The following is a 144,179-nucleotide window of genomic DNA, read 5'->3' as shown; positions in this document are numbered from 1 at the left end:
TGGGCTTGGAACATTCCCCTAATCCTGGTTCTTCCCCTAGCCATTGTTACTGTTTCTCAAATTACCCTGCTGTTGAAAAAGCCTAGCTGAAAACAATCTGTGTCTAGCTCAGAAACAGGCACATACAGTACTTCAAATTGATATTCAGATCCATTATTCTTAGAATGATGAGGAAAATAGACAATTTGATGATGAATTATTTAATTGATTTAGGGCAATTTGGTTATTTATATGTTTTGTATACTGTAGTAGTGTTTTCTCAATGGAAGAATGTGAGATGGGAAAGACAACAATGACACACATTAACTAAGGATAGTGTGCAACACAACAGACATCCACAAGCTACATACAATGAAAACGTCACTCTCTTCAAATTCAAAACATGCTTTGAAGGCACATTCTCCTTTCAAGGATACTTCTCTATGGGCCAGATCCTACTGTGAGATGTTTGACGTTATGTGAATTTCGTGCCGTCAAAATGGGGTCCATCCAAGGATAGGTCTTTGACTGGTTGCGTCAACCAAGCAGTTGGTTTTACAGAATGCATTTTAACGGCATTCAAATGTTTTTTTTTTTGTTGAAGAGAAGTACCCTTGACCTCCCCACCTTAACCTTAATGCTACTCTGTCCTCAGGGCCTAGGTTTACCTCCAGCAGGCCCGGTGGGAGTGGATGGAAAGGTAAAAGTACTTGGTACGTGTCGAGGGTCCCAGAGCCAGGAGGGGTCAGGGGTTGGCACGGCATGCTGGACATACTGAGGCGATAGTGCAGCAGCGCCAGCTGTACGACCCGTCACAACCAGGGGAGGAAGAGGAGGGAAACGACAACAACACAGTTGGGAAAGGAGGAGAGAGGGGGAGAAGGGAAGGAGGTGAACATGAGAATAGAAAGGAGAAAAGGATATAGTGCATCCACAAAGGAAAAGGAGTGAACACCAAATATGGGAGAAAACAAGAAACAAAACAAAAAGATATTGACCACAGGAACACAATGCTATGACAGCTAGGGTGATGCAGTAGCCTTTTCCACACCCAAGAAAGGAGAGATTAAACGGTTAATATCCTCATCAATGAGGCACAGAAGAAACAACACATGGTTAATAACAGGGTTTGTTATTTTAGGTAGAAGAACAGTCCACAGGTAAAAGGATTGTTTCAGTCCAATGGCCATGACAGGTTGGTTTTTTTTAGGGGGGGAAGAGGGGGTACTGCATCTCTTACACTATGGAGGACCACATACTTAACTTTAACTATGCAATTTAACAGACTGGGAATGTACTAGGTTACTAGGGGACAGCAGGGATGGGAAGGGTATGGCCTGTACATTGGGGATTTGACAGGTGTATGGATCATGACAAAGGGTGGTGGCTAAATGATACATGAACAGAAGTAGAGATGGCAACCAGCCTAGCAGCCCAACAACCAAATAAACAATAGAGAAGGGCATTGAAACAGTTAATGGAGCCACCACACACACACACACACACACACACACAGAAGGCACACACAGGTCATGCGGGAAGCTAAAGCACTACTACCAGATACACATGCCAAATCGGTGCAGTACATTTGTGCTGCAGTTACCCATAAGCCAATAATTCAGCAACGAAGGAAAGAAAATCAAAAAATAAGCCTGCCTTTCAAATAAAATTACAAATGCCTGATGTTTACTGTGCCCTATTTTGATTGGTTTAACATTGAACTTTGTTCATTTTGATAACATTCATGTTTCCTAATCTGTGCAAATAAGGAGACTATAGATCAGTACAAACCAAAGCCAGACCTCCCTCTGCCTGATTTTCCAGTTACCCTCAAAGAAGCATAAGAAACAGCAACTAATATACAGTATACCCATCTATGCAGTGCAAAAGAGATGGATATAAACTACATTATTATAGCCCCGATGTGGGAGTGCAAGTCTTATAGAAATACTCCCCTCTAGTTGAAAAGAGGACAATGTGACCCGTTTTGTGTCCCAGTCCCAGCCAGGGGACAGGTTGATTTGACGCTGATCACCATGTGGGGTCCATGTCTGTGGCTTGGAGGAAGGTCTAGCATGGCACTCGAGTGGGACGCGCCCTGCCGTTGTTCAAGTGAGGGGGGGGGGGGGGGGTTCATCAGCCAGTCAGCCGTGCGTTGCTGCAGTGCAGGGGTGAGGGGGGAGCTTGGTGGTGGGAGGGTCCATGTGACATGCTCTTACCTTCACCTGGGGGGACTGCAGCTTCTGGTACATTTCCAGGGAGTAGTGATGCAGCCAGATCTCCACAAACACCTGGGGGTAACACACACAAACACACGTCTTATTCCCGATTCCCTAAACACCTTACTGACATCATTCAGACTAAATACATTCATGACTGACAAAGGAGCCTCACCTGTAGTAATGCCTCTGACCTCCAGATCTCCTGGGCTGCAGGGTCAGCAGTGACCGAGGGCTGATGGGATATGTGGCGCTTGAGGAGGCTGGTGCTGTGGATGCCATACCCTGCAAAAGGCACGCTGGGAGCCCTGGGCGCCAAAGACATGACCGTGAGCTCTGAGTTGTAGCATGAGGAAGGAAGGAGAAACTAAGAGGAGCCAAAGGTAAAAGTGTGTGCTCTTATTGGACAAGTTCAGGTAGCATCTTTTCTCACCCTACTGATTACAACCCTTTCACATTCACAGAAACCAGTGGTGTAAACTACTGAAGTAAAAAATACTTTAAAGTACTACTTAAGTCATTTTTGGGGTATCTGCACTTGACTATTTATATATATATATATATTTTTTTTTTACAACTTTTACTTTTATTCCACTACAAATCTAAATAAAATATGTACTTTTTACTAGCATACATTTTCCCTGACACCAAAAAGTACTCTTCACTTCTAATGTTAAGGCAGGACAGAATTATGGTCCAATACAGGCACTATCAATACAACTTGTCATCCCTACTGCTTCAGATCTGGCGGACTCACTAAACACAAATAATGTGTTTGTAAATTATGCCTGAGTGTTGGAGTGTGCCCGTCTGTCCGTAAATAAAACGGTGCCATCTGGTTTGTATAGCTTTTACTTTTTCTCAAGTATGACTATTGGAGTACTTTTTCCACCACTGTACTTAAGTACATTTCAAACCAGATACTGCTTGAGTAAAAGTCTAAAAGTATTTTCCTGGGTGACTTTTACTTGAGTAATTTTCTATTAAAAAGGTATATTTACTTTTACTCAAGTATGACCATTGAGTAATTTTTACACCACTGACAGAAAAATTTATTTTGATGAGACCTATCCCTACTGTAGAGTACCTGGGAGCAGGTGGAGACACAGAGCCTCTATTGTCGGCGAATGGAGAGGGAGGAACGCTGCCCTCTGTAGGGAGGAAGTACTTGAGGTAGGTGTCCACAAGCACAAAGTACGCATTGTCCAAGCTGCTCACATGCTGGCCCAGAGGGTAGTTCTGAGAAAATCACATCAAAACTATCACGTTAGGTCAAATAAGTCTGATTATCATGGAAGTTATCACAAACTATCAAAACATTTACTGTTGTAATGACAGTTGAGTGGGGTTTACCTTTGGTGTGATAAGACTGGAAGCAAATATGAACATGTAATATTCAAATGGATCTGCAGATGGTTTAAGGACATACCACCAGACTACAAAACAAATGTAAATAATGTAAGCAAACATTGTCATTGTCCACATTGTATGTTTGTGAGAAGGCGAGGACTGAGTGTGAGTTTGAGCATCAAGGATACTGAGCGCCAGGCTGAGTGTCTGGAGACCAGACAGAGGAAACTGCAGCTTGTTGTGAAAAAGTGGACAATCTGGGAGGACACCTTCCTGTATGGATGCCTTTACAGGACCCTGCAAGAGAAAATAACATCCAAGCTTTACACCAATCACTGTTGTGGAAGACCTTGCTATGTTTCAAATTGAGAAGAAAAAAACATGTTTAAAAAGGGATGAGACTTACAGGGAGAAAGCTGACAGGTATTTCATACTTGTACTCCTCTGCTTGAAGCTTGTACACAAGCTTCATCATTGGCCCACTGAAAAGCATATACAATCATAATTAAGTCAGTATAGAGTACATTACTATTTTTCTAAAAATGCTTTTTATGAAGTCATTTAGGCTGGGGCGGCAGGTAGCCTAGAGCGTTGGGCCAGTAACCGAAAGGTTGCTGGATCGAATCCCCGAGCCGACAAGGTAAAAATCTGTCGTTCTGCCCCTGAACAAGGCAGTTAACCCACTGTTCCCCGGTAGGCCGTCATTGTAAATAAGAATTTGTTTTTAACTGACTTGCCTAGTTAAATAAAAGGTTCAAGAAAAAAATAAGAATAAAATGTAATGTTCCTGAGGGGGAAATTGTCAGACACACAGTACTGGTACAAAATAGACACTGTACATTGTCATACACGTCTTGTACAGCCACATACATACAGTGCATTCGGAAAATATTCAGATCCCTTGACCTTTTCCACATTTTGTTATGTTACAGCCTTATTCTAAAATTGATTAAATACATTTTTTCTCCTCTTCAAATCTACACACAATACCTCATAATGATGAAGCGAAAACAGGTTTAGATTTTTTTTTGCAAATTACAAATAAAAAACAGAAATACCTTATTTACATAAGTATTCAGACCCTTTGCTATAAGACTCGAAATTGAGCTCAGGTGCATCCTGTTTCCATTGATCATCCTTGAGATGTTTCTACAACTTGATTGAGTCCACCTGCGGTAAATTCAATCGATTAGACATGATTTGGAAAGGCACACACCTATCTAGATAACAGTGCATGTCAGAGCAAAACACATGCTGTGAGGTCGAAGGAATTCTCCATAGAGCTCCAAGACAGGATTGTGTCGAGGCACAGATCTGGGAAAGGGTAAAAAAAAAGAAATCTGCAGCATTGAAGGTCCCTAAGAACTCAGTGGCCTCCATCATTCTTAAATGGAAGAAGTTTGGAACCACCAAGACTCTTCCTAGAGCTGGCAGCCAGGCCAAATTGAGCAATCTAGGGAGAAGGGACTTGGTCAGGGAGGTCACCAAGAACCCGATGGTCACTCTGACAGAGCTCTAGAGTTCCTCTGTGGAGATGGTTGTCCTTCTGGAAGGTTCTCCCATCTCTGCAGCACTCCACCAATCAGGCCTGTATGGTAGAGTGACCAGACGGAAGCCACTCCTCAGTAAAAGGCACATGACAGCCCGCATGGATTTTGCCAAAAGACACCTAAAGACCTCTCAGACCATGAGAAACAAGATTCTCTGATCTGATGAAACCAAGATTGAACTCTTTGGCCTGAATGCCAAGCAGCATGTCTGACCTGGCACCCTCCCTAAGGTAAAGCAGGGTGGTGGCAACATCATGCTGTGAGGATTGTTTTCAGCAGCAGGGACTGGAAGACTAGTCAGGATCGAGGGAAAGATGAACGGAGCAAAGTACAGATAGATCCATGATGAAAACCTGCTCCAAAGCGCTCAGACTGGGGTGAAGGTTCTCCTTCCAGCAGGACAACGACCTTAAGCACACAGCCAAGATAACACAGGAGTGGCTTCAGGACAAGTCTCGAGTGGACCAGCCAGAGCTCAGACTTCAACCCGATCTAACATCTCTGAAGAGACCTGAAAATAGCTGTGCAGCAATGCTTTCCATCCAACCTGACAGAGCTTGAGAGGATCATCATAGAAGAATGGGAGAAACTCACCAAATACAGGTGTCAGTGTCACACCCAAGAAGACTCGAGGCTGTAATCGCTTCCAACGGTGCTTCAACAAAGTACTGAGTAAAGGGTCTGAATACTTATGTAAATGTAATATTAACGTTTTTAAATTTTAAATAAATTTGAAAAAATGTCTAAAAACCTGTTTTTGCTTTGTCATTATGGTGTTATTGTGTGTAGATTGATGAGGGAAAAAAAGTATTTAATCAATTTTAGAATAAGGCTGTAACGTAACAAAATGTGGAAAAAGTCAAGGGGTCTGAATACTTTCCGAATGCACTGTAATACATACTGTGTGTCACAGTGAAGTGACACACACACACACCACCAAAGTAACATTAACACTATGTGTTTGGAAATATCTTTAGATATTTTGTCTCACATTATCCCCGTTTTAATGACCAACCGGCTTGCCCACTGGCATAGTAAGTTGAAATATATATATATATATTTGTAACTTCTGGCTTCCCACGGACTGTTTTTGTGCAATCGAATACAATAAGGAGCAATGCTGTAGTGTAAATACACCCGCATTGCAAATAGCAGCTAACACCAAAGGAGCTTGTGAGGCCTACCTAGGATCGAGAAAGTCCATGACAATGTTGTACTCATTGCTGCGTGCCTGCAGGAATTGCAGGTTCCAGCCCACGATGACCCCATCCAGACTTCCAAAAACACTCTCTACAAGCCAGGGGAAGATCAGGTGCAGCTCCTGAAGAGAGAACGATATTAATTCTGTCAGTCACAAGCTTACCTCCATTATCCCTGCTTTAGTCTCCCTCCACAACAATGTCATCAGATCATGGAGAGGAAACTTCCGGTGAAAGACAAGAGGATGAATGAGATTGGATAACATGGTTGAGTTCAGCTGAACCGGTTTGGGTAGGGATGTTCAATGCTCTTTCTGACCTATTGCCAGATAGGTGCTCTTCCTCTGTAACACACGCAGTGAGGCATCTGCAGCGTAGCAGCTGTTCCTGAGACCCTGATTTCCAGGCGCTGTGTCACCCTACCCTGATATCCCCTCTGATCCCACCATACCACACAGTAACAACTGCCTAGACACATTCCACATTGGCATGAAAGCCTGGAGAATCCAACTTATGGGTCTGCCCCAACCCTTTCAAAAGATAACATAAAACACTAGTAAGCGGTGTATATAAATCATACACCTCCAAGCAACTAAGAATGACAGGGTAGGCAACAACATATCTGCCACACTGATCCTCAACATGGCGGCCCCTCAAGAGTGCGTGCTTAGTCCCCTCCTGTACTCCTGTTCACCCACGACTGCGTGGCCAAGCACGACTCCAACACAATCATTAAGTCTGCTAATGACAACAGCGGTAGGCCCAACAACCTCTCCCTCAACGTGAGCAAGATAAAGGAGCTGATCGTGGACTACAGAAAAAGGAGGGCCGAACACGCCGCCATTTACATCGACGGGGCTGTAGTGGAGCGGGTCGAGAGTTTGAAGTTCCTTGGTGTCCACATCACCAAAAAATTATCATGGTCCAAACACACCAAGACAGTCGTGAAGAGGGCCCGACAACACCTATTCCTCCTTAGGAGACTGAAAATATTTGGCATGGGTCCCCAGATCCTCAAAAAGTTCTACAGCTGCACCATGGAGAGCATCCTGACCGGTTGCATAACCGCCTGGTATGGTAACTGCTCATATTAGACCGAGCAGTTGCCATAGGGTAGTGTGTACGGACCAGTTCATCACTGGGGCCAAGTTTCCTGCCATCTTGGAACTAAGTACTAGGCGGTGTCAGAGAAAGGCCTAAAATGTTTTCAAAAGACTCCAGTCACCCAAGTCATTGTGGAATAATAGTTAAGACATCAAAACTATGAAATAACACATATGGAATCATGTAGTAACCCCCAAAAAGTGTTAAACAAATCAAAATATATTATATTTCAGATTCTTCAAAGTAGACACCCTTTGCCTTGATGACAGCTTTGCTCACTCTTGGCATTCTCCCAACCAGCTTCATGAGGTAGTCACCTGGAATGCATTTCAATTAACAGGTGTGTCTTCTTAAAAGTTCATTTACACTCCATGCAGTTTGGCTTCAGAGCTTAACACTCCACAGAAACGGCCAACTGCTTTCTTCTGGAAAATGTGAAGTCCAAGATGGACAAAGGAGGCGTTGTTGGGGCTGTGTTTCTGGACCTAAGGAAAGCTTTTGATACTGTTAACCATGAGATTCTCATCACCAAATTGTCCAAGTTCAACTTTTCCCCCAATGCCTTGAGATGGATGAAATCATACCTTGAAGGCAGAACTCAGTGTGTCAGAGTGAGCAATGAGCTGTCGCCCACTCTTAGCTATGATGTGGGTGTGCCCCAAGGGTCAATACTGGGGGCCCTCCTGTTCAGCCTTTAATGATCTGCCTTCTGTCTGTACTGGGTCTGAAGTTCAAATGTATGCAGATGATACAGTGATATATGTGCATGCAAAGAGCAAACAACAAGCTGCATAAGAACTCACTACTGTAATGGTCCAGGTTACAAAGTGGCTCAGTGACTCATGTTTGCATCTCAATGTGAAAAAAACTGTCTGCATGTTCTTCACAAAGAGGGCAACAAATGCTACTGAGCCAGATGTCTGTGTGTCAGGGGAGAAGCTCCAGGTGGTATCTGATTTTAAGTACCTTGGCATCATACTTGATTCCAACCTCTCTTTTAAAAAGCAGGTGAAAAAGGTAATTCAAATGACCAAATTCAACCTAGCTAATTTCCGATTTATACGAAATTGTTTGACTACAGAGGTAGCAAAACTGTACTTCCAATCTATGATACTCCCCCACTTAACATACTGCTTGACTAGTTGGGCCCAAGCTTGCTGTACAACATTAAAACCCATTCAGTCTGTCTACAAACAGGCTCTCAAAGTTCTTGATAGGAAGCCCAATAGCCATCATCACTGTTACATCCTCAGAAAGCATGAGCTCCTGAGTTGGGAAAATCTTGTGCAATACACTGACGCATGTCTTGTATTCAAGATCCTAAATGGCCTGGCTCCCCCTCCACTCAGTATTTTTGTTAAACAGAAAACCCAAACATATGGCAGCAGATCCACAAGGTCTGCCATGAGAGGTGACTGTATAGTTCCCTTAAGGAAAAGCACCTTTAGTAAATCCGCTTTCTCTGTGAGAGCTTCCCATGTCTGGAATACACTGCCATCAGACACACATAACTGCACGACCTATCACACTTTCACAAAAAACATGAAGATATGGCTAAAGGTCAATCAGATTTGTGAACATAATCCCTAGCTGTGTTTTGCCGCTTTCCATGTTGTCTGTAGCTTGTGAGGTCTGGAAACACTGTTACTTTTATGGATTTTGTCTTGTTGCTTTTTGTTCTTTGTTGCTATCTGTATGCTACGTCTTGCTTATCCTATGTTGCTCTGCATGTGCTCACTGCTTGTCTGTATTGTAATAGTTTTTAATAACCTGCCCAGGGACTGCGGTTGAAAATTAGCCGGCTGGCTAAAACCGGCACTTTTACTGAAACGTTGATTAATGTGCACTGTTCCTGTAAAAATAAAATAAACTCAATTTGTGGAATTTCTTTCCTTCTTAATGCGTTTGAGCCAATCAGTTGTGTTGTGACAAGATAGGGGTGGTATACAGCCCTATTTGGTAGAAGACCAAGTCCATATTATGTCAAGAACAGCTCAAATAAGCAAAGAGAAACAGTCCATCATTACTTGAAGACAAGGTCAGTCAATCCAAAAAATGTCAAGAACTTTGAAAGTTTCTTCAAGTGCAGTTGCAAAAACCATCAAACGCTATGATGAAACTGGCTCTCATGAAGACCCAGAGTTACCTCTGCTCCAGAGGATAAGTTCATTAGTTAACAGCCTGAGAAATTTTAGCCCAAATAAATGCTGCACAGAGTTCAAGTAACAGATACATCTCAACATCAACTGTTCAGAGGAGACCGCGTGAATCAGGCCTTCGTGGTCGAATTGCTGCAAAGAAACCAATACTAAAGGATCCAGGCTGTATCACATCAGGACGTGATTGGGAGTCCCATAGGGTGGCGCACAATTGGCCCAGCGTCGTCCGGGTTTGGCCGGAGTACGCCGTCATTGTAAATAAGAATTTGTTCTTAACTGACTTGCCTAGTTAAATAAAGGTTTAATCAAAATAAAATAAAAAGGACACCAATAATAAGAAGAGACTTGTTTGAGCCAAGAAACACGAGCAATGGACATTAAACCGGTGGAAATCTGTCCTTTGGTCTAATGAGTCCAAATTTGAGATTTTTGATCTCCGCATGTGTGGTTCCCACCGTGAACCATGTAGGTGGTGGTGTGATTGTGCTTTGCTTGTGACAATGTTGGTGATTTATTTAGAATTCAAGGCACACTGAACCAGCATGGCTACCGCAGCATTCTGCAGCGATACGCTATCCCATCTAGTTTGGTGACAATCACCTGACCTCAACCCAATTGAGATGGTTTGGGATTAGTTGGACTGCAGAGTGAAGGAAAATCAGCCAACAAGTACTCAGCATATGTGGGAACTCCAAGACTGTTGGAAAAGCATTTCAGGTGAAGCTGGTTGAGAGAATGCCAAGAGTGTGCACAGCTGTCATCAAGGCAAAGGGTGGCTACTTTGAAGAACCTCAAATATATTTAGATTTGTTTAACACTTTTTTGGTTACTACATGATCCCATATGTGTTATTTCATAGTTTATGTCTTCACTATTATTCTACAATGTAGAAAACAGTACAAATAAAGAAAAACCCCTTGAATGAGTAGGTGTCCAAACGTTTGACTGGTACTGTACAAATTACCTCGACTAACCTGCCCCCCCGCACATTGACTCGGTACCGGTACCCCCCATATACAGCCTCGTTATTGTCATTTTTTGTATGACTTTTTATTTTATTTTTTACTTTAGTTTATTTAGTAAATAATTTCTTAACTATTTCTTGAACTGCTTTGTTGGTTAAGGACTTGTAAGTAAGCATTTCACGATAAGGTCTTGTTTTCGGCGCATGTGACAAATACAATTTGATTCGATTTTTTTTATCCAGAATTGACAACTTGCTTCAAATTTTACATAGTTTGGACCTAAACATGCACAATTTAATCTCTAACAACACATGCAAGATAGACAACACCGGTCTATACAAGCAAACTGCACCTTTGCAGTGTAGTCATCAATGACCTTCACCAGCTCCTGGCACCGCTGGAGAAAAGGTTTGGTGGTCGAGTCAACTTTCAGATTGGCCTGTAACGAGAAGAGAATATCATAAGAGTTGACATCAGTTACTGCTGTCACAGTGTTAGATAACTGACGTTTTGTGACATTGACTTGGCTCATGAGAACTTCAGGCAGGCAACATGTATTTCACATGTAACTAGCTCATGACGAGCAATACAATATAGGAGTTATCACTAACCAGAAGAAAACTGGGCTGTTGCAAGGCTGGGGCAGCCATATAAGATTCTATTCGAGACGGGTCACGATTCAAAATCCACTTGACACCTGGGGAGAAAACAAAGCAGAAAGGGTTGAGAGGGGCTTTGTTGACATTTCTTTCTGTCAAGCAAACTAGTTAGCAGTAGCACCATTGCTAGCTAGATAACTAACGTTAGCTATGAGTACAGAGATGGATACAAAATGTTTAAACATTGGAAGCAAGATAGCTAGCTAGACTATACATTTAGACGTGGCTGAAACCATGGCTTGGCTGACTAGTTAGCTAGCTAGCTAACGTTAGCTAATATCAGCCGGCTAGCACTAACGTCTGCTAGCTAGCTTTCTGTACAATTAAGCTAGCCCATCTATAACAGTGTGGCACTGGCAGGCAGCAGCTAACGGTACGGGCTGACCAAGCAATTTGTTTTTCAAAATAGTCTCATCTTATTATAGAAAATAAAACTGCAATATGCACTGGGTTAAAATGTGTCTTACCTCCCTCGACTACAAATTTTCAGACTTTCAAGTTCCAATCTACCGCGTTTCCATTAGACACAGCAAAGTGAAGCGAAAATGATGTCATTTCCCTAAAAGGATATGGCACGCGACCGCCGCTTTCTTGTGAACACAGCGCACCCATGTGGATAGTACTTTAAGGATGGAAGAGTCAGGTAGGCTAATCTAGGTAGACGGCAGTGTTGCAACAAAACAAAAAAATGTAGTAAACCAAGGTTTACAGCTGGCTCATAGACCACGTGGAATTGTGATAAAGCAATATTACTAACTGTTAAACATTGTTACATTTACCTCCTAGGTGTATCAACAATTAATCAATAAGGTTAATCAATCATCATGGATAGTATATGCATACAAATGAATTGATAAGGAATTAAACTAATCTAAATGAAGATAAGAGCAAAGTATGTTTTTTGCAATTGTATTGATAAGGAATTAAACTAATCTAAATCAAGATAAGTGCAAAGTATGCTTTTTGCAAATGCAAAGATAAGTGTGCTTGTGTAGCCTAGTATGTGGCATAACTATTTGGTTTGTGTGTATTTGTGTTTCAATTTCACAGTGACATGCCCCTGTGTTATTGAGTATTAACTCCCAGGGGGCCAGCACTATTCCATACAAAGCATATTAATCCTGTTTTGATTTAAGTGCACTCACACCTCACAAATACCCTTGGAGTTCCCTGTTCTGCCTGGAAATTAGGCAGTATGTCAAAATGATTAATCAATGGCTGATGAATAATTCTAATTTCATCACTTTAAAGCAGAGCTTTATTGCAGGTGCATCCCCATCCAGGCACTCAATAATCTCCTGTCTTTCTCCGTGGAGGCCAATGTGGGTTTATCTGATATGATAATACAGTGAGGGAAAAAAGTATTTGATCCCCTGCTGATTTTGTACGTTTGCCCACTGACAAAGAAATGATCAGTCTATAATTTTAATGGTAGGTTTATTTGAATAGTGAGAGACAGAATAACAACACAAAAATCCACCAGATCAGAGGCAGGAGGGTTGACGAGGGATGTTCTCTTGATAAGTGCATGAATTAGACCATCAAATACTTTTTTCCCTCACTGTACCTCTGATGTTCAAACACTAAAAACCACGTGTTCGCCAAGATCGCTGATGTTAAACTTGTTTTTCTCTCTGTATAGCCACTTAACAAGCGTTTCATTCAATCATTAAATGGACTAGTGTTCTTCTGGTATTAGCCAAAATGCAGGTTACCTAGTGGTTAGAGCGTTAGGCCAGGAAAGAAAGGTTGCTGGATTGAATCCCCGAGCTGACATGGTAAAAATCTGTCATTCTGCCCCTGAACAACACAGTTAACCCACTGTTCCCCAGTAGGCTGTCATTGTAAATAAGAATTTGTTCCTAACTGACATGCTTAGTTAAATAAAGGTTACAAAGGCAGTGGTGTAAAAATATTTTAAAGTACTACTTAAGTAGTTTTTTGGGGGTATCGGTACTTTACTCTACTATTTATATTTTGAACAACTTTTACTTTTACTTCACTACATTCCTAAAGAAAAGAATGTACTTTTTACTCTATACATTTTCCCTGACACCCAAAAGTACTTGTTACATTTTGAATGCTTAGCAGTACAGGAAAATGGTCTAATTCATGCACTTATCAAGAGAACATCCCTCGTCAACCCTCCTGCCTCTGATCTGGTGGACTCACTAAACACACATGCTTTGTTTATAAATTATGTCTGAGTGTTGGAGAGTGCCCCTGGCTAACCATAAATAAAAACAACAGAAGAAAATGGTGGAGTCTGATTTGCTTAATATAAGGAATTAGAAATTATTCATACTTTTACTTTTGATACTTAGCAATTACATTTACTTTTGATGCTTAAGTATATTTATTAAGTATATATATTAAGTATATTGACGCTTAAGTATATCACACAATTGGCTCAGCTTTGTCCACGCTGACATTCTGCACCTTGTTTGAAGTCAGTAGGTCACATGACCAAGGAGCTATTGAAATATTTAATTTTGAAAAATTCATGTAAAATCATGTGAGATGAAAATGGACAAACTAAACGGTGTGCAATATAGAAGGGTAGTCAGTGGACATTCTGAACCTTGTTTGAAGTCAGTAGGTCACATGACCAAGGAGCTATTGAAATTCGAATGTATAGAAAGTTTGTACTTTGTTTACTCTCCCTAACTAATTCAACAAGGTATCCAAAATGCTGCTCACATTCCACGTTTATTAGCTTTGGAAAGCGAATTAATGTCCAAATCGTGAAAATAAGACCTGTGCAATGTTGTGTGCAATTTTTTCAACATCATGACACTTATTTGGAGTCTGTGGCTCAAGTGGTTTGAAAGCGCAAATATCCGTTGAATATCCTACTTAAAACTGTTTTTTTACCTCGGTCATCTTGCTAGCTAGTTAGTATAACAAATTACTAGTTAGACATTTTACGACTTAGGGTGTGTTCTTAAATTCAATATGCCAGAGTGCGCTCGTAAATTCACAACGTTGTCAGATTGTTCATTTGTAAATTCAGAGCGCACACTGGAAGCTCGGTGACCACTCTGACCATTTTACTCGCCCTAGCAGAGCTGGTTAGGCAGTTTTCGTGTTATCCAGAGCGTTGGTGACAACAATTGAATGATGTTTTTTTTTGCCGAGATGTTAACTGACACGGACATATTCAACCGGTGTTGAGCGCTCGTAAAATTCATTATTATGCGCTCCGGTACACTCAGACGAGAGTGCTCAGAAATTTCTGAAAGCACCCAATGTCCATTGAGAACGCAAAACGACTATACCATTTAGCTAAGCTAAGAATGACGAATAATCAAGTCATTAAACGTTGGGTAGTTATATAGCCTATAGTTATTATACTAGCAAGTTTTATGTATAAGTAGCCAACTAACTTTATGTATAAGTAGCCAACTAACAACATACTGCTGTATTGATATGCTATGTGGTTCGTAAGGACAGTATAGCTAATACATTGTCAGCCAACGTAACGTAATTTATTTGAAAAGCAATTACTTTATTACATTGCTCAACATTTTCTTAACATTTGTCATTGTTAGTTAAAGCAATGAATTTGTATCCGCTCTCGTACTTCGGCTGCATATTTTCCGCCATTTTCTTCAAATCTGAAAACGATGTAAAGCCACGCCCATTTCCTGAAGAATTGCATTATGGGCCCTAAAGTACGGAAATAGTTTCCCCTGCGTGTATATTTCATATTTTGGCGAATTTAGTATGACATCCGGGAACTTTTGGCATACTAACTATATTCATAATATAACCAATAAGCATACTATATACTCAATTCACGTTACATATAGTACGTTAGTGTGGGTTGTATCAGTATTCGACGCTAACCAAATTCCCATATCGATCAATGTGATACAATCCTTTTCCAAAGCGTCTGGTCTATATCTTTACATTAATAAATGTGAACTCATGGCTGTCAAATATTGTGTGACAGCTTCATATTATTGTATTCCAGTAAAAGAAGAACTTAAATATTTAGGCATAACCATTACAAAGGATCAGAAGTCAAGAGGCTTACTACATTTGAACCCTCTTATTACAAAAACCCAGAAGAAGCTAAATCAATGGTTACAGAGGGACTTATCTGTAAAAGGAAGAGTCCTAATAACCAAGGCTGAAGGTATCTCTAGACTAACATATGGCGCTCTATCTTTATATCTTGACGGTAAAATAAGCAAGGAGATAGACCAGATGCGTTTTCAACTTTCTGTGGAGAAACCGTACCCATTACATTAGGAAAACTGTTGTAATGAAAACTTATGAGAATAGTGGGCTGAATTTTCTGGACTTTACTACCTTAAATAATATTTTTAAGATCAATTGGATAAAACAATTCCTAAGAAGACCCACTTCTATGTGGAATTTTATTCCTCATCATGTCATCTCTACTTTTGGTGGCCTTAACTTCATGTTGGTTTGCAATTATAATATTGACAAAGTTCCAGTGAAACTTTCTGCTTTTCATAGGCAGGTTTTCTTGTCATGGTCCTTAATTTATGAGCATAATTTTTCTCCACACATATATTATATATGGAATAATCGGGATATATTGTATCAAAATACTTCTTTGTTTTTAGAATATTGGTTCTGAAAAAATATTCTATCGGTGAGCCAACTGGTAAATGCAGAGGGTCTTTTACTTAGTTATAAGGAATTCTTATCACTTTACAAGGTCCCTGTAACACCTAAAGATTTTGCAGTTGTTTTAGATGCCATTCCCTCAGGTGTTGCTTTATTATTCAGGAACGTGTCAAGACCTGACCCTCAGAGCCTACCTTCCGTTGACCCTGTTGACTTATCAGTAGATAAGATTTGTTTATTTTTTGGTCCATTCAACAACAGAGCGATACGAACCTTGTTTCAGCAGGATGTTGTATCTATACCTTATGTCATGCCTTATTGGAATGGATTTATTGATAATATCTGTTGGAAAAAAGTTTGGGTGTTGCCACACACATACGTACTTGTTAACAAAATTAAGGAAGTTTCCTTTAAAATTATTCCTAAATATTATCCTGCCAACCACTATATGAAGAAGTCTAAGGAAAACATCAACTCAAATTACTCCTTTTGTAATGAGCACCCATAAACAGTGTTGCATATTTTTTGGCATTGTATTAATGTAAGAAAACTGTGGCAAGACATCAGTAGATTTATAATTGAACACATTTATGAAGATCTTACACTATTCTGTAGAGATGTACTGCTTGGATTCTTTACCTACGATAGAAATAAGCTGAAACATTTTTATGCAATTCATTTCATTATTCTTTTGGTCTTCGTTCATTTAAGAATATTCAGCTTTGGGCCAAATGAAAAACAAACAGGATTACAGGACAAAACCTGGATTGCTCAGGATTATACAACATTTAAGCACTAAATATCCCCTAAAAAGAGATAATCTATAGTATTTATGCTCACAAAAGGTTGAATGAGGTACTGTATGCATCCCATGGTCCAATGATTCTCTGTAAACCAAGACATGCCCTTTTGGAGAAGATTCTAATCTCCTATTACTGGAAAACCTGATTAGGAAAAGAAAAGGCCCATGATCAGTGATACTACAAATGGCAGTGGAGGGCAAGCAAATAAAATGAATAATAATACGATTAATTTTCCTCAGACTCAAACCCCCCTTCATCCCATTACGTCATACCACTTATGCAGAACAAGTCCCCATAAACCTATGGAAACCCGGAGAGGACATTGTAGGCAACAAAGACCCTGTGTGATATTATAATTTATTCGAAATGAATTAAACCAACAAAATCAGCCTATTTTAATTTTCATTGTGAGCGGTGTCAGAGGTCTCACCTTTTAAAAATGTGTTTTTAAACAGGTTCCTTAGCAACAGTGTTGGGAAACAAAATGTGCCCTGGTCCCTCTCCAAGGACCTATGAGTCAAACTGCTTCCTGTATTATGAACAGAAATGCTAATTCGCCTTCTGCAAGGCACCACTTCAATGTGAAATGAGAGCAGATGATTAGAGATGTATCTATGCATTATATTCATAAATAATTTGAACCACTTCTGAGTGTGTCTCCTTTGATTGTGTAGGTTTGGTTGCATAGGTTTGAAAAAAGTTTTTGTTAATGATTATCAAAGCTGACGGGGAGAGGGTACACAAGACAGTGATTGTAAGAAGTTGGGTATCAAATCAGAGGAAAACCATTATTATTCACTGAGACATTCCAAATATGGTATTATTGTATTCTGCATATGAATTCTAGGAGACCTGGCAGCCTAGTTAGTTAGATTTTGTAGCACATAGTTGGAGACCCGACGGACTAGTGTGATAAAAAAGGAAGGTTTTATTTACAGTGTTGTAGGCACGCAGTGCAAATGATGACTTACAAGGAAAAATGACATATGGGGCGTTCACATGCTGTCAGAGTTATTGTAAGTTCGGAGTTCCGACTAGGAAGTTTTACTTGAACTACTATCCACGTCGTAATTGCAAGTGGGACACTCAGAGAAAATTATGTTACCCGAGTTGCTCAGTTGTGATCAATGTGGATACATTGCAAGTTACATTAGCTACACTATCAATACAGCCGCTACATTATCAATGTGGATGATGTAGCTAGTTTGACCATATTGTCAATGTTAAGCAAGCTAACTAACATTATTATTAGCAACGTTAGTTAACTTATCAAGCGTATTGGTTAAAGAATTGGTCCGATTTCAAAAGCACTTAACCTCAATTATGTCAGACTTATGACTTCTCAGTTTCTATCTTCCTATGAGTACATGATCGCTCCATTAAACAGCCGAAAAAGGAAATGGTCTCATGTAGGATATACTACCAACAGGTGGATCCACAAATTAAACTAAAATATATGTCAAAACAGGACACAATAAACATTTATTTTACATTTGAAAAAAATCATGTTAATTGAAAATAGTATAATGCATTTAAATTAGCAGAAAACGTAATGGTTTGTCACTGACATTTCGGAATGGATTATCCCAAACCATGTGTGCACACTACACAGGTAAAGTAGTACATGAGAAGGGGATGGTCTACCTAGACTAGAAGAGCACCCAACATAAGATTCTCAAGATGGTGAGTAGTCTACTGGTAGAAATATTACGAACTAAACATTGGTTTTTAGGCAAAATAAGCAACGAAATGACATGGTCTAAGTATGGACTCCCGAGTGGCACAGCGGTCTAAGGCCCTGCATCTCAATGCAATAGGCTTCACTACAGTCCCTGGTTGGAATCCAGGCTGTATCACATCCGGCTGTGATTGGGAGTCCCGAAGGGCAGCGCACAATTGGCCCAGCGTTGTCCAGGTTTGGCCAGGGTAGGGCGTCATTGTAAATAAGAATTTGTTCTTAACTGACATGCCTAGTTAAATAAAGGTAAAAAAAATGAATGTAAAGAACCACTATTGCTAACGCATACAAATGTGAGCTTTAATCTGAACATGAATAAATAGGCAACTTTAATAACATGCGACAGCCCGAGATAACAAATACCAGGGAAATAGGTCTAGCCTAGGCTGCATCGTTACAGTAATCTGCATAACCTTTTAGAATTGATAGAACGACATACTTCTGTTTTGACTGTGAAGTTGTTACCTGTCAAATTATGATCCAATAACCAAAACATCCAGTATTTCCCCTCTTATTTTGCTAAAGTTTGAAGTCATAAAAAGAGAACACACCTGAGGCCTGGGGCACAGATAAGAGAACTATATTACAATCGAAACCTCCTTTTACTATGCCTGCTTGCACATTCTTTTTTTCCATCCTGTTTTGTTCGATATTGAGGAGCAGACAAAATAAAGGACATCGATGCAATTCCATCCCTATTGCCCCTGTGGCAAATTGGCCCTTTATCAAACGGGTGCCTCATCTATCAGTGCAAGGACGGGTATTGAAATTGTTCCGCAGACCACAAATCAGACCAATAGATCGGCCCTTATTTGAGACAAGGCCGTCATCGCTCTGCTGCTGCTGTGAGGGGAGGAGTCGGGCAGTTTAGGGTATTTTTCGCTGTTCCCCAGTGACGGATGTCACCTCCTTGACCCCTTTGTGACCAGGATCACCTGGAGAGGGGCCAAACCATCGTTAGTGTGGATTACTCTCTCTCTCTCTGTCTCTCTCTCTTGCCACATTTATTTTCATTTGTCAATCAAATGTGAAAGGAAAAAGGAAGACCATAATAAAGAACATGGATAAATTAACTCTATATCCTCAACAATACCACCTGGTCCTTAATCCACTGTCCGTTTTATGATTAATGAAGGTCATATTATTCTTTACCTGAATTGTAGTACTTCATACTTTGTTTTTAGCATAATCTTTGATGATAAGAAAACATAGAAAACATACAAAATATATATCAATATGTAAGAGTGTGGTGGCATGGTGCCCTTATTAGAGTAGTCAAATACATGCTTTTCTATTGGTCCATTTCAATTAGATGTTTGTATGATCTGATTGTTTGCAGGTGTAACTCTGGAGATTGACCCTCCACCTGTTTCCTACAAAATGGTGGTGTATTTCCTTCCAGAGCCAGAGGGAAAGACGACGGGAGATCCTCAACTGGGCAAAAGTCCATCCTCCTCTCCTCCATGAGTGGTCAATGGTCGAGGAGAGTGTCAGTTATTTAGTAGCAGTGGTGTAAAGTACTACTTAAGTAGTGTTTTAGTATATCTGTACTTGACTTTACTATTTATATTTTTGACAACTTTTACTTTTACTTTACTATATTCCTAAAGAAAATAATGTACTTTTTACTACATACATTTTCCCTCAGACCCAAAAGTACTTGTTAAATTATGAATGCTCAGCAGGACAGGAAAATGGTCCAATTCACACACTTATCAAGAGAACATCCCTGGTCATCCCTACTGCTTCTGATCTGGCGGACTCACTAAACACAAATGCTTCTTTGTAAATAATTTCGGAGTGTTGGTGTGTGTCCCTGGCTGTCCGTAAAATAAAAACAGAACAAGAAAATGGTGCAGTCTGTTTGCTTAACATAAGGAATTTGAAATAATGTATACTTTTACTTTTGATACTTAAGTCTATTTAAAACCAAATACTTGTAGACTTTTACTCAAGTAGTATTTTACTGGGTGACTTTCACTTTAATTGAGTCATTTTCTATTAAGGTATCTTTAGTTTTACTGAAGTATGACAACTGAGTACTTTTTCCTCCAATGGTTAGCAGGCGCCACACCCCATTTGAATCAGCTGATGTTTTCTCGAAGGAGAAAAGCATGCACATATTTAAAAACGAAACAAAATATATTTATTTATTTATACAATTTTGCACAACTAGATATGTATTTATTTATTTTTTATCAATTTACACATTTATTTGGGGATTCCACCCCAGTAAACGTAATTTGCCTGATGTCGCACAAGTTTAGAAGGAGAATCTAATTTCATACAAGCGCATTTGTTTCCATGTTTTTCTTCTCGCCTCCGCTCCTCCATTACCTTTTTAAAAAGCAGGCGAGGAGAGGTTGAGGAGAGGACGCGAGGAGTCAATCAAAACCAATTGAGATTCTCCGAGGAACAGAGCTGTTTCTGTCTCCAAGTCCCAAACCAGACCAGAACACCTGGAGAAGAACCAAACCATTGGTTAGTGTGGATTACCATCTCTCTCTCGCACTTTCACCTTCTCTCTCTCTCTCTCTCTCTCTCTCTCTCTCTCTCTCTCTCTCTCTCTCTCTCTCTCTCTCTCTCTCTATCTCTCTCTGTATTATCAGCAATACTACCACGGTCCTTATTTTGCTGCACGTTTCATGATTGATGAAGGTCCTATGATGCTTGACCTGAATTATACTACGCTATACTATGTTTTTAGCAATCGTGTTTCAATATCAATACATTTGTCTTTCCTGTATAAAAGTAGAGCAGGCCCTATCACTGTAGATGTAGACATGATGGTCTCCAGTATGATCTCAATTGAATAATCGATTTGCACATGGGTCAAAAAGCCTGATATTTTTTTTCTTCCTGTTGACAAGTCTTGATTAAATAAGTGCATATGACAGCGATTCAATGTGACCTCTGACCTATGATCTATCTATCATTCATTGGCATCGTTGCTTGGCAGCTTACTTCCTCGAATCTCCACTGATCAATTCTCTGATTTATTGGCCCGGCCAAAAGCCCATCCACAATCCAATCCTCTTCTTAATTATGTTTTAACTACTCCGTTTTGACTGCATTACATTAAATCACAGTTCAATTAACCCACTGCAATTTGATTAGACCATTCACATTTAATCAGAGAATTGATTCAATTCCATTACAGAGTGCTGGAAATGAGAATGTACAGTTGAAGTCGGAACTTTACATACACCTCAGCCAAATACATTTAAACTCCGTTTTTCACAATTCCTGACATTTAATCAGAGTAAAAATTCCCTGTCTTAGGTCAGTTAGGATCATCACTTTATTTTAAGAATGTGAAATGTCAGAATAATAGTAGAGAGAATGATTTACTTCAGCTTTTATTTCTTTCATCACATTCCCAGTGGGTCAGAAGTTTACATATACTCAATTAGTATTTGGTAGCATTGCCTTTAAATTGTTTAACTTGGGTCAAACGTTTCGGGTAGCCTTCCACAAGCTTCCCACAATAAATTGGGTGAATTTTGGCCCATTCTTCCTGACAGAGCTGGTGTAACTGAGTCAGGTTTGTAGGCCTCCTTGCTCGCACATGCTTTTTCAGTTCTGACAACAAATTTTCTATAGGATTGAGGTCAGGGCTTTGTGATGAACACTCCAATACCTTGACTTTGTTGTCCTTAAGCCATTTTGCCACAACTTTGGAAGTATGCTTGGGGTCATTGTCCATTTAGAAGACCCATTTGCGACCAAGCTTTAACTTCCTGACTGATGTCTTGAGATGTTGCTTCAATATAGCCACATAATTTTCATTCCTCATGATGTCATCTATTTTGTGAAGTGCACCAGTCCCTCCTACAGCAAAGCAACCCCACAACATGATGCTGCCACCCCCGTGCTTCACGGTTGGGATGGTGTTCTTCGGCTTGCAAGTGTCCCCCTTTTTCCTCCAAACATAACAGTTCTATTTTTGTTTCATCAGACCAGAGGACATTTCTCCAAAAAGTATGATCTTTGTCCCCATGTGCAGTTGCAAACCGTAGTCTGGATTTTTTATGGCGGTTTTGGCTTCTTCCTTGCTGAGCGGCCTTTCAGGTTATGTCGATATAGGACTCGTTTTACTGTGGATATAGATACTTTTGTACCTGTTTCCTCCAGCATCTTCACAAGGTCCTTTGTTGTTGTTCTGGAATTTATTTGTACTTTTCGCACCAAAGTACATTCATCTTGTGGAGGTCTACAATTGTGGAGGTCCCCACTTCAGCATAAAACGGCCTACACGTACTGTACATAGCAGAACCCAGCATAGTACAGCAAGGCCGTGTCCTGCCCTTGATGCTCAGAAATAAGTGGAGGTGGTGAAATGCTAATCAAATTTAAGAAAGCAATTTGGGAAGTCCTATCCCCTCATCCCCTTATCTCCATACTGTAGCTCTGTATGTGTGACGTGTTATCAGACCCATGGGGGGTGGAAAGGAACTGTACAATGTCAGTGAAAGGAGGGGAACCTGGGTGGTTCACACACAATGAACGCCTGCAGGAAGTTACACAGGTCAGGACTCCAGTGAGCCGATAAGGGAGAAAACTCATGAATTAAAGAGTGAAGAGGAAATATGACATTTTCTTTTCCTTTCTGTCTATTGGGATTACTTGGTTGCCAGCGAAATTACTTGGAGAGAGGCTGCCTGATAATGGACTGGCCAGGAACGCAATTCACTCCAGTAGTTTCTCTCTCAGCAGAGTAAGGGCAGAATGGGAAACACTTTTAGAGTGCCAGGTGGGTTATGTGTGGCAGTGGAGGCTACATTATCATAATAGATCATTAGTATTTACCGTTTAATATGCTTTTTCCCATATCTGTAATGAAATTACATCAGTAGTGCTTGCCTTGCCCCTAGCGTCCTCTTTCAGTAGCTCTATATTTGGCAACCCTGCATGACATCCATGCTGTTCTGCATTTGTATATGTTATAAGTCTTTGGTTAAACATGTTCCACAAAGTTTCATTCCAAGTGATGTCGTTTTAAAAATTGTTCCTAGTTTACCCTTGGGAAAAACTCAGTGAATCGCGTCCTCTTATTTTGAGAGAAAATTAGATCTTTGCTCCTTTCTGTTCCTCCTCTGGAGAAGCGAGTGATTGATACCAGAGCTCTAATGGCAGGGCATGGGGCAGCGATAGACAAGGCTGTATGTCTTCTTTCTCTAATGATTGTTTTAACTGAGTGCTGTAATGGGGTTGGGTGCCACGGTTAGTGATTTACGGAGCCTCTGTCCATCGCCGGGGCATAGAGGGGCTAGAGGCTACAGAGGAGCACAGAGGCTGGACGTCCCTCTCCAATCACCCACAAACAGAGTATTACTGGTATTACTGTCCAGTGTCCACCACAACTCAGTAAGTGTGGCCTAGTGATTGAGGCAACAGGGGATGAGTGGCCTGAATCCTCACTTAACCTTTCAGAGAGTGGAACTGTGGAGGTGTATACACATACATGATGCTTAAGCATTCATGAATAGTCAAAAGTTTGCTGCACAGAAAAACAGTTAATATGTTTTATGATATAGCATCACCTAAGGTACTATTCAAAATTGCATCGCATCAGCCAAGGAAAAAGCTTAAATTGAGTTTTGTCAGACAATTTAACCAATACATAAATAACATTCACTTTCAACTTGACCAAAAGGTCACCTTGGTCTCTATGCAGTCTTTTGATGGGCAAGCAAAGCGTGACAGCCCCTGGGGGAGAGTGTGGGTAAACACCCTCTCTAATGGGGTCCTAATCGGAGGAGGCAATCTGCACATTGCTGCCCCTGGCTGTGCCGGTCGGGCCGGGAAGACGGAGGTGACAGTGTGGCGGTTATTATTAGTGCTATCATTGATCAGACAGCCGAAGCGGCGGGGATGGAGCAGGATGATGGATCTCATGGCTCCAGCCAAGCCACGGCAGCTGTCGGGGCCAAGGGGGGAAGGGGGTGATGGTCCAGAGATGGGAGTGAAGACATCCAACAGCTGTAGGAGATGTCTTGGCAATATTACTGTTGGTGTCTCTGTGTTTGCTGTTGTGGGAGAATGGCCTGTTGTGGTGGGTTGACTCCAAGGTTGCGGCATCCGAAAAATAGAAAGACTATCCATTAAGTCTGATATAAGCTGTGACTTTCTCGAGTCACTTTTTGACCCCTGAAAGTTTTTCCTCTCTCTGAGTCTGAGGATAGGATGTGCTGAGAGCTCCACTCCAACAGTGACTATCAGCCAGCTTATGCTGATCCAGCCTCTTTTCTGCCCAATCCCAATTCTTAAGTCTTTCTCATCACAGCTCTTTAGAAAACAGGGTAGACAAGTGGAATTAAGACTTGATAAAAAGGCTTGATGGCTGTCTGTCTGTTATCAGCAGCACTGTGTTCTCCTATCGCTCCAGTCCTGTCTCTCACTCCCAGAGTCACGTCAATGTCACCCTCTAACAAGTAAAAAGGAACAAAGAGAGATGCGTCCCAAATGGCATGCTAATCTTATTGGGCTCTGGCAAAAGTAGTGAACTAAATATGGAATAGGGTGCCATTTGAGGCGCACAGAGAGTCTCTCACAATGGAGGGAGTGCTCCGAGCAGACTGCAGAGTGGACTGCAGAGCCAATTGTATTTCATTGAACAAGAGCCTTCATGGTAAGCAACATGTATTCAGCTGCTTTCATTCATCTTTCTCTTCAACCTATTTTCAGAGACTTAGTGAACAACAGTGTCGTGAGCAACTGCATAGGATATTTTTATTCTCACAGAGTGGGCTATTCAAGCTCACTTTAAAACTTAATGGAGCTCAGTCAGAACATATGATGTTGTCAAGGGAGATAGAACAATAGGTTGTTTTTGTCCAGCCTGATGAATCCGGTTTATTTTACTCACAGGCCTATTTGTTCATTTTCCATTTGGTGGAGTTTGTCGATGTCTGTCTCAGTACCTTGGGAGAAAAAAATATTAAAACATTCTGTATTCTTTATGGTCAATGGTAAACATTTTGTATTTATTTCAGTAGTAGTATGTCATTGGTCTTGCATGAGAATAGGAAACCAAAAACCTGAAATGTATACACTGCAAAATCAATGCCACAGGAGTCTTGTCTACAGCAGTTTTATCAATTTCCATCAAAGTCAATGCTTTAACAGTTTTCAACTCTGAACAACTTAAAATGTCAACTGAGCTTTTCATGACCTCAGAGATTTCTACTGTTAGGTTCTAAACAAACAGAGTAAACACTCAAACAGATGACTAGGAAAAGGCTCAAACCAACTTTATTCATCTACTAGGTCACACAGCTGCAAATACAAAGACATGTTTACACAAGCACATATATTTATACCCTCCTACTAGGCGGAGTCAACTCCTTGCACATCTAGACAGCCAATACATCTCTCTTGCTAGTCAGGAACTTAATTGGTTCCTCTCATTGGTGTAGTCATGGCCCTGCCTCCTGCTAGAACCTTCGTGGGCATGTAAGTATATATGTGTAATAGGACTGTTCCTTCTCACTTCATCTGACCTGATCTCGGGCCAAATTCCTCACTCCTCCCTACTCCATGGCTGTCCTACCTTATCAGTGACTGAAACCAGACTGTTTCCCCTTATTCTCCCTCCATAGGATCCATGAGATTAAACAATAACATGCTTGACCGAATGTAAACTTCCTGCCTCCCCCCCATTGTCTCACTCAATAACTTTCCATACACCTAGTTCTTATCCACCCTTCATTGACACCAGCATCTACATTCATTATACATGTAAAGTAATCAATAAGTTTTAGTATGGTTACACGAATAAGTATATTTCAAGCTAGAATCTAACAGTCCCTCCTTTTTTGTATTGTAATAGTAACTCCATACGGTTCAACATATAAACTTTGAAATTACTTATAAACTGTCACAACTTCCACCGAAGTCGTTTCCTCTCCTTGTTCGGGCGGTGTTCGGCGGTCGGCGTCACCGGTGTTCTAGCCATCATCGATCCACTTTTCATTTTCCATTTGTTTTGTCTTGTTTTCTTACACACCTGGTTTCCATTTCCCTCATTAACTGTTGTGTATTTAACCCTCTGCTCCCCCCATGTCCTTGTGTGGAATTGTTTGTTTGTAAGTGCTTGTACTCTATGTTACTGGTGCGCGTCGGGTTTTGTACCCATGTAGGTTCTTTTGTATTGCCGTGGGTTTTGTATAAAACTGCTCCGGCTATTACCTATTTCTGCTCTCCTGCGTCTGACTTCACTACCACCAGTTCCGCAACCCTTACATAAATGGACAGAAAAGAAAGCATGATTAATGTCTCAATTGATTAAAAAAAACTTGAAAAGAAAAAGAAAACACAAAATATGACAAGTATTAGTAATGCGTTAAGTATACATAATCATCTATTGCAAAAACCGAAGTTTGATAACATGGCAATTCCCACTCTCCCTTAGCCTGACTCTGTACCTTTTGGGATACTGTTCTGCTGGGGTCCACATAAATTAATCTATAAAACACCTCCTCATGCTTATTAGCTCTATCACCCTTATGAAAACATTCTGTCTTATACACAGGCCCCCTATGTACTTTGCCTCCGGCCAAAATACATTTGCACATAGATCATTCCATCTAACCCATAAAACGTTAATCACTACTGCTAGGCCACTTATATAGTTATAAAGATACTAAAACGTGTTCAAGTCAATTAGTCAGTTTCCAACACTACCAATCTGTAAACAATTCAAAATCAAATCAAATCAAATTGTATTGGTCATGTACACAGATTTGCTGGTGTTATAACAGGTGCTGCAAAATTCGTATGTTACTAGCTCCAACAGTGCGGTAGAATGTCTTGCAAATACAATAGAATACAAAGTAAATGGCCTGGTGATAGATGTTTCTCATTGTCTCGGTCCCGGCTGTGATGCACCGTCTCTGTCTGCTAGATGGTAGCAGAGTGAACAGACCGTGGCTCGAGTAACTGAGGTCCTTAATGATATTTTTGACCTTCCTTTTACAAGTGCTGTAAATGTCCTGGAGGGCAGGCAGCGGTGATGGGCTGGGCTGACCACACCACCATCTAGACCAGGGGTGGGAAACTCCGGTCCTTGAGGGCCTGATTGGTGTCACACTTTTTCTCCATCCCTAGCAAACACAGCTGATTAATCAAATTGCATTATAAGCTGAAGATCATGATTAGGTGTGTTTGTTGGGGCAAAACTGTGACACCAATCCGGCCCTCAAGGACTGGAATTGCCCACCCCCGCTTTGGAGAGCCATGCGGTTGAAGGCAGTGCAGTTGCCGTACCAGGCAGCGATGCAGCACAACTGAATGCTCTCAATGGTGCACCTGTAGAAGTTTCTGAGGGTTTTAGGGGCCATGCCAAATTTCTTCAGCCTCCTGAGTTGAAGAGGTGCTGTTTTTCTTTCTTCACCACGGTATCCGTGTGGTAGGACCATTTCAGGTCCTCAATGATGTGCACGCAGAGGAACTTTAATCTTTTGACCCCCCGTCGATGTAGATGGGGGTGTTTTACCTCTTATGTCTCCTGTAGTCCAGGATCAGCTCCTTCGTTTTTTTTTACATTGAGGGTAAGGTTATTTTCCTGGCACCACTCTGCCAGGGAGTAGTTGGAAATAAGGCCTACCACTGTCGTGTCATCAGCAAACTTGAGGATTGAGTTGGAGTGGTGTAGCCATGCAGTCATGCGTGAACTGGGAGTACAGGAGGGGGAAGAGCACACATCCCTGTGGGGCCCCCATGTTGATGATAAGCATGTTGGAGGGGTTGTTGCCTACCCTCACTACCTGGGGTTGGTCCGTCAGGAAGTCTAGGACCCAGTTGCACAGGGAGGAGTTCAGACCCAGGGCCCTGAGCTTAGTGAAGAGCTTGGAGGACACTATGGTGTTGAAATCAGAGCTGTAGTTGATTAACAACGTTTTCACATACTGTAGGTATTCCTCTTGTCCAACTGGGATAGAGCAGTGTGCAGGGCAACAGTGATTGCGTTGTCCGGGGACCTATTGGGGCAGAATGCAAATTGTAGTGGGTCTAGGGTGTCGGGCAAGGTTGGGGTGATATGGTCCTTGACTAGCTGCTCAAAGCAATTCATGATGACAGAGGTGAGTGCTATGGGGTGATAGTAATTTAATTCAGTTTAATTAGCTTGCTTGGGTACAGGAACAATGGTGGACATCTTGAATCAAGTGGGGACAAAAGACTGGGATAGGGAGAGATTGAATATTAATTTCTGCCTATAGGTGGGGAGGAGCAGAATGGAGGCGTGATCAGATTTGCCGAAGGGGGGGTGGGTCGGCTAAGGGCCTTGTAGCTGTCACTCAAAGGGAGAATAACAATGGTCAAGCGTCCTCTCTCCACGTGTGACACAGAAGATGTATTGGTGGAATTTCTGGAGAATTTTCCAACGAATTATTTTGTTAAAGTCCCGCACAAATCAGTGTTTATTGCATCCCCCCACCTCTCAGCCCCCACTCCTCGTTCCAGGTCCCCTATTCAGCTCATTGGAAAGTTACATAAATAACACATCATACTTCATCCTACTCTCTGTTTCCCCTTGGTGACATCATCCACAATCATAACATTCAGTTTCACAGCTATGTGGATCACACAGCTTTATTTACCAATCAGACCCAGTGACCAATCTAGCTAAGCTACCTGTTTCTTGCTGACATCAAATGTTGAATGTCTGACCATTTTTTCCAGCTCAATGATAAGAAATCAGAGGTTGTTTTATTTGTCCCCCATCTTGCTATGACCCAGACTGTGAATAACCTTGGTCATTTGTCCACCAATGTAAAGCTTACCGCCAGAAACGTTGGTGTATTCTTTAACCCTCAAGCTGTATGTAAAAAAGGTTGTCCAAGTCCTGCTTTTATAATCTAAGAAATATAGCTAAAGTTAAGCATTTTATTTCAGTCACTGATCTGGAGAAAGTTATACAGGCACTGTTGACCAGTCCAAAGTCTAGGTTGAAAACAAAAGGAAACCATTTGTCAAAAGGGGCCCTAGACTTTGGAGTGGTCTGCCAAAGGAGATTACGCTTGCAGATTCAGTGCTTCTTTTTAAAACCCTGATGAAGACACACTTTATGAAGATGCTTTTAATGTATTATGTCAATGTATGATTTTAATTCGCTATTTTTTTTCATTTTCATTTGTTCCTTTGTTAGTACTTTTATTTTATTATTTTATGATGTGAAGCACTTTGTTACTTGTATTGAAAAGCGCTATACAAATCAAATCAAAGTTTATTTGTCACGTGCGCCGAAGACCTTACAGTGAAATGCTTACTAACAGGCTCTAACCAACAGTGCAAAAAAGGTATTAGGTGAACAATAGGTAAGTAAAGAAATAAAAACAACAGTAAAAAGACAGTGACGAATAACAGTAGCGAGGCTATATACAATAGCGAGGCTATAACAGTAGCGATTCTACATACAGACACCGGTTAGTCGGGCTAAGTGAGGTAGTATGTATGTGTAGATATGGTTAAAGTGACTATGCATATATGATAAACAGAGAATAGCAGTAGCGTAAAAGAGGGGTTGGCGGGTGGTGGGTGGTGGGACACAATGCAGATAGCCCGGTTAGCCAATGTGCGGGGGCACTGGTTGGTCGGGCCAATTGAGGTAGTATATACATGAATGTATAGTTAAAGTGACTATGCATAAATGATAAACAGACAGTAGCAGCAGCGTAAAAGAGGGGTTGGGGGGGCACACAATGCAAATAGTCCGGGTAGCCATTTGATTAGCTGTTCAGGAGTCTTATGGCTTGGGAGTAAAAACTGTTGAGAAGCCTTTTTGTCCTAGACTTGGCACTCTGGTACCGCTTGCTATGCGGTAGTAGAGAAAACAGTCTATGACTGGGGTGGCTGGGGTCTTTGACAATATTTATGGCCTTCCTCTGACACCGCCTGGTGTGGAGGTCCTGGATGGCAGGCAGTTTAGCCCCAGTGATGTACTGGGCCGTATGCACTACCATCTGTAGTGCCTTGCGGTCAGAGGCCGAGCAATTGCCGTACCAGGCAGTGATGCAACCAGTTAGGATGCTCTCGATGTTGCAGCTGTAGAACCTTTTGAGGATCTGAGGACCCATGTCAAATCTTTTTAGTTTCCTTAGGGGGAATAGGCTTTGTCGTGCCCTCTTCACGACTGTCTTGGTGTGTTTGGACCATTCTAGTTTGTTGGTGATGTGGACACCAAGGAACTTGAAGCTCTCAACCTGCTCCACTACAGCCCCGTTCATGAGAATGGGGGCGTGCTCGGTCCTCCTTTTCCTGTAGTCCACAATCGTCTCCTTAGTCTTGGTTACATTGAGTGATAGGTTGTTGTTCTGGCACCACCCGGCCAGGTCTCTGACCTCCTCCCTATCAGCTGTCTCGTCGTTGTCAGTGATCAGGCCTACCACTGTTGTGTCGTCTGCAAACATAACTTTTTACATCTAGGGGTTCCGCTAGCGGAACGCCTCGCCAATATCCAATGGAAGAGCGTGGTGCGAAATACAAAAACCTCAAAGATGCAATAATAAACATTTTTCAAACATATGACTATTTTACACCATTTTAAAGATAAGACTCTCGTTAATCTAACCACTTTGTCCAATTTTAAAAAGGCTTTACAGCGAAAGCAAAACATTAGATTATGTTAGGAGAGTACACAGCCAAAAATAATCACACAGCCATTTTCCAAGCAAGCATATATGTCACAGAAACCCAAAACACAGCTAAATGAAGCACTAACCTTTGATGATCTTCATCAGATGACACTCCTAGGACATTATGTTATACAATACATGCATGTTTTGTTCAATCAAGTTCATATTTATATCAAAAAACTGCTTTTTACATTGGCGTGTGATGTTCAGAAATTGTATTCCCACCGAAAACTTCCGGTGAATTTACTAAATTGCTCATCATAAACGTTGACAAAATACATAACAATTATTTTAAGAATTATAGATACAGAACTCCTTTATGCAATCGCTATGTCAGATTTTAAAATAGCTTTTCGGCGAAAGCACATTTTGCAATATTCTGAGTACATAGCTCAGCCATCAGGGTTAGCTATTTTGACACCCGCCTAGTTCGGAGCACACTAAACTCAGAATTAGTTATGTCAAAATAACTCCGTTTTGTTTGTGCATTTAGGTCACTATCTAAAGGGTAACGCGCGAGCGCATTTTGTGACAGAAAAATTCAGAATGTTCCATTACCGTACTTAGAAGCATGTCAAACGCTGTTTATAATCAATTTTTATGGTATTATTCTCGTAAAATAGCGATAATATTCCAACCGGACAATAGTGTATTCATTCAAAGAGGAAAATAAAAAACAGCGTGGTCTCGTGAACGTGCATATCCAATCTCTTAGTCACCAGGCAGGCCACTGACAAACTGAGCTCCTATTATCTGCCCAGAGACAGCAGATGCCTCAATCCGCTTTCTGAAGGCTTTAGAGAGCTAATGGAAGCCTTAGAAAGTGCTATGTAACAGCACAGATACTGTAGTTTCTATAGAGAACCAAAAGAAGAACTACAAATTCTCAGACAGGCCACTTCCTGCTTGGAATTTTCTCTGTTTTTTGCCTGCCATATGGGTTCTGTTATACTCACAGACACCATTCAAACAGTTTTAGAAACGTCAGAGTGTTTTCTATCCAAATCTACTAATAATATGCAAATATTTGACTCTGGGCCTGAGAAGTAGGCCATTTAATTTGGGTACGTTTTTCATCCGGCCGTGAAAATACTGCCCCCTATAGCGAAGAAGTTAATGATGGTGTTGGAGTCGTGCCTGGTCATGCAGTTGTGGGTGAACAGGGAGTACAGGAGGGGACTGAGCACATACCCCTGGGGGGCACCAGTGTTGAGGATCAGCGTGGCAGATGTGTTGCTACCTACCCTCACCACCTGGGGGTGGCCCGCCAGGAAGTCCAGGATCCAGTTGCAGAGGGAGGTGTTTAGTCCCAGGATCCTTAGCTTAGTGATGAGCTTTGAAGGTACAATGGTGTTGAACACTGAGCTGTAGTCAATGAATAGCATTCTCACATAGGTGTTCCTTTGGTCCAGGTGGGAAAGGACAGTGTGGAGTGCAATAGAGATTGCATCATCTGTGAATCTGTTTGTGCGGTATGCAAATTGGTGTGGGTCTAGGGTTTCTGGGATAATGGTGTTGATGTGAGCGATTACCAGCTTTTCAAAGCACTTCATAGCTACGGACGTGAGTGCTACGGTCTGTAGTCATTTAGGCAGGTCACCTTATTGTTCTTGGGCACAGGGACTATGGTGGTCTGCTTGAAACATGTTGGTATTACAGACTCAATCAGGGACATGTTGAAAATGTCAGTGAAGACACCTGCCAGTTGGTCAGCACATGCCCGGAGCACACGTCCTGGTAATCCATCTGGCACAGCAGCATTGTGAATGTTGACCTGTTTAAAGCTCTTACTCACGTCAGCTATGGAGAGCGTGATCACACAGTCATCCGGAACAGCTGATGCTCTCATGCATGCCTCAGTGTTGCTTGCCTCGAAGCGAGCATAAAAGTGATTTAGCTCATCTGGTAGGCTTGTGTCACTGGGCAGCTTGTGGCTGTGCTTCCTTTTGTTGTCTGTAATAGTTTGCAAGCCCTACCACATAAGACGAGTATCGGAGCCAGTGGTGTACTCCTCAACGCCATCGGAAGAATCCCGGAACATGTTCCAGTCTGTGATAGCAAAACAGTCCTGTAGTTCAGCATCTGCTTCATCTGACCACTTTTTTATAGACCGAGTCACTGGTGCTTCCTGCTTTAATTTTTGCTTGTAAGCAGGAATCAGGAGGATAGAATTGTGGTCAGATTGACCAAATGGAAGGCGAGGGAGAGCTTTGTACGCGTCTCTGTGTGTGGAGTACAGGTGATCTTGATTTTCTTTCCCTCTGGTTGCACATTTAACATGTTGATGGAAATTAGGTAGAACTGATTTAAGTTTCCCTGCGTTAAAGACTCTGGCCACTAGGAGCACCGCCTCTGGGTGAGTGGTTTCCTGTTTGCTTATTTCCTTATACAGCTGACTGAGTGCGGTCTTAGTGCCAGCATCCGTCTTTGGTGGTAAATAAACTGCCACGAAAAGTATAGCTGAAAACTCTCTAGGCAAGTAGTGTGGTCTGCAATGTATCACAAGATACTACATTTATCACAGATAAAGTTATTATTATTATTATCACTGAAATTAGTTTCAGAAATTAATTTCTGTAAAAATACTGTGTGGTACAGCAGAGTCAGTGGAAAAAATACTGTCTCCCAGGACCCCTCTCAGTGGGCAGTCACCAAGAAATGCCAGGAAACCTTTTTTCTAACATAGAAGCACACACCGTTTGATTGAACATCACTTAGATTATCCCCCGAGAGTGTCTTGAGTAATGTTTGGCTGTAAAGATCAGCAGGATTGGAGCAGAGATGAAAATACCTGATTATGGCCATGTTTGCACCATTCTAAAGGACTCTCTAAGGGCCTCCACTTGTCATTCAGAGCCAAATGAATCATAAGATACACTCATCCACACGCACTGGTGTCATTAGCCCCACTAATTTGCCATGGTGATGGCAAGGCTGTGGGTGCATGTAAACATGTGAAGGATGAGCTCATCGTCTGAGGGAAGTGGTCTCTGTAAACACAACACAGACTCCAGTGTTATAGGCCAGGCTGGATTTCAGATGAGCATCACAATAAACTCCTCAGGGATACGCTGGTATTATAGATAGACTGTAATGGAAATATTTGTAATGACATGGTAATGCAAAAGCTATATGACTTTGATGGGATCAAAGTGTATGTAAAATAATATAACCCGTTTTGATACTCCAAATACGGACATTCAATACTAATACCTATTCCCCCACCCCCTAACTATCTGAGCATCTACCCCTACTACATTAAGGGCAGATGTACAGTATCACATTTTAGCAGATCAAGCCAGCCTACTTTCAAAACTCAATTACACTCATATTTAAACTATGATGAGAGGCACAATTTCAGACAACGGATGTGATAATTGCCTCAAAAGGAAAAAATATAATCTGCTTTAGAGGAAAAACACTCTCCTTACTGGTCGTGGTCACTGCTTGAGGGATGGTCTTTTCTCTGTGATCTTGATTAGCCAGCAAGGGTCTTTATTACCCACAGTAAAACATTCAGAGCTTAATGTACGATAGACTCCTTTTCTTTATGCACTGCTGCAGTGTGGTGTTCCCTTCTCATTATAAACATGCTGGGCCTGCAGTTCGACACCCCTCTGCTCTCCTGTGTACCCATCTCCTCCCCCTCCTCCCCTCTCTAGCTAACGGGGTTAACCGCCTTCATATGTCACGCTGACAGATACAACCACTGGTGGATAAACACTTCAGCTAGACTCACGGCTGCACTCTGGGTCTCTGAAGTTAAAGGTCTGACCATATTGGTTTGATGTCTCCATTGGTGTGAGGGAGCAAACCGACCCCATAAAAAGACATGGCTGATAAGTGTGTATTGTGTGAGTTTTTGTTTATTTTTCAAAGGGAATAACATGTTAGGTGAACTATGCACTCCCTTCTTTTTTTGAAAATAGTGCTTCCCTTTCAGTCGGTCACTCAGTATAACATTCTGCTATCTTATTCACCTGAAGCAAATGTAATGGAAGCCAAGCCTGTCCTCTGCAGCCTCACCTTCCTGGCTATAATATCGGGGCTCACATCCATTTCCCAATTTTTTGTCTCTTCAGCTCGCCTGAAGGAAGAACCCGTCACGCAAATTACAAACCTTTCTAGAAAACGAGGCTACTAGATTTGCTCCAAATTAGGTGTCTGTTAGTGGGGAGAGAGTACTTATCCCCCTAGATGTTGCATGTTTTGGATCTTGGTATCGTTTTTTGTGTTGGCTAAAAACCAAATACTTTCTGCTCGGCTTGTGTAGCCAGCGCTTCCTTGTTTGAAGCTGGCCAGTGGTAAGAGTAAGTTTGAACCTCCGACCGAGCCGTAGGGCATGTGGTTATAAGATGAAAATTCAAGGTACTCACGAGTGCTGTCCTGTTGCCTGGGGTCGAAATACGCTCTGGACACTTTGGCTCTGACCAGTTTGTGTGACCATTGTCTGTGTCTGGTTTCAACTCCACTGGGAGTCGGGCTGAATTTGTGACAAAGATTGGTGGTTGTAGTTGATAGGGGTGTCATCCCAGCCGATTTCTCTGTCAGTGTTCAGAGTCTGGTTTCCGGGGATGATATACTATCCCTGATTGGCTCTGGAGGGTTTTTAGAGTGTGAATCAGATGACATCAGTCCAGGGCAGCCTGAAGCTCCGGATTTGGATTTGGCGGAGGAGAGTGAACCATTGGTGGTGAATTCGCCTTTGATTGAGTTTTTCCCCCTTCAGCGTTGTTCCCCCAGCTTTGGGGGAAGGTTTTTACCTCTTGTCCCTGCAGCGGTGAAACATTGCTTACACCTTTTTAAAGATTTTGCTGATGAGTGGTGAGTTACTTAGCTCCAGAGGCTAACAAGGGGGCTAATCCTAGCCCGGTGCTTCTGAATAAACAGCGACGGTTCTGGAGATTCCTGAGAGGGACAGGTGTATTAGCCAGTTTTGCCAATAATGTTGTTTGGTTCGGGGCCCTCCTCCCCAAGCATTTGCTGTGGCAACAGTGCTCCCAAGAGGCTTGGTCAATGGGGGCAAGTTTCTTGTTGCCAAGGACCTAAACCGGGTGTGGGCCGAATTATCCCCGCCCTTAGGGTGGAGCTCTGTCCCTTTAGGGTATAATGTATAGGAGTTTGGTAGCATGCTCCGTCCAGTGGCACGCACAGTTTTACCATGGGTGATGAAGACAATTACGAGGTGGTACGGTATGCATCCCCTTTCTTGAGTGATGGAATGTTGAGTCCCCTAGACTTGCATATTTTTGCACCTTAAGGTTGCAAGTTCAAAATGCTCACACTTCTAATGCAGAATGTGCTTCCCACTGATTTTCATGTGCTATAAATCCTCTCCATCTCCCTATCGCCCAAACATTTTTTTATGGTGCTGGAGGTGGCTTTGGCACCGGTATGGTGCCAGGGGATCAGGGTATTTGCCTATCTGGATGATTGGCTGGTCATAGCGGAGTCGAGGGAACAGGTGGAGCTCCACACTGCCATGCTGGTTTTCCATATTCAGTCTCAGGTGTTAATAGTGAATCACAAGAAAAGTTGTTTGACTCCAGCTCAGTTCATTCAGTTTTTGGGTCTTGTTCTGGACTCGGTTCTGAATCATTACTTTTTGTCCCAAGAGAGGAGGGTCGCATAACGGCTCTGTCTGGCACGGTTTCAGTTGAGACTTTTTGCTTGTTCCTGCGATTATTGGGTCTATGATAACTGTAGTGCCTCTGGGACTACTGTTGATGTGTCTGTTTCAGCGCTGTGTGATTGCTGACAACAGGATGTTGGTGGCGTACATCAACAGGCAGGGAGAGTTGCAGTCTCTTTCTCTCCTAAACCTGGCCCGTTATCTGCTCATATGGAGCACTGTGTATTTCCTGTCACTCAAGACGATGTATCTTCCTAGAACTCTCAACGGGGGTGCGGATCTTCTTTCCAGAGGGGGTCTTAATCTCTACGGAGTGGAGACTGCACCCCTCGGTGGTGGTCCAGATATGGAATCAGTTCGGCAGGGCCGACATAGTTCTTACGTTTGCTTCCAGTGAACAACAGAGGTTGCATGGCCTGGGTCCGGTGCTAGCTTTATACATTTATATGGATAGGATCAAGGATATCTGCATTTGTGACCAGCTTTTTGTCTGTTTCGCTAATGCAGCATTGAGTAGGGTGCTTTCTAAACACTGTCTTTCTCATTGGATTGTAGAGGCTCCCTGGCATAAAACAGTAAAAGGATAAGGGTTGCCTAGCGGTGTGCGTGCTCACTACACTAGGTGTGTGTTGGCTTCTTAGGAATTGTTCAGGGGCATGATGATTGGTGATATCTGTGCTGCAGCGATTTGGGGTTCCCCACACGAATTTGTGAGGTTTTATCACTTGGATGTAACCGCTCCCATTGTGGCTCATAGGGTTCTTATGGCTGGGTCAGGGAGTGTGTGTTAGGCAGTGTGCAGGTTGCACATTTATCCGGGTTACCAAAGTTCCCCTGTTGGATTGAGCCTTGGGCTGCCATGGTTCGTTGATGAGGTGGCGCGCGAATGCGCATTATCAAGTCACAGCATGTTCCCTGTTGTTTTGTGCTTGCGGTTCCTTGTGTGAGTTCTGGCATTCCAGACTCCCCATGTCTTGGAGTCTTTTCGGAACCTGTAGGGTCTATGGACTCGGCCGCAGTGGTCGATGTGAGGCAGCATTTTGTCCAGGTTATTACAATTCTCTGTGGGTTTGAGCCTTGTGCTGCCTCTGGTTGATGCAATGAATCGAGCGCAGGGCAGTTTTTCTGGGGGGGTGGAACTCAGTCGGCGTCTCAACTTACTGTTGAGAGTTAGAATAGAATACATATGCTGTAATTTGGAAATTTGGTTGTGGATAAGCAGATTTTCTCTTGTTTTGTCAGTCACTGACTCAATTACCCATGTCAGCTAACAATTTTTTGTTTGGTACGTTAGTCTAGCCAGTTATTTAACTTTTAGTAATCATGGCTAAATACTGACCGGGCACGCAGGGCATGTGCCCAGGGGCCCTGACCTCCAGGGGTCTACAGATCTAGTGAATGCTGCAGGCTGGCTGATGGTGTGTTGAGGACCAGAGAGAGAGACCCTCACCAACACCAATGTGTGTCTGAGTAGAGGTGATCGCCAAAGCACTACACCCATATACCAGCTAATCCCCTCGTGACTGAAAAAGACTGAAAAAGAGCTCTCTGGACCATTGGCAGTCCCAGCACCTCTATGCACCTTTTAAAGAGAAAAAATTGCGCTATTGTGGTTGTTTTAGCCAATACAGCCATACAGGAAATATTTCAAAATGTCTCAGGGCTATTAAATGAAATCACATTTTATTGGTATATACACATGGTTAGCAGATATTAATGCGAGTGTAGCGAAATGCTTGTGCTTCTAGTTCCGACAGTGCAGTATTATCTAACAAGTAATCGAACAATTCCCCAACAAATACCTAATACACACAAATCTAAAGAGGTGAATGAGAATATGTACATATAAGTATATGGATGAGCGATTGTAAGGGTTGAGTAACTGGTGGCAGCGAAGTCAGACGCAGGAGAGCAGAACTGGTTGTTAACCAGAGCAGTTTAATATAATTATACATATAACCACCGGCATCCAGAATAATAAAGAATAGGTACAAAACCCGTCGTGCACCAGACAACAATGTGCACAAGCACTTACAACAAACAATACCACTGTCACGTCCTGACCAGTGAGAAGGGTCATTTTGCCATAGTAGAATGGTCAGGGCGTGGCAGGGGGGTTGTTTTGTGTGTTTTGGGGTTGGTTTGATTCTAGGGGAATTTGTTCTAGTTTTCTGTTTCTATGTTTCATTTTCCATGTGTGGCCGAGTATGGTTTCCAATCAGAGGCAGGTGTCTTTCGTTGTCTCTGATTGGAAGCCATACTTAGGCAGCCTGTTTTTCTTTGGGTTTGTGGGTGTTTATTTTACGTTTAGTTATTGTACCTGACGGTACTGTTGAGCGTTTATTATTTTGTTGTGAAGTGCTTCTCATTAAAAGTAAAAGATGAGCACTATACACGCTGCGCCTTGGTCTAATCCTTTCGAAGCCTGTGACAACCACACAAAGACATGGGGGGAACAGAGGGTTAAATACACAACACGTAATGAGGGAATGAAAACCAGGTGTGTGGGAAAACAAGACAAAACAAATGGAAAATGAAAAATGGATTGGCAATGGCTAGAAGACCGGTGACGTCGACCGCCGACCACCGCCCGAACAAGGAGAGGAACCGACTTTGGCAGAAGTCGTGACAGCGATGGCCAAGCGGCATAGGCAAGGTGCAGTAGATGGTATAAAATACAGTATATACATGTGATATGAGTAATATAAGATATGTAAACATTACTAAAGTGGCATTATTTCAAGTGGCATTTTTTAAAGTGACTAGTGATCCATTTATTAGTGTCCAGTGATTAGGTCTCAATGTAGGCAGCAGCCTCTCTGAGTTATTGATTGCTGTTTAGCAGTCTGATGGCCTTGAGATAGAATCTGTTTTTCAATCTCTTGGTTCCAGCTTTGATGCACCTGTACTGACCTCGCCTTCTGGAAGGTAGCGGTGTGAACAGGCAGTTGCTCGGGTGGTTGTTGTCCTTGATGATCTTTTTGGCCTTCCTGTGACCAGGATGGGGAGACCCACTGGAGGCCTGGTCCGAGGAGGAGGCACAGGACAGACCAGGATGGGGAGACCCACTGGAGGCCTGGTCCGAGGAGGAGGCACGGGCTTGACCAGGATGGGAAGACATGCAGGAGGCCTGGTTCTGGGCGTAGGCACAGGACGTGCAGGGCTGGGAAGACATGCAGGAGGCCTGTTTCTGGGCGTAGGCACAGGACGTGCAGGGCTGGGAAGACATGCAGGAGGCCTGTTTCTGGGCGCAGGCACAGTCTTCAACAGACGGCCAGCACGCACCTCAGGACGAGTATGAGAACTGACTCAGGTGACATCAATTCACTGATACGCTCCGTAGGGCGAATGCCGTGCCTTATGCACCAAACCAGCAGGTCTCTCATCTCTCTCTCCTCCAATCTCCCCATCAACTCCTTCACTGTCTCTGCTTTCCACCCTTCGCTCACCTCCAACGTCAACCCGACTGGCTCTGGTTCCGACCTCGGCACCGCCGACTGTCCCGTGCGCCCCCCCCAAAAAAGAATCTTGGGGCTGCCTCTCATGCCTGTTGCGCTCTCTCTCCTCATACCATCGCCTCTCCGCTCTCGCCGCTTCGATCTCCCACTGCGGGAGGCGATAATCCCCAGCCTGAGTCCATAGTCCCTCTCCGTCCAGTATTTGTTCCCACGTCCATGAGTCCATCATGCTGCTCTCCTGGTGCTGCTCCTTCCTCCGCTGCTTGGTCCTTGTTTGGTGGGTAATTCTGTAACGACTGTCGTGAGAGAGAGTGGACCAAAACGCAGCGGAGTTAGTGTTCATCATTTATTATTTAATTGAACAACGTGAACACTATACAAAAACAAGAAACGAGAAAACCGACAGCCAACAGTCCTGTCAGGTGCAAACACTAACAGAAACAATTACCCACAAAACCCCAATGGAAAAACATGCACTTATGTGTTACTCCCAATCAACAACAACGAACTTCAGCTGTGCCTGATTGGGAGCCACACACGGCCCAAAACAAAGAAATACAAAAACATAGAAACAGAACATAGAACGCCCACCCAATGTAACACCCTGGCCTAACCAAAATAAAGAACAAAAAACCCTCTCTATGGCCAGGGCGTTACACAATTGCACATCTGTAAAAGTTTGTCAAGGTTTTGGGTGACAAGTCAAATTTCTTCAGCCTCCTAAGGTTGAAGAGGTGCTGGTGCGCCTTCTTCACCACACTGTCTGTGTGGGTGGACCATTTCAATTTGTCTGTGATGTGTATGTCAAGGAACTTAAAACATTCCACCTTCTCCACTGCTGTCCCTTCAATGTGGATAGGGGGGTGCTCCCTCTGCTGTTTCCTGAAGTCCACAATCATCTCCGTTGTTTTGTTGATGTTGAGTGAGAGGTTGTTTTCCTGCCCTCACCTCCTCCCTGTAGGCTGTCTCATCGTTGTTGGTGATCAGGCCTACCACTGTTGTGTCGTCTGCAAACTTAATGATGGTTTTGGACTCGTACCTGGCCATGCAGTCGTGGGTGAACAGGGAGTACAGGAGAGGACTGAGTACGCACCCCTGGGGGGCTCCAGTGTTGAGGATCAGCGTGGCAGATGTGTTGCTACCTATCCTCACCACCTGGGGGCGGCCCATCAGGAAGTCCAGGATCCAGTTGCAGAGGGAGGTGTTAAGTCCCAGGATCCATAGCTTAGTGATGAGCTTTGAGGGTACTATGGTGTTGAACGCTGAGCTGAAGTCAATGAATAGCATTCTCACGTAGATGTTCCTTTTGTCCAGGTGGGAAAGGGCAGTGTGGAGTGCAATAGAGATTGCATCATCTGTGAATCTGTTTGTGCAGTATGCAAATTGGAGTGGGTCTAGGGTTTCTGGGATAATGGTGTTGATGTGAGCCATTGCCAGCCTTTCAAAACACTTAATGGCTATGGATGTAAGTGCTATGGATCTGTAGTCATTTAACCTCTATGGGCTAGGTGGGACGTTTCGTCCCACCTACTCAACAGCCAGTGTAATCCCGTGGCGCGATATTCAAATACCTCAAATGCAAAAACTTCAATTTTTCAAACATATGACTATTTTACACCATTATAAAGACAAGACTCTCGTTAATCTAACCACTCTGTCCGATTTCAAAAAGGCTTTACAACGAAAGCAAAACATTAGATTATGTCAGCAGAGTACCCAGCCAGAAATAATCAGACACCCATTTTTCAAGCTAGCATATAATGTCACATAAACCCAAACCACAGCTAAATGCAGCACTAACCTTTGATGATCTTCATCAGATGACAACCCTAGGACATTATGTTATACAATACATGCATGTTTTGTTCAATCAAGTTCATATTTATATCAAAAACCAGCTTTTTACATTAGCATGTGACTAGCATGTGACTAGCATTCCCACCGAACACTGCCGGTGAATTTACTAAATTACTCACGATAAACGTTCACAAAAAACATAACAATTATTTTAAGAATTATAGATACAGAACTCCTCTATGCACTCGATATGTCCGATTTTAAAATAGCTTTTCGGTGAAAGCACATTTTGCAATATTCTAAGTAGATAGCCCGGCATCACAGGGCTAGCTATTTAGACACCCAGCAAGTTTAGCATTCACCAAAGTCAGATTTACTATAAGAAAAATGTTATTACCTTTGCTGTCTTCGTCAGAATGCACTCCCAGGACTTCTACTTCAATAACAAATGTTGGTTTGGTCCCAAATAATCCATTGTTATATCCAAATAGCGGCGTTTTGTTCGTGCGTTCAAGACACTATCTGAAAGGGTAAATAAGGGTGACGAGCATGGGGCATTTCGTGACAAAAAAAATCGAAATATTCCATTACCGTACTTCGAAGCATGTCAACCGCTGTTTAAAATCCATTTTTATGCCATTTTTCTCGTAAAAAAGTGATAATATTCCGACCGGGAAATCGTTTTTTATTACAAAGAGAGTGAAAGTAAAAGCATGCTATCCCCTCATGCACGAGCCTCAGTCTAATGGCCCTCTGATAGAGCACTAGCCAAACGCGCTAATGTGTTTCATCCTGGGGATGGAATTACATGGTTCAGCTTTTTCCCGCCTTCTGAGAGCCCATGGGAGCCGTAGGAAGTGTCACGTCATGCCAGAGATCCCCTGTATTTGTTAGAGATGATCAAGGAGGGCAAGAAATTGTCAGACAGGCCACTACCTGTAAGGAATCTTCTCAGGTTTTGGCCTGCCAAATGAGTTCTGTTATACTCACAGACACCATTCAAACAGTTTTAGAAACTTTAGGGTGTTTTCTATCCAAAGCCAATAATTATATGCATATTCTAGTTACTGGGCAGGAGTAGTAACCAGATTAAATCTGGTACGTTTTTTATCCGGCCGTGCAAATACTGCCCCCTAGCCCCAACAGGTTAAGCAGGTTGCCTTAGTTTTCTTGGGCACAGGGACTATGGTGGTCTGCTTGAAACATGTTGGTATTACAGACTCAATCAGGGACATGTTGAAAATGTCAGTGAAGACACCTGCCAGTTGGTCAGCACATGCCCGGAGTGAATGTTGACCTGTTTAAAGGTCTTACTCACGTTGGCTACGGAGAGCGTGATCCCACAGTCGTCCGGAACAGCTGATGCTCTCATGTATGCCTCAGTGTTGCTTGCCTCGAAGTGAGCATAGAAGTGATTTAGCTCGTCTGGTAGGCTCGTGTCACTGGGCAGCTCATGGCTGTGCTTCCCTTTGTAGTCTGTAATAGTTTGCAAGCCCTGCCACATAAGACGAGCGTCGGACCCTGTATTGACGCTTTTGCCTTTTTGGTGGTTCGTCGGAGGGCATAGCAGGATTTCTAATAAGCTTCCGGGTTACAGTCCCTCACCTTGAAAGCGGCAGCTCTACCCTTTAGCTCAGTGCGAATGTTGCCTGTAATCCATGGCTTCTAGTTGGGGTATGTACGTACAGTCACTGTAGGGACGACGTCCTCGATGCACTTATTGATAAAGCCAGTGACTGATGTGGTGTACTCCTCAATGCAATCGGAAGAATCCCAGAACATGTTCCAGTATGTGATAGCAAAACAGTCCTGCAGTTTAGCATCTGCTTCATCTGACCACTTTTTTTATAGACTGAGTCACTGGTGCTTCCTGCTTGAATTTTTGATTTTTTGGGGGGAATTTTTCTTGTAAGCAGGAATCAGGAGGATAGAATTGTGGTCAGATTTACCAAATGGAGAGCGAGGGAAAGCTTTGTACGTGTCTCTGTGTGTGGAGTACAGGTGATCTCAATTTTTCCCCTCTGGTTGCGCATTTAACATGTTGATAGAAATTAAGTAAAACTGATTTAAATTTCCCTTCATTAAAGTCCCCGGCCACTAGGAGCGCCGCCTCTGGGTGAGCGGTTTCCTGTTTGCTTATTTCCTTATAGTGCCAGCGTCCGTCTGTAGTGGGAAATAAACAGCCACGAAAAGTATAGATGAAAACTCTCTTGGCAAATAGTGTGGTCTACAGTTTATAATAAGATACTCTACTCCAGGTGAGCAAAATCTAGAGACTTTCTTAGATTTTTTGCACCAGCTGTTGTTTACAAATAATTACTGACTGCCCCCCCCCTCGTCTTACCGGAGTGTGCTGTTCTATCTAGCCGGTGCAGCATATATCCTGCTAGTTGAATATCCATGTCATCATTCAGCCACGATTCCGTGAAACATAAGATGTTATAGTTTTTGATGTCCCAATGGTAGGATATTCGTGATCGTACCTCGTCAAATTTATTGTCCCATGATTGTACGTTGGTGAGTAATATTGACGGTAAAGGCAGCTTTCCCACTCACCTTCTCCGGATCCTTACGAGGCACCCTGCTCTGTGTCCTCTACCTGTGTCTTTTTTTCTCTCCAATAACGGGGATGTCGGCCTTGTCGGGTGTTCGCAGTATATCCTGTGCTTCCAGCTTGTTGAAGAAAAAATCTTTGTCTAATCTAAGGTGAGTGATTGCTATCCTGATATCTAGAAGCTCTTTTTTTTTGCTGTAAGATATGGTGGCAGAAACATTATGTACAAAATATGTTACAAATAATGCGAAAAAAAGCACAATTGGTTAGATGCCCGTAAAACAGTTCAGGGCAGTCTGGCCACTCCGGCAGTTCAGGGCAGTCTGGCCACTCCGGCAGTTCAGGGCAGTCTGGCCACTCCGGCAGTTCAGGGCAGTCTGACCTCTCTGGCGACTGTTGACTGGCGGGCAGCTCTGACGACTGTTGACTGGCGGGCAGCTCTGACGACTGTTGACTGGCGGGCAGCTCTGACGACTGTTGACTGGCGGGCAGCTCTGACGACTGTTGACTGGCGGGCAGCTCTGACGACTGTTGACTGGCGGGCAGCTCTGACGACTGTTGACTGGCGGGCAGCTCTGGTGACTGTTGACTGGCGAGGCTGGGTTGACACACTAGACTCCTGATGCGTGGGGCTGGTATAGGACGTGCCAGCCTGGAGACACGCACCTCCATGCTAGTGCGTCTGGCGGGAAACACCGGACCGAAAGGGCGCACTGGCGGTCTTGAGCGCAGGGTTGGCATCACCCGTTCCGGCTCGATGCCTACTTCGCCCCTGGCACATGCGGGGCGCTGGTACCTTGCCTACCGGCCTGAAAATCCCAGGCCTCACCACAGCCCCAACCCCAAAGCACGGGACCTGTCCAGTCTGCCCTACAAGGGTACGGGGAGCTGGCCTGGGGCTGTAATCTCGCCCGCCAAATAGCCCTTGTGCCCCCCCTAAAAAATTGTTGGGGCTGCCTCCAACATTCCTCCCTCACTTGCCTCTGTCCTCTTCTCCGCTGCTTGGTCCTTTGGTGGTGGGTAGTTCTGTAACGGCTGTCTTCTGTAAAAATGGACCAAGGCGCAGCAGGTATGTGAATACTCATCTTTAATAAAAATAAAGGAGTAGAGCATCCACTTAACAATTCAAACAATATATAAGACAGGAACAGTTTTGCAGGCACACAACACGCAGTGCAAAAACAACTACCCACAAAACCAAGTGACAAACATACTCCTACATATATGACTCCCAATCAGGAACAACGATCCCCAGCTGTTCCTGATCAGGAGTCACAAGACCAACACAGAACAATCACACACACAAGACTGCCACGTCCTGACCCCAAAACTACAACAACAGCTCCATCTGCTGGTCAGGACGTGACACAAATGTACATTACACCAGGGGCGTCGGTAGACACAATATAAGTAACCTAATTTATGTTCCTCTAACTGCCCTGAATGCCTCTGCTTATCCTGGAGCTATTGTATGCAGTAATCATGTGCTTATGAACCAGATTTATACTGTTAGCACTGAGCTGGTGTGCCCTAGGAGGAAGTCCACTGTGTGCAGCTCACCCTGCACTAACATAAAGAACATGACCACATCTACTGCTGCTAAGCTTCCCAGTAAAGCAATAAAAACAAGTAAGCATCCCAGTAGAAAAGTGCTCAAAATAGCCCCGTTAATATATGTAGCTTAATTAAGAAACAAGGTTCATGAAATCAATAATTTGCTAATAACAGATGGCATTCATATTCTGACTATCTCTGAAACTCACTTAGATAATACCTTTGATGATACAGTGGTAGCAATACAAGGTTATAACATTTACACAAAATATAGAAATGCCAATGGTGGAGGTGTTGCTGTTTATATTCAGAACCACATTCCTGTAAAGATTAGAGAGGGTCTCATGTTAAATACTGTTGAAGTAATATGGCTACAGGTTCATCTGCCTCACCTAAAGCCCATTCTGGTGGGAAGCTGCTATAGACCACCAAGTGCTGACAGTGTGTGAAATGCTTGATAACGTATGTGATGTCAACAGAGAGGTATATTTTCTGGGTGATTTAAATATTTACTGGCTTTCATCAAGCTACAAACTCAAGAAAAAGCTTCAAACTGTAACCAGTGCCTGCAACCTGGTTCAGGTTATCAGTCAACCTACCAGGGTAGTTACAAACAGCACAGAAATGAAATCATCAACATGTATTGATCACATCTTCACTAATGCTGCAGAAACTTGCTTGAAAGCAGTATCCAGATCCACCGGATGTAATAATCACAATATAGTAACCATATCTAGGAAAACCAAAGTTCCTAAGGCTGGGCATAATATAGTGTATAAGAGGTCATACAATAAGTTTTGTAGTGATTCCTATGTTGTTGAATGGTTATATTTGTTGGTCCTTTGTGTGTAATGATGAGCAAACAGACACTGCACTTGACACATTTATGAAATAGGTTATTCCAGTTACTAATAAGCATGCACCCATTAAGAAAATGACTGTAAAATCCCCGTGGAATGATGAGGAATTGAAACATTTAATGGTTGAGAGGGATGAGGCAAAAGGAATGGCAAATAAGTCTGGATGCACAACCGATTGGCAAACGTATTGCAAATTGAGAAATCATGTGACTAAACTGAATAAAAAGAAGAAACTACACTATGAAACAAAGAGAATATATCTGACCAAATTATGAAGGAGAAGCATTGTACTTTAGAATTCTGTAAAGTGAGTGTGGAAGAGGTGAAACAATTATTGTTGTCTATCAACAATGACAAGCCACCGGGGTCTAACAACTTGGATGAAAATTTACTGAGGATAATAGTGGACGACATTGCCACTCCTATTTGCCATATTTTCAATTTAAGCCTACTAGAATGTGTGTGCCCCCAGGCTTGGAGGGAAGCAAAAGTCATTCCGCTACCTAAGAATAGTAAAGCCCACTTTACTGGCTTAAATAGCCGGCCAATCAGCCTGTTACCAACCCTAAGTAAACGTTTGGAAAAAATTGTGTTTGACCAGATACAATGCTACTTTACAGTAAACAAATTGACAACAAACTTTCAGCATGCTTATAGGAAAGGACATTCAACAAGCACAGCACTTACACAAATGACGGATGATTGGCTGAGAGAAATTGATGATAAAAAGTTTGTGTGGGCTGTTTTGTTAGACTTTGACATTATCGATCATAGTCTGCTGCTGGAAAAACGTATGTGTTACGGCTTTACACCCCCTGCTATATTGTGGATAGAGAGTTACCTGTCGAACAGAACACAGAGGGTGTTATTTAATGGAAGCCTCTCCAACATAATCCAGGTAGAATCAGGAATTGCCCAGGGCAGCTGTCTAGGCCCATTACTTTTTTCAATCTTTATTAATGACATGCCACTGGCTTTGAGTAAAGCCAGAGTGTCTATGTATGTGGATGACTCATCACTATACATGTGAGCTACTACAGTGACTGAAATGACTGTGTTAGAGCCAAATAGCCAATTTGTATTTGTATACAATAACCAGAGCATTATTAGTTGAATTATTAGTGTGACGCCATTATTGGAGATTAATACTCCAACAAATAAGTTAGTCCTAAATATTTCTAAAACTAAATTCACTGCATTTGGGACAAATCATTCACTAAACTCTAAACCTCAACTAAATATTGTAATAAATAATGTAGAAATTGATCAAGTTGAGGTGACTAAACTGCTTGGAGTAACCCTGGATTGTAAACTGTCATGGTCAAAACATATTGATACAACAGTAGCTAAGATGGGGAGAAGTATGTCCATAATAAAGCGCTACTCTACCTTCTTAACAGCACTGTCAACAAGGCAGGTCCTGGTCAGGTGCCACAAAAAAGGACTTAGGAAAATTGCAATTGGCTCAGAACAGGGCAGCACGGCCGGCCCTTGGATGTACACAGAAAGCTAATATTAATAATATGCATGTCAATCTCTCCAGGCTCAAAGTGGAGGAAAGATTGACTTCATCCCTACTAGTATTTATGAGAGGTATTGACATGTTGAATGGACCGAGCTGTATGTTTAACCTGTTAGGGCTAGGGGGCAGTATTTACACCGCCGGATAAAAAAACGTACCCGATTTAATCTGGTTACCACTCCTACCCAGTAACTAGAATATGCATATACTTATTACATATGGATAGAAAACACCCTAAAGTTTCTAAAACTGTTTGAATGGTGTCTGTGAGTATAACAGAACTCATTTGGCAGGCAAAAACCTGAGAAGGTTTCATGCAGGAAGTGGCCTGTCTGACAAGGTGTTGTTCTTGCTTCTGTTTATTGAAGAGTCAGGATCTTAGCTGTAATGTGACATTTCCTACGGCTCCAATAGGCTCTCAGAGCCCGGGAAAAACCTGAACGATGACGAGGCAGCCTCAGGCTGAAACACATAATCGCCTTTGCCAAGTGGCCCATCAGAGGACAATGGAATTAGGCGCGTGCCCGATTCGACCCGTGATATATTTTCCTTCGGCTGTTTATCTAATTGCAGATTCCCGGTCGGAATATTATCGCTTTTTTACGAGAAAAATGGCATAAAAATTGATTTTAAACAGCGGTTGACATGCTTCGAAGTACGGTAATGAAATATTTAGAAATCTTTTGTCACGAAATGTGCCGTGCGCACGACCGTTATTTACCATTGGGATAGTGTCTAGAACGCACGAACAAAACGTCGCTGTTGGAACATAACTATGGATTATTTTGGACCAAACCTACATTTGTTATTGAAGTAGAAGTCCTGGGAGTGCATTCTGACGAAGAACAGGAAAGGTAAGACCATTTTTCTTATAGTAAATCTGATATTGGTGAGTGCTAAACCTGCTGGGTGTCTAAATAGCTAGCCCTGTGATGCCGGGCTATGTACTTAGAATATTGCAAAATGTGCTTTCACCGAAAAGCTATTTTAAAATCGGACATATCGAGTGCATAGAGGAGTAATGTATCTATAATTCTTAAAATAATTGTTATGCTTTTTGTGAACGTTTATCGTGAGTAATTTAGTAAATTGTTAGTAAATTCGCCGGAAGTTTGCGGGGGGTATGCTAGTTCTGAACGTCACAGGCTAATGTAAAAAGCTGTTTTTTGATATAAATATAAACTTGATTGAACAAAACATGCATGTATTGTATAACATAATGTCCTAGGTGTGTCATCTGATGAAGATCATCAAAGGTTAGTGCTGCATTTAGCTGTCTTCTGGGTTTTTGTGACATTATATGCTAGCTTGAAAAATGGGTGTCTGATTATTTCTGGCTTGGTACTCTGCTGACATAATCTAATGTTTTGCTTTCGTTGTAAAGCCTTTTTGAAATCGGACAGTGTGGTTAGATTAACGAGAGTCTTGTCTTTAAATAGCTGTAAAATAGTCATATGTTTGAGAAATTGAAGTAATAGGATTTTTAAGGTATTTGAAAATCGCGCCACAGGATTCAACTGGCTGTTACGTAGGTGGGACGAATTCGTCCCGCCTGCCCCATAGAGGTTAAATTACTGTCGCACAGCTCGGACACCCATGCATACCCCACAAGACATGCCACAAGAGGTCTCTTCACAGTCCCCAACTCCATAATCAATCAAATGTATTTATAAAGCTCTTCTTACATCAGCTGATGTCACAAAGTGCTGTACAGAAACCCAGCCTAAAACCCCAAACAGCAAGCAATGCAGATGTAGAAGCACGGTGGCTAGGGAAGACCCCCATAAAATGGACAAAAATGAATGGGAACATATTGGCACTGCACGAATCATACACCCTAATGACAATACCACCCAATTTGGACCACATTCATCCAAATCATATTGCAAATTTCATATGGCAAATGTCAAGTGTCACACCCCAAAAATCCTATAGATGGCGAGCGTGCTCCACCATGGATTTTCTTATTGCAAATGTAACACAAGTCAAGACCCAAGAGTCAAATTTTGAAAAAAAAAAAAACATTGAAAACTCATCACCCCCTTAAAAAAGTTCTTTCTGGACCATTTTTTGAATTTCTTTTGTTGTTGTCAATTACACATGTATAAGAGCTGTATGAACATACATTTGACATATTTTATTGACATTTTTTTAAATTATTTTGCTTGTACATAAGGCACATGTTTTGTCCATTTGGAATATGATTTCATAGGAAGTCAAAAGTGACTTTTTTTTCTTTTTTTTGCCAAATGCCATTAGAAATGTCCAAATGAAATGTCCAATTATTTTTTGGTCAATTATACATGTATGAAAGTATTGAATGTGCCAAATCACAGCAAATATCCAATAGATGGCGAGCGCGCTCCACAGTGAATTTTCGTATTGCAAATGTAGCACAAGTAAAAACCCAAGAGTCTAATTTTGAAAAAATGATTTTTTTCCGAAAACTTATCACCCCCTTAAAAAAGTGCTTTCTGGACCGTTTTTTGAAATTCTTTAGATTTTTTTTGTCAATTACACATGTATAAGAACTGTATGAACATACTTTTAACCTCTTACATCTAGACGTTCCGCTAGCGGAACACCTGCTCCAATATCCAATGATGGGCGTGGCGCGAAATACAAACTCCTCTAAAATCCGAAAACTTCCATTTTTCAAACATATGACTATTTCACAGCATTTTAAAGACAAGACTCTCCTTTATCTAACCACACTGTCCGATTTCAAAAAGGCTTTACAACGAAAGCAAAACATTAGATTATGTCAGCAGAGTACCCAGCCAGAAATAATCAGACACCCATTTTTCAAGCTAGCATATAATGTCACATAAACCCAAACCACAGCTAAATGCAGCACTAACCTTTGATGATCTTCATCAGATGACAACCCTAGGACATTATGTTATACAATACATGCATGTTTTGTTCAATCAAGTTCATATTTATATCAAAAAACAGCTTTTTACATTAGCATGTGACGTTCAGAACTAGCATACCCATACTAGCAAACTTCCGGGGAATTTACTAACAATTTACTAAATTACTCACGATAAACGTTCACAAAAAGCATAACAATTATTTTAAGAATTATAGATACAGAACTCCTCTATGCACTCGATATGTCCGATTTTAAAATAGCTTTTTGGTGAAAGCACATTTTGCAATATTCTAAGTACATAGCCCAGCCATCACGGGCTTGCTATTTAGACACCCAGCAAGTTTAGCCTTCACCAAAATCAGATTTACTATTACAAAAGTTTGATTACCTTTGATGTTCTCCGTCAGAATGCACTCCCAGGACTTCTACTTCAATAACACATGTTGGTTTGGTCCCAAATAATCCATCGTTATATCCAAGCGGCGTTTTGTTTGTGCGTTCTAGACACTATCCGAAATGGTAAATCAGGGTTACGAGCATGGCGCATTTCGTGACAAAAAAATTCAAAATATTCCATTACCGTACTTCGAAGCATGTCAACCGCTGTTTAAAATCAATTTTTATGCAATTTATCTCGTAAAAAAGCGATAATATTCCGACCGGGAATCTGCGTTTCGGTAAACAGAGGAAAAAAAAGAAAGACGGGGGCGACCAGTGCCCGCGCCTAAGCCCACTGTCCCCTGATCGGCCACTTGACAAAGGCGATAATGTGTTTCAGCCTGGGGCTGGAATGACGACATTCAGCTTTTTCCCGGGCTCTGAGAGCCTATGGGAGCCGTGGGAAGTGTCACGTTACCGCAGAGATCCTTTGTTTTGGAAAGAGATGTCAAAGAAAGCCAATAAATGGTCAGACAGGCCACTTCCTGTAAAGGAATCTCTCAGGTTTTTGCCTGCCATATGAGTTCTGTTATACTCACAGACACCATTCAAACAGTTTTAGAAACTTTAGGGTGTTTTCTATCCATATCTAATAAGTATATGCATATTCTAGTTACTGGGTAGGAGTAGTAACCAGATGAAATCGGGTACGTTTTTTATCCGGCGGTGTAAATACTGCCCCCTAGCCCTAAGAGGTTAACTGTTAAGGGTTAATGCCACATGGTCATGGTTAGGCTTGCACAGATCGGGAGGACCTCAGGAACATTCCTGAGGTCGAATTGTGCTTCTAACCCTAACGGTTCTCTCGTTGCCACCCAAAAGCACTTGAAATTTAGGGCCAGGCTTCATTTTGGGCCTACTTTTATTCAAGGTCGCTGCACTCAGACCAAGCGAGCTACGGTCAAGCGAGGCATCTCGTTGAACTCGGCACAGCCTAGAGATAATGTTAATGCCATTGCAGGCTCTGTGTGTCTTTAAACACCGCACTGTGTCACTCCATCCTTGCTGTGTGTGTGTGTGTGTGAGAGAGAACCTTTCTTTGACATCAGTTTGAAGAAATGACTGATTTACAGTTCATGAGGGTTGCCTAATCACACATATGAAGTTGTGGAAAGATCTGACCTTTTTAACCCTTCGAAACAGCCCCTATGACACCATTTTAAGGCACTTCTGGCTGACACAGGAAGCTGAAAGTGAACACATATCCTCCTTGGGTTAGGCTCTTATAGAATATTACGTTTTAAGTCTTTACGTTAAGAACTGACTTATTTACAGAGGGTTGAACGAGTGTGTGTTATTTCAGAAAATCACAGAAATCTCACAGAGCTCCGAAACCCGCCTTATCGGATTCATCTGAACATGCTGCAACTGGATCTGTAACTTTTTTTGAAAAAAAAGTCATTTTTTTGAATATCACCAATTTGACATTGTATGATTTCTCTTAAATGACGATCGATAAATGTCTGGTTCTTTTTTTCATGACACCGTAGGCTCATGTACTTTGACGTGAAGTGGTCAAATTAGCGCTCTATTTTCATTTTTGACCTTTAATCCCAGAGAAATGGCCTTAACTCAAAAAGCATTGAGGCCTCGACTCCATCTTGTTCGGGGCCAACTGCCCATTATGCCAAACCAATGCTCACCAAGTGTCGTCTTCGAAGTCTTTTCCGTTTAGGAGAAAAGGCCACGTCATGATTGGTGATGTTTGTTACATTTGCAATATGATTCCATTCGCCCTCCTGTGGTATAATCCGGGACAGGTGAAAAATGACCAAAATATGAAAATTTTGTTAAACGGAAACAGAATGTCCGAGAGACTCTGTTCGATGACTTCCCGGAAGATCCGGCCCCGGTGCACGGCCCGACGCCGTCCGCGAATTTTACAAACGTTCGCGGACGTCTAGTAAGGGACCGTACATTTGCAATATGGACTTTCTCATTAATCATACAGCAAATGCCGAAATGTTCCCTTCATGTATGAAAGGCCAGAACCAAGGAAGAAACCTAGAGAGGAGCCATGCTATGAGGGGTGGCCAGTCCTCTTCTGGCTGTGCCGGGTGGAGATTATAACAGAACATGGCCAAGAAGTTCAAATGTTCATAGATGACCAGCAGCGTCAAATAATAATAATCACAGTGGTTTGTCGGGGGTGCAACAGGTCAGCACCTCAGGAGTAAATGTCAGTTGGCTTTTTTTTTTAATCGGATAGTGTGGTTAGATTCACGAGAGTCTTGTCTTTAAAATGGTGTAAAATAGTCATATGTTTGAAAAATGGAAGTTTTCGGATTTTAGAGGAGTTTGTATTTCGCGCCACGCCCATCATTGGATATTGGAGCAGGTGTTCCGCTAGCGGAACGTCTAGATGTAAGAGGTTAAAAGTATGTTCATACAGTTCTTATACATACGCAAGCATCCCACTTAGCCCATAGAGGTTAAAGACAAGACTCTCCTTTATGTAACCACACTGTCCGATTTCTAAAAGGCTTTACAACGAAAGCAAAACATTACATTATGTCAGCAGAGTACCCAGCCAGAAATAATCAGACACCCATTTTTCAAGCTAGCATATCATGTCACAAAAACCAAAACCACAGCTAAATGCAGCACTAACCTTTGATGATCTTCATCAGATGACACTCCTAGGACATTGTTATACAATACATGCATGTTTTGTTCAATCAAGTACATATTTATATCAAAAACCAGCTTTCTACATTAGCATGTGCCGTTCAGAACTAGCATTCCCACCGAACACTTCCGGTGAATTTACTAAAGTACTCACGATAAACGTTCACAAAAAACATAACAATTATTTTAAGAATTATAGATACAGAACTCCTTTATGCAATCGTGGTGTCCGATTTTAAAATTGCTTTTCGGTGAAAGCACATTTTGCAGTATTCTGAGTAGATAGCTCGCCATCACGGGCTAGCTAATTTGACACCCACCAAGTTTGGTACTCACCAAACTCAGATTTACTATAAGAGAAATTGGATTACCTTTGCTGTTCTTCGTCAGAATGCACTCCCAGGACTTCTACTTCAACAACAAATGTTGGTTTGGTTCCAGATAATCCATAGTTATATCCAAATAGTGGCGTTTTGTTCGTGCGTTCAAGACACTATCCGAAGGGTAGCGAAGGGTGACGCGCGGACGCGTATCGTGACAAAAAAATTCAAAATATTCCATTACCGTACTTCGAAGCATGTCAAACGCTGTTTAAAATCAATTTTTCTGCGATTTTTCTCGTAAAATAGCGATAATATTCTGACCGGGAGTCGTTGTTTTCATTCAAAGACTGAAAAAGTAAAATGGACTCTTCACGTGCACGCGCGCACACCCGTCTCATTGTTCTCAGATCGACCACTTACCAAATGCGCTAGTGTTTTTCAGCCAGTAACTGCAGAGTCATCATTCAACGTTCTGGCGCCTTCTGAGGGCCTATGGGAGCCTTAGAAAGTGTCACGTTACAGCAGAGATCCTTTGTTTTGGATAGAGATGACAAAGAAGGCCAAGAAATGGTCAGACAGGGTACTTCCTGTACAGAATCTTCTCAGGTTTTGGCCTGCCATTTGAGTTCTGTTATACTCACAGACACCATTCAAACAGTTTTAGAAACTTTGGAGTGTTTTCTATCCAAAGCTACTAATTATATGCATATTCTAGTTTCTGGGCAGGAGTAATAACCAGATTAAATCGGGTACGTTTTATCCGGCCGTGAAAATACTGCCCCCTATCCATAACAAGTTAAAGTCACCAAAAATGTGAATATTATCTGCCATGACTATAAGGTCTGATAGGAATTCAAGGAACTCAGTAAGGAACACTGTATATGGCCCAGGAAGCCTGTAAACAGTAGCTATAAAAAGTGATTAAGTAGGCTGCATAGATTTCACGACTAGAAGCTCAAAAGACGAAAACATCGGGGGGGGTTTTTGTAAATTGAAATTTGCTATCATAAATGTTAGCAACACCTCCGCCTTTGCGGGATGAGCGGGGGATATGGTCACTAGTGTAACCAGGAGGTGAGGCCTCATTTAACACAGTAAATTCATCAGGCTTAAGCCATGTATACAGTCAGGCCAATCACATCAAGATTATGATGTGATTTATGTAGTACTCTGTGTAGAACTGTGCGCCTTCCATAGTCATAGCACACTATGGGAGGCGCACAGTACTACATACAGCCATGACTACATGGAACTCTATTCCACATCAAGTAACTGATGCAAGTAGGGAAATTGGATTTAAAAAAAACAGATAAAAAAAATAAACATTATGGAACAGCGGGGACTGTGAAGCAACACAAACATAGGCACAGACACATGCATACACACACACAATAACATACGCACTATACACACACGTACACATGGATTTTGTACTATAGATATGGAGTAGGTGGAGTAGGGGCCTGAGGGCACACAGTGTGTTGTGAAATCAGTGAATGTATTGTAATGTTTTTAAAATTGTATAAACTGCCTTAAATTTTGCTGGACCCCAGGAAGAATAGCTGCTGTCTTGGCAGTAGCTAATAGGGATCCATAATAAATACAAATACAAATGTCATAAAAGTACTTAATGGCAGACTCTGAGATTGACTTCTTGACAATGATTTATCTTCCATGTTTAATTGACGCTGTCTGTCTGGCAATGTCTCAGGCTGTATGGAACAAGTCTAGACACATGATTCATCAATGCTAACATTGAGGCTTAAATGATAGGTGTTGAATATTTTCTCTCCACTGAAAACGCACCTTTATAAGTGCTGTTAATGGCCCCACTTTCTCTCATGTCGAGAGACAAAGCCAGAGGCCAGACATACATTCAACTCTGGATGCAGGGGCGCCAAATTAATTAGCTTATGCCACCAGGCTTAGTTAATTTTACATGGCTGCTAATAAAATTAACATATTCCTTTGCTTTGAGTCCTGCTGGCCTCAATTAAGTTAGTGCTGTACATGTCTATCAAAGTGAGCGAGCAAACGCCCAGGGATGATGGTGACGGGGCCAAAACAACAAGTGGCAATTATCACCATACTTCCTGATTGCATTCAGATGATTATTCTGTGCCATGGTAACGGTGCGTCTCTGGGTATTAATGTCAAAATAACATAAACTAATGAACGTTTCCTCCCCAGAGTTGCCGCTTACCTTTGATCACGCCTACAATTTAGATATAATCTACCTGTCACATATACTCCCTCTCCGGCCTCTAGGTCATCAGGCTGCTGATTATCCCACACACCTGTCACCATCGTCTCGCGCACCTGCGCCTCATGACACTCACCTGGACTCCATCACCTCCTTGATTATCTTCCCTATATCTGTCACTCCCCTTGGTTCTTTCCTCAGGTGTTATTGACTGTTTTCATGTCGGTGGGTTGTTTGTGTTACGTGTTTATTGTTTCATTTATTTATTAAAACACTCACTCCCTGAACTTGCTTCCCGACTCTCAGCGCACTCGTTACACTACCTTTTTAAAAAGCTGTCTGCCTGTCTGGGCATCAAGATACTGTTCCTTTCTTAGCTCCCAGTAAATAGCTTTTTGGCAAGGAACAAAATGAAAGAATCTCTTACGGGAGCCAGTGATTCATATTCATAATGTAGGATCACTGTCATGACAGTAATATCAGCTTTGCTTCTTTCAGCCTCAGATGGCATTTCTATCCATCAGTACTGCTCTTTAACCCACAGCAGTTGTCCACTCCACAGCCTATCAATGTTCTTTGATCCCTGCTTCCCTCTGCCAAAGCTAATCCACTTCATTTGGAGCTGGTATGGGAGTCTCAAGGTGTTACATCAATGACTTAATATGATGTCCATCCACAAATTAAACTCAACCTATTTACCCATCGCCAACAGGGTCTCACCACTCAGCATTTTCCAGACCCAGATGCTGGTATAAAATCACATTGATGAGGAGGGAGGATACCCCCTGGCCTACCTAGTTTACACCCACCTTGTTTACGCCCCTTGTTTGCATTCTATGTGGCTCCTTTTGAACCATGCTATAACGCCAGCAGTCAAATTGATCCTTTACTCAGGGTTATCCGTCTTACAGTAGGTAATGACTGCAGATGACAGTTTAGACTTGATCTGAGCTCTCTCTCTGACCGCCTGCCATTATAATGACTGAGGGAGTGAGAGAGCGGTAGAGCGGGAGGGAAAAGAGTATGGCAGGTTAGACGTCACTCTCCCCTCGTCGGGAAAGGTCTTGGTCAGAGACTGATAAATGTTAATTACTGGACCTGACATTAGCAGACAGAGGCCAGAGTACAGGCACACAGGCTGCAGAGTGCCCTGGTATGAAAGGGAATTGCTGTGTGTGTGTGTGTGTGTGTGTGTGTGTGTGTGTGTGTGTGTGTGTGTGTGTGTGTGTGTGTGTGTGTGTGTGTGTGTGTGTGTGTGTGTGTGTGTGTGTGTGTGTGTGTGTGTGTGTGTGTGTGTGTGTGTGTGTGTGTGTGTGTTTCTCTCTCTCTGTATTTGATCATTTTTTGACTGTGCTTGCAAGATGAGTAACCTTGCCTTATACGTGAATACTTGTAAGTTAGCTCAATGGGCTAAATTGGTCTTGGTATGTGCTGACAACCCATGTACCCAGTCAATACCCAGTCTGTCACACGTTGAAAGTACAGTGGTAAGATGACATGAGGACCTCAAGCCTCTGAAGTTTTCACATCGTCTTCCTGTCCAGACATCCGAAGACATCAGCATACTTGTCAAGTTGCTGCATACCCTCCATTCCCCCCCAATCCATCCAGTAATTGATACAGATTGGGCTAACAGTCTCTCAGGTGGAATCAGACCAATGCAGCAGCACCTGTCTTATGCAGCTCATCAATACTTTAATGATTTAGTTTCTGGGTGAACACGTCCTCTGTGAACCAGCGGGTAGCAGAAGGGCTGCTAAACACAGCCAAGTGCTCTCAGGAGATGTACTTGCTCCCCACGTCCCAGATACTCAAACAGCCATTCCGATGCTGCAGTCAGTCAAGCCTCTGAGTTGGACAGCCAATAAAGTTCAGTCAACAGAATCAAGATGGCTATCAAATCAAATCAAATCAAATGTATTTATATAGCCCTTCTTACATCAGCTGATATCACAAAGTGCTGTACAGAAACCCAGCCTAAAACCCCAAACAGCAAGCAATGCAGGTGTAGAAGCACGGTGGCTAGGAAAAACTCCCTAGAAAGGCCAAAACCTAGGAAGAAACCTAGAGAGGAACCAGGCTATGAGGGGTGGCCAGTCCTCTTCTGGCTGTGCCGGGTGGAGATTATAACAGCACATGGCCTAGATGTTCAAATGTTCATAAATGACCAGCATTGTCAAATAATAATAATCATAGTAGTTGTCGAGGGTGCAACAAGTTAGTAACACAAGAGTAAGTGTCAGTTGGCTTTTTCATAGCCGATCTTTGAGAGTATCTCTACCGCTCCTGCTGTCTCTAGAGAGTTGAAAACAGCAGGTCTGGGACAGGTAGCACGTCCGGTGAATAGGTCAGGGTTCCAGCAGGTCTGGGACAACAGGTCTGGGACAGGTAGCACGTCCGGTGAACAGGTCAGGGTTCCATAGCTGCAGGCAGAACAGTTGGAACTGGAGCATTCAGTCACTTATCCTGCATGAAGTTTGTCAGAGTGATATATCAGAAGTGTGCACTGAGCAGGGTATGTCAATTAAGACATGATGAGGATTAGGACTTATGATGGGTAATTATGTTTGTCTGTCTCTGTGTGTGCGGATTTGTTCCCTTCATCCTATTTTGGGATGTGATCTCACAGCGATCAACCTTCCACTCCAAAGCCATTCATGTTTTTTAGATCAAGGGTTCTTGTGAGGCAATGTTTAGCAACCCTGCTACCATTACAGTAATGGACAAAGTGCATCTCTCAATGCTCTATGAAAGAGGACACCAAACAACATAACCACTCAGTTGTTTCCGCGAACAATGAATGAAAGACCAGGTTTTTTAACATCTCCTCAAGTCTACTTATGTAAATACTCCTGGGCAGATGGAAGCGATAGGAAGAGATGGGTAGGACACTTTCCCCTCCAAATTCACACAGGTCATTCCTCCTGTGACGGCCAGCAATTGCTGGTTAGCTCAGCGGAGATCCCAATTTTAGCTCCAGGATGGTGACAATTTGAAAAAATGAAAAGGTAGATTGTGCTGATTTATAGTCCCATTTAACCATGTTGCATGCCCTAGTTTGAAAGGTCTGTGGATAGTGTTCAAACAAAGATGTCATACAGTATCTGAATTCCTCCATCTTTATGCACCTTTGCCGTTACAGTATTCTTTAATCTGCAGTATTCTACTGCTATCTATTCTGTGAAAAATTATATTTATTTGTTAATATTATCTTCTGATTCTAATTATTATGTCTTTTAACTATATGCAATCTATTAGCTTCAAAATGTAAGTAGGTATATCTAGCTGTCCGATTACATGATCTGATGGAATGGCTTGTCCTGCACTTTGTAAAAACCCAGAGTGCATTGAATGAATGTTGGAAAAATATCTTGGTTCCTTTCTAAACATAGCACTGTGAATTCAAAAAGAACTTGGCAAAACAGTTGAGATCTCATTCAAATGTGAGGGCAGTGTGAATACAAAGATAACTTAGTTATTTAACTTAGTTTTTTACACCAGAGTTCACTTTAAAGAGTACTGAGGCAGGTTATTTTAAAGAGGACTATATGTGAAAACACCCAAAGTGAAGAATAGACAGCTCACAGTGGTTGTCAGTGCTTGTACAATGAGCCTTTATCCTATAGGGGGCACTGTTGAATCTTATGAAGGTCCCGTACTGTAAACTGTGAGACCGACACAACAGGTTATACGCAACTGTGAGGACTTATGTCGCATATATCATAGCTGCTCTGTGTTGAACTGATGAGAGAATAGCCTTTTAATACTGTAGGATGAAAAATAGAGGGATTGTAATGGTGATTCATACTCAAAATGACCGGGGAGGTGAGGTGAACTGAACCATTGCAGTGATCAATTTCTGGGTGTCAATCTCAAATTTAACACGTGCTTTTCTCACCCCTATTCAGTGACTTAGTTAATTACATTATATATTATATTAATACAATAATTAAAGTATTTTGGCAATTAGGCTACATATGGTCAATTTGCGCGCACGTCACACCCCATACTCAGAATTTGCCAATCCAGCGTGAGCGTTCTATCTCATTTGGTTTCTCTGCGGAGCCGGCAGATCATGAACTGCCATCGTTGCAGAGTGGTGAGAGGAACACGAGATGAATTCAACAATATTCACTTATTTTACACACGAAAAGTAGGACTATTAAAAGCATGATGTAATCTTATGATAGCATAACTGTCATATTGATTAACCTCTGAGGGCGAAATTAATGAATTACAAATGAGCTTGACACATAAAATCTTAGCCTACTCAGGTAGAGAGTATTTTACCGCTGAAGATCTGTCGACATACCGTGTTGAAAACGTTGATAAAGAATTCTTATAGAGAAATTAGATGAATTTTTTGGAAAGACACTCGACGTACCCTATGCGTAAAAGACTGTAGGCTACGACGCGCAACTAAAAATGGACCAGCAGAAAACGCTTGAAGGACATTTTACAAAAATGAACATTATCTTTGATTAATGCAAAATATTAGATCGTTTTCATCAGTTGTTTTTGCAATACAAAAAATAACTGCAGCGTGTTATGTCAAAGACCAGCGTCGGGAGGCACAACCAGTGATGTAGGAATCATAATCTGCGCAACGGACACACCTGTAATCAACCGTCAATAAAACATACACGAGGTAACTCTAAACCGGGCCAATATAAGTCTTAAATCCTTTAGTCAATGCAACGTGTTGCAGGGAACAAACAATAAACAGATTCATTTAGGATCAATTCTATTTTGTTGCATCAGGGGTGAATACTGGGACGGACCGTTATTCCCCAGGAGTTGCTCATTTCCCTCCTCGGCACCATTCGAGCAAGACATGTCGCACTGTTTGGGTACCTGTCGTTTCAGCGATGGCTGTTGACTGTCGGACTTTCGTCAGCTTCCAGCAATCGTACTGAGTAGATACATCAATTGTTTACTGAATGGAAAACGTTTATCCTGTTAGTATTTGAAAGAGAGGAGAGAAAAGTTTTTGTGCAAACTTTTGGCACCTTCCCTCGGGAACGTCGGTAGTGACCGGAGCTGTCTCGCTTTTTCCCCCTTTCTGTGCGTCTGGAACTTTCTGAATCATCGGAAGGAAAGATGACTCTTCTCTGTACACTGGGGCTCGCAGCGGTCGTGCTTTTCGGAGGTGAGAAATTCTCATAATCCACATTCATAAATAAGAATAATAGGCTATACTACATGTTCAGCACATGCGCGTCACACACACGTTTTCTTTCAGGGGGAAGCGATGCATTCTGTAAAAATTATTTACATCTAATTTAAGTCTGTCTTCAGTTATCAGTATCCATCATGTCCATTATATCCACTACTTAAATTGCCCTTAATGTAGTAGCAATCATATCGACTTTCTCTCAGTTATCTTCCGGACATCATTTTCTAATGAAAATATATGATCTCAATGTGAGTCATCATGAACAAGGCTAAGAATAGGCATGGGTAACATAAATGTCAAGCTCTTTTTCCTTGAAAGTGGATGACTAAGTTAAATATGGAATAAGAAGGACTGGTTAGATTTGCTTATAAGATAAATGGGAAGTATTATAATCAAGATAGAGATAGAGAGGGAAGAAGTAATTTGTTAGACAGTGTGTAGTGACTGCACTCTACTAAATGTGTAATATTCTAAATTGAGACAGAGCAGAATATCAATATTTTAAGGGCTGTATTGTGGGGATTGTGAATGGAGCTAGAAATAGCTTTATAATTGTTGCTGGTGTGTCCCACCATGGTTTTGAACCGCAGTCATGTTCTATAAACCTAATGCTGGGGCTGAGACTGAGAGGGAGTCTCTGTCTGAGCATGTACTCAGAATGGCTGCTTGTCAAAGCCTGCAGGTGTGAAGAGGGTGTCTGCAGGGCTCTAAAACCAGACCAAATGCATATGCGACTAAATATTTTGCTGTGTGACCAGGAGTTTTATTCTGGGAGCACTGTGTGACTATGAAAACAATCTCCCAGATACAGTTAGTTGTTGTAATGATAAGACATCTGTACCTTTGTTTCCAAGCTTCCTAAAGAATCAAGCCAGTGCAGATTCGTTAGCATCATGGTTGCACCAGTACTACAGCAAAAAAAAAACTGTTTGCACAACCAGGTCTCAACATCTGACCCATATTACCAGCACACCTTTTTATTTTCCTATAGTAGAAAGCTACTGTATATCCACCAATTTTTCCATATTTGTGTTTTTTCATCAGAAAGGAATGCTTAGAGTAACCTTTGTGTGTATAAAATATTGCTGTCCTCAGATTTTGAATGAATAGATTTTAGATGTATTACAATTGGGGATTTTGCAAAACCACCTAGTGATAGGTTTGAAACAAATACATGTCTGTCATTTAACAACCGCATGCATGCCATGATTCGATCTGGGAAAAACACACCCATCTCTTTCATAAGTTCTTTAAACAAAAGATCTAATTTACCAACATTTCTGAAAATGTGTATATATAGCATTTTGGAATGAAATTCTTAATGTTTTCAATACCTTAAATCTGGCCAGTCTCCTGGGATGTGGCAGTGGGAGTGAGAAAAGGGCTGAATTGATTCTGTCCTTAGTTGGCTGTCTGCCTCCTGGTGTGTGGAGCCTCAGGGGATGTCCCTGTTCAGTCCCACAGACAGCTCTCCCTGGAGGGGTAGAGGAGCTCTGGGGGCTGGGTGGTCTCTTTTTAAGATTAGGATCATGTATATATACACTGTTTTTAATGCCACATGCAGTAAAATGTGTTGTTTTACTGGAAATCACAGTTGTTTTACTAGAGCAAATTAAGGTTATGGGCACATAGACAGATTTTTAAAAATATTGTAGGCTCAGGGATTCAAACCAGCAACCTTTTGGGTACTGGCCCAATGCTCTAACCACTAAGCTACCTGCCGCTCATCATCCATACACAGCAAATTGGTCAGTGTTGATTTTTCTGTGTAATATTTCTGTTGATTCAGGAGTGAAATTCACTCTGTAAGAGTGAAATGAACACTCAGTGGTGTGATATACCCCCCAGTGTTGGTGTTAATAACCAGAGTTATTGTTTTAGACTGTGGAGACTAAAACAGTTCCATAAAAACCACACCCAATATTATCATATTTCCCAGCATGCTCTACTGAAGGTTGATTTTTCAAGGATTTGTTTTTAATATCTGTGTTTTTGCATGTACATTGATTGATTAATCTTCTGCTACAAATGATAAGTAACATACAGATTTCTAAACTAATCCAATCAGTTAGCTAGATATATTGCAACTGTTATTTAAGTGGTTATTCCTGGTTAAATGGTTAAGGAAGTAATTTAAATTATAATTTTAAAAAGTTTTTTAACCCTTGATAGTCTTTCTGAATGCAGGTTGCAGGTGAATAACAATTCCAACTGTTGCATATCCTAACTCTGGCTGGATTCCAATAGGAATTACACCACTTTGCAAGACAGCATTATGTGACTAGCAGGCCTGATGTGCCTGTAAACCAGGAGTTTCCGAACATTATTGTGTTAGGATGAAGCTAGGCCATTAAAGTAACCCACTGGGCACAGACGTCAATTCCACGTCTAAACTAAGCAAAAAAAGAAACGTCCCTTTTTCAGGACCCTGTCTTTCAAAGATAATTCATAAAAATCCAAATAACTTCACAGATCTTCATTGTAAAGGGTTGTTCAATGCTTGTTCAATGAACCATAAACAATTACTGAACATGCACCTGTGGAACGGTCGTTAAGACACTAACAGCTTACAGACGGTAGGCAATTAAGGTCACAGTTATGAAAACTTAGGACACTAAAGAGGCCTTTCTACTGACTCTGAAAAACACCAAAAGAAAGATGCCCAGGGTCCCTGCTCATCTGCGTGAACGTGCCTTAGGCATGCTGCAAGGAGGCATGAGGACTGCAGATGTGGCCAGGGCAATAAATTGCAATGTTCGTACTGTGAGACACATAAGACAGCGCTACAGGGAGACAGGACGGACAGCTGATCGTCCTCATAGTGGCAGACCACACGTAACAACACCTGCACAGGATTGATATATCCGAACATCACACCTGCGGGACAGGTACAGGATGGCAACAACAACTGCCCGAGTTAACCCAGGAACACACAATCCCTCCATCAGTGCTCAGACTGTATAGAATAGGCTGAGAGACGCTGGACTGAGGGCTTGTACGCCTGTTGTAAGGCAGGTCCTCAGCAGACATCACCGGCAACTACGTTGCCTATGGGCACAAACCCACCGTCGCTGGACCAGACAGAACTGACAAAAAGTGCTCTTCACTGACAAGTCGCGGTTTTGTCTCACCAGTGATGGTCGGATTTGCGTTTATTGTCGAAGAAATGAGCGTTACACCGAGGCCTGTACTCTGGAGCGGGATCGATTTGGAGGTGGAGGGTCCGTCCTGGTCTGGGGCGGTGTGTCACAGCATCAACGGACTGAGCTTGTTGTCATTGCAGGCAATCTCAACGCTGTGCGTTACCTCCCTCATGTGGTACCCTTCCTGCAGGCTCATCCTGACATGAACCTCCAGCATGACAATGCCACCAGCCATACTGCTCGTTCTGTGCATGATTTCCTGCAAGACAGGAATGTCAGTGTTCTGCCATGGCCAGCGAAGAGCCCGGATCTCAATCCCATTGAGCACGTCTGGGACCTGTTGGATCGGAGGGTGAGGGCTAGGGCCATTCCCTCCCAGAAATGTCCGGGAACTTGCAGGTGCCTTGGTGGAAGAGTGGGGTAACATCTCACAGCAAGAACTGGCAAATCTGGTGCAGTCCATGAGGAGGAAATGCACTGCAGTACTTAATGCAGCTGGTGGCCACACCAGATACTGACAGTTACTTTTGATTTTGACCCCCCTTTGTTCAAGGACACGTTATTCCATTTCTGTTAGTCACATGTCTGTGGAACTTGTTCAGTTTATATCTCAGTTGTTGAATCTTGTTATGTTCATACAAATATTTACACGTTACATTTTCTGAAAATAAACACAGTTGACAGTGAGAGGACGTTTCTTTTTTTGTTTATTTCCAGTTGGTTCAACGTAATTTAATTGAAATGACATTGAAACAACGTTGATTTAACCAGTGTGTCCCCAGTGGGAAGGCCTTATGATATATGTAATGTATTGTCATATATTGTAATTTAAATGATGCTATTCACCTAGGTACTCATTAGGTGAAAGCCACAGGCATTTAAAAGGAAAGAACTTAGCAACCATCTCTCTGTCTCTAACATATTCAGTCATGAGAGGTAGCTCTATAATTCACTCGAAAAGAAAAGGCACCATGGGAAATATGCAAATGAGGCTTTACACCATAGTGTTAAAACAACACCCAAAATGACTTAATGTAACAGTGTTTTTGTTTAACAGTAATAGGAGTTAACTCTAGATCAAATATGGTTGAATAGAAATAGCACTGTGTTAATTACCTTATTGTGTCAAATTTGATTAACACTGGATAGTGTAATGCATTTTTTTTTACTTTACAGATTGTTACATGAACATTCACTATAATCAGAGTACTTTTTATACTCTGTAGAGTGGGACCATATGTACTTTGAGATAGTGTAAAATCAACTCTTAAGTGTTGCTTTAACACTACAAAATGTTCTGTGCAAAGTGGTACACACACACACACACACACACACACACACACACACACACACACACACACACACACACACACACACACACACACACACACACACACACACAAACACTTTTTCACTGCAGAAGAACAGAGGTCAGCCCTATAAGACTGGCTGAACAGTACAATAAAACAAGCCATACTTCTTATTGGACTTCATGGTTAGGGAGCAGCATTGTAAAGAGCTGCAGGGAGGGATGGTGTGTAAAAACACCAGGAAGAGTGCAGCAGTGGACAAAGCTGGGGTATCCACTGCACCAGCACATATTGGACCAGTACGCTACAGAGCAGTTTATAAGCGTCGTAACATGGAAACACTGGTCATAAACTGGAGGGCATATATATTTTTAAATTTTAAATTTATTTAAATTTATTTAACTAGGCAAGTCAGTTAAGAACAAATTCTTATTTACAATGACGGACTACCCGGGCCAAACCTGGACGATGCTGGGCCAATTGTGCGCCACTCCATGGGACTCCCAATCACGGCCGGATGTGATGCAGCCTGGACATTGAGGAGGGTTAAGTATATTCATCTGATTGCCCTTCCTCAAACCAATGCTGTTTCCACAGCCTGATTGCAGTAAACCCTGAAAATTAGATTAGATTTGAAAATACAATCTATTTTTACTTTAATGTGATGGATCTTTTAGATATACAGTAACAGCCACCTTTTGGGAAGGTGGAGATAAAGAGGGAGTCGAGAGAGATAATGGAAAGTGAGACAATGAGACAGGCAGCTGCAAGTGCCAATATCTGTACATGCTTACGCATACACACGCACACAGACAGACAGACAGACAGACAGACAGACAGACAGACAGACAGACAGACACCTATTACAAGTGATTTCTAGGGCTGTCTGTGTGGCCTGGTTAGAGTGAAGAGGGCTGTTATCACCTCTTTCATAATATGGGTCTGCTGACAACATCCAGTTTACTTGGCTTCCCTACAGTAATATGAGAGGACAAAGGGCCTAGACACAGAATGGAATTGACTGTAGAGCATTGTCATTAATTTTCCTAGAGACACCAATGAATAAACCAACAGAGGATAGGAAAAACGGTATTATTTGTTTCACACGAAAAAGCCATATTACAACCTACAGTGAGGGAAAAAGTATTTGATCCCCTGCTGATTTTGTACGTTTGCCCACTGACAAAGAAATGATCAGTCTATAATTTTAATGGTAGGTTTATTTGAACAGTGAGAGACAGAATAACAACATAAAAATCCAGAAAAACGCATCAATTCAACCACACCTTTGTCTTATCATAAAACGGGATGGCAACCTCTGTCCGGTGAAGTCCATGACACATATCGCATGTAATATACAGTTACATGACCTACAGCATGGTCAAGCAAGTTAATGTTTCAGACATTTTCAGACCACCAAACAAATATTGATTTAGAACCAGAGTTATCGCATGTCACAAAGAAAACATGAGCTGCCTCCACTATTCCAGCACCATTTCAGTCTGTCACTCTGTCATACAGTACACACTAATATTTTTTTCTCTTGTCCTTGGCTACCTGGCTAAAATGCTTGCTCGCTAGCCTAACTTCCATTCATGGGCAATGAGGCTAGTTAACATTAGCCTTCTACATCTAGCTACATATTGAACTTCCATCCTCTCTGGCCAGGGTCACAACAATGTATTCATTAATGGGTGGATCAGAATCGCCGTTATAATCATTGGCCAGTACAAATAATTAAGTAAAACCACAGGTCCAAATCCCTATCTCCATCGATGACTCATTTAGGAAAGGCCTAATTTTAGCTAGCCACCAGAGAACAACAACACAACAAGAGGCAACAATTCTAGTTTTTCTGTCGATGAAGTACTGTATGCTCTCAATGAGATTTGGTAGGAGTGAGGCCAAAATCCAAGCTGGCTTCCCTTGATACTTTTTTTTGTGCACTAGGACCATTCTCAGTTTAGCTCAACGCTGATTGGCAAATTTTTTATACTTTTTTCTATCAAGGGAGGCCAAATGCTCACTGGCTTCCCTTGCATTCAATGCTACCGGCGGCACCAATGTCATACTCATTTGGACCAGATAGCATCAGATAGATGGCCTACACGTAGAGAGACAGAGGGGCACTGTTTGTCTCACTCGACTGCTATCTCCTGTGAGGTACATCCAGCCTCTTGCGAATTGAAGGAAAATTATGAAACACAGAGAGACGAAACATAAATTATTTTATGTTTTAAAATTTAAAATACATTTATTTGTGGGGGGAAGCCTGGCTTCCCTTGACATACATGAACACATGCCACTGCTTGGTTGTTTGCTGTCTGAGCTCTGGGAGTCTGAGGGAGCATTGTGAATACGGCAGACGTCTCCCGTGGATGGGGCTGGGGGCTCGGAAGCTCCATACTGCTCCCCACACACTCATCTCGGTGGGCAAACAACATCAAAGCCCGCCAGGCAAGAGAACGCACCACGGGAGATCTGGAGACATTATCATAGGTAACGGAGCATTAGTTAAAGGACTGACCAGCTGTAAGTAGAGGTCGTATCAGCAGCAGTCTCGTTGCCAAAACTAAGACCCTTGCCAAAACAGACAGTTCTGCCGAGATGTTCTGAGGAGTTATTCGAGGAAGGAAAGAGAGGAAGGCTTGACGTCACTCTCTCACCTGAGTATTTTTCCTACCTATTTTCAGATTATCTAATTGTGTCGTTTTGTCAACTATGTGTGTGTTTTCTATCCATGTTCGCTCCTCTCCCTGTAGGTTTTACAGAAGTTCCCCACCCCGTGGCTGCAACCCTTCTAATTTAGTCGAAGCTCGCATCCACTACAAGACCATGGTACTTGCCTACGGATCAGCAAGGGGATCTGCCCCTACCTACCTTCAGGCTATGCTCAAAATCTGCACCCCAACCCGATCACCCCGTTCTGCCGTGTCTGGTATCTTGGTCATTCCGCACCTATGGGGGGTCAGCTCCCGTTCAGCCCAGTCAAAGCTCTTCTCCTTCCTGGCACCCTATTGGTGGAACGAGCATCCCCCTGAAGCTAGAAAAGCAGAGTCCCTGCCCATCTTACGAAAACAATTGAAACCTCTTTATAGAGCATCTTAAATAAGACATTTATCTAGCTTATCTCCCCCATAAAAATACAATTTACTAAGTAAATAAATAAAATAAATACATTTCACTTTTCTTTTCCTACAAGCACTGAATGTGCTGATAACTTCTGTATTGAGGAAAAATGTAATTACTATCTTAAGATGAATGCACTTATTGTAAGTCGTTTTGAACAAAAGCGTCTGCTAAATGACTAAAATATGATAGCACACATCTACACAATCAGGACTAATAGACAGGGAGACATTAGCCAATCAAGGCTTAGATAACTCATGCACTGCCTGGAAAGAATGACGGAGGGATCACTGATTCTCCTCTCCTCTGCTGGCAGCTCTAATCCCTGAGGAGCTACCTGATCTTTTCCCTCTTCTGTCTGTCCTTGTTGTTTTAATTCCCTGTTGAGTTGGACACACACGCTTTGACTGTAAGTGAAATGCATGAGTTTGAGAGGAACACGTCAGAGAACGTTTTTCTTTTGAAGGAGACAGATTTCTGTTCTTCTCAAAGTAGAAGTAGTACAACCAACCAGGATTTAAGATACATAGATCCTGTGGTGTGCTTGTATGTCAGCAGTCCCATAACAACTACACATGTCACTATTTATATTTGTATTTTATTTTTTTATCTTAACTTTAACTCTGTAATGTTGGAAATGAACCCATACGTAAGGATTTCACTGTTAGTCTACACCTGTTGTCCACGAAGCATGTGACAAATACAATTTGATTTGATTTGATGTTATCAATGTTATCCATCCCCACAGAGCAGGATGTTGTTGGGCTTCTGGCATCAAGTTCAACATGACCTTGTGATTGATACTGGCTTGAATGGTTCTGTAAGCTGGCATTAAATAATGGTCTGTTCCCGTGGAACACCAGTGATTATTGTTACATGTCCCAAGTGGTGCAGCGGTCTAAGGCACTGCATTGCTAGTGCTAGAGGCGTCACTACAGACCCTGGTTTGTTCCCAGGCTTATTCACAACCGGCCGTGATGGCGAGTCCCAGAGGGTGGCACACAATTGGGCCAGCGTTTTCCGGGTTAGGGGAGGGTTTCATTGTGAATACCAATTTTTTCTTGACTGACTTGCCTAGTTAAATAAAGGTTAAATAAAATAAAAATAAACGTTCTTTCTGATTGTCTTGTTCCTAGACTCAGGTAATTCTGAGCTATTTCCTTTCGATTGATTTCCCACCAGGTTCATCAAATGTTAGAGAACGAAAAAATGTAAACTCCTTCAAAAGTTCAACCTAATGAAACAAAACTCCACAACACATTTTTGTACCAAGAAGAAAAATGTAGACAGGTGAATTTAAATTTCAAACTTGATAGAGGCTCAGGAAATTAACCGGACACCCGAGGGAGGATATTTCACACTTTAAAAAATGGGATTCCCAACCAAGACGCAATTCCCTAACCAATTTTTAGCAACACTGCCTCGAGTGGTTCAGTAAACATCCACCAATACAAATGATATTAGAAATGGTTATTGCTCCATAAACCTACATTCATTTGGAGCATGGATACCTAAATTGGAACCTGTATAATAGGGTGTGCCAGGCAGCTGGCGGGTGATAGATAATGCGCTCTAAAATCTGGAAGGATTCAAAACAGCTATTTCTTCAATATACTTACACTGAGTGAACAAAACATTAGGAACACCTTCCTAATATTGAGTTGCACTCTTTTGCCCTCAGCACAGCCTCAATTCGTTGGGGGCATGGACTCTACAAGGTGTCGAAAGCGTTCCACAGGGATGCTGGCCCATGTTGACTCCAAAGCTTTCCGCAGTTGTGTCAGGTTGGCTGGATTTCCTTTGGGTTGTGGACCATTCTTTATACACACAGGAAACTGTTGAGCGTGGAAAAACCCAGCAGCGTTTTTTGTAGTTCTTGACATACTCAAACCGGTGCGCCTGGCACCTACTACCATACCCCGTTCAATGGCACTTAGACTTTTTTACTTGCCAATTCACCCTCTAAACTGTCTCCTCCCCTTCATCTACACTAATTGAAGTGTATTTACCAAGTGACGTCAATAAGAGATCGTAGCTTTCACCTGGATTCACCTTGTCAGTCTTTGTCATGGTAAGAGCAGGTGTTCCTAATGTTTTGTACACTCAGAGTATGTTGAACTCTTTGACTCCTGTCAATGAGGAGGTTAGAGTTGGAGGAGGTTAGAGTTTTGTGCTAGGCCTTTTTACCGGTAGTTTGGTGTAGCCTATACTGTTTGTTTACTCCTCAGCAGAGTACATTAGATATAAGAATGTACTGTAGATACTGATCGATGTGCACACCCACGGCCAGTCTGGGCTCAAGAAAATGCTATTGTCTCTAGAAAACTCATATTTGTCTATTTCTACTTAGCATTGTATGTGTTGGAGACCAGTCACTAGTCCCTATTTTGTCTGAAAGTTGCAATCTGCCATGGAATAGATTTAATCAGGGATTGAGAAAAAGCTGTTTTCAGGCCTCGATAGTTGAATATTATTGTGTGTGTGTGTGTGCATGTGAGTGTATATTTGTCTTTGTGCCCATTCATTTGAATGGGGTACCGAAGTCAAAAGTACAGACAAGACTTTTCCCTCTTCAATGTGACTGTGTTGAACAAATGAAAGCAGGCCTCACTTCAGCACATAATCTAACACTGGAATCAAGAGCTTCACCTCAAAGTCCTTACTTTCAACCTCCCTCTCCTCACATCTCCCATTCTTCCATTCTCTTCCTCCTCTAAAGTAGTTGATGTAGTTGGCTGCTCTGTGGGCAGAGACTGGGGAGTGGTATCCGGCAGTCATTGGAAAATCCTGCTGACCCATGCATCATTTACATGATTATTTTCTGAAGACGAGGTCTGTGAACCCTGATAAGATCGTATTGAAACCCCCTCTCCCCCTCTCCTCCCCTGCCCTCCACTCCTTGTGTCCCTCACCCACTCCTCTCCCCTCCCCTGCCCTTCACCTCACACTAGAATTTAATTACGAGAAGTAACCAGGGCAGCGTGGAGCTCCTGCAGAATTAATGGAAATGGAAAAGGAATAGGCAATCCCCTCCTTCCCAGGCTGGCTCTGGTGACGCGGCCGACAGACAAAGCGAGGGGGGCAGCTCTCGTCTCGCTGAGCACCGACCTGGCAATTTCCTCTCACAGCTGCTCCCTCGTCTTATCTCCCTTGGCTCCCTATGGCCGACAAGCCCACCGTTGCCTGTCCACACACACTGTGGATACACAACCGTACACCACCATACAACACGAGGAGATTTATATTATATCTCTTAGTCCTTTTCCACAATCGGGGAAGGTTAGAGGTTCACACAGTGTTTTGTCAACGTGACAAGAGCCTCTGGCATTGGTGAGGCAGGTCACCAGAGATTGACCACAAACTGATCACGCCTGATCTTTGTGTGTTTTCTGTGATCTGATCCATGCTTAGTGTCTCCCTTATCTTTCATCCAGGACAAGCATAGTGGTTTCCTATGTATCTCATTGAGCTGTTCTTTCACTGGCTGATCTCCTGCTGGATCCCCAATTAGCACCGTAGTAGCTGTGCTGCTGTAGATCTGCCCGGAGCCAGCCCTGCCTGGACCGGCCCAGCGCTTAGTAATGGAGGATAAGGCAGCACTTAAAAGGCCCACTTAGGGGGAGCCGAGACGCAGCCAAAGCCCGTGGATTTAAATTGAGCCGTGAAATCCCCTTTGTTTCGCTGTGGGTCTGTGTGGGTCTGGGGCTGTATAGGCTGCGGTCTGGGGGCTTCAAGGGCTGCTTTTCTTTCTGCTGCATAATTGGGCTGTCTTTACCAGTGCATGTAATCTCCATAAATGCAGTATTTATGCTAGGTGGGAGAAGAGGACCTGTTTTCAGTCATGGGTGGGATGCCGTATGTGTTTAAGATAACTGATGAGAGGGACACGACGGCTGATGTGGTCCTCTCTGGTCTCACTCTCTCAGCCCGAAGTGGGGGGTTATAGAGAGGGGTTTCTTTCCCCTGATCATCATGACGGATGGGTCTGCCCACCTGAAGCTTTTGGCTGTAATCTTAAGCGTTTATCTGTAGATGTGGTATTAAAGAGATACTGTGAGATTCTGGCAATTAAGATTGAGATTCTAGCATTTTCTACCTGCCCAGAGTCAGATGGATACAGATGGAACTCATGGATACTTTTCTCTGCTCTGCTGACGAGTATTTATCTCCGCTCACACAGGAGTAGTAAAGGCCTAGCGCACTAATTTGGTGAGACAATGTTTTTAATTTAATGTTATTTAATATATATATATTTTTAAGTTATCAGGGGGTGCTGCAGCACCCTCAGCACCCCTTCTTCCCGCGGATTTACATTCACAGACATAAAAATGGTATCCACGAGTTCATCTGACTCTGGGGAAGTCAAATTGCCAGAATCTCAAACTTAATCTATCTATCTATCTATCTATCTATCTATCTATCTATCTATCTATCTATCTATCTATCTATCTATCTATCTATCTATCTATCTATCTATCTATCTATCTATCTATCTATCTATCATTATCTATCATTATTTCATCTATCTATCTATCTATTATTATCTATCTATCTATCTATCTATCTATCTATCTATCTATCTATCTATCTATCTATCTATCTATCTATCTATCTATCTATCTATCTATCTATCTATCTATCTGTCTGTCTGTCTGTCTGTCTGTCTGTCTGTCTGTCTGTCTGTCTGTCTGTCTGTCTGTCTGTCTGTCTGTCTGTCTGTCTGTCTGTCTGTCTGTCTGTCTGTCTGTCTGTCTGTCTGTCTGTCTGTCTGTCTGTCTGTCTGTCTGTCTGTCTGTCTGTCTGTCTGTCTGTCTGTCTGTCTGTCTGTCTGTCTGTCTGTCTGTCTGTCTGTCTGTCTGTCTGTCTGTCTGTCTGTCTGTCTGTCTGTCTGTCTGTCTGTCTGTCTGTCTGTCTGTCTGTCTGTCTGTCTGTCTGTCTGTCTGTCTGTCTGTCTGTCTGTCTGATCATAGTTCATCTCCAGAGACAGAGCTTCACACCTATGACCTAGCTGTGAGAGGAAGGCTGTATGTGAAGGAACACAGCACAGCAGCCTGCTATAGAAAGAAACACATATAGGCATCAAACAAACCGCTTCACACAGAGAACACATGCTGAGAAAGTCCTTTGGAGTACACTACACAGAGGAAACATTTTAACTACTTTTTTGATGAACACACGCTAGCGAAAGGCTTCATGATCAACTGTATTGATGACTTGCCATAAAATACACCACAGAACTAATTCTAAAGCTGTACCTTACCTCCAACATGTTTACTCTCAGCCCCATGTGAGATTACTCCCAATGTTATTACATCCACTCTCTCCCGCACTCTTTCCATTTGTTTGTAATTAGGTTTCACATGGAGCTGCTTTGTTTTCCTTTAATCCACACCTTTCCTTCACCCAGGTAGGCAGTATGCCACGCTGAGAAACTCTGTCCCCTCTGTACGGCTAATTAGAACTATTTTTATTCTGTTATCGTACAACCGGAACTTCTTTCATATGTAAAAAAATATTATTTTACCCCGTGGTGCGCTCATCAGATTGGATTTACATTTAGAGCATATTTTTTTGGCTCTCCCTCCCTTGAACCTTTCAGTGAGTGTGCGGAGCAGGCAGTGAGGAATCTGATGACCTGACATTTCCTGGCCCAGCTCACACCATCACTCCATGCAACTCATTGACATGGCTACTAATCAAAGCTAGAAAATGGCTCCCCGTGGCTCGACTAAAATTGCGTCTCACTTAGTTATTCAACATCAGATGTTGGATGGAGGGGTGCTGTGTAATTTTGTGGAATGGAATGGGTGAATCAAAGACTCATTCTGAATCGATAGGATCAGTTGATGGATGGATGTGGGGTGTGTTTGGCATAGGATGTGGAAGGAACATGTTGTTTAGCTAAGGGACTATGGATGAGTCTATGGGAGGGAGTGACTGTGGTAGAACAGTGCTATTTGAAGAAATCGCCCACTGGGCACAGACGTCAATTCAAATTCTTTTCCACATTGGTTCAGCATAATTTCCTTAAAGTGATGTGGAAACAACGTTGATTCAACCAGTGTGTGCCCAGTGGGCAGTGATGAACTCGCTGGGGAATCTATTAGTAAAAGGGTATTCTCGTTCTCCAGCTGTATTTGACTCTAGGACTGAGACTGCTCTAGGTCTGGCAATCACAGATCCAGTACTAAAAGGCTAGTGGCTGTCTTATCCAGCCCTCCAGGTCTACTATTACAGGTTACTCAGTGGGACTCAATATATTCTAGACAGGGGCGCACCTTTCACTGAGGACAGGGGGGGGAGCATGTCCATTGCATTTTTGTCCCCCCCCCCCAGTTTTATCATTGGAATGTGATACAAAACGAGGCAACGGTGTGCTTTAGGACTGTGGACGCCTCCGAGTGGTCGGGTAGGCTGTTTGGAGTGTTAATCTGACTGGAATAAAAAGTTATGTCCCCCCCCATTTCTAAAACCAAAATTGCGACCCCTGATTCTAGAGATAATCCAAGCACCACTTTCCCATGGCTTTGGGCTTGGGGCTGGTACAAGGAGAAGGGCACGGCTAGTCACATGATACTGACAGGACAAACACTGAGACTGGGCCTGAGTTTGACACAGCTGGGTTTAAGCAGGAAGAAAGCCTTATTTACTTAGCCAGACAAAGCCTGCTTTTCATAAGACTCCCCTAAATAATAGATAACAGGACAAAAGAGAGGAGACTCAAATGCAGACATTCACTGTGGCTGAAGCTTAGATCCTGATAAATGTGGAATTAGCATTCAATTAGTGCATTATCTGTCGTTAGCACAGTCAGTTCTTTAATATAGCAAGATGAATTGCAGTCAGATGTGAATGGGAATAGGGCCCTCTCTTATGCTAATCATCCAGCAACACACACTTCAATTATTCTCTCATCTATTTTCATTCTGCATTGTCCCAGGAATCATGTGAATTCTGAATATTCAATGAGTCTTTGTAAACTAATTATAATGTGCGTCTTCATAAACTAGGGGCTGCATGTGGTGACTCAATAACACACAGTCAAAAATACATTGATTTTGGCTTTGATGCAGCTGTGCTGTGCAGGAAAAAGTCAGAACGGTATGCAATAAAAAACAAAAAACGTTATTTCTTTATTCGTCTTTATATGATAATTTAGGCCAGCAATAACTTGTTGTACTGCTTCCATGGCTCAACAATAGAATTGTCAGCATGGTATTCATAGCTTTGATTCAATTAATGGAGCACTTTGAGTGCAAGTCTCGCTCCTGGCATCACAGCTTTCTGATATTGTTGATGCTGGATATTGGAATGCTTATAGGCAGATTGAGTTTGCTATTCAAGGGAAAGTATGTTGATCACGGGCAGAAGCTGGCCGCTCTAAGCAGGCAATGATTTAAGGTGTGTTAGTATGACTTTGTGCATGCATGTGAACCGATTGATGTGTGTCCCTGTTCATCCCAAGCAGATATAAATACAAATGCAATGACACACGCACAAACACAAACACACACATTTGACTTGCAGAGTGTAGTTTAGTGGCGGGCGGCAGACCCAGCTGTGGGTAATGTTACACCCAGAGGATGGGTAAACACCATCTGGAAGCCAGGTGAACACAGGTCACCTTCACACCGGTTTGAGTGAACTAGTGTTTAGCATGGAAATAATCTGAGTGCAAATGCTAAACAGCTGTTGAATGAGCCATGTATAGATAAGACAATGTAATAAACATCTGCTTTGTCTATTGTCTATCATACTGGAGTAAGCTATGTCTCCAAGCTAATCTTTGCTGCAGAGTAGAGGGACCAGCCTATAACGAAGTCTGAAACATGCCCAGAGCATTTCGTCGTTTGATAATAATGTTTCAGCCTCACCACTTTTGAAGAAATTATTCTCACCAGAATTACTATTTTCTTCTGACTGAAAGTTTTCTCTTGATACGTTCCCTGACCTTGAGGTACCTCGTCAAAGATAGATTTCGATGTATTCATTTCTGGAGAAAAAAAGAAAACCCAACTCAAACATATACTTTTTTGGGGCAAAATGAAAACAATTGTAATAGCAAACACAACAGAACTATGCTTTCAGCACACTATAATTATATTTCAATCATGCAAATGAGTTGGTTTTGGTAGTTAGGGGGCTGTTGAGGTGTGTAATTGAAAGCGGAATATTGTCTCGCGTCAAAATGTCGTGGAGCGCGTTGGCTCGGCTGCTAATCAGAGTGGTCTGTGTACAGCACGGGCCCAATCGCTGCTCAGTCTCACCAGAATGTAATCGTTTTATCTTAATGAACTGTGCAGAATCCTTCCAGGTTTGCGAATGTGCCCATTTCAGCCTCCTGCATGCCCACACTGAAAAATCTGCTGCTTCCTCCTTCTTTTAAGAAATATTTCTGCCTTCCCTGTGATATCGACTCGAGGAGCAGTGATCGACTGATAGAATGTCTGGTCCACTGGATAGATTGTATCGGAAACAGATTATCTTTTGGTGTCAGTCAAAGCCCTGGGGTTTGGGGAGGGGTTGGAATGTTGTTATACTGTTACTGGATTGCGGGGGCCCTAGAACGCGGGTGTACCCCATAACAGCACCACATGACCACACATAGAGAGAGAGAGAGAGATTAAATGAGAAGACTGATGTGGTTTGAATGACGAGGGCAGTAAAACCAAGTCTCATGCAGCACCATCTGAATAGAGTAATCATTTGACAAGAGTTCCTACGCTTTTGTTGTTGTTGACAGTTCCATATAGCAACCTGACACAATCTAACATCCACTCTCCCTCTCTCTCTTCATCCTCCTTCCTCTTCTCCCTGTCTTCTTGCCTTGTGTATCATGGTGATGGTATATCTATCTGATTTGTATGTTTTCATTAACACATACTTCAGCCTCTCTCACAGTGTTAGCGAGTCACATGTCCAGTCAGCCCAGAAAACGTTTTTCCATTTCACTGCCTATTGCACAGCACCTCCCCTCTCCTTCTCTCAATTATTTCCCAGATAATAAGAAGCAATTATTTTAAATCATGTTCCCAGTGTGATCTCGCCGTCCGCTGCTATTTGGACAATTTCACAGCTTTAATTGCTCAGAGCAATTTACCGCCTCTCCTATTTGCTCCATTACCGCCACATGCTACGTGAATAATATGGATTTTAATGCATATACTTCAATGTTAGATTCTATACATGTGATAGTCAGTATGAAATTATTGAATGCCCCGACTAACCAAGACTTGGGCCCTGGGAAAGAACATTTTAAAGGCCCCCCTCTTTGCTTCTGATATATTTTTTCTTTAAGTTTTAAAGCTAATTTCCGGCCACATTATCCCATGGGGCAGAGAGACAATTTAGCAATTTTAGGCCCTGTTGTACATCTAAGGGTATATTGTAGTTGAATAATATTACATTGTATTGTATTCCACCCTCAACTTCTTCTACAGACCCCTAGGCCAAATTCGTTTAATCTGTTGTTGCTAGCAATTGACCCCAATTTGGGAACCACTGATTGCACCATGATCATGTCTTCCATCCACTCATCTGACATGCACTCAGCTCCCATTCAGTCAAACCGAATCTTAGTTCTATCCTGGTTTTGTACCTCCATTAGACCATTACTGGCCACTCAACAGAGCTGTCAACTTTATGATATCAGCCACCCAACACTGCTAGCAATGGTGTACCCATGGCGAGCACAGTAAATTGCTGGTATTTTGGCCATATTGAGGGAGAGCAATCATCCAGCCCATTTTTCTCCCCTCAATGCCTGGATTCACTCTTCAATCAAACATCTCACTTCCTCTTGGTCCGCCTCTTTTCCTCGAACACTCTCAGAGCGACCAACAGAAAGTACACAAGAAAAGCCCTTTTAGCCTCATATCTTCAGAGGCAGAGCCAGTCATAGAATGCTTTCAATTCTTTTGGTCGGCACTCAGTAAACTTGTTCTAAGATGAAGTAGGCTGCGTGCTTTTGGAGCTATTCCTGCACTTCAATCCAATGCTAAATGAAAGACGAATGTGTCCAATTAGCGAGGCAGCGGGCACATGCAAATTGTTGGTTTTGGCTGCAGGGCTCACTCTCTCTCTCTTTCGTTCTCTCTCTCCTCTGGCATGCTGTAAATATTGACTGTGCATGTGTGTTTTGTGTGTGTGTGTGTGTGTGTGTGTGTGTGTGTGTGTAACAGGAGCTCTGACAGCCGCCGAACAGTGAGAACACAGACTAAAAAACTACCTCGCCTTTCCTTGAGGCTTGGTTCTGTTGGTGTGTGCAGTGGCATGAGTGTGTGAGAGAGTGTGTGTACGTTCATGCACTTGAGTCTGTTTCCGCAATTCATGTCTGTACGTGTGAGAGTGAGTGTGAACTGTGAATGACAGACTCTCAGATTAGGTGATAGGAGCTGTGTCTGAGACGTGTGTCTGTGATGGAGCGTTGATGGGGAGCTGGGGGACAGGCGGGCCCATTTCCCTGGGGCGCTGCCAGGGGTAGAGGGAGGGAGGGGAAGGGGGTAGGAGGAGAGACGTGTCTGTGGCTGGCTGCTGCAGGAGCCGTGCGTCACTCCCTCACTGAGCAGGTTGAAGGTCCACCCCCCCCCCCCCCCCCCGGGACCCAGTGCTCATTATACAGAAGATGGATTTTGTGTGTGAGAATGAGCAGAGGAGGGAGAGAAAATAGAAAGAGAGAGAGGCAGAAGAAGAAAGTGGGGGGTTGGGGGGGGGGGGCAGGAGAGATGGACAAGAGAGAGCAAGTTCCAAGTACATAGTTCTGGAGAATAATGCCCATAGTCAAGCCAACCAATGCGCTCAGTAACAGCAAGTAAAAAAGGATCCCCTAATGCCTGTCCGTGAGCCCTGCACCTTCCCCCCCTTGCTTTTCCATTGAAAGTAGAATGTTTTTTACAATCCCTCTCCTATCCTATCACTCTCTTTATATCCCTCTCCACAGTGAATGTGAAATAAGTGCTGTGCTACACATGACGAGGAATGAACAGAGCAGCATTAGACGACAGGACTGAATAGGCGTGGGGCTCACAACCACCGAGAATTGTCTATAGATGCACAATGGTGTACAGGCAATCATACATAGATACACACAGTAGTATGTCTGTGTGCACAAACAGATCCACTCACTCATCTTGAACCCAGTGTTAGAATAGTGTGTTGAGAAACCACCTACAATATGTCAAATTTTCATCTCATATCCAGACCAGTGGACAGTGGGAGCTGTCATCTCTCTGGCAGCAGCGGAAGCCACTATAACAGCTACAACATTAACAGTGGTGCTAGTGGAGATGGGGAGTCTGTTGTACACACCCCACAGCTCACAGTGGGATTCTGTTTATAGATCTGGAGGCATGCGACACACACTGTCTTCTCAACAGGCGACCCTGGTGAGGGCACAGCGTGACCCCAAAGCCATTTCATCTCTGGCTGAATGAGCGGAATGACCTGGGAGACACAGAAATTGGTTTGCACAAACGCTGAGTTGGGAACGAGAGCCTGGGGAGAAAGCAAAACAATAGGTGGAGTGCCTGTGGACCTCTGTGTTGGAGTGCTGAGGTGTGGTGCTGTGGACATGTGGGTGGTTTCAGGTCATTTGGGAAGGTTTTATTTGATTTGGGGTCATCTAGATTGTGCAAATGTAGTTGGTTTAGTTTGAATATCCTGAAAAACCCTGGACTGGTGGTCTTGGAAAGGGAGGTTGACGTTGCCTTACTGATCTATGGTTGATTTTGCGTTTTCACCTAATGGTTAAGGTATGACAGCAGAGCCTGTTTGTGGTTTGGGAAGCTGCCAGGGCTAACTGTCCTTTTCTGGGCACTCAATGGGGTGCTTGTTACATTGGCACCAATGAGCAAAGGGTCTACGAGTCAAACCATGAAGTTTCACTGGAGAAAAAAATACATCTCTGTATTTGTTTTGTTTTAAGAGGAACTCTTGTGCTTGGTAGGTTGAATACTTAATGTCCCCTTTTCCCATAAAGAAAGACACAATCAAAGTCAGGGAAAGAGTTTGTTTTGACAGACCCAATAGGAATCAGATGGATTTGTACGGGCCATCCACTTGGTGTCAGGTCGATATGAAGAAACACAAACAAAGAGCCTTTCCCATGGGGTTATTCTGGAGAAGTCGTTAACTTGGAATGGAGAGATTCATTTTAGAGCCCTTGTTTGGTTTGAAATGATAATAGGGGGCTTAGTTATTGATCTGGTCTCATCAGTGGACTGCCTCTGATAGATCTCTGCAAGCACAGGCAAGGCAGATACAGGGGAAGTGGGAATGAGTTGCAGCCAAGGTGCTATGTCAACAGGTCTATAGGCCTATAGCTATTATTGCTGCCACAATGTGTAACGTCCCCCCCATACCACCTTCTAATGTCCTCCAGCCACTACTGTAAACAAAATGGAAATTGTCACTCTATTTACAAAGTGAATTGAAAGTGAACATATCACAAGCTATTTCTCTGTATTCATAGATGTTCTTGTACAAACTGATATACAAACATCTCTCATCTGTTGCTACACTGTTGCTATGACAGGAAGAGGAAGACGGTGTTCTGGCCCTGTAGTGAACCTTCTCTTGCCCTGAGAGAAAGGGGAAAAAAGCAACATACCGTATTGTAGGCTGAGTTATTACTTGATAAGGAGCTGTCATTTTAGAGCCATTTTGAAGTCATTTACAGTGCTCTGAAGAGGCTTTTATAGTGCCACTTATACACCCACTCTTTCTTTCCCCTCTTCTCTCCCATGTCACAAAGCTGTCTTTGTGTGTTGTGAGGCTGTCATAGGAATACTTTTTTATATGATGGAACCTATTATTACGTCCTATGAAAAATTATAGAAAACATGCATAATCGTAAAAATACTTTTTGTAGCTGACAAAGTTGCCCTGAAGGTTAATGATATGCAGGTTAAAGTATCCTATGCACCTCCATACATATTTAGATTTGTATGTTCTACATTCTCTAAATATGTGTTTATTTGTTAGTTGATTTTCTGAATGTATTTGACAAGTGTCAGTCGTGTTGCCGTCAGCTGCAGTCTGCACTGTTTGGTGTTTATTGCCTTTGGTGTGGGTCTCTCTCTCTGAGATGATACCAGGGCCCTTATATGAGACCTCTGTATGGGAGAAGTTTGATGCTAGCATATCCTGCAGCTGTACAGTCAGGTGACCCTGGTCAGTGTGTGGGCTCTTGAAGACTACATGAGTCGACTATGTTGACTGTCTGGCTGTGCTGGAGAGGCAAAGGCTAACGGCTTTAAGAGTAATAGATATTTAATTTGGCCGACTGTGCCACGGTGTGGTAGATCTGCATCTCTGGGAAGGGTTCATACTCTAACCAGAGGCCCTTCTTAGAATAAACATCAAAGAGTTATTGTCCACTCTTTTCATTAGAACACTTGAGATTACATCATTCGGTTGCCCTGATGAGATTCACTGCAGATACTGTAAGACTTTCCAATACTTTTTTATAACACAATATACTTCAAGTTTCACAACTATGGAGCGGCACTCCACAGTCTTCATATACAGTAGTATGAACTTCCTGAGAAGGGACCCTGAACAACTACAATATGAAGAAGTGTAATCATTGTAGGTGTGTTCAGAATTATTAGTACCACACGGTGAATATGTCTCTAAACTTCAATACTAAATAAGTACAGTATATTCACAAAGAGACGGACTAATATCACTAATCATCAGATGAGCTGGACGAGAATAACGTTGCCACAATGAAGAAAAGATTCGGAAGGCCTCAATTTATCGAAGCACGCTTTAGAGCCCATTGTGATCATATGGACAGTAGTCCTCCGCTATGGTACATCTGAGTTCAGTGAGATCTTCAATGCACAACAAAGACAGGTTGTGTTGTCAAGCTCTGATTCCTCATCTCCCAGTTACAGGATTTACTCTCTGCCTATGGGCCATGTGACCTTGGGCACTCCCACTCTATATTTCACCCAAGAGTGATGTTCCATGGAGAGACAACTTTTTAAACAGTGGTGGTAGAGTAGAGATATTTTATGATGCGGCTCCTTATTTTATGACTGGCCATAAAAAGAGGAAAACTCTTTGAAAAGCTTTTTCTCAGCAAAACCCGAGGCAGTCAGAGGTAATTATCTGACTAAACTTTTTCCCTGCTGTTAGTCACAATATCAGGCGACTGAGGGAGGAAGGCCTGATAGATAGCACCATGCCAAAATGACAGTGAGGCGCCCCCCCCCCCCCAAAAAAAAACAACAAACAAAGCGAGACTCAAATTCTCTGTGGCAATTTGGGAGAGGATATCGCTTGAGCGTGTGCGCTCTGAGCTGTGTATGCAGGGGACCTTGAGTGCAATTCATTTCATTTCAGAGCTGTACTGAAATGCTGCTTTTCCTTCCTCTTGGTTGTGCTTGTTGAATTCCTCACGGCCATCCTAGCCCAGGCTCCTATCCCTTGTGCTGTTTATCACTATACGCTGCTGTCGGAAGCAGATTTCCACACCTCCACTATATTACTGAAGAACAGAATCCTGTCTCTCTGCCAGAGGCTGCTTACTTACACCCAGATGGTAAATGGATCTGGACTATTCTCACAGATTAGAGTTCAGGCTTTAGAGGCAACACTTTTGATCATCCATATCAGAGACGGGCAACTTTGATGGGGGTGGGGGCCACACAAAAAAAACTGAACTCATCAGGAGGGTTTGCAGTGGATCGTGGGTCTGCGTACTCACATCCATACCCACACAAGGGACATTTTGCCTCCCTATTGACAGCGGAGAGTGAGAATTCAAGTTTTAGAGTTTATTTCCTGCAATGCTACACATTTTGATATGGTGCGTAGAGAAAATGCTTTTTTAAAGTAAGTTTGCTGCAATTCTACACATTTTCCCATGTGTAGAAGAGAAGATTTAGCAATTTTACAACTAATTTCATGCAATTTCACAAATTTTGCCAGAGGGCGGAGAGAAAACTGTACCCTTTTGCCATAGGGTGGGTGGAGAGAAATGTTTGCAGTTTTTAATATGATATCTGAATGAGAGTGACTAACAAAATCAATGGGGGCACCCCCGGGTCGATAATTCGACCATGATTACTACAAGCTAACTTACCAATCAAAAATGTTTTAGCTGACATAGGCTAATTTCGAAATAGCACCTTGTGTATTCTACTATTCAAACTCTCAACAGTAAGTTGACTGAATTCCTAAAAACAAGGGGGGGAAATTGATCCAAGGTCCTATGGGCCGTCAGTTGCCCATCCTTGATCCATATTATGATGGAGCGGGCTGGCTAAATATACATTTCTGTTTACAGAGAGTGCCTGTGGCCTGGGGCTACTGGGGTGTGTGCAAGGGAACACGCTCACGCATGCACACGCGCACACACAAACACACACACACACACACACACACACACACACACACACACACACACACACACACACACACACACACACACACACACACACACACACACAGCTATGCACTATCATCATCACCATCCTTCTCTTTCTCCTCTGTCTCACCTTCCCCCTCTTTTGTCACTAGAATAATAAACCATTCAATAGCCTAACCCCACAACAAACAAAATGTTTATTGTACTCAAAATCACTCAGCAGCAAAACCTTTCATCTAATTTCCTCCCCGTTTATGAATTGGTAAATTTTAAAATCTTCAGAGCAATTTGGCTCATACTGTTGCTGTCGGACAGAGCAGCTCCCTCTATGCTGAGTGAGAATTGAGGGGAGGCAACGGAGCAGCAGCCCAGCATCTTTCTGAACGTCATGAGTATGCTTTCAACGCCTCAGCATTCATTCTTCTTTCAGAGTCAGAGCAGTACAGAGAAGATTTTTCAGAAGTGCAGTATGCTTCTGAATACAGAGAAATAGTCAATTTATAAAAACACAAAATCCAGCAAGAGGCCTTGGTTTTGACAATTAGTCGTCTTTCATTGTATTTTGATAGCAGTGAAAGCTTCCTGTTACCATAACCTCCTGAAGAATTTGATAATAGGGCTACCATCTTCTGAAGGACCTCTTGATTTTATGATTTGGGAAATCTGCAGTGTTGTTTTGTCCATGCTTTTAGGGGTCTAACAGTCTGTAGTTTGATTCAAATTAATTATTAAAGTATGTATAATTTATATTCTGCTTGTGTAGATTCTGCCTGGCCCTTGGACATGGTGGACTGTAATCTTGGTCAGGCAATACTGTACACTGTAGCTTGCATCTTTCGAAATCATAGGATCTCTTTGTGCTCAAGGACCATTGACTCTCATTCAGAGTAACCTTGCAGTAAATGCAGATACATTATTCACCCTCCTCACTTACCTGCAACCCATTGCATTATTCCAACCTTATTCACTGCATCTAATTTTCAAGTTTTGCAAAGAAACATCATGCTGGAGGCTATAATCTATACCTGAAATGGGTTTACTTGGATGTGATTACCATGTGCCTGCAGACACTGTTATATATGACACAGGGCCTGATTCGTGTCTGAGCAAAGCGCCACGTAATCTGTCATTGTCACCACATTTATTTCACTCACTTTGAATGCAGGCAGCTATGAGAGATGATCATTTGACATTGACATGGGAAAGAGGAAGAGGACAGGTTCCCTGTCTCTCCCTGCAATCTGTGGCCCTAAACAACACAAGCAGAGCCATCCAGTAAAAGTTGAACTCTTTAGATTGCTGCTCCGTTGCCCCTAAAGGAAGCGTAACTGCTGCATTGCTCAGCTTAGCACATTTGTCCCGATCCACTTTGAGAGTTCGTCCTCCCTAGTTCATCTCGGCTAAACGGTTGCTGCCTGCAGCGTCGATCCCTCCACCGCAAGCAGGTTAGCATTTTTCATTATGAATGTTGTTCTGGAGGCAGCTCTACAAAGTGGTCACTGACTGGCAAAGCCACAAAGTCATACAATCTGATTTTAACCCTAACCTTAACTCTAACCTTAACCACACTGCTAACCTTATAATGCCTAACCTTTAATGAAGACCAAAAAACATATTTCTTTATGCATTTTTACAATATAGGCAATTTTGACTGGAGTTAGCTTATATAAGGGGACATTGCTCAGTTCTGCCTCCAGGACAAGACTCATGACAATAAACATCAACCTCCCTACTGCAATTCTCCTCCCTGGATACCTTGATACAATGCACAGCAGCAGGTTTACAGGCAATGGACAGGATTGACGTGTCATAAAAAGCCCATTCAGGTCCCCAATGTGTCTTAAAGCGGAAAGCTTTTTTTCCCCCCTCTGCCACGACTGCCGGAGTACTGTTCATTGCTCAGTAGCCCCACTAGGGAGAGATAGCTCACTGCAAGCTTTAACGCTGAAAATCGCTTACTCGTAGATAAAGAGATGCTAGAAAGATGCTGAAAGAGTTTTACCCAGCCAAGCATGACAAATGCCCGACTGGGGTGTTTTTTTCCATTAGCGTTTCTTAAAGATTCCTATATGATTGAAACACATTATGTCCAACTGGGGAAGCTGGAGAATGAATTCGAAGCCTCCTGCTTCAGAGCATTTACCTTTAAGCTCTAATTGGGGGCTGCTTGTGCTGTGAAGAACTTACCATGGTTACAACAACAACAACAACAACAACAAACTACTTGATTCAGCTCCATCTCATGTAGACTTTGGTTAATCATCTTTTTTCCAGATGTTTCTCCATTCTACAGAGATCTGATAAAGGTGAATAACGGAAGTAGAATTCGTCCTTCAGTAAATATATTTTCTAATTGCATGTTTTTTTGCTTTTCCAACTTCCTACAGGACATTATACAGTATATTAGCTGAAATATCTTTAATAAATATTCTACAGACATACAGTACCAGTCAAAACTTTGGGCACACCTACTCATTCAAGGGGTTCTCTTTATTTGTACTATTTCCTACATTGTTGAATAATAGTGAAGACATCAACACTATGAAATAACACATATGGAATCATGTAGTAACCAAAAAAAAAGTGTTAAACAAATCAAAATGTGTTTTATATTTGAGATTCTTCAAAGTAGCCACACTTTGCCTTGATGATAGCTTTGCACACTCTTGGCATTCTCTCAACCAGCTTCATGAGGTAGTCAACTGGAATGCATTTCAATTAACAGGTGTGCCTTGTTAAAAGTTAATTTGCGTAATATCTTTCCTTCTTAATGTGTTTGAGCCAATCAGTTGTGTTGTGACAAGGTAAGGGTGGTATACAGAAGATAGCCCTATTTGGTAAAAGACCAAATCCATATTACGCTCAAATAAGCAAAGAGAAACGACAGTCAATCATTACCTTAAGACATGAAGGTCAGTCAATCCGGAAGATTTCAAGAACTTTGAAGGTTTCTTCAAGTGCAGTCGCAAAAACCATCAAGCACTATGATGGAGGACTGCCACAGGAAAGGAAGACCCAGAGTTACCTCTGCTGCAGAGGATAAGTTCATTAGAGTTAACTGCACCTCAGATTGCAGCTCAAAGAAATGCTTCACGGAGTTCAAGTAACAGACACGTCTCAATATCAACTGTTCAGAGGAGACTGCCTGAATTAGGCCTTCATGGACGGATTTCTGCAAAGAAACCACTACTAAAGGACACCAATATTAAGAAGAGACTTTCTTGGGCCAAGAAAAATGAGCAATGGACATTAGACCGATGGAAATCTGTCCTTTTGGTCTGATGAGTCGAACCTTGAGATTTTTGGTTCCAACCGCCGTGTCTGTGTGAGACGCAGAGTAGATGAATGGATAATCTCTGCATGTGTAGTTCCCACCATGAAGCATGGAGGAGGAGGTGTGATGGTGTGGGGGTGCTTTGCTGGTGACACTGTCTGTGATTTATTTAGAATTCAAGGCACACTTAACCAAGATAGCTACCACAGCATTCTGCAGTGATACGCCATCCCATCTGGTTTACACACCTCTAGGCTGTGTAAGGGCTATTTGATCAAGAAGGAGAGTGATGGAGTGCTACATCAGATGAACTTGCCTCCACAGTCACCAGACCTCAACCCAATTGAGATGATTTGGGATGAGTTGGACTGCAGTGAAGGAAAAACAGCCAAAAAGTGCTCCGCATATGTGGGAACTCCTTCAAGACATTACATTACAGGTGAAGCTGGTTGAGAGAATGCCAAGAGTGTGCAAAGCTGTCATCAAGGCAAAGGGTGGCTACTTTGAAGAATCTCAAATACAAAATTTGTTTAACACTTCTTTTGGTTACTACATGATTCCATATGTGTTATTTCATAGTGTTGATGTCTTCACTATTATTCTACAATGTAGAAAATAGTACAAATAAAGAAAACTCCTTGAATGAGTAGGTGTGTCCAAACTTTTGACAGGTACTGTATGTCAAATCAAATCAAATGTTATTTGTCACATGCGCCGAATACAACAGGTGTAGACTTTACTGTGAAATGCTTACTTACAAGCCCTTGACCAACAATGCAGTTCAAGAAATAGAGTTAAGAAAATATTTACTAAATAAACTAAAGTAAAACATTTAATATAAAGTAACACAATAAAATAACATATGATGACTAGAACTAGAATTGTTGCATATAAATACTTTTAACAATGTCCTTGATAAGTGTCTTTTGTATATGCCTCATCCTTTTTTTCCTAGATAATGACCATCAGTATGGCAGTAAGGAGCGCGTCGTGCTACGATGTGATGGAGGCTCGTTCATCTGAGAGAGATGACTGTCTGTGGCTTGCTTTTCCTCTGACTGGTTTATGATTCTTCACTCCTCACACACATCCTTCCCTCACACCTCACATACTCATCAGACAGACACTGTCTGGCCCTGGTCCTATCTGGGTTGATGTTTGGTTGGAGAGAGAGAGAGCATGATGTGCTTATCAAAGTAAAGGCCCAGTGTGTATACTGAGAGCACCAGCAGGTAAAGCCATAGACCGCCCTTCTCTGATCTTGTCAGAAGGAAAACAACTTGCGCCTGTCATCCAGAGAAAAACTGAAGGGAAGACTTATTGTTGTCCATAAAATATATTAAGACTCACCTCATCCATCTCGGCCCAGTCACAATACCTTATTTTGGTCCATTTTTCACAAATGGGAAATATAATTTCAAGTATTGATTGCAGTATGAATGTGTAGCCCGGCGATGAAAGATGAAGTGCAGCCCGGCTCTATAAGTGATCTGATTAACCCCCAGACTTCTAAATGCCCCTCTGCTCCAACCCGGCTTTACCCTGGCTCTCTTGTGACATACTATGTCAAGGTACACACGCTGGGCACTTAGAGCGATTAGTATGGTCATCTGTTCTCTCTGGCCGCGGCTATTATCCCAGGCTACACACATTCCTCACTAATACTGAGATTATATTGCTGGCCACGCTGGGTAGTTGAGTGTGAGCTAGCCTAAAGGCACTCCAATTACTGTAGCCCAAACTGGATTCTGACTGGCTGACTACCCCTGAGGGCCGGAGACTCAGCTCCAGGCTCTACTCTCCCCAGTCGCTTCTCTTAAGGTCATCAACAACTTTGCCACCTTCACTGATGCTATGTGTCTGTCTGTGTCAGCATTTACTGAAGATGGTTGTTAGTCCTGACTACACGACCATTGGTAGTGTTTCGCACTGTTGCAAGAGTAACAAATGTGATAAGTTACTCTGTAAGCAGTCTAAGTTTGCAATCAGCTCTTGCTGTTGTTTGCTGAAACACTGTGGTCTGGCAACAACAAGCGTTCTCTTCAGCCTACACAAAGCTGAGTAACTTATAGTACTCGATTGGTTTAGAAACCCTCAACTACCATCTTGTTCTTTTTGTGTGAAGAGGCATTATCAGTAACGGTCTTTGGTAAGGTTTTTAAAACTTCTCCAGTTTGCCAATGACAGTGCATCTGCTAAAAGCTGCTGAATTTTATACTGAACCTTTGAAGAGTCAAAAATGTTGGTTAAAAAGGGAAAAGGTTCCACTTATACAGACTGACAGTATTGATGGTGACATCAAGGTCCCCAAGCAGTTTCTCAACAGAGAACGAAGCTTTTCATAGGCAAGTGGAAGAGCCTGGTCTTAAAAAAGCACACATCAAAGCACATCTCTTTTTATTTTTTTGATACATACGGAGCATTTTGTTTAATGCTTTGCAAAATGTCATTTTGGACTACGAGGAGTTATCAATAGGACTTCAGACTACAATGTGAGGACGGAGGGACAAATGTCAGCAAGCATTCTGGGTAAATGTACATTTGAGACCCACCTGTCTCTCTGTTTGTAGAGCAGAATAGCCATTTGTTTGGTGGCTTAATGTTCAAATCAAATCAAATTTTATTGGTCACATACACATGGTTAGTAGACGTTATTGCGAATGTAGCGAAATGCTTGTGCTTCTAGTTCCAACAGTGCAGCAATATCTAACAATTCCACAACAAATACCTAAAACACAAATCTAAGTAAAGGAATGTAATAAGAATATACAAATATAAATATATGGATGAGCAATGACAGAGCGGCATAGGCGAAGATGCTATAATAGTATAGAATACAGTATATGCATATGAGATGAGTAATGCAGATATGTAAACATTATTAAAGTGGCATTATTAAAGTGACTAGTGTTCCATTTATTAAAGTGGCCAATGATTCCAAGTCTGTATGTAGGCAGCATTCTCTCTGTGCTAGTGATGGCTGTTTAACAGTCTGATGGCCTTGAGATAGAAGCTGTTTTTCAGTCTCTCGGTCCCAGCTTTGATGCACCTGTACTGACCTCGCCTTCTGGATGGTAGCTGAGTGAACAGGTAGTGGCTCAAGTGGTTGTTGTCCTTGATGATCTTTTTGGTCTTCCTGTGACATCGGGTGCCGTCGAGTTTTTCAGGGCATTTGCCCAACAAATGCCCAACAAAATGTTCTTCTTTGTAGACCAGTCACACATCAAGTGATTGCAAAGTGTTATTACTCTAGTTTGACAAGGACAAATACACATTTTTGTTTGTGTATATTTCCCTGCAAATTCTCATATTCACTTTGTATTCAGTAGGTGTGTTTCTAATGTACAGTTTGTAAAGCAGGCTTGAGGAAAGTTGCTTTACTATGATTAGAGATGTCAGGCATGTCAAAAAAAGGAAAGAAAATAGAACAGATGCTTGGTTTGGGGGTCTACTGATGTTAAGATTATGGCCATTGGTTTGGTGACTATTCCTTGGGAATTGAATTTGGTTACTATATAAACTGGTCCATGCACTTGCATTAACTGCTGCTGAGGGAGCTGAGGATGTCTTTTGCTCTCTCCAGTTCGCAGGGCATTGAGGTCTATCTCCCTCTCATTCATTCTCCACCTTTCTCCCCACTCTCTTTCACCTTACTATTTCCATCCTAATGTGGAATATCTCTTTGACTGTGGACAGCAGCAGAGACACAGCTAGATGTTCCTTAACTCCTGTATTACTTAACCTAGAGTAGAGTGTAGGAGGCCTCCCAGCCAGTCAAAAGGCTCAATCAAACGACAATGTATCATACGAGGGTCTTCAAAGTCAACTCTGGACCTAGAAGCCAGTTCCACTCCATTTTTTCATTGTTACCCTCTAATCAGGGACTGATTTAGACCTGGGACACCAGGCGTGTGCAATTAATTATAAGGTAGAACAGAAAACCAGCAGGCAATGGACCTCGTAGGGTAAAAGCTGAATATCCCTGTATTAGGGACTGAAGAAGCCAATGTAACTCACTCAAATGTAACCTAACCCACTCACATTTCGTTGTGCATTTTGCCGTGGAGGAAGACGTTGAACTGTGTTTCTACTTTTTTGTGGTACTACCCGTAATGGTGTGAAGCAGCGTCGAACAACCATGATAATCGTGTATAATATGTTTTGTAAAGGAGTAAGATTGGTTGTTTAAATTGCTGTTTAAAGCATACTGTATACCAACAGCCAGTGGGAATCCCATGGCCTAACCAAGAATCACTGTGTCTCATAGTGCAGTTGAAAAATGTATATGGCAAGGTAAGCGATCCTGGATAAAATTAACAAAATTACCAAGTGGGAAAGAGCCGTACCAAACTTCTAAGTGTATTTGTAGGCACTAGCATTTCGCCCCATCCTAAATTGGTTTAGAAATTATTATTTTCCCCCCTGGCTGAGTATAGAGAGATATGGGGCGTTTCTCAATATGCATACTACTGTACTCCACACTCACACCTTAGCCAAATATATTTAAACTCCGTTTTTCACAATTCCTGACATTTAATCCTAGTACTGTCTTCGGGTAAATTAGGATTACCACTCTATTTTAAGAATGTGAAATGTCAGAATAATAGTAGATCATGATTTATTTCAGCTTTCATTTATTTCATCACATTCCCAGTGGGTCAGAAGTTTGCATACACTCAATTAGTATTTGGTAGCATTGCCTTTAAATTGTTCAACTTGGGTCAAACGTTCCGGGAAGCCTTCCACAAGCTTCCCACAATAAATTGGGTGAATTTTGGCCCATTCCTCCTGACAGAGCTGGTGTAACTGAGTCAGGTTTGTAGGCTTCCTTGCTCGCACACACTTTTTCAGTTCTGCCCACAAATTTTGTAAAGGATTGAGATCAGGTTTTTTTTTGGCCTCTCCAATACCTTGACTTTGTTGTCCTTAAGCCATTTTGCCACAACTTTGGAAGTATGCTTTGGGTCATTGTCCATTTGGAAGACCCGTTTATGGCGAAGCTTTAACTTCCTGACTGATGTCTTGAGAAGTATCTTCAACATATCCACATAATTTTCCTGCCTCATGATGCCATCTATTTTGTGAGGGGCACCAGTCCCTCCTTCAGCAAAGCATCCCCACAACATGATGCTGCCACCCCCGTGCTTCACGGTTGGGATGGTGTTCTTTGGCTTGCAAGCCTCCCCCTTTTCCTCCAAACATAACGATGGTCATTATGGCCAAACAGTTCTATTTTTGTTTCATCAGACCAGAAGGCGTTTCTCCAAAAAGTATGATCTTTGTCCCCATATGCAGTTGCAAACCGTAGTCTGGCTTTTTTATGGCGGTTTTGGAGCAGTGGCTTCTTCCTTGCTGAATGGCCTTTCAGGTTATGTCGATATAGGACTCGTTTTACTGTGGATATAGATACTTTTGGACCTGTTTCCGCCAGCATCTTCACCAGGTCCTTTGCTGTTGTGATACAGCGAATTATAAGTGAAATTATCTGTCTGTAAACAATTGTTGGAAACAATACTTGTGTCATGCACAAAGCAGATGTCCTAACCAACTTGCCAAAACAAGACATTTGTGGAGTGGTTGAAAAATGGGTTTTAATGACTCCCACCTAAATGTATGTAAACTTTCCACTTCAACTGTATATGTGAATCTTATTAGTCTAGCTAGTTAAACAGCCAAATGACCTTAAACTAATGTTATGTCCGGTAGATGTCATTTCTTCATAGGTAGCTAGCTTCCAATTCTTAGAGGCTAGCTAGCAAGCCAATTAGCCCTATTGACTTACAATGGACTTACCCATTTACTAACCTTTCTTCCAGCCAGGACAATGGCAATAGAGACAAAACAAGATATGTACAAAGCAAACATTTTACTTTATAACTATCAGATAGCTATTTGTGAATCGCAACTATCTAGCTAACCAGATAATTTAACAGGCAAAAATGACTTAAAAGTAATGTTATGCAAGGTAGATGTAAATTCTTCGTGGGTAGCTAGCTACCAATTCTTTGTGGCTAGCTAGCTAAAGGTAGTAGGTAGCTAGTTGACTTACTATAGGCTTGCAATCTACAGAATCTACACTGGGTATTGTAGGCAGGTAAACATGCCAAAATGAACATAGAAATATTTGTTTTATGTTTTCAAGATACAATATTGTAGTCAGGAAACATATGAGATGTGAATGGGCAAAATGTAATCCCGAAGCCTGAGTTTATTTTCTCTCGCTTCAGATCAAATAATGTCCGCATTGATTTCAATAAATATGGTGTTGTTTTATGTGGTTGCATCATATTTCTGTCCATACTTTTCATTGAAGCTTGCATCGATACATGCTTTGAAATGTTTACAAGTACGCATCCGAGAAGTGCCCTCTGTGCTCCGTTTCGCCTACTTGATTTGGACTCATGCTCCGACCCTCCTGTGTTCCAGATTACGTGCTCGGAGCACGGTAGTATGCGTATTGAGAAACACCCATGGTGTCGTCTATTGACCTGGAAGATGTGGTCTCCACTAATACAGTGCATTTGAAAAGTATTCAGACCCCTTGACTTTTTCCACATTTTGTCACGTTACAGCCTTATTCTAAAATGTATTCAATTGTTTTTTTCCCTCATCAATCTACACACAATACCCCATAATGACAAAGCAAAAACAGGTTTTTAGAACCGTGAAAAATGTAAATATGACATTTTCATAAGTATTTAGACCCTTTACTCAGTACTTTGTTGAAGCACCTTTGGCAGAGATTACAGCCTTGAGTCTTCAGTTTAGCATGGTGGCCAGCTCTAGGAAGAGTCTTGGTGGTTTCAAACTTCTTCCACTTATGAATGATGGAGGCCACTGTGTTCTTGGGGACATTCAATGCTGCAGCAATTTTTTGGTACCCTTCCCCAGATCTGTGCTCTATGGACAATTCTTTCGACCTCATGGCTTGGTTTTTGCTCTGACATGCACTGTCAACTGTGGGACCTTACATAGACAGGCGTGTGCCTTTCCAAATCATGTCTAATCAATTGAATTTAATACAGGTGGACTCCAATCAAGTTGTAGAAACATCTCAAGGATGATCAATAGAAACAGGATGCCCCTGAGCTCAACTTCGAGTCTCATATCAAAGGGTCTGAATACATATGTAAATAAGTTATTTCTGTTTGAAATTGTTCATAGATTTGCAAAAATTTCAAAGAAACTGTTTCACTTTGTCATTATGGGGTATTGTGTGTAGACTGAAGATGATTTTGTTTTTATTTAATCCATTTTAGAATAAGGCTGTAATGTAACAAAATGTGTAAAAATGGAAGGGGTCTGAATACTTTCAGAATCCACTGTATTTCCTTTAAACAATGTAAACTATGCTTTTGTCCAATTATTGCTCACACCATTTCAATTTGGTGCAAAATTGAAAAACAATGTAGCTGGGAATCAAAATGGCATGACTGACAAGCAATCCTAGTATTTAGGGAGGTGGGAAGCAATGGAAAACAGGGTTGGGGGAATGGGAAGTTGGGGGTGGAGGCTCACTTCTTTTTGTTTCTTTTCCTTTAAATACAAAATGTATTATTACTTTTTAACTCTGTAATATGATTAAAATGATCAATACTTTGTATTTATGTACCTTTTTGATGTATATTTTTCTTGTTGTTGAGTGGCAGCCCGCAGGTACAGTAGGAATATAACTAATGTGGAAAATAACTAAAATAATGAATGGAAAATACGACATGAACGGAATATGAAATTATATGAATTTATATATTGTACCTGTAACCCCAGCCAAAGAACAAATTACAAAATAAATACAAATTTGGTCTCAAAAAAATTATAAAAAAGGATCATTGTGTTTAGTAGGTTTTTGGCACCCAAATCATACAAGGATAACATGTCCCATATGTCCAGTGGTGGTGGTGGAGCAGAGCTTCCTGTTTAATATGTTACCAGGCTCTTTATTCCATGTCCTCTGGGGTTAGGTTGTGTTCACTGATCTCAGGGCTGTGTACATTAGGCAGGATTTGGCAAACAAGTCAAGTATCTGCACAAATCATGTTTTCATTGCTAGAAACTGTATTTCAAAATCTGGAAGTTAATGTGATTTACAAGAACATCAGACATGAAATCCTACTTTTGCCGACCCAAGGGGAATCGGGAGCCTTTACTTACTGCATTTTGAGCGTTGGAAGATGAAGAAAAGCATTCTATATCTAAATCCACATTTAGGACGTGATTACACTTTGATTGTAATGAAGTAGTTTCTGTGTCTCTATCATGGGTTTACTGTATGTGAAAACTAAGACAGTGTGCAAACTCTCACTGAGAGAGACAGAGAGGTGTCTATCTTACTCCCTGTGAGGTACACTCCAGCACAGTTAAACATCTGCCTGCTCTGCCTCTGTACTTACCCTTTGTGTAACATCACACTGTAGTCCTAGCCTACTTTCAGGTACGACTTGAGTATCTACCGTCATTCAAATCTCAGAAGTGTCTCTGTTCAACTCTCAGACAGACAGACACACAGATAGACACTGTGCTTTATGGTCTTCGGTATTCCGACCACAGCTTGTTGTGCCTGGTCCTCCAAGCTGGTCTTTGTCAGACTGCCATGGGCTGTCACAAATCACTGCCGTGTCTCCCTGCCGCATGGCCTGGCTACGACGGGAAATCAATGGCCTCTCCCGGGATCCTCCTTCAGACCAAATATCTAGAGTTTGATGGCAGAGGGAGAGAGGGGGGAAGTTAGGACGGGCAGGGGGAAGGAGTAAGGAGGGAGAGACAGAAGGGGTAGGTGTAGATGAGTTTGAAGGGGGGTGTGGGAGGAGGGAGGGGGAGGGGGGGGGTTGAGGCCCTGCTGGGTGTTGGGGTCGATAACAGGGTCAAATCAAGTCAAAATCAAATTTTATATACAACAGGTGTAGACCTTACAATGAAATGCTTACTTATAAGACCTTAACCAACATTGCAGTTTTAAGAAAAAATGCATGTTAAGAAAGTATTTACTAAATAAACTGAAGTAAACAATAAATAAATACAAATGTAAAAAATGTAAAAAGAGAAAAATAACAAATAATTCAAGAGCAACAATACAGTAACGAGGCTATATACAGGGGTTCAGACTCCGGACAAGAGGAGCGTGTGGAGGTTGTGAACCGAATTGTTAAGATAGAGGAGAGGAGAGGAGAAGGAAGAGGAGGAATATGAGGAAAGGAGTGACTGAGTTGACTGAGTGAGTGAGTAGGGTCTAACGAGGAACTGTGACTATTTAGTAGAAACAGTCTATTACCGTAGATTAGATTCGATTCCTAATCCATGTTTTCAAGTCTCTCTGTTTAACTGCAGGATGTCATTTAACATGCTACATATAGTGAGAGAAATAATGCGTGAAGGGGATGTCATATACACACTTTGTAGCAAATAACTTCTTATTAGGACATTGTAATATAACTGTGTATGCCCAGGAGAGCATAGAGATAAAGAGACTATATATGTTCACAATGTCCAGTGTTTTCTTCCATTTCTTACTACATTTCTCATCCTCTCTCTGCTCTGCCCTTTGTTATAGAGGTTAACAGGTATGTAGCTAACTTCTCCCCTCCTCTGTGTTCCAGTGGTAGACAGCAGGGGGATTCTTGAGGGTCTACAGAGGTATGGCCCCATGCCCACCTACTTGCCTGTCAGCTACCAGGTCCTCAACGCCGAGGCAGCCTTCTTTCTGAAGGAGGCCAACCAGGACCTGATGAGGAACTCCAGCCTGCAGGCCAGGACCGAGCCCTTCTTCATCCAGCAGGCCCGCAGGATGCCCTCCATCAATGCCAGCTATGGACCCATGTCTGTCCAGCAAACCATCCCCCTGGAGCTCCTACAAAGCCCCGGACCCTTCAATGGACCCTCTTTCACCTCCCCGTCATCGTCCATCTCCTCTTCTTCTCCGTCCCTTTTCACCTACAACTGGAAGGTCCAGACCTTCATCATCAGTGAGAGGATCCACCCCAGTTGGCCAAAAGTCCAGGTGTTGTTCTATGTGGTGGGCAGGGACTGGGATGACTATACCACCATCCATAGGCTTCCCTGTGTCCGGATGTTTGCCTTCCACGAGACCCAAGAGGTGCGGGGCATGTGTCGTCTGAAGGGGGAGCTGGGGATGTGTGTGGCCGAGCTGGAGCCCCTGGCTAGCTGGTTCAACCCCTCTACCGTGAGGCACGGCAGGCAGAGAGCTCCGGAGCAGGCCCAGGGCACCCCTGTGGAGCTGTACTACATGGTACAGTCCACAGAGACTGGGGAGTGTAGCTCAGAGGACTTACGGAAGGGAAGTTCTATGCGCACAGAGCACCAGGGGCCCATGGGGTACTTCTCAGGGCCCACACCCATGCAGCGTATCGGGAGCGTGCGTCTGTTCCAGCCCATGTCAGAGCTAAGGCTAGACAGTAACTTTGTGGTGATGGTGCCCTCTAGACCAGTCAGACAGAGGGAGACGGTCTCCACCTTCCTGGCTCTCTCCACACTGTCACCTGTACAGATCTTCACCCTTAGGTGAGTGGGCCTCTCTGAGGCACAGTAAAGCGTTTACAAGGGAGATCTCACATAAAGCACAAACTGTGCTATTCAATTCAATCCCAAAAGCTTTATTTTCCATTACATTTACAAGGAAATTGTATATGTATGTGTACCTTTTTTTTTCACTGTGGGTTTGCTGGAAACCGGTGGGCTCAGACAGCAGAGAGCTGTGACTCATCTGTTGTCTCCATGGAGTTTTTAGTCATGGTGATACATTACATATGTTCACAGATTACCCTGTTTAGTTTTTAAATGTCATGCTTGTGCAAGATATTCACTAGCTGATAATAATATAGGTTATTTTACTCCCATTTAATCTGCTTTGTTACACAGCTGCTGAAATCATTCCTCCTTCTCCTTCCAAGTATTTGAAATATATCCTCTGAAAACATGTGCACTATATGCATACAGCTAGCTAATATTCATTCTCATAATTACAACGTGAATCAAAATGATTAATTGTACCAAAAATATATATGATTTACATTCTACAAAGAAATATATTGAGCAATTAACTGTGTTTATTAAGACATTTTTAATGTGCCTAACATCAAAACAGTCCCACACTGAGGAGTAGTTCATTTGAACTGAGTGTGCAGCAGTATAGGAAAGCCCGTTATTGATTCATTGGTCTTTGAGTGTTAATTAGAAAGTGACAGAGCGACTGAAGACGTTTCACGGGCCATGTAAATGAACAAAATATGCATTTGCATTAGTGTACTTTCATGCCTGAGATCAGAATCACATCCGAGGAAAACGCTAGTGAGCTCAATGTGGAGCTCTGACAAAGGGCCCATACCAATTAGTCAATCTGGGTGAGCAGGAAATATAGCAAGAAGCCTCGTTGCTTTTTCTCACCCGACTGATGATGAACTTCCAGAGAAGTTAGATATGTTGATTTTGTTGACAAACTATATTTTATCAGGCAATTCCTCCAATAATGCAGAAACGCATGCAGAAACGCAGAATTGTTATGTCCATAACCACATCACAGCAGGGGTTATGCTGATCTAATATACGTGTGTGTGTGTGTGTGTGTGTGTGTGTGTGTGTGTGTGTGTGTGTGTGTGTGTGTGTGTGTGTGTGTGTGTGTGTGTGTGTGATAGTGTGAGAGTGTGAGAGTGTGTGAGTGAGTCAGTGAGTGAGTGAGTGAGTGAGAAATCCAGATAAGAATGAAAATGGAGGCAAATCCTATCTGGGTGACCTTTACAGAGAACCAAATCATGGAGGAGTGCGGCAACGATAACGATAATACACGGAGTAGAAACATCTTCACTCCAACCTTTTCTCTCCCCTGTGATCTCTCAGCCATTTGATGGCATGCATCCAACGGTACAGATACATTACCAGTAACTCTGAGAGTGTTAAAGATCAGCATAACCCCTGCTGTGATGTGGTTATGGATAGCATAACAATTCTGCGTTTCTGCATTATTGGAGGAATTGCCTGATAAAATATAGTTTGTCAACAAAATCAACATATTTAACTTTAAACCATTACACTATCTTAATATGTTGCTCCGGTGTGTGAGAATGTCCCAGTTACAGTGGTGTAAAGTACTACTTAAGTAGTTTTACGGGGTATCTGTACTGTACTTTACTTTACTATTTATATTTTTGAATACTTTTACTCGAGTGCACAGTGTATCATATTTTTCCTTCAATTCTTCTAGAATCATGCTGCTCACATTTTCCAAAGTTAAAAGTTTTGAATTTGGTTTCCACAGGGAGTCTGCTATATGTGAACTTAAGTCCAACCTAAACTCACTAATCAGCAATTATAAAACCTCAAAGAGTTTCATAAAACCACATGCTGCCTTCCAGTGCACCCACTCCAGAGAAACCCCTGGATATCAGGCTGTTTAAAGGAAGGCCCAATATGGAGGCTTTGATTGCGGACTGGTGTGTACTGTACGTAGTTTGTAGTGTGTGTACCTCTCATGTGGTAACTCAGTCCTGGGGTACACTGTGTAGTTCTAAGCAACCACTCTGTGTTAGTTCTGTCAGATGATAAGGCTCTAGAAAGAGAACACATTTTTCTCCCTCACTTTGTACCCAACGGGTGACTGTGTGTGTGGCCGTGCCAAGTTCCTGCTGTTACCCCCTGGAGTGGGGGGCTGGTGTGTGTGATATTGGGCTGTGCTCCAGAGGTTTTTTGAGAGGGCCATCGAGACGCTTCCTGGAGTTCCTGGCCGTGTGTGCATGTGTGTGTGCGCATGCGTGCACACGTTTAAAATGTGTTTGCCTGCGTGTGTTACATGTGCGTGTGGCCGCATGTGTTTGTATATTTATGTGCAGGATCTGTGTTATTAAGTGTGTGTGTCTAGTGGGTAACACTTAATCATTATTCATGGGCGCTGGGGCAACCCTCAACCCTCTCCTTCTCTACAGTAGATCTCTCAGGGCAGCTGCTCTTACTACATATGCTCCACATGCATCGACATGCATCTCTGGGACTGGACTTGATTCATGGACATATGGTAACGTGGCAGCATCCTTGATAGTAATACATGTTCTAGTCATTATTTGAAGATGATATATTTCGCACTTGACTTGAAAGACTTTCATATGATTAAATGGATGAAATGTGGTCCTACAGTATCTACACTCTACTGTACCCTCTCTACCTTTATAATGTAGTCATTGTCCTTGTGGTGCTTTTTTATTAAGTGTAATTTTAGCCCTCTCTTGTTATGAGGATTCTAATTATCTTTGTTATGGAAGATTTAATTTACTGTACCAGCATCAGAATCTAGTCTACTGCAATCTTGGAATGGAATAAGAGCCCTTTAATTTCATCCAAGGAACACGCGCGCACACACACACACACACACACACACACACACACACACACACACACACACACACACACACACACACACACACACACACACACACACACACACACACACACACACACACTCCTATGTTAATCATTCATGCTAATCATTAAGACCACACACATCGTTTAAGACTACTGTAAATTCATGATCTGTTTTTCAGGCTAAAGCTTCCCAGTGGAATGGACTCATTAGCAATCAAGAGTGGCTGCTGTAACAGGTTGAAACAGGATTGACTTTCCATTCATAATGCAAATGAAAACACAATTTCCTCGTGAACAAATTAACACCCTTTTCAAAAGATAAATAGTCCCAGCTGTATTGTAATTTTTACTCAACAATCTAACATGTTCCCCGGGGGACATTTGCTAATGCATGCTAATGAGAAATGAGATGATTATCAAAGGTAACTGGGCAGTGGTGGAGAAAGTACCCAATTGTCATACTTGAGTAAAAGTAAAGATACCTTAATAGAAAATGACTCAAGTAAAAGTGAAAGTCACCCAGGAAAATACTACTTGAATAAAAGTCTAAAAGTATTTGGTTTTAAATATACTTAAGTATCAAAAGTAAATGGAATTGCAAAAATAAATTCAAATGGCTTATACTAAGCAAACCAGATGGCACAATTTTCTTGTTGAATTTTTTTTACGGATAGCTAGGGGCACATTCCAACACTCAGACATACTTTATAAACAAGGCATTTGTGTTTAGTGAGTCCGCCAGATCAGAGGCAGTAGTGATGACCATTGATGTTCTCTTGATAAGTGAGTGAAATGGACCATTTTCCTGTCCTGCTAAGTATACTTTTGGGTGTAAGGGATAATGTATGGAGTAAAAGTATTTTTATTTTCTTTAGGAACGTAGTGAGATAAATGTCAAAGTTGTTAAAAATATAAATAGTAAAGTAAAGTACAGATACCCCCAAAAAATTGCTTTAAAGTTTTTTTCCCTCTTAAACATCAGACCCATTTTTGTCGAAAATGACATACCAAAATCTAACTGCCTGAAGCTCAGGACTAGAAGCAAGGATATGCATATTCTTGATACCATTTGAAAGGAAACACTTTGAAGTTTGTGGAAATTAAATGAATGTAGGAGAATATAACACATTAGAACTGGCAAAAGATAATACAAAGAAAAAAACATGTTTTTTTTTGTTTTTTTGTACCATCATCTTTGAAATGCAAGAGAAAGGCTATAATGTATTATTCCAGGCTCAATTTCGATTTTGGCACGAGAAGGCAGCAGTGTATGTTCAAAGTTTTAGACTGATCCAATGAACCATTGCATATCTGTTCAAAATGTTGTATCAAGACTGCCCAACTGTGCCTAATTGATTTATTAATACATTTTCAAGTTCATAATTGTGCACTCTCCTCAAACAATAGCATGGTATTATTTCACTGTAATAGCTACTGTAAATTGGACAGTGCAGTTATATTAACAATAATTTAAGTTTTCTGCCAATATCAGATATGTCTATGTTCTGGGAAATGTTATTGTTACTTGCAACCTCATGCTAATCACATTAGCCTCCTTTAGCTCAACCTTCCCGCGGGGGGGCACCGATCCCATAGAGGTTTTTAAGTACTTTACACAACTGTAATTGAGAAATTCTAACACATCAGGGAAATGTATTAAGATAGTGTAATGGTTTCAAGTTAAATATGTAGATTTTGTTGATGAACTCCATACTTTATTGGGGAATTCCTCCATTAATGCAGAAATGTTATGCTATCCTTAAAACGCAGGGGATCACAGCAGGGGATATGCTGATCTTTAACACTCTCAGAGTTACTGGTAATGTAGCTGTACTGTTGGATGTACGCCATCAAATGGCTGAGCGATCACAGTGGAGAGAAAAGGTTGGAGTGAAGATGTTTATACTCCGTGTATTATCGTTATCATTGCTGCACTCTGTAAAGGTCACCAAGATAGGATTTGCCTCCATTTTTCATACTTATCTGGATTTCTCTCTCTCTCTCTCTCTCTCTCTCTCTCTCTCTCCCTTCTGTGGTGTGTGTCTGTCTCCATGTATTGAAATAAAGCTGGAGCAGGAATCTTCCATATTTCTATTTCTCATGTGCTGGAGGCATTACAGACCCGTAAACCTGATTAGCTGCCGTCTCAGTTTACTGAGCAAACCTTTCCCTCCCCCTTGCTGTCTCCCCCTCTCCTCCTCTGTTCTACAGGGGAAGGCTGTCTAGTGTTAACTTTGAAGGCGCACACTCTCCTCATTAATAAGTAATTAGTGATTTGTGCACTGGGGTAACATCTTCGCTCGCTAGTGCTATGTAGATGCCTCCACAAAGCAATCACGGGTTGTCCTGCAGCAAGCAATCTTCCCACTCACATCTTTATTTTTTAACCTTTATTTAACTAGGCAAGTCAGTTAAGAACAAATTCTTATTTACAAGGACAGCCTAAGAACAGTGGGTTAATTGATTTGTTCAGGGTCAGAACGATAGATTTTTACCTTGTCCGCTCTGGGATTCAATCTAGCAACCTTTCGGTTACTGGCCCAACGCTCTAACCACTAGGCTACCCCCATAATGATTTCTTACTTCTCCTCCTTTGATTGTGCAGCCAGGGCTATTACGCATACCTGGAGCTTACGATTCAAGGGCCTGAAAAAGCTTTTATCCACTTTGTGCAACTTCCTGTCTCCCCCTCTGCTCTTTTTGAATACTTCCTGTTTCCTGTGGGCTCCCGAGTTGCGCAGTGGTCTAAGACACTGCATCTCAGTGCAAGAGGCATCACTGCAGTACCTGGTTTGAATCCAGGCTGCATCACATCCGGCTGTGATTGGGAGTCCCATAGGACGGTGCATAATTGGCCCAGCGTCGTCCGGGTTAGGCCTGGGTAGGCCGTCATTGCAAATAAGAATTTGTTCTTAACTGACATGCCTAGTTAAATAAAGGTAAAATAAAAAACTCTCACTCCTCTTCCGTGAATTGTTTAAGGGGCACTGTTCATGTTGTAGTTTAAGGGCACTGTTAGGCTCACACTCCATTGAGGGTCCATATGTGAAGTGTGAGGGTGACACATGCAGAGACCATGTGTCACCCTAGCTAGCTAGCTAGAACAAAGTGTTAATAAGATAGAAATTCATTAAAAAGATTTAAAAGCAATACAAATAAGTTGTCCAGTAGGCATCTACAGAGGGAGCTAAGAGCTGTGTTGTCATGCTAGGGTCAGAGTTCATTTAGACTTCTCTCTACTTCCTTTAAACTTTTGAATTACCCTGCAGACTTGGCTTGGAGGCAACAGAGACAGAGTTGAAGAACGAATTTTACCTTCCCCAGAGATTGAAGCCCTCTGGTCATAGTAGAGAAGAGTTGATGTTAGGTGCTAAAATGAAATCTGCATCATACACTCTTAGAAAAAAAGGTTAACCCTTTGAATAACCCTCTTTAGTTCCAGGTAGAACGGGGTTCCAGGTAGGACCCTTCCACAGATGGTTCTCAATGGAACCCAAAAGGGTTCTCCTATGGGGACCGCCAAAGAACCCTTTTGGAACTCTTTTTTCTAAGAGTATAGATCTGTCTTTCTCTGGTGTGTTGTGTTTAGTAACACTGAAGAGGATCTTACAATGTCAAATTACATATTTTTAAAACCAATGCTTTTCACCATCTCTTTTGACAAGCGCAATAGAAGCACTGTAATAGTCACTGTTTTATTCATGTTGTTCTCCATCCTTGGCCTGTGTGTCTCTGAGGTTAGTGTGGTCCGGCCTAATTGGTGGTCAGACATTGATCTACTATCATTAGCGTGCGGTTTGAAGAGAATTCCTCGTCAGCTTCTGGGGCTGCTGCCCCTGTAAGCCTTGATCTGCCCAGGGGTTTGTGTGTGTGTGTGTGTGTGTGTGTGTGTGTGTGTGTGTGTGTGTGTGTGTGTGTGTGTGTGTGTGTGTGTGTGTGTGTGTGTGTGTGTGTGTGTGTGTGTGTGTGTGTGTGTGTGTGTGTGTGTGTGTGTGCGCCTGTGTGCCTATGTGTTCATGTAGATGTACACATGTTAGGCGTGTGTGTGTTTGTGGGTCTGTATATATGCATGTGTGTTTGTGTGTGTGTGCGTGCGTGCACATTTGTGTGCATGCGCGTGTGTGTGGGTACGTGTGTGTGTGTATGTGTGTGCATAAGTGTTCACGTGCATGTACACATGTTAGGCATGTGTGTGTTTGTGCATCTGTACATATACATGTTTGTGTGTTTGTGTGCTTGTGTGCATGCGTGTGTATCCAAAAGAACCTGCTTAGACCCTGCATATACTGTATACAAAACACACTGGCTGAGAGGAACTCACTTTTCTGTAGCCTAAAAGGAACACCAACAGCACCAACAGAACACCAGGAGCACTGGAACTCTGGGAAAAGTGTGTCCCAGCTACCTCTCTCACACATACAGGAAGCACCTCAGAGAACCGTCACAGCTCTCAGTGGCCTCATGCTGTGTCATGTCACCCCATGAAAGAGGGAGGGGAGAAGGGAGCGACAGGTAGAAAAAGAGCGGGAACGCACTGCGGTCACATTGGGAGTAGTCTCACACTGAGTCTTTGTAGTGGGTTTCCTGTCTAGGAACCTCTGTCTGTCTCTCTGACAGTCCCTCCCCTGGGTTCTAGTCAGACATCATGCTCTGTAGTTGTTAAGGCCTCCTGTGAACACACTTCTCAAACTAAGCAGGGCTTTTGACAAAGGCTGTGTGTGTGTGTAGGGTTACAAAATTCCATGAACTTTCAATCACTTCTGGAAAACCAGTGTGTGTGTGTGTGTGTGTGTGACAATGAGCAGTGGGTGTGGGTGTATGTGAACTCATCTGCGTGTGTGCATTCTCACTTTTCTCACTGCCAAATCCCTCAGTTCAAACATGGTGAGAAGGACCACAGGGATTCAACCTTGCAGAGCTCCTGTGTTATGGCCCTAGGGCACCTGGGATGTGGAAGTAGGGATCAGTGTAAATATCCAGTGGCAGAGGTGGATAACCTATGAAGTGTAAGCTGTGCTCAGGGCAGAGCGTGGTCTTAGCTGATAGATAACTGTTATGACGTGGGCTCCTGCTTTGTTAAAACCTCCAGCCCAGTAGCCCCCCAGATGCCATATTACTGGCGTCTGTCCACTGTGTCGAGTTAAGGGGAGATGGGGTGAGCTCAAGCTGTGTGTTTGTTGGTGTTTGTTTGTGTGTGTTTGTGTGTGTAAACAGAACTAACCTAAGTATGTGTGTGCAATGTGCATGTGCTTGTCAATGTACCTCCAGCAATTCCTATGAACTCACACATACCTCTCAAAGTCAACTTTGATGTTTATTCCTCAAAGCAGATTAAACTCCTTAACTTTATCACATTTTTGATACGGTAGGCTGTGTGTCAAATTTAGATAGTGGTTTATTAACTCAACCTACAGAAACAGGTGTTGGGTTTATCAAAAGCCTTTTAATGCTGCTTACACACTGTTAGTGATGTTTTCATTAAATATGGTTTTGCTTGGTACAGTCTGGCCTCTGATGAGGAGAAAAGGAGGGAGAGCAGAGAGAGAGAGAGGTGGAGGGAGAGTTAAAATAACAAGCAGATGTATAGATGAAGAAGGGAAGAGATAGACAGCAGGATAGAGGGGGCGGCTGTAGCTTTTTGTTGGTTGCATGCTCCGCAATGCAATCTGATTTCGTATTTCCTGATAGAAAAAAAAGTTCCCTTCACAAGCTAGTCAGAGAAATCTAAGAAACAAACATAAGCCAAATCCCAGAAGCAATTTTGAAGGGGAAAAAAATGGTAGGAAACAAAAAGTATGACTGCTTCAAAACAAATACTACTTTTGAAAATATGTTTGGCTGTTTGTTTGTGCTCGTTTATTTTTCAAAGTCAAGCAGAATACCCATCAGAGCTCACCCATAGTTTTCCCTTGGGGCCTTTGTCAAAGTAAATTATTCAACCCCTGAACCATCCCTCCATCTTCCTCCTCTCTCTCCTCTCCCCATCTTTCCCTCTCTCCCTTCTCTCCCCCTTCTCCTCCTAAACTTATCCCTCTCCTACAGTACATCCGTACCTGTGTATGTTACGACTGGGCCCCTGTCCGGGTCTTTCTGCTGATTGTGAGTGTTCAGCACTGCCCAGCGGTGCACGTAATGAAGTGCAAATGGGGCTAATGTGCTCGCTGACGCGCCAGCTTTTAAAGATCAGCCCTCAATTGATTTACCGGAGGCCCCGCTGAGGCATTAACAGAGACAAAGCAGAACAGAGGAGAACAGAGCAGAAATATGGAACGCATGCTCCATGACCAGCCCGCCTCAGGCACAAGCAGGTCAGCTTGGTCATTACTCTGTCCCCTAAGGCAGACAGAGCAGAGTTAGGGTGGATGGATATGGACAGAAGCGAAGAACTTTGACATGCATTGACTTTGTACTTCCTGGGTTCTGACAATGTTATCTCCATCTGCTTGTTCCTACAGTCAAATCTTCAGCACTATCAGAAATTGTAAAAAGGGATCTAAGGTAAAGCTCTGATCATAAAGCTGCACTTGGATTTATGTCCTTGGAATTCTCTCCCACACACCCTTGGTCCCAACTGTGTACACTACACATAATACAACTACACCGCACACCATTAACTAATGACCTCCCTGCTATTGACAGTCCACAAACAAAGACCTCATCAAGCACTCACTGTTGTTGTCTTGGCAACAGGAAAGGGAAAGGGGGATACCTAGTCAGTTGTAAAACTGAATGCCTTCGACTGAAATGTGTCTTCCGCATTTAACCCAACCCCTCTGAATCAGAGAGTTGCGGGGGGCTGCCTTAATCGACATCCTCGTCTTCAGTGCCCGGGGGAACAGTGGGTTAACTGCCTTGCTCAGGGGCAGAACAACAGACAGCCAATCCATGTGTAAATTACCTTTGAGCTTACACAACCTGCATGACTGACCTTTCACCTCTGCACTCCTAATGAACAGTGCGGTCTAAACAACAATGGATCAATCAGATACATTTCTCTCTAAGGAGACCTGGCACAGGAACGTATGTCCCCATCTGGCCTTGCTCCCTGTATGCCTAATATTTGTCCTTAGCTGGTTTTCTATTTGTCCCCAGCGAGTGCTCTCCTTCGAAAGCCTCACCTAGTATATCCATACAATTTACGATCTAATTACAGGACATAATGAATAATCAACCATTTGTAACGATCCTGATTAAAATGGTTCAGTGATTGCCAAAGATAAATTGTTGCAATAATGACTTCCGATGAATGATATTTGCATATGCATGGTAATTCTGATTGTTTTGTTCTTCCTCCCTGTGACATGTGTGCTGTTCGTTTGGCTTTTGACAGCATTGTACATTTTCCATTTGAAGCGAGTTTTCAATTAAAGTTCTGGCTGAGAAATCTCATCTGTTTAGGTAAACAATGAATAAAGCAGCGTGTGTGTTTGTGTGTGCGCATGCGTGCTTGAGTACATAAATGTCTTTGTGTTTGTGTGTGTGTATACGTGACATGTATGTCTGGCATTATCAACAGAAGCTTTACCTCTAACTTAAATATTGAATTTGTCAAAGTCAGATCAAAGTGATCCATCACCTTCACAGTATGTTGACTGTGGCTCTATCAGAAACATACTCACAACTTTATCCTAATGTTAGTGGAATTCATTCATCTATACAATTTAATGAGATTAGGACCGTTAGAATGCTGTATAAGGATATAATCTGAGCATGTATGATGTACCCAATTTGGTTACAGTAGAGGTCTTATTATTTTCTGTAGCCTATTGGAGTGTAGTCTAGACTGACTGACCAGCAGGGTTTATCTGTAACCCGTTCTCCATCAGGTTTACGTCCTCTCCCTAATCTGGCCCAGCACATCCTGTGATAATCCCACTAGTCCCCCTCCAGCTCCCGTCCAAATATTGGATCACTCTGGGATGATCCATCCTATCACAGCAGATTCCATTTGAAGACTAACTCTGGTCCCCCTGGACTCACCGTCAGGTCAGGGAGGACTTATGGGAACAGAGCCATCTGCATGGTATGTTTTCCCCCATCCCCTGATTTAAAAGACTAGGGAACTGTGCGACTGGTGTCCATAGGGCTCCAGCCTCTGTCAGCATATGCTATTACGTCATTCCTTTAGGGGATTTGCTGGGCTGTGGTCTCTAAAACCAAGTAAGCGCCTGATAAAAGGGGAAGTTTTGAGTCCCTTGATGTACAGTTGCATTAATATGATTTGTTGATTCTAAGAGAAAAACACCACGTTGACACACATTTTAAAATGTGTGTTGTTTTGTACAATTATCCTAAATCTGACTCCAATGAGCATCAGAATGTTGCATGTTGGTTACAAGACTTAAGATGTTTTTCTAACGTAAAGATTCAGCTAGTATCCCTCATCCCATGGCTAAGGCGTTGATTTGGTTACACTGTAGGGGAGTGTCACTGAGCTGTGTTGCACTGTCCAAAACCTTACTGTCATCCTCTTATTTACCTCATTTCATATTTTCACCCTTTTTACCCCCCACACACTATTTATTTTACTGTTTTTCACCAACATTCTATGTTCTCTCAGTCACCTCCTTGTCATTTTTTCTAGTTTCCATTTATTTTAATCTCTCGATATCAGTGATTGTTATGCAAAGTCATTAATTACTACAGACAGAAAGAGTATATTTGGGGAACAAAAATGTATCTGGAAGTTTTCAAGGATATTTTTTCTATAACGTCTTTTCATGTTTACAAGAGCAGATGCTTCCTTGTCGTTCATTTATTTGCGCTCTGTTTCTATGGAGAATATTTTCTCATTTTTTTCACTGTTAATTGTAGTTTCTTGTCAGAATCAGAATCACCTTTATTCGCCAAGTGTGTTCATGCGTACTCAGAATTGTACTTACTGATTTAGAGACAGATCACAGACAGGAATTTACACAAAGTTCAGATACATTATAAACAAAATGGGTAAAGGGTGGATAAAATGTAGAGTAAAAGCGAATTTATATAGGATATACATGTTTACAGTATAAATATATAGATTTATTATGAGCTAATTTGAAGTGCCCATCCAAATCTGGCAACATGGGAAGTCATGTGAGATGCAGCACTGAAGTTGGACGCAGCAAGAGCCATTCACTTGACTTTGAGAACCCCACATGGGGGAAACATTTACATGCTACATTTAATTGAATAGCTGATGAAATAGGAGCCCTTCGAACAATGCTAGCATTTTCATTGTTGTCAGCTCTCTCTGAAGCATGCAGAATGTCTGGGTTCCTTCACGTGTTTTGCTCCAATGGGCTCCTGTCTTTGTTCATCCACCCCGCTGTACTTTTTAAACCCGCTGACATTTGACACAGTTGCATTTGATATTCTATTCCTGTGATTTTTTAAATTTTTATTTGACCTTTATTTGACAAGGCAAGTCAGTTAAGAACAAATTCTTATTTTCAATGACGGCCTAGGAACAGAACAGACAGAACGACAGATTTTTACCTTGTCAGCTCGGGGATTCGATGTTGTAACCTTTCGGTTACAAGTCCAACACTCTAACAACTGGGCTACCAGCCGCGCCTGTGATTCATTTTAGTGAGCTACTATGATTTCCTTTTCTATTACTGTTTCATTTTACACCACTAAATGCACATTCCTTTCTCCACCACCTTGTACAGTACTTTTCCGCTTGTCAGTGATTGTGTTTTCATAAGTCTTCCGCAGCCACAAGTGAGTCACAAGGCTAATGTACAGTATGTGCCATTCCAAAATCACAGTTTATTTCTTCGACCCCATACAAAGTTAAAGTTCAGGCTTCCCAGTAAGAGACAGCAGAGCTCAGTAAACTTGTTGGTCCATCCGTCTGCCATTGGCTGTGCAGTGAGTTGTCTCCTGCCTTGGCCTTCAAGCTCCAAGCTCCAGCCTGTACGACTACTCTTGATCTGCAGTGAGGCTGTGAAGCCGTGGACAGCTCCGAGTTTGAGCCTCTTCTCATTTGAAGTGATCTTTCTCTGTCAGTCTTCAGCCTGCTTTAGAGTTTAATAAAGGCAGGGGTAAAAGAAGAAATGAAAAGAAAGAAGTGGCGTGAGAGAGGGCTAGATAAGAGAACATTGAGATGAGGCATCTGTCGCTCCTTTCTCTGCATTAAGTGTCTCTGTCTTCTCTGGCTGGATGAAGGGGGAGGGAGAGATGGGCTTCAGGCAATCAAAGAAACCCCTCTCTCCTCTCACTTCTCCCCTCCTCTCTCCTTCTTCACTTTTGACCAACCCCCCCCCTGCCCTTCTACACACGCATGTAATCATTATAGTCATCTACATGTTTCCCTTGCTTTTAGTGCAATACTTTTCAAGCAAACCTGCAGAAAGGAGCAAGGTGTGTCGCCTAGTGGAGGCTGCTCAGGGGAGGACGGCTCATAATAATAGCTGGAACGGAGTAAATGGAATGACATCAAACACATGAAAAGCATGTGTTTGATGCATTTGATACCATTCCACCTATTCCGCTCCAGCCATTACCACGAGCCCGTCCTCCCCAATTAAGGTGCCACCAACCTCCTGGGGGATAGTAGGCCTATGTGTGTCATAGGCTTACAGCAGAGTACGGGGCAATAGTATGATGCAGTCCCTTGGGTAAATCAAGGTGATTGTAGGGGGGGAGTGGTGGAAATTGGTGACACTCAGCATCTCCTCCATTAAGGATCACTCAATACCATCCATCCACTCAAAGTTAAAATACTAAGTAGTACTCAACTTGATCATCCTCCCCTCAACAGTAGACCTCACAACCCTCCATCTCCTAGATATACTAACCATATTTAGTGCAGAGCAGATATTGATTTTCTCAGGTGATCAGTGGAATGAGGATTTGTTCAACGTCGTATTCAGGCACCATGGCACTACACACTAGTTAGAACATAGACATAGCCAGGTAAAGCTGGTCTGTTAAGCTTAATATCACTAGTATATCTTGGTTGGCCTAGTTTTGGCTTGGAATAGCTCAGTTGATTTGGGTTCAGAGCAAACTCATATCACTTTCTCTCTCAGATCAATGTTGCTTACGGCTCATTGTTTCAGCATATAGAGAGGGAATGAAGAAAGAGGCAGGAGAGAGGGAGGTGAGAGAGATTGGTTGAAGGTGAGTGGGATGGAGAGGGACTAAGGAAGATAGAATAGAGAGACATGAGAAAGGGAAAAATGACAGGGAGAGAGTGGCAGAGAAGAGAGAAAGGAAGTAGAAATAGGTTTGAATGAAGGAAATCTGACGCTGAGAGGGAGGGAGTGGGTGAGAGAGAGAAAGAAACAGAGACAGATGGAGAGTCAGAGAGAGGAAAAAGAGAGAGGCAGTAGAACGCACTACGCTTGGCTGGAGATTAGCTTATTCTGGTGAGGACTGTGAATCTGACAGTGTTAATCTCCTTTCCCATTTTCCGTGTTGTCATGCCCCAGTATGTTTAACTAGGCTTGATAATGAAAAGAACAGCATCCAACTCATTAATTAAATTAGCTCCCCTTATCCTCACATCTGGCCGTGTCTACTCCTCCACACTCCCTCTACTAGGTAGGCGGCTAGGCTACAGCTCTTAGGATTTAATTGACTCTGGACAAGACAGCACACACACCGTTTCACCTTATTTATTTATCTGAACAGAGGCGGCTGCGCTCGGCTGTCATTGGTTATTCTCTAATTCAGTTTTGCCCACAGGTAATGGGGTTATTCAGTGCTGTGGAGAGCTGCAGAGGGGAGGGGTAGGGAGGAGGGAAGGAAGGGAGGGCATTTGCTAGAGCCAGAAACAGGAGAGGATGTTTAGCTGCTCACTAAAAACAAATGGGTACCGGTAAACCAACCATGGGTCATTATAGAATCTATTTTAACCCAACGCATTGAGTAGATTTTTTTTAACCCCGCATTGGGTTATGTAATTATATCAAATCAGTTTACTGGTCGCGTACCCAGTTTAGCAGACGTTATAGCGTGTGCAGCGGAATGCTTGTGTTACTAGCTCCTAACGATGCAGTAGAATGTCAAACAAGTACACAAATAATACATAAGAAAATACAAGATATCAAGAAATGTCGGAATGAATCAAATGAATAACCCAAATAGCACTGTATATAACGCAATCTACACGTATGTACACCGGATGAATTTACACAAGATATACTAATAATGATATGTACATCAGTAGATGTACTAGAGCAGTGGTTCCCAAACTTTTATAGTTCCGTACCCCTTCAAACATTCAACCTCCAGTTGCGTACCCCTCTAGCACCAGGTTGTAAGCCTGCCACACACACACTATACGATACATTTATTTTAACATAAGAATGAGTGTGAGTTTTTGTCACAACCCGGCTCGTGGGAAGTGACAAAGAGCTATTATAGGACCAGGGCACAAATAATAATAATCAATTATTTTGCTCTTTATTTAACCATCTTACATATAAAACTTTATTTGTTCATCAAAAATGGTGAATAACTCACCACAGGTTAATGAGAGGGGTGTGCTTGAAAGGATGCACATAACTCTGCAATGCTGGGTTGTATTGGAGAGTCTCGGTCTTAAATCATTTTCCACACACAGTCTGTGCCTGTATTTAGTTTTCATGCTAGTGAGAGCCGAGAATCCACTCTCACATAGGTCCGTGATTGCAAAGGGCATCAGTGTCTTAACGGCACGATTTGCCAAGGCAGGATACTCTGAGCGCAGCCCAATCCAGAAATCTGGCAGTGGCTTCTGATTAAATTCACTTTTCACAAAACCATTTGTTTCAATTTCGATGAGGCTCTCTTGTTCAGATATCGGTAAGTGGACTGGAGGAAGGGCATGAAAGGGATAACAAATCCAGTTGTTTGTGTCATCCGTTTCGGGAAAGTACCTGCGTAATTGCTCACCCAACTCACTCAGGTGCTTCGCTATCTCACATTTGACATTGTCCGTAAGCTTGAGTTAATTTGCACACAAAAATCATACAATGATGGAAAGGCTTGTGTGTTGTCCTTGTTAATGCAGACAGAGAACAGCTCCAACTTCTTAAACTTCTTAAAGCCTCAATTGTGTCCCGCACATTGAATATAGTTGCGGAGAGTCCCTGTAATCCTAGATTCAGATCATTCAGGCGAGGAAAAACATCACCCAGATAGGCCAGTCGTGAATGAAACTTGTTATCATGCAAGCGGTCAGACAAGTGAAAATTATGGTCAGCAAAGAAAACTTTAAGCTCGTCTCTCAATTCCAAAACACGTGTCAATACTTCGCCCCTTGATAACCAGCGCACTTCTGTATGTTGTAAAAGCGTTACATGGTCGCTGCCCATCTCATTGCACAGTGCAGAAAATACACGAGAGTTCAGGGGCTTACTTTAACAAAGTTAACCATTTTCACTGTAGTGTCCTAAACGTCTTTCAAGCTGTCAGGCATTCAGGCAGCAAGAGCCTCTCGGTGGATGCTGCAGTGTAACCCAGTGGCGTCGGGAACAACTGCTTACACCCGCGTCACCACTCCACTATGTCTCCCTGTCATGGCTTTTGCGCCATCAGTACAGATACCAACACATCTTGACCACCAAAGTCCATTTGATGTCACAAAGCTGTCCAGTACCTTAAAAATATCCTCTCCTGTTGTCCTGGTTTCCATTGGTTTGCAGAAGAGGATGTCTTCCTTAATTGTCCCCCCATAAACGCAATGGACATATAGCAGGAGCTGGGTCCGCCACGTCTGTTGACTCATCCAGCTGTAACGCATAGAATTCAGTGGCTTGTACTGTATGCGAAGCAGTAATTGTTTCGAAACATCTCCTACCATGTCATTGATGCGTCGTGAAACAGTGTTGTTTTTTGAAGGCATTGTCTGTATTGTTGTTTGGGCCTTTTCCCCCAGCATTGTCCCAGCCATATCCACGGCAGCAGGAGTAATTAAGTCCTTCACAATAGCATGGGGCTTGCCTGTCCTAGCCACTCGGTAGCTCACCATATAAGACGCTTCTAGCCACTTTTTATTAATAGTGTCTGTTGGTTTTATACATGTCTTACTACTCGAAATTCGTCTGAATTCCCACTCAAAAAACTCTTGTGGCTTATTTTTCAAATTGCCATGTTTTGTTTCTAAATGTCTGCACAAAAGGGAAGGTTTCATTGAGTTGTGAGATAGTACTTTTGCACATATAACACACTGTGAAAGACACTACTCCCAAATAAGTGAACCCCAAATCAATGTAGTTCTCATCATATTTGCACCTCTTCGATGGTCCAACGTCCCTGTCTGTTCGGTGCTTTCCCGGGTAAGGGGGCAGTAGCTCTTTGGCTGCATCAAATTCACAACTGTCAGTGTCCATGCTAGCTGGGCTAACAACAAATGTAGAATTACTGATGCAATCATTGGATATGCTCGTGGAAGCAGAACAACTTGTGTCGTCGACAGGTGCAGGTGTAGTACTGCTGGTAGTAGCAGTACTACAGTACCAGTAGAGCTGGTATGTGTCTCTATTTTATTCGTTTTTTTCAATGTGAATCACATTTCTATTTGGCATACCCCCGACGGCATTGCGCGTACACCCCAGTTTGGGAATACCTACTCTAATACATGGGACAGCAGCGTTGGCTGTGTGTGTGTGTTTGCTTAAGTACCAGCCCCTCGTGGCATGCTTGGACAGCCTCGGGTGTAGGTGCAAGCTGGTGGCGCTGATATTTGGCAGTCTCAGCCACGTACACAGGCTTGCAGTGCGTGGCCTCCAGATTGCGAGCCTGACAAAAACTAGGGCAAAGCAGTTGGCTAGGTACTGCTCTGTTTCAGCTGTCGTGGGCAGCCTAGCTGTTTGGAGAAGGAGATGCTTTCGGTATCCTTGAGTGCCATGCATACAGGTACCTTTGAAATGTTTGATTCCTTTTTAATGTAAATTTGATTGGTTTATAAAATAAAGTATATAAAATGAGTGTGTGTGGATGTGTTTAACTATACTTGTGGGAACCAGAAGTCCCCACAAGATTAGTAAATAAACAAAAATTTGACCAACTGGGAACATTTTGTTGGTCCCCACAAGGTCAAATGCTATTCCTAGGGGGTTTAGGGTTAAGGTTAGAATTAGTGTTAGGAGCTAGGGTTAGTTTTAGGGTTAGGAGCTAGGGTTAGATTTAGGGTTAGGGTTCAGGTTAGGTTTTCTGGTTAGGGTAAATCTACTGAATTGGGACTGAATTGTGTGTTGTACAAGACTGTGTGTATGTATGTATGTGCATGTGTTTGTAAGTACATGGTGTGTGTGTGTTTTGTGTGAGTGAGTGTGCATAACCTGGTAGACTGCTAGTGATTGCGGTTCAACAGATGCTGTCTTTCAGTCTCTTGGTCCCAACTCTGATGCACCTGTACTGTCTGTCTTTCAGACGGTAGCCAAGTGAACAGTCCGTGGCTCGAGTAACTGAGGTCCTTAATAATTATCTCTTTGGCCTTCCCTTGATACCGAGTGGTGTAAAGGTCCTGGAGGGCAGGCAACGTCCCACCACACCACCATCTGGAGAGTCATGCGGTTGAGGGTGGTGAGGTTATGCATCCCAACAGAATGCTCTCAATGGTGCATCTGTAGAAGTTTGTGAGGGTCTTAGGGGAGGAGGTCGAATTTCTGACATGCCTTCTTCCCCCACGGTGTCAGTGTGGAGAGACCATATCAGGCCTTAAGTGACCATATCCACTGCGGCCCCGTCAATGACGATAGTCAGCGTGCTCTCTCTTCTGTCTCCTGTAGTCCAGGATCAGCTCCTTTGTTTTGTTGAAGGAGAGGTTCTTTTCCTGGCACCACTTCTCCAGGACTCTACCACTGTTGTGTTGTCAGCAAACTTGATGATTGAGTTGGGTTAACTTTAACCCAATTGATGTTTTTAATAACCAATCTATATTATTATATTAATTAGTTTATTTTGTTATTTATCATTCATTAAAAAATATATATTTAGATTAGGAATGATAATATAACTGATTTGTCATGGAATTTCAATGTGATTATTAATATTCGATAGTTGTATTTAATAAGTTTACATTTTAAACACATTACCATTGATACCCCACTCCCACTCATCACCCTCCCTATCCCTAACTCATGGGAAGTAAAAAAAAAAGTTAGAACAAGACAAATACACTGTTTCAAAAGGTCCAGCAAGTGTCCAGTAAATAAAATTACATTGAACATTACACAGGGCTGTGAGCAGTGTAGCTTGTCCCTGAGCTGGTGGACAAATGTTTATTGGCTCTGCCTGCTGGAGGTAGGCAACTGCTTGTTGGTTCCAACATTACAAGTAAAAACAAAGAAGGTTTAGCAGGTCTGTTAGAAATGTCTTTGTCATCTGGATGAGGGCATTTCTCTGCTGCACTTACAGTACAGGTGAACTGCATTGTAGAACTGTTCATATTACAGTAATGCCTGTATACTTACAGGTTGTTTTAGGGTCGTATCATTTCCCCATCCATTCTGTATGATGATTTAGGCAGTGTGCCAGGAATCACCTTCAGGGCCACATCGCCAAATGGGTCTATAGGGGAAACCAACATTTCAAACAAATCTCAAATGATGGATGTGATCAGGAAAACATATTGGATCAGGACATTTGTACAATATGTCAATTTCCATAAGGAATGAATAAAGTATGATGTCAAACGCATAATTATGATAGGCCTAGTATATTCTTCACAGCATCTTACCATTAGAAGGGTTTCACCATCCCCTGCGAGGTCACTTGCCCCTTTCTCCCCCTATGGAAGACAACGACTCACGGCCGATGACACTCCATCACTCATAGTCACAGGTCACCGCTGTATTTGAAAAAAAAAAAGATTTTTAAACATTAGCTAAGAGTGAAGAGAGAGAGCTGAAAGGTCTCTGTCTGTCCTAACCTGTCAGCAATGTCAGCAGTCAGTACAGCAGTCTGGTGATGAAGTTGTTGAGGAATGGGATGAGTTATAGGAGGAAATCTCAAGCACTCAGTACCCTCCTTGGCTACCTGAAGAGCTTTATCAGATGTAAGAAAGAGTCAAGGCAACAAAAGAACCAATGCAATAAAAACCAAAGCAATTAATACATTTCAATGCAATAACAACCAATGGAGTGCAATTAATACATTTTAAAACCTATAGACCTATACTGAACAAAAATATAAAAGCAACATACTGAGTACCAGTTCCTATAAGGAAATCAGCCAATTGAAAAAAAATGAATTAGGCCCTAATCTATGGATTTCACATGACTGGGCAGGGGCGCAGTCATGAGCCCACTGGGTAGCCAGGCCCAGACAATCAGAATGAGTTTTTCCCCACAAAAGGGCTTTATTACAGACAGAAATACTCTTCAGTTTCATCAGCTGTCCAGGTGGCTGGTCTCAGACGATCCCACAGGTGAAGAAGCTGGATGTGGAGGTCCTGGGCTGGCGTGGTTACACGTGGTGTGCGGTTGTGAGGCCGGTTGGACGTACTACCAAATTCTCTAAAACGATGTCGGAGGCAGCTTATGGTAGAGAAATTAACATTCAACATTCGGATGGAACATTTCTGGGATCTTTTATTTCAGCTCCAGAAACATGGGACCAACAATTTACATGTTGTGTTTATATTTTTGCACAGTATAGCTAGCTAGCTGGTTTCTGAGCTAGACTCACCTTGGCAGTAATTATTTTAAATCGGGAACAGATTTTTGTCACGTTCGTTGGAATGATCAGACCAAGCCGCAGCGTGAGCAGCGTTCCACATATTTATTATAAAGTGAAACTAAGCAAAATACAAAAACAATATAGAATAAATGAAACGTGACTACAGAGGTGCTACATACACTTACTCAAAATACAATATCCCATCACCCACAGGTGGAAAACATGCTACTTAAGTATGATCCCCAATTAGAGACAATGATTACCAGCTGCCTCTAATTGGGAATCATACACAATCACCAACATAGAAAAACAAACCTAGAACACCACATATAAATAATAAACTAGACTAACCCCCCAGTCACGCCCTGACCTACTCCACCATAGAAATAAAAGCTTTCTATGGTCACGACGTGACAATTTTCCACTCTGTTGTCCTGCACACAGTCAGTGGCTGTAACAATAAAACAATAACAGGTTATAGAGACAACATAGGCCAATTTCATTAAGAAATTGTGACAAGAGTGCAGCTATGAGATATAAAGTAGGGAGATTTTTTATTTAATGTTAGCTAAGCATGCTATCTTGCTAAATGTTGTATTGATTTGGCTAGCTGTATAGCAATTGCTGTGAAGTCACCAAAATTATATGAAATAACAATTGAGGTGTCTAACAAAAAATGTGCTCATTTAAATTACAACAGATAAAGGTTAACATACCTGTTTTCGCTGTCTAGTGGCACAACAAGTGCCAATGGGTTTTGCACAGATTTGATGTCACCCAGCGTCTGTTCGTTGGGTTTTTATTACAAATGTACCTTGTACCCAACCCGTTGTCACTACGAAAACAACCCAGCATTTGGAAAATAATCCAACAAAATGACCCTACAGCCATAAATTTATTGGGTTGTGAAAATATCTCAACGTTTCTTGCTGTGCGGTAATGGGATTCAGCTGTTAGTGTCATGTAATTTGAAACATTTTCCTTCTGGTAATTTAAAATGGGTGTATCTAGCTTTTTAGAATAATTGACAGAGCTGTCAGAAAACGTGTGGCGGGACAGAATTTGCCCCAGTACTTTTCAATCTTGTTTGGTGCCGCCACACCACTGTCACGTGTGCTCCCTCTCTGGCTTCTAGGTCACCAGGCTGCTCGTTAGGGCGCACACCTTTTAAGCGCATAAAGACACTATCCTGGACTCCATCACCTCCTTGATTACCTGCCCTTTATATGTCACTCCCTTGCTTTCTTCCCTAGTCGTCATTGTTCCTGTTTCATGTCGGTGTGCTGTTTGTGTATCTTGTTTTGTTAATTTATTTATTAACCTCTATGGGCTAGGTGGGACGCTTGCGTCCCACCTACTCAACAGCCAGTTGAATCCTGTGGCGCGTTATTCAAATACCTTAGAAATGCTATTACTTCAATTTTTCAAAAATATGACTATTTTCCACCATTTTAAAGATAAGACTCTCGTTAATCTAACCACACTGTCCGATTTCAAAAAGGCTTTACAATGAAAGCAAAACATTAGATTATGTCAGCAGAGTACCCAGCCAGAAATAATCAGACACCCATTTTTCAAGCTAGCATATAATGTCACATAAACCCAAACCACAGCTAAATGTAGCACTAACCTTTGATGATCTTCATCAGATGACAACCCTAGGACATTATGTTATACAATACATGCATGTTTTGTTCAATCAAGTTCATATTTATATCAAAAAACAGCTTTTTACATTAGCATGTGACTAGCATGTGACTAGCATTCCCACCGAACACTGCCGGTGAATTTACTAAATTACTCACGATAAACGTTCACAAAAAGCATAACAATTATTTTAGGAATTATAGATACAGAACTCCTCTATGCACTCGATATGTCCGATTTTAAAATAGCTTTTCGGTGAAAGCACATTTTGCAATATTCTCAGTAGATAGCCCGGCATCACAGGGCTAGCTATTTAGACACCCAGCAAGTTTAGCACTCATCAAAGTCAGATTTACTATAAGAAAAATGTTATTACCTTTGCTGTCTTCATCAGAATGCACTCCCAGGACTTCTACTTCAATAACAAATGTTGGTTTGGTTCAAAATAATCCATCGTTATATCCAAACAGCGGCGTTTTGTTCGTGCGTTCAAGACACTATCCGAAAGGGTAAATAAGGGTGATGAGCATGGCGCAATTCGTGACAAAAAAAATCTAAATATTCCATTACCGTACTTCGAAGCATGTCAACCGCTGTTTAAAATCAATTTTTATGCCATTTTTCTCATAAAAAAGCGATAATATTCCGACCGGGAATCTGCGTTTAGGTAAACAGACAAAAGAAAAGAAAGCATTCGGTCGACTCGGGCACGCGCCTAAGCCCATAGTACTCTGAGCGGCCACTTGCCAAAAGCGATAAAGTGTTTCAGCCAGAGCCTGCCTCGATATCGTTCAGCTTTTTCCCGGGCTCTGAGAGCCTATGGGAGCCATAGGAAGTGTCACGTTATTGCAAAGATCCTCAGTCTTCAATAAAAAGAGCCAAGATGAAAAACAACTTCTCAGACAGGCCACTTCCTGCATGGAATCTTCTCAGGTTTTGGCCTGCCATATGAGTTCTGTTATACTCACAGACACCATTCAAACAGTTTTAGAAACTTTAGGGTGTTTTCTATCCAAAGCCAATAATTATATGCATATTGTAGTTACTGGGCAGGAGTAGTAACCAGATTAAATCGGGTACTTTTTTATCCGGCTGTGTCAATACTGACCCCTAGCCCTAACAGGTTAATTAAATGTATTCACTCCCTGACTTGCTTTCCGACTCTCAGCGTACATCGTTACAAGCACTTTCAAAGCAGCAGCACCAAACGCGTTTACCATTTATTAGTTCATGTCATAGAAAAACGTCTTGCAACAGAAAAGAAAGCTACAAGCCTCCCGACTGAGTTGCGGTCTAAGTCACTGCATCGCAGTGCTGAGGCTCCACTACAGCCTCTGATTTGATCCCAGGCTGTGTCACAGCCGGCCGTGACCGGGAATCCGTGACTACTGAGTCCGTTGACTACTGTCACCTGGACTACTGAGTCCAGGTGACACTCACTTGTCAGTCACAAGATAGGTTTCCTTTCAATTGGTGACTGATTTTCATGCTACTATTCTAAAATCCGCATTAAAACAATATGCACATTTTCCAACTATGTGTTTCCATCAAATTGACTTGTTGCGGATAAAAGGCTGTGCCTTGTTGCGTTATATAGCAAATATTCCCACTCTGTTATTGCATGTGCACCTTAGCCAACAGCTAGCAGATACTTTCTGGGCTAGTCTACATGATGAGATTATTATTGACAAAAGTGCAAGATTAGAATTATTTGTCAAACGGCAGTGAAGCATCGATCAGCATGTCATCAGAATAAGACCCTCAATATTTATTGGAAAGGAGCATCAAGCTGTGATGTTCATCATAACTTATTTCAACTGTATCCTAATAAACTGCATGCTTTCCTGACGAGTTGTAGTGGGAAGAACACACACGTCATCGCGTGACTGCCATGTTTACTTTGATATAATGGTTATTAAATCAATATTTGCACATAAAAGCGTTTCCACCGACATTTCTTGCATAATCCCTCCTTGTCTGGCATATTTGGTTTTGTCGACATTTGGAAAGTTTACTCCAAAAAATGTCTGTTTCCATCAGGCCTGTCATTACATGTTTTATCATGTACTTTACTTGCATAAAAAGGTTAATGTCAAACAGGTTATAAAGATCCTATGAAATTACGGACCACAGTTTACAGTACGGAACCTTCATAAGAATCAACAGTGGCCTCCTATAGGATATATCCTCATACAGGCACTGACATCAACCACTGTGAGCTACTGACATCAACCACTGTGAGCTACTGACACCAACCACTGTGACCTACTGACATCAACCACTGGGAGCTACTGACATCAACCACTGGGAGCTACTGACATCAACCACTGGGAGCTACTGACATCAACCACTGGGAGCTACTGACATCAACCACTGACATCAACCACTGTGAGCTACTGACATCAACCACTGTGAGCTACTGACATCAACCACTGTGACCTACTGACATCAACCACTGTGAGCTACTGACATCAACCACTGTGACCTACTGACATCAACCACTGTGACCTACTGACATCAACTACTGTGAGCTATTGACATCAACTACTGTGAGCTATTGACATCAACCACTGTGAGTGTCTGACATCAACCACTGTGAGCGTCTAACATCAACCACTGTGAGCTACTGACATCAACCACTGTGAGCTACTGACATCAACTACTGTGAGCTACTGACATCAACCACTGTGAGCTACTGACATCAACCACTGTGAGTGTCTGACATCAACCACTGTGAGCTACTGACATCAACTACTGTGAGCTACTGACATCAACCACTGTGAGCTACTGACATCAACCACTGTGAGCTGTCTATTCTTAGCTTAGTCTTACATGAATTGAAACAGAAGCCTTTTTTTTGTTTTATGTAATAAGCTTATGTGACATTATATGATAGAGAGCATAGTTTAAGCATGACCGCTATAGAGACTGGAATGAAAGAATAAAAAAGCTAATACATATTGTAAGTCACATTCCATAAAAGAGTAAACATTTAAAGATAGACTGGTCAATTTGATGGACAAACCCCCATGACAATTCATTCCATCCAGTGGTTTAGCAGAGGGTCTTCATCACAGTGTATCTTCCAGTAAATGGAGTGTAAGTGGTTTTACTAAGCATGAACCAGATAACATGTCAGTGGGTTGAGGTCTGGAACCCCTGGTGGAAGAGGGCTCTCTCTAGCCATTAACACACACTTCCCATGTTCCAATGTCACAGTGACTATTGACACATAAAGGGAAGGAAGTCAGAGGAGCAGCAGACTAGCAGCTCCCCATCGTTAGTCCTAATCCTCATCATATCTTACAATTGACTTAGCCCTGCACAGTACACGCTCCCCAGATGTCACCCTGACATACTGAACGAATGATAAGTGACTGAATGAATTCTGTTGACGGAGCTTTATTGGCTGTCTGACTCAGAGGCTTGACTGACTGCAGCATCGTTGTGGCTTTTTGAGTATCTGGGACATGGGGAGCAAGTACATCCTCACCTGCTGAGAACACTAAGTCTTGGCTGTGTTTAACAGCCCTTCTGCTACCCGCTGGTTCACAGAGACAGTGTTCACGCAGAGACAAAATCACTAAAGTATTGATGAGCTGCATAAGACAGGTGCTGCTGTATTGGTCTGACTCCATGTGAGACTGTTAGCCCAATCTGTATCAATTACTGGATGGATGGGGGAAATGGAGGGTATGCAGCAACTTGACAAGAGTGCCCATGTCTTAAATGAAGAAAAGGTGTTGCTCCTCCTGTTTGTTATGTTATTTCATTAATCAAATATTGAATCAATTTATTATTGTGGAGTAAGTTGAGTTGAATCCGCTGAGGTAGTATCTGTTGTAGTTCAAATTAGGCTGAAGATGTCACATGAGATGACGCTTGAGAAACGAAGCAGGTACAGGGAGTAAAACATTTAATAAAGATGGACATGAAACGAGACAGGAACAGCGTCAGCAAACTAATACTAAAGACAAAAACAATACAATGCAGCAGCGGGGAACTGAGCTGGGGACCTGACAAATATAGGGGAGGAAATGAACAGGTGATAAGTGAGTCCAGGTGAGTTCAATAATGCTGATGCGCGTGACGAGGGAAGGCAGGTGTGCGTGATGGATGGCAGGAGTGCGTGATGCAGGGAAATCTGTCCCCTTAAGCGCCAGAGGGGGGAAGAGCGGGAGCAGACGTGACAGTACCCCCCCCCCACCCCACCCCCCCTTGGGGCGCCACCCGTCGTCCTACCTGGGCCAACCGGCCGAGACATGGGTGCTGGGCAAGCCGGTTGAGGCTTGAAAGCCCGACGAACTGGCAGGAGCGTGAGAGCCTGGCGAGCCGGCTGAGGCATGGGAGCCTGACATTCCGGCTGAGGCAAGATGCTTGTCTATCCCGCTGCAGAGAGGGAGCCCGTGACGTGGGATGGTGGAGAGTGACGTGGGATGGGAAGCCGCTGAGACAACCGAGGCAAGGAAACCTCTCGAGCCAGCCAGGGCGTGAAAGCCTGATGGGCTGGCTAGGCACCCCCGGTTCCATCGGTGGCGACACAGAGCCAATGCCACCATACCAACCGGAACGCCAGTACTCCCCAATGCTTCGTATGTTGGCTGCTGCATTCTGTCACATGAGATGACGCTTGAGAAACTAAGTAGGTTTGGGGAGTAAAACATTTAATAAAGATGGACATAGAACAAGACAGGAACAGCGTCAGCAAACTAATACTAAAGACAAAAACAATACAATGCAGCAGCGGGGAACTGAGCTGGGGAACTGACAAATATAGGGGAGGAAATGAACAGGTGATAAGTGAGTCCAGGTGAGTCCAATAACGCTGATGCGCGTGACGAGGGAAGGCAGGTGTGCGTGATGGATGGCAGGAGTGCGTGATGCAGGGCATCCTGGCGCCCTCAAGCGCCAGGGGGAGGGAAGAGCGGGAGCAGACGTGACAGAAGAATCACCATTGCTAAGATCTCACGTGTTGATCATTACGGTAATTCCACTGGAGGTGATCTCTGGAGGTTTTACGCTGATGTTAATGAATCTCCGAGGCAGGGTCACATGTGCTCTTTTGTGGTTACTTTGTCTTTGATAGGTCCAGTGTGTGACGTATGAAGCTTAAGAAGGTGCATAGCGTCTTTGTACTGCCTGATATCAGTAGGAGGGTTCTAACTTTCATTTATCTTCCCAAAAGGTTAGCTTTGTCCCAGGGCTCACTCCCCCAGTATGCTAGCTCTATTATATAGACACAAAGGTGTGTGCATTTATCAGCTAAAACATGACACCCACCCTGTATTTAAAAGCATGTTATCTCAACACAAACAGCTAAGATGATGTAACATAGGGTCTAAGCTTCAACATACTCTATATGAAGATGAAAAAAATCAGAGTTTACGCATTTTTTGATAATTGACATTAAAGGTTCAAACATGACATCGGTTTTATTAAAAAAACATTTTTTTCAAGAGATTCTAAAACAAAATCACAACCCTGTTTGTGAGCTTTCAAATGATATCAAACTCAACCATTTATATTTTTCAGTGATGAAGACATGGATGACTCAGGGTAGGGTGGGATATACAAAATGCATCTCTATCTCCTATATGGCATTCAGGTCCAAAAACTTTCTGACCACTTCTACCATGGGCAAACAACCCACTTGTAATGTATATGTTGTTGTGTGTGGTGGAGTACAGTTAGAAGGACCCGCCTTCACATTGTCTAACCTCAGACAGGTCCTGTCTTATCCAATCAGGCTGGTCCGGTGCAGGGAGCCAGCAAGCTTTCCATTCCACTCAGACTGCCTTTACATCAAGCCGTCCTCCCTGCCCAGCCCTCACCACCAAGATCTTTATACAAGCTTCCATTTCAATTCTCAACTGGGCCCATCACCACTTTGCTCTCTGGCCCTCCCCCCTCTCTACTGCCAATTCTTTGTCTCAGCCAACTCTTCTCTCCAGTCATTACCATGGGAACCAAACGTGTGCTGTCTTTTTATGTGACAGTGTCTAATCATTTGGTAGAAATGTATTATTATTTGCAGTATCCTATAAATGTTATAATGGAAATGTCATGTTTCAGTATAATGAAATTAGGTGTTATTGTCAGCTGAAATTGCTGGGCGACAGATTTTTTATATTTTTTATTTAACCTTTGTTTAACTAGGCAAGTCAGTTAAGAACAAATTCTTATTTACAAACAACTGCCTTGTTCAGGGGCAGAACGACAGATTTTTACCTTCAGCTCGGGGAATTCGGTCCAGCAACCTTTCAATGGAAATTTCAGGCCACTTTCCTCCCGCTCTTATGTTTCCTGTTTTTGTATATTATTGTGAACTCATACTCTGTGTTATACCCTGGCTCAGTCTTTTCCACCAATTAAAAGCCATTTGTGGGAGCTGGGGTAATCTGTGCCCGGAGCTGATAATGGTACATGCAGCTCTGTCTCTCTCTGTGTGTGTGTGTGTGTGTGTGTGTGTGTGTGTGTGTATGCAATGTGTCAGACGTAGGCTACTGTATATCAATGATATACATAGCTTTTCCAAATGATTTATACACACCAGTACATCAATCTCACTAGTCCTAACGGCAGGCCATTCATATTTATCATGTTTAATTTCCTGCTTTCTGAAAGTCATTAATATCAATGAATGTCCGTATTTCATTAGGCGTGGAGCGGGCATGTTGACGTGCTGTTTGACCACTGATAGCCCTGGCGTGTCTGTCGTGAACATCCATCAGAGAGAGATCAGCTTCTCTCCTAGTCTCTGCTGACACCCTCATCACATCTGTAAATACTCATCTAACTGATGCACAGGTTGCTGTGGAATTAATGAGGCTGCTTCATGTGCTGATGCATGGGAAAGTGGGTCTACTCTTTAAATTGCTTTCCTTTATTGCATCTCCTCTCTCCCTCTCCCCAGAAATCATATTAGCCAAACCAATCTCATTTAAAACATGCCCTTTCTTAATTTACCCCTGATGCTTGTTTTCTGCTGGCCGTGCTGCTGGAGTTTGCATGTCGGATGGATAGATGAGAGAGAGAGTGGGTGGAAATGAGGGAGAGAAAAGGAGAGAGGAGAGAAAAGAGAAGCAGCGAGAGAAGTGCACTGCCTGAGAGAGACCACAAACACCATTGTAAATACAACCTATATTTATGCTTATTTATTTTCCCTTTTGTATTTTAACTATTTGCACATTGCTACGACACTGTATATAGACATAATATGACATTTGAAATGTCTTTATTCTTTTGGAACTTCTGTGAGTGTAATGTTTACTGTTGTTTATTTCACTTTTGTTTATTATCTATATCACTTGCTTTGGAAATATAATAATGTGTTTCCCATGCCAATAAAGCCCCTTAATTTGAAAACTGAATTGAGAGAGAGAGAGAGAGAGAGAGAGAGAGAGAGAGAGAGAGAGAGAGAGAGAGAGAGAGAGAGAGAGAGAGAGAGAGAGAGAGAGAGAGAGAGAGAGAGAGAGAGAGAGAGAGAGAGAGAGAGAGAGAGAGAGAGAGAGAGAGTCGGTCGTATGGGCTTATTATCTGTTGTGCCTCGTTCATCTGAAACTGAAGTTTGATGTTCAATATCTGAACCCTATAGATGCGGGCTGTCGATTTGTTTATGAACTAATTGTCTTCCCGTGCGTCTTCAGGATGGAGTCATTACAGAGTGAAGCTCCACACAGGTTGAGAAGGAACACAGAGATGTGTCTCAAATGGCACCCTATTCCCTACATAGGTCACGACTTTTGACCATAGCCTTATGGGTCCTGGTCAAAATGTGCGCACTCAATAGGTAATAGGGTGCCATATGGGAAGCCCATACAGAGAGCTAACACCTCAGCCACCTCGGCAGTGGCGTCGGCTGTAGCTGGCCTTTATCTGGGTTCGTCAGGAGCTCCACACTGAACACAGCCCAGTTATTACTGCTAGCTGCAACTGCCTGATAAGATCAAAGGAGAAGCCGGTCCGAGTCGGGAGATGTGTGCCGCCCTCTCTCCCTTTGGTCCGAGCGCGGCTTGTCACGTCATTATCCACCGTAATGTCTGAACTTTCTCGTGCGTTAGAAGTCCTTTGCGGTTTTCAGGGGTGCAACGAGGACAATCTGCTCCTCGATTTTTGTTATATATATTATTTTTTATCTGAGAAATTCTCCCTGCTACCAGCTTCTTCCCAGTGTACAGTGATTTTTCAATCTTTTTTTAAATTCCGTTTTACCTTGTAACAATTTCCCTCAATGTCGTTCTATTGTATCTCTTCTTTACTCTTTTTCATTTTTTATTTAAAGACACTGATTAATTTGTGTAACAGCAGGGCAATTTGTCATGATGGAAAAACGTAGGGAGAGCCGCTTAGACACATCAGTGCAATTTCCTTTGACAAGGCAGAGAATAAAATAAAATAAAATAGACATGCATTAGAATGGAGAACAAGAGCAGGTTAGAGTAACTGGGCTCCTATCCAGCCTCCCAGCCTTATCCATGGGTAACAGCACAGATCAAAATGAGAGTGGGCAGCTCTGGTCTGAATACTCTTTAAAGCGACAATCAGCAGTAGAAACAATAACGAAGCATAATCTCCGCCCCTGTTTCGGTAAAAAGCTGAGGGTAGGTCTGGAGAAATATAACCACTCTCAAATTCATAGACAGAGCTATGGATGCAAAGACTGACTGTCCATGATATCAACATGATCATTTTAACCATGTTTTGAGGTTATGTAATGTTTGTTTACATTTACTTTGTTTACAAACATTGGAGTTAAACAATGTTATATTTTGGGTTCTGATGGATGAGTTATATTCTTCAAGAATCCATGGGTACATGTGGCGGCTGGTAGCCTAGTGGTTAGAGCATTGGACTAGTAACCGAAAGGTTGCAAGATCGAATCCTTGAGCCGACAAGGTAAAAATCTGTCGTTCTGCCTCCTGAACAAGGCAGTTAACCCACTGTTCCTAGGCTGTCATTGAAAATAAGAATTTGTTCTTAACTGACTTGCTTAGTTAAATAAAGGTAAAAAAAATATATTATTCATTTATGAGTCCAAAAATTGATGTAGCAACTTCTGATTGCTCCTTTAAAACCACAGGTGTGGAGGAATTTACATAATAGACTGCACCTGTTTCTACCTTTGGAAGTCAACATGGACACAGGTTATTCAATTCCTGTTGTATTGGGTTTAAGTAGTGTTCCTGGCTTGTTTTGAACTGCTAATTATAGTTCCGCAATGTGTTCCTTGAAATTTCATTCAAAGTTCATCCAACGTCTTTATTGTTTTAAACAGCCGACATGCCATCTGTTTGTGTTAAATTTGTTTGCTGCAAATCCCATTTTCTCGTAGCCTAGCAAACAGTAGACTGTGAGGCTTGGCTTTATTCAGAGCCAATTCTCCTGTGGTGAACTGTGAACTCTTTCTGTATGTAAGACTTTGGGAACTCTTGTTCAACACCCATGGTATGGAATCTGTATCTGGATCAGAATGGACCTGGATCAATCCATGTACAATGCAGTACATACACATAGCCAAGGATGCTAGACCAGTGACATCACATTAAAGACATGTCACCCTATTTCCTATATAGTGCACTACTTTTGACCAGGGCCATTTAGGATGCACACATAGTAATCAGGCCTATTAATGCTGTTGTCTGACCTCTGACCTCTCTCTCCTCCAGGGTGAAGTTGAAGGATGGCGTGGCGTTCCTGGGGGCGCGGGCCAGTAACCCAGTCCTGTGGACGGTGAGTCAGGACGTGAGGAGCGAGGGGCACAGGGTCGTCACTCTCCACTGTCACCGCAATGAGAACACCTTCGGTCAGAGGTCAGTGGCGCCTGGTTCTTGTCAGATTAACACCTATTAATTGAGATTAGACATTCTGTAATAGCATGGATTGTTGGTGGGAACAGGAGTTTTTCCTGGTCAGACCATGTGGTCCGGAAAAACTCAGGGCCCTAATTATGTCTTATGGGCTAAGCAAATGTCCTGGTATGCTGCTAACTCAGCAGGCTCAGCAATTATGTTCATGAATAACAATGCTGTTGTTACAGCCCCACAGCCCCTCCCCCCCAAAGGGACCACTCATTAATGATAACAATTTCACTACTGAGCCACTGAACTTCAGAGCTAAACTTTAGTGCACTTGGCTCCCTTTGGACTCAATTTCCATTTATACAGTGGGGCTCTTTCTGAAACAACTCAGCTTGAGTGTCTTACTCAAGGGCCCAACGTGTGGGACTGGAAGAAGCACGGGTCTGTTTGATGGTAGAACAAAGAGTACTACTACGACAGGCTGTTTTTAATCAGGCTGTGAGGGTTGAAACGGTTGATCTTAGCCAATCAGATGTATTTGTTATGCAGTTTCTGCTTGGTGCACTCTAAAGGAATTTGATCTAATCTCAATTAAACCATGAACAGGGATGTGTTACCTCTAAGACCCTGAATAGAGCCAAACTCTAATCCACCAGTCCAACGTCTAATGCTCTAACTGTTACTCCACACACAGGCCATCATGTCCATCTCTCTGACACCTCATCCACACTTATGTGTCTCGTATTACCATCCCTCTCCCCTGCACTCTTAGAACAAATGGTTCCAAAAGGCCTCTTTGGCTGTCCCCATAGAAGAACCCTTTTTGGATCCAGATAGAAACATTTTTGGTTCCAGGTAGAACTCTTTTGGGTTCCATGTAGAACCCTCTGTGGAGAGGTTTCTACATGCAATCCAAAAGGGTTCTACTTGTAACCAAAAAGGGGTCTTCAAAGGGTTATCCTATGGGGACAGCTAAAGAACCCTTTTCGGTTCTAGATAGCACCTTTTTTTCTGAGTGTACAATTCAAAGCAAAGCTTTCTGGTGCTCGAGGAGAGGAAACATATGAACATCAACAAAGCTTGGCTCCTTGCCTGTGGACCTCTGTACAAGTTATATTCAAATACAATTAGATTATTAGATAGTTTTTTCACTCTCCTCATTGAAAGCGCATTGTGCAGGGAGATGTCTAAAGAAGATATATATTATTTTGTTGTTTTTACTGTGCTTCTAAATTGAATTTCCTGTCGAGCGACATAAGTTATTCGGTTTGGGCACTGCAAATTACTCTTAACTTGCATCGAATGGGTAAGGAAATGTTTAGACCTAAAGCACATCTCTGTTAGACTTCGTATAACTATTACGGTTTCCATAGTTCTTCCAAGAGAAGGTTGTTGTTTATAACAGCCTGCCTGAAACCACACACAGTAATGTAGCTAGTTATAAGCATATATGTTCCTGATCCACATGACCCTTCCTCTTTGAGTGCTTGAGGACACAGAAAGGTCACTCTTCGTCCATAACCCTCTATCGTCAGCGGTGACATTCAAACTGGTACAGCCAGGGTATAGCCAGGGCCCCAGAATTCATCAGGTAACCTGTACCCCTAAAATGAGGTGATTTACCTAGGCAAAGCAGAGATCATTAAAATACCATGATTTATAAATTAGCCGCTGTGTAACAGGAAGTACTGTACTGTATGTGATGCAGGTTCCCAGGGGGGACACAGTCTCTCTAACGAGTTGCTGTATTTCAGGTCTAATTTCTGTATTTTCTCCCACGCTGACGCTAATGAGATCCCTAAGAAATCACCGCTTTTTCTTACTTGTGCTGTAGATGACCAGATTTCTCTGCTACCGTACTCCCATGGTTGGTGTTAGAGTCAGTATGGTTCTATGGTCAGTGGGAGTAAAGTTGTGCCGGTGTGTGTGTTTTTGTTATACTATACTTGTGAGGACCAGAAGTCCTCACAAGTAAAGTTAACCAAAGAGAATTGGGACACGTGAGAACAGTTGGCCGGTCCTAAAAATGATTTTTTTATTTTAGGCATAGGGATTAGGTTTAGGGTTAAAATTAGGTTTAGGGGTTTGGGGTTAAGGTTAGGATTAGGCTTAGGGTTAGGGTCAAGGGAAAATAGGATTTTCAATGGGAATCAATTGTTGGTCACCCAAACGTGTAATACACAGAGGTGTGTGTGTGTGTGTGTGTGTGTGTGTGTGTGTGTGTGTGTGTGTGTGTGTGTGTGTGTGTGTGTGTGTGTGTGTGTGTGTGTGTGTGTGTGTGTGTGTGTGTGTGTGTGTGAAAGAAAAAGGACAGAAATAGAAAAAAGGGAAATGAGGAGAGAAAATGAGAAATTAAAAAGAGTAGGCCTAATCCACCTTTCAGGACCATGGACAGCGTACCAAACGTTTACTACTTTATCATAAATGGACATGTTTATGGAGCGATAAACATCGACATATGACAGACAGATAATGAAAGACATCATAAAATGAAACCATGTCAGGAGGCAGATTAAAAGAGGAACAACCAATGTACACTATATATACAAACGTATGTGGATACCCCTTCAAATTAGTGGATTCGGCAATTTCAGCCATACCTGTTGCTGACAGGTGTCTAAAATTTAGCACACAGCCATGCAATCTCCATAGACAAACATTGGCAGTAGAATGGCCTTACTGAAGAGCTCAGTAAAGAGCTCACCTTTCCAACAAGTCAGTTTGTTAAATTTCTGCCCTGCTAGAGCTGCCCCGGTCAATTGTAAGTGGTGTTATTGTGAAATGGAAACCTCTAGGGGCAACAACTGCTCAGCCGCAAAGTTGTAGGCCACACAAACTCACAGAACGGGACCGCCGAGTCCTGAAGCGCTTAGCGTGGAACATTTTTTGTACTCAATTGCAGCACACTGTTTTTCATGGTTCGGGCTAGGCCCCTTAGTTCCAGTGAACAGAAATCTTAACGCTACAGCATACAATGACATTCTAGACGGTTCTGTGCTTCCAACTTTGTGGCAACAGTTTGGGGAAGGTCCTCTCCTGTTTGAGCATGACAATGCCCCTGTGTACAAAGTGAGGTCCATACAGAAATGGTTTGTCGGGATCGGTTTGGAAGATCTTGACTGGTCTGCACAAAGTCCTGACCTCAACCCCATCGAACACCTTTGGGATGAATTGGAATGCCAATTGTGAGCCAGGGCTAATCGCCCATGATCAGTGCCTGACCTCACTAATGCTCTTGTGGCTGAATGGAAGAAAGTCCCCGCAGCAATGTTCCAACATCTAGTAGAAAGCCTTCCCAGAAGAGTGGAGGCTGTTATAGCATCAAAGGGCGGACCAACTCCATATTAATGCCCATGATATTGGAATGAGATGTTTGATGAGCAGGTGTCCACCTACTTTTACGTGTGCTGTAGAGATTTCCCCCATGAGCTATAAAGTCACAATGTCATCTCTGTCTCTATCAGCGGAGATTAGTTTACTATCACAGAGGAGAAAAAGATCCAGAACATTCCAGTCTTTTTCTACTGTAAATTTCGTTTTTCGCTCAGTCTCTCTGTGGCCCCCAAAACGCTCCTTTCCCCTGTCATTTTGTTTCTATATTTTCTTGCGTCACTCTTTCTTTTTTCTCTAAGTCTCTCTCTCATCCACCTTCTCTTGTTCTCTCATTTTTCTCTCTTTTTCTCCTATTCTATTTCATTCTTCTCTGTGGTGTTTTTTCATATTCCTCTTGAACGGTGTGTGAAATGAAAGGATCAGTTCCTCCATGTGGAAGCTGCTGTGCCTTCACACAATACTCCACGCAATCCTCCACCAATCACAGGCCTTCGCCTGCAGACCACCCTGCACCCTGTACCCTCATCACACAACCAGTCAAACCACAAAGAGCGTCGAAGGAAAATATAGTTATTTCAGGAATATATAAATGTTAAAGAGTGTGTAAGCCTACAGATGTACAGCTCCCTTCTCCTACTAAAATGACATAATTTGCAGATGATTTGATCCTTATAACCAATTGATTCTTAGAAGTGAAGTACATTTAAGTGTAAGAATGTCCAACGGATTTTTCCACGATGTGCAATTGATTAGTATATCTGTGTTTTGTTAAGTGGTGTGCATTCATTATTTCTTCAGAGATGTCCTTATTTAATATAAAACACATTATTTTCTCTTGTTATATTACTCACATAACCCACACAGCCCCACAGTCAGACTCTCAATTCAACAGTGTGATGTGCATTACGTCGAACAGCACCGTCAATATACTATTATATGCCTAGATACATTCAGTGCTTTCTCTCTTTATTGATTCTTCATGCTGTGAGAGGGCTTGAAGTGAGATCCTCACAGGGCTATGTAGCCTGTGTCTAATCCTGGACTCAATGGGCCTGCCTAATCTCTCAGCTGGCTCTGACGACTCGCAAAGCCCCATCAGAGTCTCATTTTAACACCATGTATGATACTCTCACTTTATTTTTCTCTTTCTTCTCCTCATTGACGATTAGCAAGAGGGATTAGATTGAGCTGTCTTTTCATTTGTTGTTGATCTGTTCGCATGACGACTACCTTTGATGTCACCTTTGTTTTAGTTTTGGCTAAAGACAGATTTGACCTCTCCTACTGTTTTTAGATTTACATTTTTTTTATTTCACTTCTTTTTTCCTTTCCTTGCCATTTTCCTGCTTTCTGTCTCTCTCTCTCCCGAAGTCGATCCATCTCTAAATGTCTCATTAGCTTGTGGGACCAGAGAAATTTGCCACGTAATCACCTGTGCCTACCCCATTTATTATATTTCTCATAGGGCCCTATACTCTCAGAGCACATCTCATCAATCCTTTATCCCTATGTGTACATTTATTATATTTTCGGTGACTTCCCTATATGCTCTCTTAAAGAAACAGAGCACACCACTGCAGTCTTTTAGTCCTATTTGTAAAGCAACATCTGTTGAGTGTCAAACTCACATTTCCATGGTCTGCATGTATTATCATATCGCTCTGTTTTTTGGCTGGACCCCTTTCAGGTATAACCACAACACAAACCTGTAGAATACCTGAGGATGTTTGTAGCCTAGTGAATGAAGAATGTGTCCCCCACACACAACCCCACACATCAGAAGTCTATTTGATAGATGGAAGGTTTCCATCTTACATCCTGTGGGAATCCTATACTGTTTATAGGAAACTGAGAATTAGAGCATTCTCAGTCTTTGTCATTCTCAGTCAAGTCCTAGCCTCAGCATTCATATTAACTACAGCTTTTACATGCACCGTCACAAACAGCATCAGCACTCCAATTACTTATATGTCCACCTGGTTACTTTAAGTACCCCCCCCCCCCACTCCCTGTTGGTGCAGTCCATTAAACAGGGCTGTCTGGACAGGGTTAATGAGGCTGCTGACCCCTGGGTGACCACGTGCTGACCTAGACTCTTACCTCTGCTTCTCCACCTCATTAATCTGCCAAGGACACAGGACCCACCTCCACATCCCCGTGCTGGAGAGAGAGAGATCGAGGGAGAGAGAGAGAGAGAGAGAATAGAGTGGGGAGGGAAGGTTGAGGAGGAGAGAGAAGGAATAACCAAAAGTATGTGGACACCTGCTCGGCGAACATCTCATTCCAAAAATAATGGGCATTAATATGGAGTTGGTCCCCCTTTGCTGCTATAACTGCCTCCACTCTTCTGGAAAGGCTTTTCACTAGATGTTGGAACATTGCTTCAGGGACTTGCTTCCATTCAGCCACACGTGCATTAGTGAGGTCAGGCACTGATGTTGGGCAATTAGGCCTGGCTCGCAGTCAGCATTCCAATTCATCCCAAAGGTGTTCGATGGGGTTGAGGTCAGGGTTTTGTACAGCCCAGTTAAGTTCTTCCATACCGATCTTGACAAACCATTTCTGTATGGACCTCGCTTTGTGCACTGGGGAATTGTCATTCTGAAACAGGAACGGGCCTTCCCCAAACTGTTGCCACAAAGTTGGAAGCACAGAATCTTCTAGAATGTCATTGTATGCTGTAGCTTTAAGATTTCCCTTCACTGGAATAAACCTGAACCATGAAAGCCAACCTTACACCACTCCAGCCGATGCTTGGTATTGCGCATGGTGATTTTACACTTGTGTGCGGCTGCTCGGCCATGGAAACCCATTTCATAACGCTCCCGACAAACTGTTCTTGTGCTGACGTTGCTTCCAGTTCCACTTCACAATAACTGCACTTACAGTTGACCGGGGCAGCTCTAGCAGGGCACAAATTTGACTAACTGATTTGTTAGAAAGGTGGCATCCCATGACGGTGCCACATCGAAAGCTCTTCAGTAAGGCCATTCATTCTACATTCATTCTAGTCATTTAGCAGACGGTCTTATCCAGAGCGACTTACAGTAGTGAGTGCATACATTTTCACATTTGTTCGTGCTGGTCCCCTGTGTGAATCAAACCCACAACCCTGACATTGCAAGTGCCATGCTCTACCAACTCAGCCACACGTGACCTTTCTACTGCCAATGTTTGTCTATGGAGATTGCATGGCTCTGTGCTCGATTTTATACACCTGTCAGCAACAGGTGTGGCTGAAATAGCTGAATCCATTCATTTGAAGGGGTGTCCACATACTTCGTATATATAGTGTAGCTCATCACAGCCACCATCACTAGCATGCTGTGAATTAAGTATTTTAGGAAGTACATTCACTTGGTGATACTTTCATTTCTTCTTCCTTTTGCTTTTTAGCATGAGTTGCTTGACAGGATGGGCATTGGTTTTAGAAGGTTCTTTCTCAGCTTCTTCTCACCTTCATATGCAAACGTTCCTAGAGTGCCCCTGGCGTATTTATGAGCAATAGAGAAACAGAGAAATCCGTCATTGAGATTTCTGCAGATAGAAGACTCCCTTGCTGTCATCTTCATTGAGAAGAGCTAAATGACTGATTACATGGCCTTCCTCCAAGGAGGAACCATCTCCCTGAGATAGTATGGAGTCTATCTTCACGAGTTAATCAGCACCATGTTGCTGTATTTAATGAAGTGTTGAAGATCCAGAGCTGGGTGAGGGTATGGATGGTATAAGTTTCCCAAGGCCAGCTGGAGTCCCTAATCACACAGGACCAGCCCCCTGTACCATCATCTCCAACATTTCTGTGGACGAAACTCCCCAGCAGCGCTAGTGGTGCTCCTTCTGATAAACAGAGATTGTGAAGCTTCTGAACTGAAACTGGCCAAGGGTCTCTGACAGAGTGAGTCAAGAGAAATTAATGTCTACCAGGGTTTAAGTGGCGACCCGCTGGGCTTCTGCTGTCACCAACTAGTTAAACAACAATCCTACTGCCAGCTGAGCCAAGACCCGGTCTGCATCTCAAGTTTTTGGTATTGTTGCGAAAGCAGCAGCTACTCTTCCTGGGGTCCCCACACAAAACATGAAACATGACATATTACAGAACATGAATATACAAGAACAGCTCAAGGACAGAACTACGTCAATTTAAAAATGGCACACATAGCCTACATACTGTATCAATACATAAACACAAAATATCTAGGTCAAATAGGGGAGAGGCATTGTGCGGTGAGGTGTTACTTTGTCTGTTTTTTTTAAACCAGGTCTGCTGTTCATTTGAGAAATATGTGAAGGAAAGGAGTTCCATGTAATAATGGCTCTATATAATACTTTACGCTTTCTTGAATTTGTTCTGGATTTGGTAACTGTGAAAAAAAACCTGGTGACATGGCTGTGTGTGTGTCAGAGTTGTACTTACAACTTTTAAGCTACTTTGCAACCACTTAGCATGTTAGCTAACCCTTCCCCTAACCCTAAACCCTTTAACCTAACTCCTAAACTTACCCCTAACCTTAACCCTAACCCCTATCCCTACCCATAGCCTAGCTAACGTTAGCCAGCAAGCTAACTTTAGCCACCTAGCTAGAATTCATAACGTATCATAAGTTTTGCAAATTCGTAACATATAATACGAATAATGCGAAATGCTCTGAGAGCAGGTTGGGTGAGGAGGCAGGGGATATTCTGAGTGGGACGTGGCGGTATCACAGAGGGAGATATAATACATTTTGAGAATTTCCATCAATGATGACAGGTTCCGTAAATAAATCAGTGGTTTTTGTTTTGATCCCATCAGCTTAAGCCATCTGCGTTATGGGGCCATTATGATTAACTGGCTACCGTTCATTAACATCTCTGCATCCATACGCCCGGTTGACGCACGTCACTTCCAGTCGTCATTGGAATGAGATTGCATTGAGGGACGTTTGATTTAGCTCTAATTCACAGCAGTAAATGTGGTTCCAATGGCCTTGTGGTTAAAGGCTCGCCTCAACATTGATTGGCTGTTTTCTTTGGCAGGGTGAGTTGAGCTTTGGTGCAGTGGCATCAACAGTATAAGGCTGATTGTCTCCTTATAAACTGGAAAGGGCTGGATATCAAACACCTCTCCAATTTTTCTGTCAATGAATATTGCCTCGGATGACTCTCCAACACAGCGATCCCTGCTGTATCCAGATATTGTTGGGTAATTTGCAGAATGGATGTAAATACCAAAAAATGTATAAGCTGTGAATGCAGTAAATGGAAATTAAAGGGGGGAAACATCCTTTATTGAAATTTCCTGTGTATATTGTTGCCTATAGCTGTGACTAATTTGATGCAGGTTGATGTTTATTGGGATTGGGTATATATCATTTTTGGTTAGGGTTAGGCATAAGGTTAGCAGTGTGGTTAAGGTTAAGGTTAGGTTTAAAATCAGATTTGATGACTTTGTGGCTGTGCCAGCTAGTGACTACCCTGCAGTGCTACCTCCAGTACACAACTCAATAAATGCCAACATGCTAATTTGACACAGCACAGATACAAAAATACACATGGGGCCTCATGTAGAACATACTACTCTCCAGCATTATGTGCCCATTCCTCATGGCACATTGGGAATGATGAATTTCTGCTTCTTCTAATCTAATGCACTGGGGGGTGGGGGGGGGGGGGGTTCCCATCACCAAGAATACCACACTGGCTGACTACTCTAGCTGCTCATGTGAGGAGATGGAGAAAAAAAACAGAATAAAGAGGAGAGGAGGAGAAAGCGAAGGGGAGATATCCCAATGCGCAGGAGGAGGATTGCTTTCCATAGCATGGCCTGGGGCCGGTATTACCATATCATGAGAACTATCCATCAAATTGGGTTAAATTGTACATGCCGTTTCAGGGCTATGTATACAGCGGTAATGAGATCATGGATACGATGCAGAGAGGGATGACGCTTCGTGCTCCACCAGCGCTTGCCCGCATTACGGTTTGATTGTGTGGTAGCATGGTACACAGAGCAGAACAGACTCATCCCTATACTCATCCACTTGTTCATTTATCCGTCCAGAGCTCGCTGTCGTACACCTAACCGGCTCACTTTTTCATGCGCTCCGCCATTAGCTGGTGGGAAGAAACAGCATCTCGCTAGAATATCTGACATTAAAGACCGCTCGTCTGGCATTTCCACCTGTTCTCCCTGTCTCTCGCTAGACGTGTACAGCAAGAGAGAGTATGTAAATGTCTTGTCTAAAACAAGCTCAGGCTTCCTTACGCTCGTGTTCATGGCACTTTCATCCGACCGCTCCACAATAGGCCCACAGAGAGAAGTCTCACAGTCTTACATCTGGAGACAGATGGCTGCTATGTTGTATAAGAATGACATACACTATATAACAATACAATACCTGTGGGTTTTGAGAGAACTGTATTCACTCACATTGTGCTGTAATGTCATGCGCCACATGATGCAGGTTCAGGCGAAGTCTGGGACATCATGCACTCTCTGGAGTCTTGTTTTGTTGATGGCTTGTAATTGTTGTGTAGCCTATGTACTACTGTCAATTAATTGTTATAGTGCTGTACAAACGTCACGGTTAGACGTCCCTGCATGAATTCTCCAGTGTTTTTATTTATATTGCAGCGTTTTATTTATATTTAGTTTCTGAATTGGTGAAAAAACTGTGATTGACAAACAGCCCTGGATGTATGTGTGTGACGTGTGTTGGCATAGTCTCGATCTCTCTCGCTCGATCTTTCTCTCTCACTCTCTCTTTCTGTGTGTACAGTGCATTCAGAAAAGATTCAGACCCCTTGACTTTTTCCTCATTTTGTTAAATTACAGCCTAATTCTAATGGATTAAAGAATATATATATATTTTTCAATCTACACACAATACCCTATAATGACAAAGCGGAAACAGAAATACCTTATTTACATAAGTATTCAGACCCTTTGCTATGAGACTCGAAATTGAGCCCATGTGCATCCTCTTCCATTGATCATCCTTGAGAGGTTTCTACAACATGATTTGAGCCCACCTGTGGTAAATTCAATTGATTGGACATGATTTGGAAAGGCACACACCTGTCTATATAAGGTCCCACAGTTGACAGTGCATGTCAGAGCAGAAACCAAGCCATGAGGTCAAAGGAATTGTCTGTAGAGCTATGAGACATGATTGTGTCGAGGAACAGATCTGGTGAAGGGTACCAAAAACATTTCTGCAGCATTGAAGTACCCCAAGAACACAGTGGCCGCCATCCTTCTTAAACGGAAGAAGTTTGGAACCACCAAGACTCTTCCTGGAGCTGGCCGGCCAACCTGAGCAATCGGGGGAGAAGAGCCTTGGTCAGGGAGGTGACCAAGAATCCGATGGTCACTCTGACAGAGCTCCAGAGTTCCTCTGTGGAGATGGGAGAACCTTCCAGAAGGACAACCATCTCTGCATCAGTCCACCAATCAGGCCTTTATGGTAGAGTGGCCAGACAGAAACCACTCCTCACTAAAAGGCACAACAGCCAACTTGGAGTTTGCCAAAATGCACCTAAAGACTCTCAGACCATGAGAAACAAGCTTCTCTGGTCTGATGAATCCAAGATTGAACACTTTAGCCTGAATGCCAAGCTTCACGTCTGGAGGAAACCTGGCACCATCCCTACGGTGAAGCATGGTTGTGGCAGCATCATGCTATAGGGATGTTTTTCATCGGCAGCGACTGGGAGACTAGTCAGGATCAAGGGAAAGATGAATGGAGCAAAGTACAGAGAGATTCTTAATCAAAACCTGCTCCAGAGCGCTCAGGAACTCAGACTGGGGTGAAGGTTTACCTTCCAACAGGACAACGGCCCTAAGCACACAGCCATGACAATGCAGGAGTGGCTTTGGGACATGTCTCAGAATGTTTTTGAGTGGCCCATCCAGAGCCCAGACTTACATATCTGGAGAGACCTGAAAATAGCTGTGCAGCGACGCTCCCCATCCAACCTGACAGAGCTTGAGAGGATCTGCAGAGAAGAATGGGAGAAACTCCCCAATAAGACTCAAGGCTGTAATCGCTGCCAAAAGTACTTCAACAAAGTACTGAGTAAAGGGTTTGAATACTTATGTAAATGTGATATTTCAGTTGTTGTTTTTTATACATTTGAAAACATTTCTAAAAACCTGTATTTTGCTTTGTCATTATGGGGTATTGTGTAGGTTAATGATGGGAAAAAAACGATTTAATCCATTTTGGAATAATTCTGTAATGTAACAAAATGTGGACAAAATCAAGAGGTCTGAATACTTTACGAATGCACTGTATGTGTTTGATTATGTGAATAGGAATATAGTAACCTTATCCTTAGGCTGATTTGCTACAGAGAGAGAGAGCAAGAGAGAGACGAGATTAGGGATATAGTAATGTGAAATCCCAGTACCTCCCTGTGCCTATGTTGGTCGGGGGAGAGAGGTAAATTGTGTTTAACACTCTGTCATGTGTTTTGGCTGGGGGAAGGAGTTGTGTGTTACACCATGTGCATTGTCTGGGGGACAGAGTTGTGTGTAACACGATGTGTGTTGTCTGGGGGAAAGAGTTGTGTGTAACAGGATATGTGTTGTCTGGGGGACAGAGTTGTGTGTAACACAATGTGCGTTGTCTGGGGGACAGAGTTGTGAGTAACTCGATGTGTGTTTGCTGGGGGAGTGTGCTGTGTGTGAAACCATGTGTGTTGGCCAGGGGAGAGAGCTGTGTGTAACACCATGTGTGTTGGCCATTAGATTCAGTTCCTTTAATTAGTCCTCCGATGTCACATTCGACTCCTACAATTACCGATCAAACTTCCATCTCACGCTTCCCTTTTTATCAATTCCTCCACTCAATCAAAGAGAACTCCAAATTGTATTAGGTTCCATTAAAAATAAATAAAGCAGGCAGCAGCATCTGAGTACCTGACATGAATGGTAGATGATCCACTATTGTGATCCACTATTTCCCTGATCAATTACTTGGAGCAACTGATGGTGATTGGACCTCATGCCGCTCACAGCACAGAAAACATCAACAAGAGTGTCGGGAGAGGCCACCGCTGTCTCTTATCCTCGGCTCTGTCGGAGCGAGGGAGAGGGAACGTGTTGGTGGACTGCAATTAGCGTTTTTGCGTCCTCATATGTGACCGACCGGCTCGATTCGGTCTTATGTAGCAACATTTTAAATTGTGTTTTTTTTACATAAGATAAAAGTAGAGACTCAGAGTTAGAAAATGCTATATCATAAACAACAGTTGGGGAACAATGGGAAAGTAATTATGCTTTGAAAGTTGATAAACTTGTAACCCCACTTTAGAGAAAATGTCCCTTGAATGTTTTGGTACAGGTACTGGAGAGCTCTTTGTCTACAACCATTCAGGATCATGCAATAGCTCTTAAGCCTTAGCCCCACCCATCTCTTCATGGATTCAAATGCATGACATCAGCAGCCTGGTGGTGAAAAATAGCATAACTGGTGTATTTTAACACCAATAAACACATCTGTTAGAAAATTAATGTAGTAGCTATATGTCAATCTAGCAAACCAGGCGAGTAAAAGCAACTTTCTAAACAATGTTTGTGTTTGTTTCAAGCTTGCTAGCTAGCTAGCTTACATTAAGTTAGCTGGCTAGCCAGGTCAAATAATACTGTAACCACATCATATAGCGGACAACGTCTTCACTTTTGGACATTTTTATTCATTATTACAGGAAAATAAACTCACAACATGATCATTATTTACAAGTTCATGGCAAGATAATTACAGAAAATAGCTTACAGTTGTGAGTGTGATGAAATTAAAGCAGAGCATTCTACCAGATAATTGTTTTACTTGGACACTGTCTCATTGGCCTAACGTTATATCCTAATTTGACTTCTGTGCAGGTCATGTTGTTCTCCACATTGCCATCTCTGGTAAACACACAATATATCAAATAAAATCAAAGTTTATTTGTCACATGCACAGGATACAGAAGGTATAAAACTGTACAGTAAAATGGTACCTTGCATAGTGGAGTCTTTTGTCTGGACATGCTAGCTAGCTAAACAATGAACCATAATCCCAACTCATAACATTACTACCCTGCATGAATCTGCAGGTAGCTAACCAACTAGATTCAATATTAGCTAGCTAGCTAACATTAGGCTATAACTAGCAATGCAAATGGCTCTGAGATACAAATAATATTACGACACAGATCATACACGTAACGTTAACTAGCGAGCCAGCCAGCTAATGTT

General features: G+C 42.4%; 2 protein-coding genes and 1 long non-coding RNA gene across 5 annotated transcripts in view; 1 reads left to right on the top strand and 2 right to left on the bottom strand.

The window, feature by feature from the left end:
* LOC106563165 (sphingomyelin phosphodiesterase 4) overlaps positions 1-11,745 on the bottom strand; it is a 15,250-nt gene extending 3,505 nt beyond the window's left edge. Inside the window, 11 exon segments of the mRNA XM_045689957.1 lie at positions 648-779; positions 2,199-2,270; positions 2,374-2,506; positions 3,286-3,437; positions 3,552-3,604; positions 3,737-3,845; positions 3,955-4,030; positions 6,283-6,419; positions 10,878-10,964; positions 11,137-11,222; positions 11,652-11,745. Coding sequence (XP_045545913.1) covers positions 648-779; positions 2,199-2,270; positions 2,374-2,506; positions 3,286-3,437; positions 3,552-3,604; positions 3,737-3,845; positions 3,955-4,030; positions 6,283-6,419; positions 10,878-10,964; positions 11,137-11,175 — 990 coding nt within the window. The 5' untranslated portion in view covers positions 11,176-11,222; positions 11,652-11,745.
* A 49,173-nt stretch (positions 11,746-60,918) lies between these two features.
* On the top strand, positions 60,919-130,704 carry LOC123725188 (transmembrane protein 132C-like). The gene is made up of 3 exons (XM_045689956.1): positions 60,919-61,958; positions 97,811-98,732; positions 130,490-130,704. Exons 1-3 carry the CDS (start codon positions 61,910-61,912, stop codon positions 130,671-130,673), a joined length of 1,155 nt encoding a protein of 384 aa, XP_045545912.1. The 5' UTR covers positions 60,919-61,909; the 3' UTR covers positions 130,674-130,704.
* On the bottom strand, positions 110,490-120,146 carry LOC106563164 (uncharacterized). Of its 3 annotated transcripts, none has more exons than XR_006757641.1 (6): positions 119,894-120,146; positions 119,187-119,628; positions 118,429-118,543; positions 118,237-118,347; positions 117,971-118,067; positions 110,490-111,583 (listed from the first exon to the last, which is right to left on the bottom strand). It is a non-coding gene; the product is annotated as an uncharacterized lncRNA (long non-coding RNA). The 3 variants fall into 3 exon arrangements; XR_001319189.2 differs by lacking the exon at positions 119,894-120,146 and having other exon boundaries at positions 119,187-119,295; positions 119,529-119,886; XR_006757640.1 differs by lacking the exon at positions 119,894-120,146 and having other exon boundaries at positions 119,187-119,886.
* Positions 130,705-144,179: the final 13,475 nt, after the last annotated feature.

This window comes from Salmo salar, chromosome ssa11 (genome assembly GCF_905237065.1).
Source record: "Salmo salar chromosome ssa11, Ssal_v3.1, whole genome shotgun sequence".
Taxonomy (NCBI): domain Eukaryota; kingdom Metazoa; phylum Chordata; class Actinopteri; order Salmoniformes; family Salmonidae; genus Salmo; species Salmo salar.
This window is presented reverse-complemented; position numbering and strand designations above follow the sequence as displayed.

Bases quoted from the DNA above. Each gene is read 5' to 3' on its own strand.
- LOC123725188 (XM_045689956.1), top strand. From the start codon at position 61,910: ATGACTCTTCTCTGTACACTGGGGCTCGCAGCGGTCGTGCTTTTCGGA. The intron at 61,959-97,810 runs GTGAGAAATTCT...TCTGTGTTCCAG, and splicing joins AGCGGTCGTGCTTTTCGGAG to TGGTAGACAGCAGGGGGATT. The intron at 98,733-130,489 runs GTGAGTGGGCCT...TCTCTCCTCCAG, and splicing joins GTACAGATCTTCACCCTTAG to GGTGAAGTTGAAGGATGGCG.